At 38.0% G+C, this 144179-nt stretch overlaps 3 protein-coding genes across 18 annotated transcripts; 2 read left to right on the forward strand and 1 right to left on the reverse strand.

The window, feature by feature from the left end:
* Nucleotides 1–9920: 9920 nt before the first annotated feature.
* LOC139123297 (kin of IRRE-like protein 3) lies at nucleotides 9921–101843 on the reverse strand. Of its 13 annotated transcripts, XM_070689445.1 has the most exons (10): nucleotides 101569–101813; nucleotides 95418–95478; nucleotides 90280–90376; nucleotides 89527–89795; nucleotides 88519–88661; nucleotides 88111–88251; nucleotides 58404–58546; nucleotides 56722–57045; nucleotides 12716–13030; nucleotides 9921–11917 (listed from the first exon to the last, which is right to left on the reverse strand). In XM_070689445.1, exons 7-10 carry the CDS (start codon nucleotides 58426–58428, stop codon nucleotides 11847–11849), a joined length of 735 nt encoding a protein of 244 aa, XP_070545546.1. In that variant the 5' UTR covers nucleotides 58429–58546; nucleotides 88111–88251; nucleotides 88519–88661; nucleotides 89527–89795; nucleotides 90280–90376; nucleotides 95418–95478; nucleotides 101569–101813; the 3' UTR covers nucleotides 9921–11846. The 13 variants fall into 13 exon arrangements, 11 of the variants coding, with proteins under 11 accessions (XP_070545546.1, XP_070545547.1, XP_070545542.1 ...); XM_070689446.1 differs by lacking the exon at nucleotides 95418–95478; XM_070689441.1 differs by lacking the exon at nucleotides 95418–95478 and having other exon boundaries at nucleotides 90280–90491.
* Nucleotides 101844–105636: 3793 nt separating this feature from the next.
* Nucleotides 105637–109034, forward strand: LOC139123299 (V(D)J recombination-activating protein 1-like). The gene is made up of 2 exons (XM_070689456.1): nucleotides 105637–105795; nucleotides 106147–109034. Exon 2 carries the CDS (start codon nucleotides 106221–106223, stop codon nucleotides 107439–107441), a length of 1221 nt encoding a protein of 406 aa, XP_070545557.1. The 5' UTR covers nucleotides 105637–105795; nucleotides 106147–106220; the 3' UTR covers nucleotides 107442–109034.
* A 9513-nt stretch (nucleotides 109035–118547) lies between these two features.
* Nucleotides 118548–132983, forward strand: LOC139123298 (uncharacterized). 4 transcript variants are annotated; one of them, XM_070689453.1, is made up of 15 exons: nucleotides 118549–119025; nucleotides 119279–119556; nucleotides 121168–121302; nucleotides 121520–121612; nucleotides 121920–121982; nucleotides 122148–122237; nucleotides 122504–122828; nucleotides 123069–123351; nucleotides 123634–123842; nucleotides 124284–124388; nucleotides 125739–125814; nucleotides 126613–126718; nucleotides 127238–127455; nucleotides 128278–128442; nucleotides 129534–132983. In XM_070689453.1, exons 1-9 carry the CDS (start codon nucleotides 119002–119004, stop codon nucleotides 123669–123671), a joined length of 1329 nt encoding a protein of 442 aa, XP_070545554.1. In that variant the 5' UTR covers nucleotides 118549–119001; the 3' UTR covers nucleotides 123672–123842; nucleotides 124284–124388; nucleotides 125739–125814; nucleotides 126613–126718; nucleotides 127238–127455; nucleotides 128278–128442; nucleotides 129534–132983. The 4 variants fall into 4 exon arrangements, with proteins under 4 accessions (XP_070545555.1, XP_070545554.1, XP_070545553.1 ...); XM_070689452.1 differs by lacking the exon at nucleotides 124284–124388; XM_070689454.1 differs by lacking the exons at nucleotides 121920–121982; nucleotides 124284–124388 and having other exon boundaries at nucleotides 118548–119025.
* The last annotated feature ends 11196 nt before the right edge of the window (nucleotides 132984–144179 follow it).

Here is a 144179-nt window from a genome sequence, read left to right on the forward strand (position 1 = left end):
GAAAAGGACAGTATGCGTTTCACATTTGGACCCCTGTATATAACCATCTACGAGACACAGATCCAGGTACTTAGTCAGAAGAGTTCACGAGTCCCGAATATATAAAAACCTCGATTCGACGTTTTGCTGAGATCTGTCGCTCTCTGTACTTTGTCATTGGTTGTCTAACAACAAAAATGCCCAAGGGACAACAAGAACCGAGGTAAGGAGAAATTAGAGTAACAATCGTATTGTTCCAACGGATGGTTCCATCAGAACGACGAGCTTCGCCTCGCTTGAAATCTAGCGCAATCTAGAGTTTGGATCGTCATCTTAAATCACGGACAGGGGTACGTTTATGTGACGATCAGTACGGTGATACAGTGATATCTCCTTCAATGTCCCGGTGTTGTTTGCTTTAATATCTTGCTCAGTAGAGAAACTTCACACAATTCGAGATAGTACGAATGACCCACAGTCACTATTTATTGGCCAATATTGGCATTAGGCTGCATTCACAAACACCCCTTGAGGGGGGACTTGAAAAAATTTACAACATGCCAGGGGAATCTGAAACTAATTGACATTGTAACGGGGGGGGGGGCCTGAAAATTTATTGAATTTCAAAATCCTTTTCAAATATCTTAAGGTACTTTCATTTCCTGCCATATGCATTTCCATTTTCGGCGCGCCCTTCGGGCGCAATGTTTTAGGGTATATTCAACAGTTTATTGATAACCCGAGCAACCTCTCGATTGTGCAAAACTGTCCTCTATAATGATTTTAAGTCTCAACTTAACTTTCAATAACAATCCGGGAGATAACTTATTTGATAACATTCTCGCACTGACAATAGACTGGGTCTACGTTGTCTGTGAAATGCTGCCTTGTGGCTTGTTCGCTTGGCAGGCTAGCACTGTAGGTCAGTGTCAAACGTACATGTCGCCGTATGTACACTTATATTTTTTGATGACTTTGACAGAATACAAACTATTTTAAATAGTGCATGGTGTCATCAATAGCAACATTACAATGTTTTACATCGACGACTAACAGAACGTTGAGTCAACAGAATAAAATATGCAAAATTGTAATCATCATTAAATATATCCTTATCCATAAATACCACCACTATCATTATCATCACCATCAGAATCATCATCATCACCATTTCCTTATCAAAATTTTACTGCAACATTTTTCCTATTTTTTATGGATTTTCCTGTAATTTTTGTTAATTTGGAACAAAACGGACATCGTATTTCATTGGCTACAGTTTTTTATCAAAATTTCGGCAAAAATCTGAAAAAAAATTGACTAGGGTATAGTTTGTAAAAGTGACAAAAATTGACTTTGGCGCTCAAAGGGTTAAGGCTGGGGAAATGCCATCAACTTGGAATACAGGGCTAATTGTACCTATTCTTAAATCAGGGTCGAGAACAGACCCATCCAATTATAGAGGTATCGTAATATCTAGCTGCCTGGGGAAACTCTTGACTAGTGTCCTAAATAATAGAATCGTGTTACACTTGAATATGATCAAAATATCAAAATAATAAAAAATCATCAATTTGGACGAAATGTAGGACGACTGACAATCTCTTTATACCGAAACTATCATAAATAAATACCTTAATAGTAATAGCCTTTTTAATGCATTAATTGCGTTTAAAGGCCTCCGGCCCATATGCAAGTGGAGAACCACACTTACATATATATACAGAGCATTCTTCAATTTTGAGTCGAAAATACCAAAATTACAAAAATATAACAGAAACAATTTCTTACGATAAATTCGCAAGAGTTGCGTATCTCAGTGCCATTGCTCTGTGGAAAATTTGCACAATTTTTTTTTAGAATTTCTGTATCTTATGAATCCATAAGTCTTTTGAATTTATAAAGGTTCGGGACAGCAAAACTCTTAGATGGTAAATATTCATTCCTAAAACTTGCGTAAAGCGGACATATTAGTAGAAAATGGTATTCATCTTCACGGCATCGTCTATGAATGGGGTCAATTTCCAGATGTCGCCCTTCCTCAATTGCTAAAGAATGACATGAACTTCTAAGTCTAGCAAATGACTGAATATATTTACAATGGCAGCTTCAAGAAGATATTTCTCTGGTTCTAACAAACTCTTAAAGGGTGTTATAAGTGCGTAACTTTGGTTTTATATATAAATTAATTGTTACAGTGGCAGACCAAAACTGTTTGCAAACATCTGTTACTCTAACGGTAAAATTTGACAGAAACCGCTTCTTTTTGTCGACTTCTTGAAAATACCAAGCATGACCAAACCCATACGAAAGAAGAATATTTTTGACGAATGTCGCCCAATTGTGTCTTCCAAAGTTGTCTCAATAAACACTTCAGGAAAAGTTTTATTGGTGTAAAATAAAGTTCATATTGTCTTTTATTTAAGTTATAGCTGACAATTCTATATTTATATCTGATCTAGATTTATATCTAAGTCACGTAAATATGGTATTTGGTTTTTAAACTGCAAAACAGAGTACCTGGCAGCAGAAAAACAGTCAAATGATAGTACCTTATCTATACATTATTGAGTATATTTCATAATTTCCCAATACACTTAAAAGCCCTTGCTTTTTAGTCACATTTCAGCGCAGCGTTTGTAGATACTGGCTGACTTTTCCATTTCGTTGCACAAAACAGCCAATTCATGCATAAAACGAAAGAGACCTCCCCAAACTGTTGCATGAAAAATGGTGACCAAGCCAATTATTTCTGTGCAGGTCCTTATAAAGTGAGGGTAAGTAAAACACGTTTGCACAGTGAGGGTGAGTAAAACAAGTTTGCACAAACATTCAAGGAAGCAGTAGTGCGTATGACTTAATTCAGTGACTTTTTCGAAATTTGCATAGCTGAAAGAAAAACAAAGGTCATTAAAATAATATTCATATTTCATAACTATGATATAAATACTTATTTTCTTACATGACGCATGTCTGATGGGCCTATGCAAGGCATATTTGTCATAACTTTCCGTTGATCTATTGCTAGGCTATTTGTGTTTATTATAGTCTACTTGATTGCTTGTCAGTTTATTTGTTTATTTGTTTGTGTGTTTGTTTGCTTGTTTGTTGGATTTTCATTTTGCTTTGTCTTGTACTCAGATACTTATTCTGTTTCGGCTTATTCATTTGTAGACTTTTCCAGATAGACCGAAGGCCGTATGACTTCACCTTCCTCTTCTTCTCTATTACTACCTACTTGCCGTGTTTGCCCTTTAGTGCTTACTTGTGATATACACGTTATTCGGTGGCATATCCTTATTGACATGACTGTCGCACGTGTAAATAGGCAGTTATATACTTTCCACCCATCATTACCTTAAAGAATCATAGATCCATAGATTTGTTTCAGTGTGCACTGATGATCAATGACCGATGTAGCCAACTGTTTTTCTAGGCAATATAGGTAACATGTGACCGGTTTCTTGGCATCCAGTGCATAGCACGTTTGAACTTGAATCATTCAGAAGCCAAAATGGTTAAAATTTAGTTGCCAACTCCGTGAAAGCGGTATGTCAGGATAACTATCAACATGGCCGTAACTAGTCCGCATGAAACCAGGACATGGCCCATAAGGTTGGACTTCCACAATCTGGCACTTACTAGGCTCACAGGATTGTTTACAGGATCTCAAATGGTCGCCGTCATTTAAGAACGCACGGTTTATAATAGATGAGAAAACCGGAAAAAATAAAACAAATAGATTCTCAATAAAGATACATTTAAATCAACTGCACAGAAAACATTTTCGCTTCTTTACGATTCCGAACACGAAATCTTAACACCTCCATTGAGAATCGCCAAATTTTGTCAAGAGACGATAACAATATGTAATTGGCGGTGAAAATCGCTTGAATGCTTCACCTCATGTTTACGAAGCTTGCATGCGTTTTTCATCTCCTACAATAACATGCACAATTAAGGATCAGAAATCAACTATCTAGCGGGCTGTGGGTCATGGGCTGCTATATAAGTTATGGGCAATGTTACATAACAATTCATCAAGGTCAATTGAGTGACAAAGAGAAAGTCCTTTCTGAATCTGTAATTTAAGGTTCTGGCTGACATTAAAACTTTACATAAAATTAGTGAAATAAATGCATTATGCAAAATAGATCTTACTTTGATACAAATCCTGATTGAGTTAAGAATAATCTGTGTCATCTGTCAAACTTTTGTGTCATATGGGCCCATTGTATAAGTTATACGCTTAGCCATGTCTCCATTGTTAAACACATCTCAAATTTTGTTAGAAAACTATTTATATTTAAACTTAAAGATATTTAGTGTACTAAAATGTAGTATCCTAAATTGGTCTTATTTTGATATGGCTCCACCTGGGAAGAAAAACAATTTATGTCTACTACCATCGCTTTTGTGCAGTATAGACCACACGAATTGTTGTTTGAGCAATGTCCCATAGATAAATACTTAGCACCGGTAGCGTTAGAAAAAATGTTGATGTTGAAACTTCAAATAAATTTAGTACAAAAAAATGTATATCCTAACTAGACCTTACGTTAATACAAATCAAGAATGGAGTAACAAAATTGTGTAAATTATCATACGTTTTGTATCACATGAGCCCACGTACCGGTATTAGGTGTATGCCAAGCCATGTCTCATAGCTTGCACTTGTGGTTTGCTCAACTTTAACCACAGCATGACAAGAACCAGCCTTTTACAGTCTGCTTGTAAAACCCGTTGTTGGACAAGCCCGTAAACTTTCTAAGACAAGAAGTTACATAGATGATAGAAAATATTTGTACTTATATTAAGATTACAGCGTACCTAGTGCGTCCATTTCGGCAACCCATTCTCTTCGTTCTTGGTCGTTCATCTCTTTTATACTTTAAAATTCATTGCTGATGCGTCATTGGACACCCTAAAGATATTGATCTTGTTGTCGTTCTAATGGTGCTTCTGCCACTTCTGTGATCACTATCAGAGTTCATATAGACAGACAAATTTTACGTTTCTGGCTTAAGTGTATACAGGTTGACTGCCCTGAAATAGTGAAAGATTGTTATGAATATCAATATAATAGAGCACAGAAAGGTTTTAACTGCTGGGCATTATATGTCAAAAACTTCCTTTGTAACTTTTTGTTTTGGTGAGGTTTGGTTGAACCAACATGTGACAAATAATGGTGTCTTTCTTCAACAACTTACACAGCGATGTTACGATATTGTGATACAAAAGTGGCATTGAGATATGTCAAAGTTCAAAGTTATGTACCTACTCTAAACTTAAACTTCACTTGACTTGTGAAAAGTACCTTAAATGTATCCATAATATTATATACCCAAATGCATTATCGCGTCTTAGATAATCATCACATTGCCTCCTTATTGAGAAGGGTAGAGAACTTGGCATTCTACGTGAACAGAGATTATGTCCGTTTCGTTGCAATTGTATCGAGGATGAATATCACTTTATTCTTGTATGTCCACAATATGAGAAAATTAGATCTAGATTTGTCAATTTTTCTACTTACCTGCAAGTAAATGGAAATTCCCCTTACTATTACAGTCAGAAATCCAAACACTTTAGAAAACCTAGGAAAGTATGTCTTTCATTCTTTCAAAAAGCACCAGAATCTTCTTGATGAACATAGTTAATGTTTTTGATAAAAGAAAAAATGATTTTTGTTTATGCGAGATATCATCTCAAGTGACTACATGTTCTTGTATAAACTGTGAAGATACATTGTACAAGAAGCCCAATGGCCTGTAGTACTGAATAAAAATCACCTATGTTTCTTATGTTTTTTACTACACTTCTGCGACCCCGGTTTGTTGTCGCTGATGAACTCTTTTGGATCTCATAAACATTAAGTGTATTGTTCCAATTACCATGGATTCTCTCATCAATTGTAATGCTCGGGGTCTAAGTGCTGAGAGTTACCACGGGGAATCATAATACTTTCAGTAACTGGCGCAGACACCAAGTTGTTATTTGTATTTACCATTTCTTATCTTTTTTAGGCTGCCATTCACAACACCTATGGAGGGGGCGAGAGAATTAATCGGGGATTTGAAAATAATATGGGCATATTGGGGGCATTTGAAGGGATCTGGGGGCAAAAAGCGAGGACTCGAACCAAAACTGTCTCTGATTATGAAACATGCGTTAGCATGTCTCTAAAATAAAAACATACACAAAAATAAAATGTACCAAAAAAAACACATTCTCTGTTGTGTATGTGTTGTTGTTGTGTACTACACAAACATACGCGTACTTTGTAACACCCATAGGCATTAACCTAGATCAAAAGGTACTGCTTCAGCTTCTTTGTTACATTTGTCAAAAGAAACGTTAATTTTGTTTCTATACAGCAATAGAAAGATTACAGTGAGCCACTTGTTCCGTTGCACAACATTTACGATTTATGAAACAGCCCATCAACAATTTTTGCAGTATTCTCTAGCAGTAGCAGAGACTAGAAACCAACAGTTGAGCTAAAAGTTGTAAGACCAAATGACAGCTGTTGATACTGAAAATGACTTGTGTACATACATTGGTACTGTAACACAGTGGGTCACAGTGGGTCACTTTTAATAGGCCAAAATGGAACAGTACACACACTCTGACTGGACTTTCAGCGACGACTCTATTTTATGGGTGAGAACATCAATCTACCTGATCTAAGAGGTGACCTTACTCCAGTCAAAGCTGTAACTTTCGGACAATATTTTAGTGGTTTTGTTCCGCACATCTACTGCTATTTTTTGTTCTATTCTCTGAATCGTGATGAAAAGTCTTGTTTTTAACTTATCAACACAGCCATATGTGTACAGTCAGCAAGCATAAATTGAATTCAAGTCGTGACGAGAATTCATTTGTCATCAATAACATTGATTACGTTCTTTACACATGTATGCAGAGTATTTTCCTAAACAGAATATTTGTTAATTCTAGAATGCTGTGAGGAATAGAACAAGATACTTTAGTTGATACATAGAACAAAACACATCAAAAACTGGCCAAAAAGTACTGCCAATGTCCCTTTTATACAATTATGTTAGTTTTCCTGACAGGTGAGGGAAGTCATCCTGTTTCCAAACCTTTTTATGTGATCGCTGTTTTTCTGTTTTATGAGATGTTTTCCTGACAGAAAGAGAAAATTTGTTTAAACAGCGCCCTCCTTCTCTTGAAGACAGACACACATACAGACACACTCACACACAACGTTTAAATCTGTCTATACCTAACTATTTTGCAGCATTTTACCTATGCATATCTGATACAGTGGGCAGTCCATCACGTCTCAAGTGAGCACAGAATATAGCTAAAAGAAAGGCAGATAGAAAAAAAACCTCTTCTTGTAGACAACGAAACTTATTTGATTTCTATCATAGTATTTACTGTCACACACACACACACACACACACACACACACATATTGAATATTCCTCTCTGTATACATTTTCCACCTCCCGTACGAAGAATATTTTTATAGTACACATACCGCGCATGCTGGGTAAAATTACGCAGTACAAATTTGTTTACCACAGCACTCAATCAACCCTGTGCCGATCGTCACTGCTAATGGCACACTTGTAGCGATCAGTGATATTTGTTGTGGTATGTCTAACACAACATTTAAATAAATAAAGTTTGCAGATTCTTTTGTGGTACGTCTACCACAACACTTTGATAAATAACAATAACGGGCTAAGCGTACAGTCTTGCCGTGTACCATCTTTACATTTAAAATAGTCGGTCAAACCATTTTTACACAAAACACATGATTCTAATTTAGAGTGAGTCGAACGCAAAACATGTAAAACTCTACCATGAAGGTCATAAGGTATGAGCCTCTGCTAGAAAACCTTTGTGATCATTATATCTCGTTTTTATGAGTTTCCATTTTGCCCATATGGACATGGTTACCCAGATCACTTCGTTCTTCCGATCAGAACCTCCTTAAAGCTCCCAAAGCACATACACTTCTTTATCAAAACACCTTGTCTGTTGCGGGTGTGGATGAATATAATAATCTCCCCGATGAGGGACTATGAGTCACTGACTAGTTTTAAGAAGTCTTGTAACAACTTTCTGTATTCTATTTACTTGTCTGATGCCTCTTCGTAGTTTTTTTATATTTGTACTTCTGTGTTTTTTTGTGTTTTCAAGTTGGTGCTGTAATATGATTTTCTTTTGTCTATTCGACCTCCATGAAAAGAGGTGTTTCACCTATGGAGTTATCGAGTTTAAGGAAAGATTAATAATAATAATAATAATAATAATAATAATAATAATAATAATATTAATAAATAGTCATGTTGCAAACAATCAAAGGCTTTTGAAAAATAAACAAAATAAAATACAATCTTCCTTTACGATTCGATAAATATTTACTCTTGACTGCAAAGCAAATAAATGGTCCATAGTTGAATTACCCTTTCCGAACCCAGCCTGGTTATTAAATTTAATCTCTCAACGAAATCAACAAGGCGATCATTAAGAAATTTTGTTTAAATTGTGCTGGCGGTTGTCAAAAGAGATATACCCCCTGAAATTATCATTATCATCAATTGACCTCTTTTGATGAAGTAGGTAAATAATTCACCTACACCATATTTTAAGGAAAATTACTAGAAGCTAAAATAGCATTGAAAAGGTCACTCAAATACTTTGATATCATTTGAACACTGCACTTGAACATCTCGTTAACAAAGCCATCTGGGCTTGCTCACTTGTTGTTGTTAAGTTCCTTACAGTACCTTCAATTATATTTAAGAAATGGGGGACTTTAAAACAAGCAAGCTCATTTTCTCTCCTCAAGTCACGATACCAATCATGCTTTGCCTGCTCAACCTTTATGTTTTCATTAACTTAAAATCGTCTGAGTTTACATTACAATCTAGATATTATGAAAATAATTAAATCAGTCTGATGATCTAATTATGTCACTGGAGGGCGTACTTTTCTCGCCCCTAAGGTGTTTGATTATTGACCAAAATTTTTACAAATCGTTCAGGCTTATTAAAAGCATACTGTGTTGTTGTTGTTGTCGATAACTTTGACTCTTTAATTTACAAACTCTTAGACTTTTATGATAATTTCTAGCCTTTACATATTTCTTACGTGCTATTTATTATTTGACTTGCGAAAAGCCCTCGAAAGGTCAAATTCAATCCTTTCGGGGATGATTCACACTCATAGTCGCACGTTTTATTTACATTTACCTTGAAGTTCTTGGAACATTTTTCCCACCAGCTGTATATTTAATTTCAAAAGCAGCCCAGTGAAGCACATTGTTTAAAATATCTAAAGTATTGTCAATATTACCTGACTTTATAGCAGCACTAAAATTTTGAAAGTGAAAATCTGCAAATTCGTCTTGCAATTTACCGACAGAATCATCAGATAACTAAGGAGGTGTAAGTCATCTTGGCAATATTCAGTCATTCAAGCAATGCGTCCCGCATTGTTATTCACAATCAATTTTCATTTTAAAAAGCAGAAAAGCTAAAAGAAAAAATCGTAAACTTACAATCATTATCAGATCTAGAATAAGTATAAAATTACATAATAGAAAGAAATGCATTGAAATATTCCAAACCACCAATATTGACTTTTTCTTATATACAGAAATAACACGATCGGAACTAATTTGGGATAATTGGATATTGAAGAAATGTCGTTTTAATCTACAAATTTCTTATATTACACACTTTTTTTGAGTAATTTGCAACATTGCAACATTCAGCTCTACTTCACCTAACACTCTTGAGAAATTTGAAAAATACGAAAATCCAATTAGCCCAAATTATTTCCAATCGTGTTATAGAAATGCTGAATATAATAGCAACTTTTTATAAAATTCAATGATATTCTATCTGGACTTAGCTATCACCTAGATAAGGTGCATACTGTTAAAATGCCACACTTTCAACTTTTTATAGAAGGATTCTATCCCTTTTATTGTTATTATGTTATAAACTTTATTACGGACCTAAAAGTCCAGATAAATGTTGTGAAAGGTTATTAAAGACTCTTTGAAGAATTAATTGTTCTCTTGCATATTGGTTGAAAAGAAAGACAATCAGTCAAACAAAAAGAAGCTTATTCCAAACCTTAACTATATCAGATTATATACAGTAAGTCACATATACATACAATATGACATTAAACTGGTCCAATAATCATTTTCTTTCAAGGTAATACATTACCAGGTCCATGAGACATTTGTGATTTACAAATTTAAGTAGGACCATCCTGAAATTACTACTGTTCAAAAGTCGCTGCCTTAAACCATAAGTCTGCTTACGCATTTGAGCGTCAAAGTTACTGATACTATTGGATACAAACATTGAACTCGCACTACTCCGTTTTTCATACCCCAATAAGAGTCGTGCAGCATTGTTGTGTGCAACTTTCAATTTACGCATGACCAGAATGGTTCTCCATATAGCTGGTGACAATAGAACACATTTAACATGAAACGTACACCTACAGAAATTTCTCATCAACATATTTGCTGAGATGTAAAAATATCTGGTTTGTCGCTCAATGTCATCATCATGAATGATCTCTGAAGCGATCAGATAAGACAAAACTAAGGCATTTTTTCTTAGAAAGAACATCTAATTTAACACCGTTGAGCTACACAGAAGAAATTTTACACATCCTACTGGGATTTGGAAAAATACTATATGCAGTTAGTCTTCTTGCTATTGAAAATGATATTATGTATACCCACATAGCAAGTGCAAACATCTATCAATTTCTGTATACCTTTTGCAGAAGGACTGACTAAGCAAATATCATCTGCACACATTAACTGATTAACAAAAGTACCACCGATATTGCAGCCTGCATTCGAATTTGTTAAGAGTACACTCAAGTCGTCCACATAAATATTAGAAAGCTTAGGTGACAGTATACCACCTTGCTTGATACCAATTATTACAGTAACAGCAAAACTATTCGATGGGTGAGCACCCCAACAAATAACAATGAATCGAGCTCAATACCAACAAGCAAAGAATCGAAATGTGTGAATAGGAGTATCACGTTGAATTAACTGCATAAAAACGGTATAATACTTACTGTATTAGCATGAATTATTGCCTGTATTTTAGCTGAATAGTGCATATACAGGTGAATACAGTTAAAAATCCATTGCTTGTATTCAGAAAGCCTGTATTCATGTGGATTCATGTGAATTCACGTGTATTATTCTATAATACAGGCAACTCATTAATGTGAATTTATCTGTATTATTGCGTTTTCATGCAGTGATATATATAACTTTTTGAAAAATGTCCAATAATTAACTCTTTCTAAGCCTTAGAGGCATCCATAAAGGTAATAAATACATTGCTGCCATAACTTCTATAATATTGGAAGATTTCCTTCAATATAAAAACACAGATCAGTGCAGTGACCTGATTTAAAACTAAACTGGTGATCTGTCATCCGTAGATATGATTCAATTAGTTAACGATATAAATGTATTTTCCTGTGACATACCAGTGTCTGATATGAGGATTTCAAAAAAATTCGAGTTCCAAATGTTGATGCTATACTCCACATGATTACTTTGGAAGAGTCCCAATCAAAGTCCTTTTGGCACAACGTTTCAAGACAAGCAGGGCAGCCTCCCCATCTGCGCTTCTGTAGTTCGGATGAAAATTATGGGGAGAGTTTTATATGTGTCACGGTGTCGTCCTGTGGTGTTGGTTTTTTAACAAATTAAATGAGTAAACTCTGTGCTATTGGTAGTTGTCTCATACGCCCCATATTAGGTTGTCAGAATACATCTTGCAAGGACAAATCTTAAAATGAGGTTATTCTATTCGTTTACCTTCCATGCGCAATTACGTACGTCCGATAAAGACAGCAGTAGTGCAGACCACTATAGCTGAAAAGCTCACGATTTCCCGTTTGCCTGTGAGAATAAAAGACAAGGCGGGAAGACTTGCTGAATTCGTATACACATATCAGCAAATTCAGAAGACAAACATTGCGCAAGCAAACACTAAATAGATTAGCTATAGATATTAACTCACCTCGGTGTCAATTGAAACACCTATATTCAGCCACAATTTTAGGGAGTTTCATCTCCTCCAGGTTAGATATGGTATGAAAAGCTCGAAATATATATTAATTGATCGACCAATACATATGGAGTTAATTTTTACATATACATCACACTACTCCCTTATCGCCTTGGCAGATTGCAAGACAACACGAGAAGACAATCACCAATGAAACTCTAAAAAGCTTTTTGAAGCCATTTTTATCAGTTATGTTTCAGGCTAACACTTCTGTGGATTTTTTCATTATATCATTTATAGGAAAATGAATCACACCATTTATGAGCAACTTTATTTACAAGTTTGAAATACAACATATATAAGAGGAAACGAGTCATTCATAAATATGGTCGCATGCATGCAACGTGCAAAAACTAGAGGACATAGTGTATTTTTATCTTGACAGTAAGAACATATTGCGATTCATTATAAAATAACAGTTATATGTTGTTGCGATTTTTAATGTTAGGGAATAAAAATGACGTGCGAAATGTCAAATAAACCTGTCCTGCATCCTGTTACAGATATATTTCAATTCTGATGTTAATGCAGTAAAAGATATTTCGACAAAATATTTTGACAAGATATTTCGATGTCAAAAAATGTCAAACAGATGCAGCCTATTGGTCATTACAATGAATAGGTCTCACCTCCAGCAGTGTAGTCCCAAACCATAATAGTCGATGAAAATCGACTTTCAGTGAAGTTATCTTGCTTCGTGTGACAAGAAATATTAGCGATTTTGTCATCATTCTTGTACGTATACCTTATGGTGTGCGAACTTCTGAACGTGGTGTCATTATTTTTAACAAGTGTTTTCAGTTCAGTGTACGGGGAAAACGGATGATCGTTCTCGAACCATTGAAATGTAGCTGCAGGTTTCGCTCTTAATACTGCACAGGTTATGATGTAAATGTTTCCTTCGACGTTAGGAGTCTTCAAGATTTCTGGCTTGTCAGAAAACACTGTAATGGAGAGCAGACAGCAACAAAGGGTTCAATTTTTGACTCGTTGATCAATTAAATCACATTATTAATGTACACTCGATAACATTTTAGCCCATCAGTTTTTTTAGAAAACGCCTTACAACTTTCTCGAGCGATTTTGGTAGTGTCATTGCAAAGTCATCAGTTCTTGTCAGCTGCAATAGCTCAGTAAAATACCATTTAGCCGCCCAGCTGTGGCAATTCCTTGCTCAAAATACCATTTCATGCACTGAATGCACTGAATGCACTGATTTATCGAGCGCAAAGCTGCAGATTTGCCTTTGATACGCGTCCTTGAATAGCTTTTAATTATAATATTTCTACCCGATCTCAACACAAGAAAAAAAGTCGCCACTAGATTGCAACTGAAAATTTCCAAGCATGAACATTGCACGCGAACAATGCAAAAATGATATTACAGAAATGCAAACACGTCAAGATAGGCCGTCCTTACACTGAGTTTAAGTTAGCACTAGCTTTCGTTATATATGTGTACGTTCGTCATGTTTCAACTTAGAGGTAAGATTAGAGATTGACCAACACCACAGACTACAATCTTCAGAACAATGGCATAGATTATTGTCTTTCAGATATTCAGCTTGCGCCATCAGTAAGGCTGCAAATGATGGAGCAATGATACAAAATTAAATTCTCTGCTCAGCTTTTACTGTGAAAATATTGAAACCATTACTATTTGTTAAAATCCAAAATTGACCGGAACATCAAATTATGTGGTTTCTCAACGAGCATAATTAACTTTGAATAAATTTCAAATTTTCAAAGCTTCAAATAAAATCTTTCCTAAAGACCGTTTGTAATACCGGTCGTAACGGTCATTGTAGAGCCTTTTACACAAGCTAAATAGTTGGACTTTCAACGTGATTTAGAGAACTTGGCATACAAAGCAAAAACGGCGAAATAATCGTCAAAAGTTACATTACTGGCATGGCCAAAATGGGTAAGAGCGTCAAAACTGAACATAGCAGTTACTACGGGGCAGACGGGCGTTGTCTATATAAAGAATATAAAAACTAATATTTGGCGTTTGTTAGGTCTCTCGATCAATCTTGTGGTAGCAATAAACATTTGAAGGCATATGCAATCTCACGGGGTTATCTATGTACTTCACTACTATTTTTGCTATCTCAGCTTTCTCACCAGAAGTGTTAAAGGCGCTACCATTTGATAAGCTCGAGAATTTCAGTTGCCGCTTCATCGGCTCAAGCCAGACATCCTAACCTGCGTCCGAGAAGCCTCCATGCCCAATTAGGAGCATTTGTTGTTCAGGTAATGATTTCCTGATTCTAAAAAGAGTTGATGGCTAAAGCCAATGTTATGTAGAAATAATGACCGACCATGCGGTTCTGGCTTCCTCTCCGTGGACCGACGCGTCGCTCCATATACGTAGAGATATAAACGCGCGATGTCGGCTAGATAGAAGCCTTAGAATATCTCTGATTATTGTCAAACACGGTCAGTCTATTCACTAGGTGTGACCATAGACAGTAGAGAAGCGTTTCTCTACTGTCTATGATGTGACTATTAAAAGTTTGGGATAATATGTTAACACGCGTTTTTTTAGTTTACTCTCTATCGATACCAAGACACTCGAAGTTTGGTATTTCTTTTTGTCTCTAATTTTCATCAAATAAATCTAAAAATCAAAAGAATCTTATCAGTAAAATGTTGTAGTATATTTTGCACATACATTTCTGTGCCTAATGCTTCCATAAATGACAGGACAATTTCATGGACATTTCATACACAATCTGTTGTGTTACAGTACTATTTATGAAAATTAAATACAGTTTTACACAATCTGTTGTGTACTATTTATGGAAATTAAATACACTTGTAAACTCCGCTAAAGCTTCAGCTGGTTGAGAAATATAACATGAACTTTTTGATTACAATGATAATACCGGTAGTAATTATATCATACCAGTATATTTATGGCGCAAATACTGCGATCTGATTGGTCGAGACGCGAAAAGAACAGTGGTACCGGTATATTGGCGATATACCACTGCTGGCATACGCGAAAGGTCACAGCTTGAGCAAAAATCTGTTTTTGACGTTCCTCGCCAGAATTCCAATATAATGTTATGATAAAATAGCAATAAATCACATCCAGCAACGGTATACCACTCGATTTTGACCAGTTCACTTCATATACGCACTCGCTATCGCTCGTGCATATATGTCGTGAACTGGTCAAAATCTCGTGGTATACCGTTGCTGGGTGTGCTTTATTGCTTAAATATATCCTTAGTACATTTTGCTCCTAGTCACAAATGAATAACTTCAATCAGCTTAGATACTTAGAGATATATGTAGATGCGGGCGCTAATTGTTTGTGCAAAAATAAAATCGACATTTAGGGAAACATTTGCCAGCTTGGCTTGTTTGAAACCAGGGAAGGGAATATTTTTGAAGGCTACATCATCAATCACAAGCATTCGTGGTTGACTTTTAAAAGCGTTTTGTTCAAAATACAATGTAAATATGTTAATCAATGGTAATCATGGTAGATAGGGTCAAGGGTTTTAGCCAGTCAAGCCATATACATATCTTCCGGTAGTCAAGAAACAACAAAACAAAGACTATATTTGTACGAAATATATCAAGGGTTTAAAAGATTTTGTGTCGTATTTTACTGTCACATCAGTGTTGTAATGGATTGACGATCAGATCTTCATTAATTTCGGGAATGAAAAATCGTGAAAATAAAACGTTGTAAATATTTTATTCATCACATGGAATACGTGAACATAGGGAGGAATAGCACAACCTTTATTTCACAGTGATGTCAAAGCAAAATCTCGAAGAACAAACATTTCATCAAATTTTCACCTACAAATACAGCAGTTTGACTGTTTTATTCGCTTTGGTTACTTGAACATCAAAATGTACGGAGTTGTGTGTTGATGATTGCAATGACAATTTATCTGTGTGTAACTTATTCAACAAGCCTAAGGTTTCCAAACTTATATGCCGCACATATTGGAAATGATGCGCACAATTGTCAAAGAATTATTCACAGAAAGATGAAGTGACAAGGAATCAGTAGATTTGCTCATTAAACCGCCCATTTTTGGTGCACGTTGACCGAATGTCTTTAAATTGAAAGATCGCTAAAGGAATAATTTTATCTAAATAAAAGATCACGTGAGCAGAAATTGGATTTAGAAGAATCTAACGCACCATGAAATCTGATAGCGGTTGGCAATTCGATGAAGGGCTGGCTTCTTCCAAATAAGGTGGTAACATGTAAGTGTACTGCGCACTGCAATGTACAAACTTATCACAGTGCGATTGTAAATTTTCTATTAATTTTACGTGAGACGGTCTTAGAAGTCGGATCAGTGTTCATAAATACATACCATCATAGCTTGTTTTCACCTCTCATCTTCTGATAGAACGAGAACTACGGATCCGGTGAAATAAATGTACTTCGTAGCTTAAACCGTAAATGTTGGCAACGAACCCTGACTTTTCTACAGAGGAAGAACTTTTAAGCGCTTCAGAATTTATTTTACGTTTCAAAGAATTAAAGATGAATTGTACATATAACCGAGCGGCAGAGGAAATCCTGCCTTGTACTGACAGAACATTTAGACCTACTTTTTACTATTCTTACCGTAGTTACTATGAGTGAGTTGTCACTGTCATGTCCAGAGTGTTGATTTTTTGCTGCATACTCATGCCAGTTTCAGATCGTACCAAGACAAGAAAACTACGCTAGTCTGAATTTCGAGAACAGAAGGCCGCTATTACAGATTATTTGCAACATAAATGGTAGTTTTTTACAAGTGTTGTTTTCGATCGCATCAGCTCATATGGCAATAAATTCCAAGCAAATCCGGGCAAGATACAAAATGAGTGCAAGTATCGCCAATGGAATAAGCTGTTCATACAGTGAAGGGGTTTTATTCGGTTAACCGATCTTTATTTAAACAAACCACAGACAAATAGAAAGACAGACTAGCAACGGGTATTATTCAAGGTGTGAAGCGCTTACGTAAGCCCTCCATGTTCGCCTTGCCTCTGGAAGCTCTCGCCTCTCTTTTTCGAAGAGTGCCGACCATGCATCCTTCAGTAATTTCCGGATTTTCGCCAATTTTTAAGCGAAAGTATGTTCGGCAAAGTTTGTGTTGTTGTTGTCGTGTGGTGCTGAGCGGAATTGGCATGCTGTCGAAAACGGGAAAGTTTTGAGCTTCAGAAAAGTGAGTTATACTATTTTAAAAATTCCTCTCACATTTTTATGAATATATAATGAGTGTGTTTGAACCAAATTTGAAAGTCTTTTATAGATACTGTCTGGTTTTACTCAATGATTTACGGTCAGTCATATCGTCTTTTAAAAGTTGGTCATGGAAGGACATGTTTATGAAACTGCTGGCATATTATGTTTCGATTGGTGTGAAGCAGTGTTTCTGCCCTGAGAGCTCACAATGTAAGTATGGTTGCTACGCGACTGGCAGCACGATGCCATCTCGTCATACTTTTTGTATAATCTCGTGCAATTACCAACCACGAAGAAAGTGTCAAAAAAAACTAACACCTGTGAAGCTCATTTTGATGTGAAAAGGCCATAGTCTACCGAGACGAACACGGAACAAAGGGCATGCCGCATTGCCAGTCTGTCTTTCTATTTGTCGGTGAACAAACAAACAAGACAAAGGATAGTCTATCAGTGGAACTTGAAGATCCCGACAGACATACACTGATTTATTAAAAAACTTACATGGCTGACTATGACAGAAAACAATTGCGATACCTCCGTACAAGTCGGGGCAGCCAGATTTCAAGTTGCCTTGTGTGAGTTCTTTGTCAGTGTGAGAGCCAAAGTAGTATTCTCGTGTTCCCTTTTCGCTTATGTGTTTTAATTTGCTGTATTTCTTTCTCTGAAGATGTTTCATTCTATTGCTCTATAATTTATCGAAGCAAACAGACCAAACTGAATAATGGACGCCATTCAGACGTGGCATTGTGTATATGAACTGCTCTGGATTGCATCTGCTATCGTAACTGCAATAATTTTAGCCTTGATTGGCCGTAAAAGTTGGGCTTTGGTTTCTGTCGTGCGGCTCGCGCCTTGCCCCAACCAAGGCTACAATTTATCCCAATACCTGGTCACGTAAAAGCTTCAGTGCGGATCTCCACTAAACACTCAAGGCACACACGGGGCCGCATTATCAGAGAATCTCGCCTTACCGTGTGCAAATTCATCCATAACCCTGCTCCCGGATAATGTAAAACCCCAATCGATGGTCAAGTGTACTCCTTGCAGCTGAAAAAATAACAGTTTAATGACGCGGGCACGTAGTCAATTCAAACTAGACCGCTATCGTTGAAGTCTGTACCCAGCCGACTAGTACCATTACATTTAAGGGGTGGCCGACAGGTGTATGGGGCTGAATGAGCATGCTTACGGGTAGCCCTACGAGTATGGCGAGAGTGTGGCTTTGGCTACGCCGACTCCGGAGCCAAAGCCGGACACTTTCGCCATACTCGTAGGCCTGGCTTATTGGATTGATCAGAAGGAAGGATAAAGGGGTGGGTAATTTTCATGAAAATATAACTTTTGCCTAAGTTCAACTACGTATTTAGTTAATTCAATAAATTCTCTGATCTGTCTTTTCAACTTTCTCAAATAAGTTTAACTGCGTACTTGTTCAATAAATCCTAAAAGTGAATGGGTTGCTTAGAGCAGTTAGAACTTTGTGTTCATGCACATTGTACAGAGGCATGTGCCTTTAAACTACATATAACTAGTTCAACTTTCAATACTAAGTTCAACCGTCTACCTCCATGGTGCAACTACATCAACAAGATGCCGCTGTAGTTGAATGTAGGAAGAGTGGTGCCAAAACGAATTGTTCCAGGCAGAATCTGTTCGACTAAAAGGTTGTTGTACAATGTGTGAACTGGGGTGCCAAAACGGCATTCTTGCCCATGACGGCGCAACTTTGCACACTTTTTAAAAATCGGATATTTACCATCTAGTATCGAAGTTTGACATATCGACGATTTCGTGATTACTAGAATAAATTGCTGTGTGTCAATGTGTGAATTGGGGTGCCAAAACGGCATTCTTGTCCATGACGGCGAGACTTTGCACACTTTTTAAAAATCGGATATTTACCATGTAGTATCGAAGTTTGACATATCGACGATTTCGTGATTACTAGAATAAATTGCTTTGTGTCATGGAACGCTGGGTCTGTGAAATCGCAGATCGATACTGGACAATCCTTGCCTCGGCAAACTTGGTCTGTAAAATCGCCTATACTTACCCAATATATATCGGCGATTTCAGGACTCTAATATCGATACTGGACGATATTACAATGACTGGTTATGTGCCACAGAACGCCGGGTCTGTGAAATCGCCGATATGCATTTATAATTACTTCGCACAGCTTTTTCAAATACTTTGCTATTTAATTTGTATATTACATAGGTATTTTACTGCTTTTATTCGGTCATATTTTTTATCTAAACTCATTACACAACCACTGATTACATTCCAGGTTAACACATTTTTCTCACAGGACATACATGTAGTCTCACTTCGAACTATGATAATGAACTATACAGTGTGCATGATGAACTCAGGATGGAAATAGAGTCAATAACATATAAACGACTTCCTCCATCCTTTTGCTCATGACTGCTTAAATAATGCAGTGTTGAGAATTTCGGCATTTTCTTGTCTGTCAACATTTGACGTAGTAGGCCGGGTTGTATGAGGAATCCTTTGTATCATTTTACGTCTGTGCGTTTTTGTGGATATATCTTTCTCTTTAACAAATTCAGCATGTTTTACATACACGCTTTGATTTTTAGCAAAGCAATTCATGAATAAATCCGACAAAATTTGAAGCACCGCAACGAAGACTTGTCCCTTTATTATTATTATTATTATTATTACTATTATTATTACAAGTTTAGGGGCTATAAGTATTATATAGAAATCTAATAACAGTTCATTGAAGCTGTGGGAATTCTGAAAAAGAGGTGTTCGAATGCATGCCCATCGTGGCAGTCGTGGGCGCGCACAAAACAAGGCACAGCAACTGCGGAGAGTGTATGCCATTGTATTTGCTACAAATATACCTTCATGCATGTGCACTCGTTTGCCAGTGTAGTCTGCCAATATGAGCATGCGCAATTGAGTTTACCTGCACGTGAATGTGTAGTCTGTATGCTAGGTCTCGTGCTATAATCTTGTTGCTGAGTTTTGCATGTTGACAGAAACTGGAATTACTGCAGAGAATACTTTTCAGGACATCACAAGTTAGTCCTTAAGGTAACAAGTAGGACGTTTAGGAAATCCTTTCAGAAAGTTCACGCCGCCTGTGGCCATTTTGTGGAGTATAAGCTCATATGTACCTGGAGCGACGGTATACAGTATTTCTACTGTACATATTGCTAGATAATATGCGATGGAATTTTGCGTTTCACGTCGTTCAATCATTCAGATGGAAATGCCGGCCTTCTCCAAACTTTGAAAAAAATCAGGGTAACAGACTTTGGAATGCTAACTCTTGTATAACAATGACGTAATTTAATGAGAAGACATTTGTATTCGAGCTCGGCAAAATTTTTTGATTTGAGAGACTCTCATCATTATTATTATACTTTATTGTCCTAAAAAGGATAATCACCTTACAGCTCAGAGGATAAAAATAACGACCTGACACACATAAAAAACAAAAACAAAACAAAACACAGACTAAGTCAGCAAACACACGAAAAAAAAATACACTTCAGAGATTGAGTCTCTTAATGGCTGTTGGGACAAAGCTCTTTCTGTACCTTAATTTGTTACACTTCAAGCAGCGAAATCTCCTTCCTGAAGGCAATAATTCAAAAGAGGAATACAAAGGATGGTTTACGTCAGCAGTGATTGATCGTGCTTTGTGCAGTATTGCACTATCCGTGAGCACTGAAACGGACGGAGTGGGTCTACCAATTATCTTAGCAGCAGTTTGCGAGATTTTTAACAACTTATTGCGATTTACGGTAGAGAGCAACGAAAAGTAGCAGATATTGCAATAAGTCAGAAGTGGTTCAATAATACTCCGATATAGTAAGAGTAACAGATGTGAATCCACATCAAAGGAACGCAGCCTCCTAAGCACATGCAACCTCTGCTGACATTTCTTTTGAAGGGCTGTTGTATGATGACTAAATGAAAGTTTACTGTCGAGAATCACGCCAAGGTACTTGAAAAAGGTCACTTGTTCAACAGGTTCTCCATCAATACAAATCGGGTCATTTTGGTCAGGAACCTGACGAAAGTCGATTGTAAGCTCTTTCGTCTTTGATACATTTAGCTCTAGGAAATTCGATCTACACCAATCAGAAAAATATTCAACCGAATTTATGTAATCAATTTTCGAGTTTAAGTCACTAAGGAGAGCAAGTACAGCTGCATCATCTGAAAAATTTGAAAAATGGGCTAGTTGGAGAGCTACTTTGGCAATCATTTGTATACAAAATAAACAAGAACGGACTTAAAGCACATCCTTGTGGGGCACCAGTGTTTGTAGAAATCATCGTGGATTTGGACTGTCCAACCCTTACACACTGTGGTCTGTCAGTTAGGAAATTATAAACCCAATGAATGATTGAAGATGGAACATTGAACTTCATTAATTTATCTATCATAATATGTCGCTGAATAGTGTTAAAAGCAGAACTGAAATCAATAAAATCTTGGCATAGTTACCAGCTTTATCATCATGGCGGATTCACTGAAACAGTGAGTATTCAACAACTTTTTCCTATGTCCATGTAGCATTGTGCAAAAATAAGCGAGTCCACAGGCCTTTGGCGAATCAATAAATGCGTTTTTCACCAAGCTGAAAGGTTGAAAGATGCATCCGTCACTTTAGAACGAGCTAGATAGGCCTAAATGCAGTTAAACCCAGCTGGGCATAGAAATTTGCCATAGTATGATTTTGTTCTGGAGACAACCGGCCGTGCGTTGGATTTTTGCAACAAAGTTTCCATATCTGAACTGACGTACTTGAATGACAGGCATAGGAAACGATGACCAATAAAAACGCATTCTCGTTGCATTTTGATAATAATGTATCAATCACAATGACACGGAAATTATGCCTCCTCCCAACAGAAGGGCCATGGTCTATTTTTAGCCCTGCTACAGTATGTCTCAGTGCTGAAAAGGCCATATTGTTGTCATGTTGTCATGGTGACTTTTAAAGTTTGCATGCAACTGTGAGAGTGAAACGGGTTGTTTACAGGTCACAAAACTTTTGAGTCCCACTGTCGTCCATTACACCTGTTTCCTTGGGCATTAAAGATGTGCAAGTATACAGATCAAAAGACTAGAAAATTCACTTCATGGGCAGAACCTTGTAAAATAGCTCTTTCTTGTCTGGTAAACGAAAAAAGATACCCTTGATCTAAAATATGCATGGGCTACCAGCCAGTGTCACCAGGCTACCAACTTCAGAATATGGTTGCCCAAGTGGACTACCACGGAAAAAAGTTAATTTCGAGCCCTGGGCAATATTAAACATGAAACATTTAACTTGTAATATTTCCCCTTGTCTTGGCCTGCTGGGTTTTAAAAAAATGTTTAAAGGTATACAGGGACCATGTTCAAATTTAGCCATTGCTACCATGGAAAGGGGAGATCTAGCTGATCATCAGAATCATAGAGTTTATGAGGTCACGCCAGGTCACACAAAAATAATGCACCACTACATGGCCATAATTTTACTTTAGTTAAACAATCAGAAATAATTTGTCTTCATTATTCTTCCTGGAATTAGGCAAAGAAATCAAAATAAATTATTATAAAATGAACATTATTATACGTCGTTAATTATAAATCCATAAAATAAATAAGTAACAGTGAATTTTGTTTCAAATAAAACAAAAAAAGTGTGCGCTACTGTTACTGCTTGTGATAAATACAAGTCATCGTTGATGACACAGTCCCCACTTGTTAATGGGTACTTTGATTACATGTCCTCAGAGAGGATAGAGTCCTCTTCATTAATTAGGTCTGTGATAAAAATACTTTGATACAGATGGCGCTCAATGGCCAAGAATGAGTTCCATGGTGATGAAAACATAATACCAATGTAGGCCACCATCCTAAAGTTCATAAAATGAGTCAACTAGGAATTAATCAACAGGATGTTGCAAAACATTTTTGCATACAATTCTAACACTTAACAGATTATCACTGGTACCATATTTCATAAAGTTTGATGCAGTATTTACAACACTATGAGATCAACATCTGTATCAAGTTTCATCACATTTGATGTATTAATTTGTGGCTATATCACCCTAATTAGGAAAGTTCATTACTTATACAATTACAAATTAATAAAAATACCGTCAAGGACACTATGTGCTCACATTCGGTTTGAATTGGTCCATTCGAGAAATATTTAAACCAGGAAAAACAAGAATGACAAAAGCAAATAAGGTGTCCAACTTAGGTACTGGAGGTCATCTTTAGGAACATGCATATCAACTTCTATAGCAATGGGAGAAGCAGATCCTAAATACATAAGCAAATGTCAACAACAAAAAACAGAGAAGGCTTGATAAAAAAAAACGTGGGAGTGGGCAAAAAATGCACAAGGGATCTGGTAAAAAAGTAATGCTACATCATTGATCTTCTAAACCCTACCCCCTCCTGCATATCAAATGTTCCACCCCTTGGTATTACATAAGACGAAATGACAGGAAGTACATTTACAACCTTGGAGATTTTTAATTAATGCCATGAGTGTTATCATTCTAATGTAAACAGCACTTAAGTTAGTTACAGATAGTGAAATGCCTTCCACTGTGGGTGGTGATTACAACATCTGGAATTATCCTGGATCCAAATTTCTCATCAGTTTTTGTATGTCTTACATAGAAAAGTTGCAAAAATTGGTCCAAAATGAAAAAATCACCTCAGCTTTGTTTTCTGGATCAAATTTTCCTACAAATTGGTATCAAATATGACACAATTATGTTCACAGCCTTCAAAATTGTCTCACAACATATCCTGGGTTAGTATAGGTCATTTAAGGTCACAAACTGAGAAAAGTACTTAAAATATACAAATTTTGGGGGTTTCCCAACACTTTGAGCAGAAAATTTATCTAATAACATCTTTCGGGACTTTATACCAAATTACAAGCTATCAAACAAGGGACTTTATACAAAATTACAAAGCTATAAAACAAGTAATGTTGAGATAAAGTTTTCTTGACCAAAAATGACAATATTGTCTTAAAAATACAATTTTTTATATTTCAGGACAATTTCCACATATCTAACTATTGCCATCTCTGTACATCTGTGTACAAAATATGAAAGCTGTCTGTCCAGGAGTTTTAAAAAGGAAACACTGTCTAAGATTTTTTGACCAAAAATGACAAAATTGCACAAAAATAGTAATTTTACCAATTTTGTCATAATTTCAACAAATTAGAAGAGTAACACCCTTGCAAAGAGACAACCCAAATTTGAGAGCGATTGGGCCGGCGGTTTCAGAGAAGAAGAATTTTTACTGAAAATGAGAAAAATCACAAAAAATTTCAGCAAAAATACAAAATTAAGGATATCTTCACAATATTCATAAAACTGTATAAGGTTAACCTAAGGTACTTGTACACAAATTTTCAAAGCAATCAAAAAAGCGGTTCTTGAGTTATTAATTCTTAACCATTTTCACATTTTGTAAGCTCATTTGCATAATTTTGGCAATGCAGACTTCATTTGAACAAAATCCCATCTATAGCCCAGGATGCATCCACACACCAAATACCAAGCTGAAACGTGCAGCGGTTTGCGTGTTTTTGATGTTGACGGACATACTGTACTTACATACATACATACATACATACATACATACACACATACATACAGACGCCATCGACTTCAGCCTATACGATAAACTCACATTGGTAAAACCAAATGTGAGCTAAAAATGACACTGATAAATGTCTGTTTCAATGTTAAAGCAATGTGAGCTTAACATCAGTTAACATCTGTATAAAGTTTCATGAATTTGATGCAGTCCGTATTTCTTGACATATCAGCCTACTTACGAATCTTCAATAATTGACATGTTACTGCTACATGACGTGAAACAAATTGACGAGCATATGTATGAAATAGGTCAATGTCCTTGTACCAACTTTGAATGATACTGGTGGAAATATGTCTGATTATGGCTCTGTACATTTGAAAATTGTAACAAAATCACCGCCATGCAGCGATATTTGATCTTACTGTTTAAAAAATCAACATGTATATGTATGACGTAAGTCAATGTACATGTACCAACTTTGAATAAGATCAGTTGAGACTTGCCAGAGTTATGCCTCTCGACATGAAACAACCATAACAAAATTGCTACCACGTGGCCATATTGGACCATCTCGTGAAACCAATCGACAAACACATGTAGAATAAGTCAATGTCCTTGTACCAACTTTGATTAAATTTGCTTGATACATGTCTGAGTTATGGTTCTCGACATGAAAAAATTGGGAAAAAAATGGCCACAAGGCAGCCATATTGGATCATATCACATAACAAACTGACATGCATATCTATGACATTAGTCAATCTCCTTGTACCAACTTTGAATAAAATCGGTTGAAACATGTCTGAGTTATGGCTCTGTACATGAAAAAATCGTAATAAAATGGCTGCCTAGCGGCCATATTGGATCGTATCACATAACAAATCGACGTACATATGTATCACATAGGTCAATGTCCTTGTAACAACTTTGAATAAAATTGGTTAAAACATGTCTGAGTCATGGCTCTGTATATGAAAAAATCGTAATAAAATGGCCGCGTGGCGGCCATATTGGATCGTATCACAAAACGAATTGACGTGCATATCTATGACATTGGTCAATGTCCTTGTACCAACTTTGAGTAAAATCGGTTGAAACATGTCTGAGTTATGGCTCTGTACATGAAAAACTTGTAATAAAATGGCCGCCTGGCGGCCATATTGGATCGTATCACAAAACAAATTGACGTGCATATCTATGACATTAGTCAATCTCCTTGTACCAACTTTGAATAAAATCGGTTGAAACATGTCTGAGTTATGGCTCTGTACATGAAAAAATCGTAATAAAATGGCTGCCTAGCGGCCATATTGGATCGTATCACATAACAAATCGACGTACATATGTATCACATAGGTCAATGTCCTTGTAACAACTTTGAATAAAATTGGTTAAAACATGTCTGAGTCATGGCTCTGTATATGAAAAAATCGTAATAAAATGGCCGCGTGGCGGCCATATTGGATCGTATCACAAAACGAATTGACGTGCATATCTATGACATTGGTCAATGTCCTTGTACCAACTTTGAGTAAAATCGGTTGAAACATGTCTGAGTTATGGCTCTGTACATGAAAAAACTTGTAATAAAATGGCCGCCTGGCGGCCATATTGGATCGTATCACAAAACAAATTGACGTGCATATCTATGACATTAGTCAATCTCCTTGTACCAACTTTGAATAAAATCGGTTGAAACATGTCTGAGTTATGGCTCTGTACATGAAAAAATCGTAATAAAATGGCTGCCTGGCGGCCATATTGGATCGTATCCCAAAACAAATCGACGTGCATCTGTATGACATATGAAGTAATCCTTGTACCAAGTTTGAATGAAATCGGTTCTTGCATCTCTGAGATATCTGTGTGAACGGACGCACGCACGCACGCACGCACACACGCACGCACACACGGACATGACCAAACCTATAAGTCCCTCCGGACGGTGTCCGTGGGGACTAATAATGGTACATGGGGTGATAAGGAGGATTGGGTTTGGATACTTGTAGAATTCACCACATAAAATCAATTTGAAGGCATAAACTTAATTCGATAAATGCATAATAAGTTAGTAATATACTATATAACACTTATTTGGGATGACTGAATGAAACACAATTAAAAATGCTTGAAAAACTTTCTGGTCTATGTAAAATTAATTCTAACACACTAAAATTAACGGAGAATATAATTTTGACCAAAATGGCCCCAATATACACTATCTTTATTATTCTTTCTTGAATGAAGGCAAAGAAATTACAATTATTACTATTATTATTATTATAGAACAAACGTTAAAAGTTGTTACTTAGAAATCCATAAAATAAATAAAAAACAGTGAATTATGTTTTAACATAGACCCTTTCGAGGGTCTATGGTTTTAAATAAAAAACTGTGGTTACCGAAATGGTTACTATAGCAACATAAACAAAAAATACCGCAATTATACGGTGTCGCTCAAATTTGATCAGAATTGGTACACACCAGTATGGGTACCAAAGATCAACAATAAATGTTGTTTATCTGTTCAGTGCAGGAAAATTCTACGTTGATGTTATGACAATGATTTCTGCACAGTACAACCAGAAAAACAACAAGAAATATTTAAACAAGAAAAACAAGAATGACAAAAGTAATTAAGGTCTGAAACTTTAGGTACTGAAGGGCAACTTTAGCAACATGATATGCATAGCAGAAAGGCAGCTAGCCCCCCTTAGTTTGACCATAGACGGTCTTCCTCCCCTCTACTGACGGTCTTCCTCCCCTCTACTGTCTATGGTTTGAGCAGGTCTGTTAATATCGATGAAATTCGTTTCTTTGCTTCGATAAAGTGTGTATGTGCGATGTATGATAGTGAGCATGCGTGCGTGAGTGCTTCACGAACTCTACAACGTGTTGAGCGGTCTCAGTCAGAAAAATGTAACAACTTAGCCAGCTATTGAACCACTCTTTTTTGGGAGTGGAGATTTAGCCGAGTGGTTCTGTCTGTGGCCTCTCAGCTAGGCGACTGATGCCGTATGTTGTGGGTTCGAATCCGATTGAAAACTATCCGTATGTAACAGTTCATAAACAATGACAGGAAATGACTCAAGTCAGTGGAGTAAGATTGTTTCAAGCCTGTTTCAGAATTTCGCTTTTTCTCACCTCATTTGCACATTTTTGACACTGATGTGTTCATTTGAACAAATTCACATCTCAACCCCTACATCTACCTGTACACCAAATACTAAGACAGTAGCTTTGGCGGTATGGGAGCCTTTGTGTGTGACGGACATACATCCGCACATACCCACAAATATACAGACACTTAGACTCATCATATAAGCTCTTTTTGGTATTTATATATAAAACCAAATATGAGCTAAAAATGAACATGGAGTTCATGCTGTTATAAATACACTTAGGAGAGCATTTGCATAGTAACTGGGATTACTTTTAATGGACTTAGGAAAAACACATAAATTTTAAAACGCAAATAAGTTACTATGAAAGCACAGGGCAGTAAAAATGGATGTCATATTTTGTCTTTCTAACCCGAAATAACCCTTTGGTATAATGTTTCTGTTGATTACTGGATTTTAACACTGGATATTTGGTCTTTCTAACCCAAAATATCCCTTTGATATAACACATTCTGTTGATTCCTGGATTTTAATTGGAATCTTTGAAAAATAGTGACAATATCACTGTTCGCTCCCATATAGTTATCAAAACAAGTCAACAATTGTATGAAACATGGACATACATATACAGACAGACTGACATACACAGACTGGCACAGAGTGATGACATTGACCCCAAGTGTGCCTTGGCCCAGGGAGAGTGATAAAGATATAACAAACAGCTGAATGTAATGATAAAATAGTTAATAGGCTTATACAAGCACTGAGAGTGAATATGTTACAGCAATTTGATTAGTTTCTTTTCCTTTTCTACTTCTGTGATAATATTTAAGACAATCAATCTGCAAGGCAGTTTATGTATTGACAAATATGTTATCTTTTACAAGCACACAGTAAACTGTTCTTGATTTTTCATTTACAATATTTGACATAGACCGAAATACATAACATGCAACCAATGTTTACACTTTGGCCATACACCAGATACATGGAGAAATTTCAACATACAATCATCAACTCAGAAACCCTACAGGAAAAAGTAAACATTGTTTTCTTCCAGAACAGCTGGTACATCCACATCTGGAACAACTTACAAACTTAACCAATTACACAAGGATGATGACACAAGAGATAAAGTTAAACTGTGGTGAACTTGACTATTCCTTTCAAATCCTTACCTAACTTGACATCTTAAACTAAAATACACTGCATGGTTAATTGTGCACAAAAATACATCGGGGAGGACCATTTGATAAGGGATGGTGTCTGGAAGATCGATGAGGTACATTTATCTTTTCTATCCAATCCATTGTACATTCTTTTTTTGCCACTCTCCCACCTTTTCTTTTTGTCAAACCTTCTCTGGCTGAATTTTTTATTGGCATTTGTTTGGAATTTTTTCAAAATCTGCCAGGATTTTTTTACCGCATTTCAACACCAAATACAGTTTACCATATCAAATGCTTACTAAATCACCACATTATATACTCTTAGTTCCAGTAGGTATAAAATTACAAAAAAAATCTTAAAAATACAAAATGAAAGATATCCCAGTAAAACTGAAAGTTTCGTAAAGTTGCCCCAAAAATTCAAAATTCCGGATTTCAACTTAATTTCAATATATCTTATTAAGAAAAACCCTAAGGACCGGTTTAATAAATATCAAAGCAATAAATTTTGAGAAACAAATTTTTTGACCAAAAATGAGAAAAATTGCCCCCAAAAAATACAAAATTGCAGATTTCATCCTAATTTGAAATATATCTAATTAACATAAACCCTAGGAACCTGTACACTAGATATCAAAGCTACCAGATCAGAAGTTTTAGGAGAAAAAAGTTTTGACCAAAAAAGGCAAAAATTGCCCCAAAAATAAAAAAAAATTGCCAGTTTCAACATACTTTCAATACATTATATTGAGATTAATCTTAGATACCTGTATACCAAATACATGTTTTTGGATTAAAAATTTTTTTATCAAAAATTGGGAAAATTGCCCCAAAATTACAAATATGACAATATCAATACAATTTGTACAAGCATGGTAATATCAATACAATTTGTACAAGCATGACTGAGGTCATTCTGAGGAACATGAATATTAAGTTTCATAGCAATCAGACGAGCAATTTCAGAGAACAAGATTTTTTTACTAAAAACGGGAAAAATACCCTAAAAAAACAAACATGCAAATTTCATCCCAATTTTTGCACACATAATTTAGAATACCTAAAGAAATCTGCATAGCAAGTTTCAATCAAATCTGACCAATGCTTACTGAGTATATGCCATTTGCAGGATTTTTCCTTGTTCTCCCTCATTTGCATATTTTTGGCACTGACAAGTTCATTTGAACAAATTCACATCTCCACCCCTAGGTGCACATGTACACCAAATACTAAGACAGTAGGTGCTACAGTTTAGGAGTTTTTGATGTGGACGGACTAACAGACATAAATACATACATACATACACACAGACGCCATTTTGCCACCTTATACGAATACCTCCCATTTGCATACATAGATATGCATATATGAGAGCGTAAAAACTGGTAATTTTTACTCCTAAATGGTTGCCATGGAAACATCTCATTTTAAAAGGCGTGTGATTTTTTTTGGTGTACTAACCAGAAAAACCGTTATTATCAATTTTTACATCAATCAATAGTTCTTTAAAAGGAATTAGGGAAAAAGTAACATTTTCAATCCCAGAATAGTTACCCTGGCAACTCAAAACATTAAAATAAGTCTGGTATTTGTGTTTTCTGACCCGAACTCCCACCTTTAGATAATTTTCATATCAATCAAAGTAACTTTTCATTGGATATTAGAAAAACTGAAATTTTCAAACCCTAAAAAGGTTACCATGGAAACATGGGGCAGTGAAATCGATATCATATTTGGTCTTTTCGACCCAAAATACCCTTATGGTGAAATTTTCACTGAAACTGAACCTATTTTTATTCGCGTTATTATTTCTATATAATACTTATATAATTATTGTTATCTAAGCTTCCCATTATTACACAAAGTGGAAGATCACTAATGAAGATCAAAAACAGAAGTGGACCCAAAATGGACTCCTGAGATACACCGCACATAATCAATAAAATGAGCGCGTACACCTAAAAAAGCCAACATTGACATCTTCCTGTAAGGTATGATCGAAACCACTTCAGTGACAAACCAGAAAATCTGTACACAGCAAGTTTGCTTAGCAAAATGTTATGATCAGCAAGGACAAAATCTTTACGTAAATCTAAAAACGATACCCCACTGTACAATCCTTCATCCATATTTTGACTTCATCCATACTTGACTAAAGTAGTGTGACAAGAGTGATGTTGTCTGAAACTTGATTGTGAGTTGACAAAAAGATTGACTGAATGCATAAAATTGTACAGACTAATAAAAGCATGTTTTTCTAGTATTTTAGAGAGAACTGGTACAAGGGAGATAGGCCTATAGTTGTTGACATCACTTTTAGAGCCTCCCTTATGAATCGGAACTACTTCAGCACATTTGTAACAGTCGGGAAATGTACCACTATAAGCTTCAAGATTAAAATGAGTCGCTAATATAATGTCAGACATTTCACCACTTTACAGCTCTGGCAAAGCCTTAGACTGGCTCTAACTTCAATACCAGACGACAGAGTTTGTTAATTAGGCGGGTAAATATCCAATATATATCGACGATTTTACAGCCTTGCAGATCTGGCCAAACCACAGTCCCTCCAGCCACTGTGGTCAAACCATGCAATCTAAATTCTATATCGTATAGTCTAGTAGCTGTAAATATCGATCCTCTTGTTGTCCGAGTATCTGTCATATAGCAACGTGATATTACGGGACGACAGACTTTGTATGGAGTGAATATCTCTTTCACTTCTTCAGAAATAAATATGGCAAGTTCTTCAATTGTCACTGGTCTCTTGACTTTCAGCGATAGTGGTATTCTTGCAGTAATTGAAAAAGAAAAATACCGTCAATGACGCTGTACCTTCTCTAATGTGTGGCCAGGTCAGGTAATTGGTTGTTGGCATGAAGTTGTTACTAAATAGTTGATGATGTAGGGGCATGAGGTGGGATATGGACCCAAAGAACCCAAAAGATGATTAAATACATCAATCAAATAAATTCTAAGCTACAGTATAAACTGCCTAAAGATAGTTCAATGCGGAAAAAAGTTAAATAATTCAGAAATAAGAATTAACAGTCCAAAATAGTAATGACGCACTTCCCTACTGTCCTGAGTGCATGTGATATACACAACCTGGCATCTGTAAATTAAATGTATACCAAGTGATCATTTTAAGTCACTTTTAACTGTTTTTAATGCATTTTCCAAAGAGTCCTGTGGAAATGATGAAAAACGCTTATCTGGTCTTGTGTTTGTAAAACCTCATGGCTGATAATTGTCATAGTATTGAAAAAAATTGAAAGTGAAGAAATTACTGTTTGTAATAGGCATATTTTCCTTGAAATACATGACCATGTAAAGAATATATGCTAAAAATGTTTAAGAGCAAATTTCTTTTCAAATAAATAATTTAATCTGTGACCAAAGGATTTTTATTCTTTGAGTTTACAAATTCACACATTGCAATTTATTCAATCATCTTGTGCAGTGCAAAATTTATAAAATGACTGAAAAACAAAAAAAATTGGCAGAATTACTGTCTTTGTGATGTAAAATTATGGGTTGACATTACGATAATTGTTAATCTCTTCGAAGTACTACTATACTTTAATTAAAAAAAGAAAAGTTCATGCAGAAACGGTAACATATATTGTCAGCAATGTAGAGTTAATTTTGACTTTACATCAAAATATGCCTTTGCCGGATACCAAATATATAGGGCGAAATATTAAAATCAGCCATGTTCAGCAAAATCCACACAACAGCATTGATCCTTTTCTAATTTGATTGATTTGCTTATGTTATCCTTGTATGACAGTCAGTACAATATGGAACTTGAACACAACACAGTGAATAAGTATGCTGTAAATGAAATGGTGTGGCTGCATCCACATGCAGCAATAGAAGTGCCTTTGTCTCTCACCCCTCATTTCCAACCTGTCCCATCCTGAAAAAATAGTTTGGTCTTATATTTATAATGTTAATAATTTCTGTATTTGTTAAAATGTGCGCATCTCAAAAACTTTTGATCATAAACATTTTCATTGTTTTTTATAGCTGACCAGTCAGTTAACCTGTTTATGTTGAATATTTGCGCATTTTTCCTCAGTATTTGACATTTTCAGAATACCTTCAATCTGTCATTTTCTAAATGTTTAAATGCTCCTTTGTGTGGTCAAGCTTTCCACAAGCATCAAATGTGGTACTTCATACAGGAAGGTCTGCCTCTAGAGGGCGGGCATCATGAACAGTGTTTGTTAGTTATTTCCTCCACATAAACTTCTGATTGTACTGTAAACAATGAACATGGCCGACGTCCGATTTTCCTGTCTAAAACTTTCACTCATTTTCGTTCATATGACTCTGAAACTCCAGGAAACGATTGGGAAGAAAGAGTTATCTTGAAATATTGAGGTACTCGCCGATATTTTGCAAAATTAAATGAGAAAAAATGCAAGGAAAATGCCGACAGGCTTACACAATGACCGTTTTCAGACTCAGAGGCATATGATCATCTGCAGTTTATGCAACAGGCCCATATCATGTGAGGCCATGAGGGGATATCCACGCAACTCAGTACCAAACACTGGCGCACACAGAGTGAGCAAACACAAAGTGAGTAACCCTAACATCAGCTCAGTAGTCTGTAATAGATCGTAGTCAACTAAGAAACCTTGGAGAAAGGCTTAACACTGTGGCTATGCCGCTAAGTCCCTTTTGATTTTTGTCACAGCTCAAAATCGTTCTCCTACACCTCAACCTGAGCCATAAACACCCCCACCAGTTTATGATATGACCCATCACAATAGCATGACGTCAACGGATCTTGACAGACGGAAGTCTTGACAGACGGAAGAAGTTGACACCAGCATACTGGTTTTCAACTCTAATACCTTCTCTGTCTATAAATAGACACGAGAAGGTAATAAACGGTCCTATGACCATTTTTCAATCCTCAGAAAAGATAACGTTAAAATAACAGCAACTGCTGCCACTAGCGCCCTACTATACTGCTAGTGCCATCGTTTTCATTAGCGCCCATTCAGCCCAATACACCTGTCGGCCACTCCTAAAATGTAATGGTACGAATCGACTGCATATAGAGTTCAAAGATGGCGGTCTAGGTTGAATTGACTCCGTGCCCGAGTCATTTAACTGTTATTTTTCATCTGCAAGGCGAATAGTTGTCCATCAATAGGGGTTACAAGGATTCTAACTTTATCCGGGAGCATTATGGTGAAAGTTGCAAACGTTAAAGGGATAGTAGCTGTAACTTTTGACCATTTTTTCCGCCCGACCACATGATAAAAACCAAGTTAGATTAGATAACAACAATGTCACCAATTTGTGGATTGAGTTTGATGATCAGTCTGTAGGCCGCAAAACACGTCATGACAAGAAACATCTACTGCACAGTGGTATCAAAGCTCAGTGGACTCCAATACAAAAAATATCAAGACAGTTCAAAGTAGGTCGTTATAAAAATACTGAAGTCTTACGAAAACAATTTCCTATTCGTCCAGCTAGCGCGAAAACAATACACCGTTCACAAGGTGACACACTCCAACAGGTTGTTGTAGATCTGCCAAACAAAAAACAGTATCATCTACATTATGTTGCACTGAGGCGTGTAACTCATCTAGAAGGTCTTCATATTCTGAATCTGCATCCAAAAAATATAACAGTCAGCAGTGATGTTCAAACAGAAATGAATCGTTTACGCACTGAAGCAATGTTACAACCAAATTTACAGTTTCCCTACAAATACGATGAGACCTATTTTGTAGTTGCACATCAAAATGTGACATCATTACATGCCCATTATGAAGATGTTGCATGTGATTACAGTATAACAGCTGCAGATGTGATAATTTGTACAGAGTCAAAACTGTCCCCAAATGATAGTTCCAGTTATGACTTACCAGGCTATGTAACTTACAGACATGATGGGTCATCATCAGGAAATCAGAGATCAGCACATGGCACTGTTATTTACTCCAGACATGGCTATTTTGAAACACCACAAAGCATTGATTATGGTGGCATTGAATTCACACTATCAAAGTATCAAACACCTATTGGTATCTTGCAAATTATTGGTACATATTGTAATCCAAATACTGTAATTTGAACTTTTGAAAAGGCGATTTTTAACCTGCATCTTAAACTTCATCCCAATGACCCCATTGTCATAATCGGTGATTTTAATGTAGATATGCAAGACAATTCTGTCAGAAAACAGAAACTTTTACAGTTAATGACAGAAACATATGATTACAAACAGCTGATACACTCTCCAACAACTGATTATAATTCATGCCTTGATCACATCTACACCAATATTGATCCTATGAAGGTCATGTACTTGAATCTTATTTCAGTGATCATAAGCCAATATTTGCAGCCTTCAATTCACACACATAAATGTGACATTTGAATGGAAAAAAAAATAATTTTCAATACAAATAACACTCATTTCCAATAAGCAGAAATGCATGTTCATTTATCATTAGTAGTCTATCGGTCATAAATTTAGTCATCCCCTTTCTCACCACTGTTAAGTGATGTTTTGCGCCAAAGACTGAGAATAATAAATGTTTACACAAATTGTCATGTGTGATACAGTTCTCCACTTCTCAGTACACTTTGTTCTCAGTTTTGAAAATGGTCAGTAAGCCTGTAGATTTCTGATTCACATTAAATACCTGCTCTATAATTTGTGTATGACAGTATTGACATTTCTTTGTCACTACTTACAGTCTGTACAGAGAGACTACTACTCTCTATGCTATTTATCAATGAAAATCCTCTTTTTAAATTGCATTCTATGTCAGATTATTCCCACAAACTTGAGCACAATGAGGCTCGCTGTCTACGATGATGATTTCAAGTGAATCAATAATGCATGCAAACAAATTCAAAATTTTTTGTAAATCCAGTTTTTCTATAGAAATCTAAGCCTTACATTCTAAATTAGTGTGCACATTTGATGATCGCCTGTCTGATGAACATATCCTGTTCCATAATTAAATAATTACCAAACTAACAGCTAGACGCACTTAAGTACGCTTAACTCACAAAAATAATTAATGTGCAATGATCAAACACTATCCATGAAATATCTACACATCTCCCTAATACATACTGATGACCCACGGTGTCCACTCAAGTCTCACTTTGATTATAAATATAAATTAATGCACCAATTTCAAACCGTAATTATTTTTTCGTGTCGAATTGAGAGAGTTTTTAGTAGTTCTGTAGACAAAACGATCGGAAACAGCAGAGTATCTTGGCAATGGCACGACGTCTACGCTATCGTTTAGCTGCAATAAATGTACAGTTGCAACCAGAGCCCTAGGTAAGCTAAATTCGGAACGTAATAACGCCAGTTGCAGCAGCGTCGTGGATTGACTGTACCTTTGTCATTTCTGTTGAAGTACACCTGTTATTGCTACAAGCATTGTGGGCTTCATGAAACTATGTTTCTCTGTACATGTATACTGGTCTTGCCGTTATATTCAGTGTAGTATAATCTGTTGTTTGCATGTCAACACATTGGCCTGTGTATAACCTCCTGTGCACTCTAATCGTGACCGTAATTTACACAGACATAAACATTCGATCCCGTCCGTGAATGTCATAGGTGGACGGGATTAACTTGATCCCGGGCATCAAGTCCCTGATATGGCCTTTAATGGATATGCAAAATTCACAAATTTTGACTGCTGCTGAAGCCATATCCTTTCACGATACCGCAATGTGAGTGTAATTCGTCCCATACAAACATAACATGGTCTCGTACCTCCGAGACTCCATTCTGAAAACATGTCAAAAATCTTACTGGCGAAAGATATATTTTCACACCTTACTGAAAGAAAATTTCTTAAAATGCAAGCTCCTGTTTGAGAAGTAACTTATGGTACTGTCCGCAAACTACCTCCATGTGTCCATGTACGTATGTGCGCAGTCCACAAACAACTACTATTAAGCTTACATGTAACTTGTTGCAAATTCACGTCATTTTTCGAGCTGCATTTTATAGGGCACGGATATTAATATCTACAGTCTACACTGCTAAAGCGTCCTGCTTCGCAAGTGCGACTACTCGATGTTGTGACACTCAGAGGAAGTGTTTGCACAGACTAAGGGTGCAGTTTGGGCGGCGCAATATACCGGCGCAAAATGGGGGCGCAGTTTGAAATGCGCCGGTGCAGATTGCCGGCGCACTTTTTTCTCGCCTTAAAAGGATAGTAGCTGTAGCTTTTGAGAATATTTTCACTATTTTTGTTGCATACCGCGAACTATTCACATGAATAAGCATAGTGAATCATGAAGAATCATCTACTAATTGACCTCAGTACGTAACGTGTATCAATTCCTCGTGATAAAGAATATTGACAAAGTGAATTTCTTAATGGACAGAAATTCAACGATGTTGACATACGGAATGCAACGTAATCGACTTTGTAGGCATGTGCAAGAGAAGTACCGCACAGTTCAACTCTGGTTCAACATGGCGTCCACACTACAGCGCGCAGCGCAAGCAACCAGTACAGTGGGTCGACCGAGCGATGTATCTGTCATTCACATTGACAGCTGGAAATATTACTGACAGTTTGGCAATATCCGATCCTTATCATATCTAAACAAGGATGCATATTTACATATCCACCACTGTGTGGCTATGCGATGTAAAATGTTTATGTTAGCCGTCACAGTCATGACCCTTGAACATTACGAAAATCACTGAAAATTTACAGACATGAGAGACCAAATTGAGTTGCAGGTAACCTGGTAAAATTTGGTCACTTATGTAGATAAATTCTTTGCATGACTTATAGTTTGCAGTTGTCTTTTTTTCATTTGCGAAATAATCTTATTTCGACCATGCATGTACACTTGTGTTGTATGTTGTCATATTCAGTGGTGATGCTCGCGACGGAAGTAAATTTTTATAAGAATCCCCCCATAAAAATAAATAAACAATAAACATGCATTTAAAAATAGACTGAAATAGGCAATACTGACAATTGAAATGTCTAAAGTACGAAAGCGCCTTTCAGAGTGATTAGCCAAAATGCACACTCTTTCAGGAACATAAGCAGATAAAACAGCCCGTACACATCGCGGACGTCGACGGCTGTTGGCTACACTGAACAATCATTGATGGTGTGACCCGGGCCCCTCGTCTGAGCTCGTGAACTGTCACTGCTCACTGTACTTGTTGTGGTCGCTGTCGAAGAAACAACGTGGCATGTTAAAATTTATTGGTTTGATATTTAGGAAACGTAACCAGAGTTAGCAAATGTTGCTCAAAAATACTGCTGAAATCACTGATGTGTTCAAAACGTCACGTCAAAACAAAGGCCCAGCCGCGAGCGCGTCTTACCGCAAGATATTCCCAGCTGTCGCTCAACTTGTCAAGTGAAAACATAAACCCGCCAAACTCAAAAGATCGTGGCGCATAATAGCGAAGTTTACCGCCAAAGCAATTCCAATTTTGACCTCAAAATTTCAAGATCAACCCATTTCTCAGACGTTGTTCAGACATTGTGGTCCTGTTGACTGGCGTGGCCGGCGGCCATTCTGTCGTTCATCTTTGGAAAATTGTAAAATTGTGCAACGATGAACAGCTAGGATTTACCCGAACAGAATATCGGGAGAAATAACCAGGGATCACTTTGGGGCGCGATAACGCAATATTTACGCTAAAAAATCAGAAAAATCGCATTCAGAAAAATCAATTGGTCAAAAAAGTCGCGCCGATAATTCAAATGGCGCGTACGTGATACCTTTACGCGATCTAAATTCATCGGTAACATTTGGCAGGTTTTCAGTACAGAACCACTCATTGTACCACCGTAGAGAGCGCTATAATTACCCTAGAAAAAAGCTGTTGCAGAGTTACCCGTTTCAACAGCGTTTGTGATTGGTTGCCAACAGGAAGTTTTGCGTTCATTGACAAATCATTAGAGTCGATACAGCAAGTGTTCATTGCTGATGTACAGTGTGTTGTCGTCGCTCAAAATGGTGCTTTCGAAGGAATATTCGTGTCCAGTACGAGTGGTAGTGCGAAGAAAAAACAAAAATGCACTATTCTGGACTACTGTACTTCCGTTACTCCTGCACTAGAAAGTATGGATTCGATCGCCTCCGATTACAACTACACTCAGTGTGACAGTTTTCGGACAGGGTAGTGAATTTCGCCAAAAGCCGTTTCATAAATGACGAGCCACAGTCTTTTGTGGAGGGACCGTGGACGAGCACAACGAATTCTTATTACCATACCCTTCGAAACTTTATTGTGTTTATCCTCAAACTGTTAACACCGACAGAAGTGGCATTTAGGGGGTCAAAGTTGCCAAACTTTTGCCCCAATGTTGAGTGCGTGTAATCGGACTGCTATCGTAGTAATCTGACGTCGTATTTTGAATGTGATAAGGGGCTAAATATTGATATTTTGAAACTTCCAACCCCGATTTTCAATTTTGATGTGTTTAGAAAACTATATGGAAATATTTTGTGATAATTATAGTTACGTTTAATCCATGGACGACGCAACTATATTTCAACGTGTATAGCGCTTCTAGATATCAGACACGGGCTGTCCCTGTGTGTTGCGTTCTACACCTCGTATTGTACGGTGTGGCTAACTTCACCAAGTTTGTAGCGCCCGAAATAGCTTTTACCAAAAAAAAAAATCCAAAACGGGACGGCAGCGTCACCTGACTTAATATGCTGTAGCATGACTTGTAAAACGCTATCAAGACGGAGCGAAGTGAGTATAACGAACAGCATGTCATTAAATGTCTGAAAACTGAGGTCGTCTGAACACTGTCTCACTGAGTGTATTGTTATGCAAATTAACCAATATGCAGAAAATCAGGGAAAGTTAGGTCCGGTTCCCAAAGACTTTGAAATTCTCCCACTGTCGTTTTTCATGTGCGATTTTATCTCATGCTGTTCTTGAGCCAGGGTAATCCCTGAATAACAAGAAGCATGGCTCAAAAACGTTGACTAGGACTTTGTGAAATATGCAAGAACTGGAAGTCAAAGAACCGGATTTTGTTTGGCTGTTGTTCAGAAAAAAATCACATATTCATCACAATAAGCGATATTCTCATCGGTGAATTTTTCGTAGGCTACTGGCGTTAGTTTTTTAAAAGTCCATTCCCAAACTCAGTGACCATCGGCTTATCACACCTCGTGCGACGGCACTGGTTGAGACATCTTCTGCACTATCGCCATATTCGTCATCACCAGATAATTCGTCTTTTTTCTTTGAGAGATATCTAATGCTTCACACGATACGAAGCATTGCCATACATTTCGTAATCCATGATCGCTGAAACGTAGCTGTGGGTCCATAGCTGTGGTGTTTTCGGACAGGATTTCTGACTTTTACATGCTGGTTTTGATTTCATGTTATGAACCCCGCTGTGGTGGCGGGGTTAAAAACGTAAAGTCAAAACCAGCACGTAAAAGTCAGATATCCCGTCCTAAAACACCACAGCTGTGGACCCACAGCTAGCTGAAACGGAACTTTTCGCCACCTCTCTGAGTGACGAGAAAATCGCCAGTAACTTTATCCCCACCACGCAGTAAGAAATCCATGCATGACAATCAAATCCTGTAACTCGGGCAAGATTGTACAGTGTTCACCCCACTCAACGCGTTCACATAATCCTACTCACACGTTTCACATGAAAACAAAACACAAATCATCGCATTCCAAGAGTTCACCCAACTCACACGTTCACAAATAACGCACTGGAACCAAGTCTAGTAAACCATTAAGTAAATCCAGAGAATCAGATGTGCTTGCAGCAGGGTCTTTGTTTTTACGTTTTTAATGCATTAGTGATTTCAGCAGTAATTCCTGCGGATCATGTAGGTCAACGTCAAACGTACCTACACAACTGGTGTCCGTGGGCCTGAGTGTAAGCCGTTCCCAATCCCGCTAACTTGAAGTATAGCATCACATCGTCACCTTTACATTGAACTAGTTGACTTGTTCGCCGATAAATGACAAACCAAACTGACCGAATTATGAATGCACTAGTTTTAAACTTTGGTGATGGATAGTTGGTGGAAAAATGCTTGATGTGTCAGGCTTTTTGACGCGGTGACAGTCATTTCGGGCTCTGACGCTGGATCGGGCGATGCACCGACTGCCGATGCCAGGACGGCTAATGCACCGGGCCTAAATTACCTCTTTTTTACTCTGACCTAATGCATCACCACTTGAAATGTCTCATACTCAAGCAACAGAAAAAAAAGAGTTTGAAGAAATAGCATTCCAGATTCAAATGAACAGTGGACGTACATCACAATCAAAAGAGATACACATGTGCGTAAGTTGGATATACTGGTAAATATGCATTAATTACAAGGCTCTCCGTCTCCATTGTTACAGTGATCACATTTAAAATCCCGCTCTTGTGTGGCTAGTAATATCATCACTCCTTGTGCTCCATACCACGTGATCGCCTAGCATTTTGTAAACACAAGCGCCGCGAACTTCGTTTTTATTACCGTTCGTTCTTCACAACCGGGTGTTAGTTTCGACTTATTTCTTTGTCAATCGACGATTAGGAAGGGATAGATATAGTATATCAATGAATCGGATTATTCCTGATGCACCATTTATGAGGCCATCTTCAACTGATAAATTTATGCAGAGGTCACATTCTCTGTCCAATAGTAATATGCAATGTATTTTGAGCTGCTTTTGGAACACTCTATAGGATTTTAGTTTTAACAGCTTAATCAACATCACCAATAACTGTGTCTACTGCTTCAGTGGTTGTCTTAAACCCTGTCAATTTGTTAAAGGCTAGGATGTTATGTGAATCAACACTGGCATTGCTGTAGAAAATGTGGACTATGTCAGTAACATGTTCTGTAGTTTCATCTTCATAGTTCAATTGCACAATACGAGTCTCAAGGTATTTAATGTCATTGTCTGAATGGTTTCCTTCTCGAAGTCGGTTTAGTAACTGAGCAAAGTTTGCATCATCTTTTTGTCTCATTATTTCTGTTAATTCAAACATTGTAAAACATTCTTGCCAAAGATTTGTTGCTAAAGGCCCGTAGTTCACATTTAGATCTTGAAAATCCAACCATCAAACACAGGTTTGAGTTGAAACAAATCACCGGTACTAATGATACTGACACCACCAAACAACTTCTTGTTACCCATTATTTGCTGCAGCCGTAGATTCACATAATTGAACATGCCATTACCAACCATTGAGATTTCATCAATAAATATTACTTTCAGGTTTCGATACTTTGCTTGCAATGTATTGAGCTTATCTGTTGAGAGTGCTCTGTAGTGAAAACCTTGACTAGCAGGTATTTGAAGTGCACTGTGAATAGTAGTACCACCAAGATTGTATGCAGCTTTTCCAGTTGGTGCCATTAGAATCATTGTGATAAGGTCAAGGTTTTCACCTGGTAGACTTCCAAGGTATCGTAAGAGTGCTTGGTATATTGCTTTGACTACCATAGATTTGCCAACTCCTGCTCCACCTGTCAGAAACAGACATAACTGAGCATCTTTAGTTTTTACCCAGTTGAGAATATGATAAAATATTTCTTTCTGTTTCTCATTTAGTTTCCTTACAAGATTATGGAAATCCTGCTTGTTCATTCTGGGTTGCTGTAAATCCTCAATGCATGGGTTATTGACAGCAATACCTAGGTCTTGACCAATATCATGATTTGAATGTTCAGGTTTGTCTGGATTGAAAGATGCATAGCCATTATTTTCAATGGAGCCCTGGTTAGCATCTTGTTCATCATTGTGTATTGCATTAGGTGCTACTGTACTCACAGCATTATTTTGTTCAGCGTTTTCATTCTGCAGATTCTCTATTGCTTGCTGGAGAACTGAAGCATTATGTTGGTATTGACATCTCTTTGCATCTATGTCTGCCTTCAACTGCATATATTTCTCTTGATATGAATCACAATTCTCAATGAGTTCACTTTCAGATTTCCAAGGATGAAACAGCATCAATAGTTCTCTGTAATGATTCTCAGGTTCTTTTGCTTTGTGGAAGTTAACATATCTAATTACTTTACATTTTTGACGTTTTTTGTAGATCAGTCCACCAACTTTGTATGAAACATGTGACTCAGATGATGGTTCTACAAGTTCATCAACAACATTGTTATCATAGTGGTTTGTTTGATTATGTTTTGTGTCATCTTTGTGGAAGTCAAACCAAGCTGCAAAATCTGCCAGGCACCATGCCAAGAGAGGTTTTGGGCGACGTTGGTACTTTTTAATGAGACTGTCAGTTTCTATGTCAGTTGATTCTGGAGGCATTCCTTGAATTTCACATAGTGGTTTCAAATTGTGCGACTGTCTGGAGGTGATGTATTAATAAACACAAAATCACGTGTAGCACGGCGCAGTGACATTTGAAGTACCAAATGTACAGCTTCTTGAGCACTCACTTCTACATGGTTAAGAAACTTATTTCCAATATGTCTAACTCTGTCTTTGATATCTTAATTACCTTCTCTTGCTTCCTTGGTGGCACGCTCTCGTAGGTTACTCATACCTCGCTGAGCCTTACTTATGTATGACACAATGTACATCGCACATGCATATGGGTCTAGAATAAACTGAATATCCATATTTGCTCTCCAAGCTTGTAGTACGGTAATGTTAAATTGTAACTATTGATTCTGATATCATTTAAGTGTTCTCTTGAGAAAAACCTTGTCAGTTGCAAGTGATGAGCGAATAGCATCAATGTATGTTTGCTCATCAAGTTTGAGTTTGGACAGAAATTTCTCAAATGTGATATCATCACCCGTACACATATTATCCAATTCCGCCTTTATTTTGACATAGTGCTCTTTCAGTTGATTTTGTGTTTCCTCTGGACAATCAGATTCAAGAGGAGTCAGTATCATTGTTTTTGGCATTGGTGGCAATGGGAAGCCAAATCTACAGACACACTGTCCCTTCTTTTTGCAGGTTTTGGCATGTCTATGTAGTTGCAGGTTGATCAGATTTTGCAGTGCCTCATCATCAGAATTCATTACATTTTGAAAAGAGATGTATCTCTCAATGAAGTCAGTGATTGTATCATTATCATCTTTATCATACTGTGGAGCATCTTTGATCCATACCAGCATATGAATATGTGGTGATCCTCTCTGTTGAAACTCAACTCGATAAAAGCCATCTGCTATTTCACCAATAGGATGAAAAGAACTCTCTAAGAAATCATGAAGAAATCGTTGTACAGAATAGTCAAAATGTCTTGCACAAGTCACAGGATCAGACTGAATCAATTCACATTTGTCTTTCCAAGTCATTTGACTAATCTCTTCATCAGTGTATAATTTGTGATGCACAGTTTGTCCAAGTATTCGTAGTAAATGATGCCATCGAGTTTCTGCAGCAGAAAATGAGAGGAAAAATGTGGGTAGTCCTAGTTGACGAATCATTGCAAATAAATCTCTTTTTGCTTTTTCCCAATATGGTGGTGATCCTCGGACAGTTCTCAAAATTTTGTAACCTTCATCAAGATGCAACACATTTTGTACTTGCTCATGAGATTGGAAAGAAGCAGCTTTCAATTGTTTGCCTTCAAATTTACATTTACGTAGAGATAATGTAGCTTAATTTGTCTTGTATTTGCTTTACTTATAATTTCTTAAGTTTGAAGAAAATGTTCGGCACTGATTTAGCAACTCTCCTGTCTGAATGTCTTCGTTCCCATTTACATAGTGTACTGTAATGTACAGGTACTTTTGTCTTTGGTCTAGGTTGGCCAGCAAATATTGTAGGAAATGACAACTCTTCAGAATATTTATCTGAAACAAACCCATCGGTTTATTGCGTTCTCCTGGAGCATAGCAGTATGCACCATCATTGTCAATATCAGTTGTTTCAGGTGTAAGTAATGTATCAAGATTTGCTGTAGCACGGTCATCTATGTTTGTCACATCTGTCCACTCATCATCAGATTCTGTATTAGATGTTACAACTTACATTTGTTTGCTCTGGCAAATTAGGACAGTCTTTTGTGTTACTTGTTTTATTTGTGTAATTTTCAGTATTTGTTGTTACATGTGATAGATTCTGGTGGTTCTGATCCCTATTACTTGTAATTTGTGCTTTGTTTATGTTCAGTTCACTGTCAGCATTATCTGTCGTATATGTAATAATCTTATCAGTTGTGGCAGTATCTGTTACTAAATGATCCGAGTCATTTTGATTTATACCAGTATGACTATCTGATCTGTTAGATTCATCTGTGCATTGTGTATCATCAGTTGCAATTTGTTTATCAGAGTTGTCTTGAGGTAAAAATTCTTTCCATTCTTGCTGTTTATCTTCAACTACACCAAAATGATTAGTGTGGGGTGAGATAGTGACATTTTCAGACTTGTACAGACAAGAATTTTGTATTAGCCACTGTGCAGCATTAACAACTTTCTGTGTTCTAATATTTTGCACTTGATATGCATGTTTGTAACTTTGTTTTCTTTTTAGCTTCAGTGGTATTGTTTGTGATGCATCTAATGGGCGTGGCAATGTGTTAACAGTTCTAGATATACCACATGGTACGTTTACAACATTCCCTGGTAATGAAGTCTGTTGTTCTCGAGGTAGCTCTCTCAACTGCATAAATGGAATACGTAATGCAACTAGTCTTTCTTCTAATGGATGAAGTGCAAGCTCTTTTGGTAAAGTTGGAAAAGACATGTTGTTATGCACTGCACATGGAGGAATGTTGCCCCTTTTCAAATATGAATAACATGTTGAGCAAAGCAATTGCAAATCATTATCATCATGTGTTATCCTGAGTCTAGTTATTAGTGGCAAAGTGTCTTTGATATTGTTGTAATTAATCAAAGTTTTTCTGTACCAGAGCTGACTACAACATGCACACTTATAGTGAGGTCCATCAGAAATACTATTGTGGAAATATTTTAGAAGTTCTTGCACATTCAGTTGTGTACAGTGTCTTTGGTTTGTCTGTTTGCCTGTTGTCATGTAAACGTTCTTTTGCTCTGTAATTTTCATTGGTCCGTCTTTGCATCATAGCAATGGTGTTTCTTACCCTTTCCTCTTCACGATATGCAATGTTCAGTCTGGATTTTCTCATTGTGGTAGCATTTGCTGCTTTCTCTTTTAGTCTATGAAATACATTTAATCGCTTCTTTGACTTTGAAATTTTATTTTTCAGTCTTTCTTTTCATTTGAAGTGGGCATCAATTCGTCTATTTTTCTTGAATAAAGCGTTTCTGATTTTCTCTGTACAAATGTATGCCTCATCCAAACGTCTGTTTTTCTTTCGAATAACGTCTTTCTGTTGTTCTTTTGCTTTATATCCTTTATCTAAACGCACTGCTTTCTTTCGAATTACATCTTTCTGTTGTTCTGTTGCTTTGTATTGTTTATCTAAACGCACTGCTTTCTTTCGAATTACATCTTTCTGTTGTTCTGTTGCTTTATATTGTTCATCCAAACGCACTGCTTTCTTTCGAATTACATCTTTCTGTTGTTCGGTTGCTTTATATTGTTCATCCAAACGCACTGCTTTCTTTCAAATTACATCTTTCTGTTGTTCTTTTGCTTTGTATTGTTTATCCAAACGCATTGTTATCTTGTAAATGGCCTGATTCTGTTGTTCTGTTGTTTTATAATTTTTATCTAAGCGCAGAGTTTTCTTACGAATTACATCTCTCTGTTGTTCTGTTGCTTTGTATTGTTTATCTGTACGCACTGCTTTCTTTCGGATAACATCTTTCTGTTGTTCTTTTGCTTTATATTGTTTATCCAAACGGATTGTTTTCTTGTAAATGGCCTGATTTTGTTGTTCTTTTGCTTTATATTGTTTATCTCTGCAAATTGTTTTCTTTCGAATTAAGTCTTTCTGTTGTTCTGTTGTTTTTTGTTGTGTATGGCAACGTTTAAGCTTTTTTCGTATTTGATCTTTTTCTTTCTCTGTCATTTTATAATCTTTATCTGAACGAACACATTGCTTTCAAATTTTGTCTTTCACTTGTTCATTAGCTTTGTAAGTTTCATCTATCCGCTTGGCTCTTTTTCGAAATAAATCTGCCTGTTGCTCTTGTGCTTTGTTTTCTTCATCACATCGTTTTCTTTTCTTTTTAATTAAATCAGTTTCTTTCTCATTTTGTTTGAAATTTGGATCAGCTCTCTTTTTTTGAATCTATTCTCTCTTGCACTGCTGTCTACATGTAGGAACTGTGATGGAACTTGAAATGGGTTTCAGAAAATCGTAATGTCCACTGTCTGGCATGGCATTTCTAAAAACAAGATGGATAATTAATGGTCCATTGATATTGCCAACAGTGTGTATGGGGTTATTTGCAGGGTCAAGATGTACTTGGATACATACATTATACACAATAGCAGCTGCAGTCAACTCAATATGACCTGCATATGTAGCGAAACCTGGTTCATGTCTGCTCATATAGTGTGCATATTCCTCTTTCGTTTGGATATGCCACCTTGCATATTCAACTTTGATTACATCGTTATAATCATCCCAATGTGTAGTTAAATAATCAATAACACCAAGTCTGATTTGTATGTGGTAATCTTCGGTATTGTAGATCCCATAACTTATAGCACGATATAGACAATTGCCATCACTTCTGATTGAGACAATCTCATATTGGCTTTTTGGGAAGACCTTCGGCTCTCCATGTGTAATTTCTTTGCAAGGTTTGATGCTTTTGGACTTTTCTTTTTGTTTTCATATTTGTCAGTGTATTTCTAAAATGTCAAGTTCAATTAAATATATAATACACGTAAATATTAAATGTTTATTGTCAATGCCTTCACTATCAATGATAGTTCAAAATACGTGCATAGGTGAACTATGAAAAGCTCAGTATTTCTAGAAAGTATTCAGAAGGTACTGTAATTGGATATTTCAGAAGAGTACTTTCAGAATGTGCTTTGGAATACAATTCAGAATAACATTCAGACACTCACCATGTGAGATAATATTCTGTATATTCCAGAAGGGTACTTTCAGAATGTGCTTTGGAATACAAGTCAGAATAATATTCAGACATTCACTATGTGAGATAATATTCTGTATATTCTAGAACTAACAAGCTCTGCTTGTTGTATGTATTGTCAATGTCACTGTTGGATGTTGTTGTCAAATGTCTGTGTACTAAGTGTGTGTATTCTGATTTATTTTGGCTCTTATTTTAATTAGCAGTTGCAGTAAAGACACAGTGAATACCAGTACTGCAAAAGAAAGAAAAATATGTCAGAGATAGGTTGTCTAGCTATGATTCACTAAAATGATTTAAATTTCATATTAAATATTTTGATTTTACATTCAATGCACATTATGCATTTCCTCTGCGAACAACATTCTCTCAATAGCCACTGTAAAACTGAAATCAGATGGGATTCTTGATCAGTGTCGTTATTCTAATTCAGCACAGATTTGTGCAATTCTGACATATAAATCCAATAGGAAACTAATACACCATTATCAGTTGATGTTTCAATTGCAGCTGGACTGCACAAAATTTACAATCTTTGTACAAAGTACCAACTATGTTATCATCACCACAAATATATGCATCTGAAATATCATCAGAATAATTTGCAAATTGTTCAGAAATTTTAGAACGCTGCTAAACAAATATGGACTAAAGAAATAAAAAAATACACACTAAAGATGGGCTAAATTATTGAAATGAAATAACATACCAGTAATAAATATGCATATGTTGAAACAAACTGTGGGCTACACTTCATTTTTCAACATTTTAAACTGAAATGTTTAGCCATAATTTGAACGCCACACTATGACACAGAGGGGTAATTTTAAAATTCGTTTTACAACCGAATGAAATTCATCGACCGTCATATCTTGAACACAGAAATGCCTTGCTATATTGTGAATATTTCCGGTGGCAATAGCCCACTGTCCGTGCACCGCCGTACAATGGTCGGAAAGAAAAATGCGCCAGTTACATTTTGCAACACATGGGTTATAAACATTTGATAATTGTTGTTTATTTAGAAGTGTTAAATGTCTTTACATATTCTTTGCCCCACTTCCGCACGCTCATATTTCTCTTGATATTGCGTTTACTGAGAAAATTTACCTCATGGCCCCTATCGACATGCCGAAGGGCATGAAAACGCTTCCGCCAATCATAGCAACGATTACGTCTTACGATATCTTGTACTATGTAATGTCGAATGTATTGGAAAGCGTGCGGAAGAACGCTCAATCTGATTGGGCATAACAAATGACGCCATTCGGGAAATTGTGTTTAACGGGAAAACAGCGTGGTCTACAAGTTCTATCGGGACATTTTGGCAAGTTTCACGATATCAGTGAAAATACAAGATATAGTAATTTACAAAAGTGAAACCAGGAGGGTCATTTGTTTTCAGACTCGTTATGCTAAAATGAAAATATATCCCTACCGGTAGTTTGAACCATGTAAACACCACATTTCGCTTACTTCGCTATGTCCGTGACGGCACAACCTTACAGGGGCCCCCGACTCGTACTCCACAAAAGTTACGATGCCCCAAAACAACCAAAAATTCTCGCAAATCGGGGTTGAACTTTCAGTTTCCACTATAAGAATCATTTCAATCGAAGTGTGGTAGAAATCAGGGGAACGGTTGTTTTTAATGCACGCCCAAGCCCAATTGTAAAACAATGGCGTCTTCATCACGCCACTGACATTTTTCAAATGAACTCCGTGAATATTGAAAACACGATTACAGTCGATCCCTCGTAAATTTAGATACTCTTTTTAAACTAGACCATAATTAGGGCCCATACTGTATACTCGATGTGTGGTGAGATGTTGCCACACGTTTTAACACGACTTATCAGTGACGTGCTTTGGATAACCTTCGAGGCTGTTTCTTTTCGCACACAGCTTCTCACCTCTCATTCACTCACAGATATTATCGGTACACGCCAAGTTAACACATGCTCTAAATACGGATAAAAATAGACCTCTTACCGAATGTCGTACTGGCTCCACTGGTGTGACTGTAGATAGACGTGGCAGGAACTGAATCTCGTAGCGACACACAGAAAGTATGGCTGCTCGATGCATGAGAGCGAGGTTGAAAGGCCTTACTGGTTCTGACCACTAGATGGCGCCCAAACACAACTTTACGAACCCCTTACTGCTAACGTACACTCCTATGAGAAAACCCACTGAACACATTTTTTATTTTATTAAAAAAAAATAATCACAGATAAAACAGTATTCATGGTGTAGCATTATTTTAAAAATAATTGTTTCTTAACTATGATGTTTCTACAAGCTGATAAAAGTATGGCCATCACAATTGCTTAAGAAGTTCTTGAGTATACTGGTAGTCTTATTACAAAAATTCATTAAATATGCAAATTAGAATTAATTAACCAAACTTACTAAACTTTTACCATAGTCATGCTATAGGGTAATTAAGTATGTGTACAGTCACATCAAATTTGGTTTAATATTTCTTGAGATATAGCCCTATGGCAAAAAATTCATTAAATATGCAAATGAGCAATTAATTAATAAGCCACACCCACCAAAATCTAATCAGATCTAAGTCTCATCATGATAATACCAAATACCAAATTGCATGACATTGGACCTAAGGGTTCTTAAGTTATGAGTGAAACAAAATCTGTCTACGGACGGATGGACATACAGACAGACAGACGGACGGACGGACAGACAGACGGACACACACACAGACATTGTGGCGACAAGGGACACCTTTGGTGCTTAGCACCACGGTGTCCAAAAATAATAAAATGTGACATCACCGATCATAAGAAACGTGGTGTTGAAGAACATACCAGTATATTTTTTGAACATTTCTGTAAGTATACATGTTATCTAACTTAAGCAAACTTGTGAGTCAAACATCCGAAGAGTTACTTCAACACTTTTGGTTTTGTTCTACTCATGTTATAAAATAAGTCAAATTTCAGGAAAGTATCTGCACATTTTCGATATCTGTGCAGCGCAAATGTGTAAACCGACCCTGCATTTACCCATCCTAAAGACCATGATCAGTTCGCGACTGCATAAACCCCTCCCCTCCCTCCCCCCTCCCTCTCTCTCTCTCTCTCTCTCTCTCTCTCTCTCTCTCTCTCTCTCTCTCTCTCTCTCTCTCTCTCTGCTTGGCGTTCAGGTCCTCAAAAATCTTCTAAAACGGCACGACGATAATAACTAAAACGAATGAACAATTAAAAGCCCGTATTTAAATGACGCGATATCAGTTGTCGTTTCAATTTTTTTCCTTTCTGTTAGAAACTACACAATGATGTTTTGGAAATCAAACGGGAATGCCATATTCTCGGTGCTCTGATGATCCGCCCATGGATGTAAAAAAATAGATGATCCGCCTCAGTAAATATCTGAAGTTTCTACAGGAAATCTCTCGTCCGTTCAAGGATCTTTTTTCGTCTTCCATTTTAGTTTCAAGTTGTTTATAGGGTAAGGAAGCTAGAAATCCATCAAAACATCCCTCCAGGGTCTATGATCAAAAGTATGAGCGCATTTTGTCATCAACTGTCAGCAGGTCGTTTTCCAAACCGTTACTGGGACTCGGAAACCCGCCATAGTATCACAGGACGCTAGACCTAGATTGGTAATTGTGTGCTATCGTTTGGACTCTGAATAGCCTAATCACGGTCGTGACTCCCGTTATTGACATAACTTTATAAATACTCTGCGGGATTTAGTGTTCATGGTGTCCCCTTTCACTTTGACCAGCACTGTGAATTGAACGTCCCAGCCCGATAAGTCTCTCGCTGATTTTTAAAACCTGGTAAATAAGGTTCTATGCAGTCAGATATAATATTCTATTCTCCATTATGTAAAGATGAATGTCTCATTCATATTTTTATTTAGACGAAAATATCAACTTCTTGGTGTTTGGAAATAAGTGTGTTTCAATAATTTCCATCAGGGACTAAAATGATGAATTCACTCAGCGGTTCGCTCATGATACACAGCACTGTACTTCCATGAAGATCGTATCGCTGTTTTAGCAATGACTTTGATCGTAAGTTTTCATTCGACCAAAGTGATGAAATAAATGCTGACAAGCACTATGTACAGATCGAGTTCACTTCACATTCTCACTATCGCTGGCACTTTCAGAGTGAGCACGTACACTTCAAGCCCTCACATTCGCTCTACTAACTTAAGCCTCGCACTTGCCAATTTTCCGGTACCCTTACATACCTTACGTCAGGAAGTCAGTCGTAAGAACGGTCGCATTTGCTGTTTGCACGTTAAATGAGAGTCTCAGACCCGGTCTCAAATTCACTCGCAAATGTACATCACAAAGCGAAATGGGAGTCTCAAGTTCAGTCGCAAACGTGATGATCCAGTGTTTTCTCCAGGATTTTGAAAAAAGGGGGGAATGTCACCCATAACATAAAAAAATAGGGGGGATTTGATTGAGAATAGGGGGGCGCATAAATTATGCAAATTAATTCAGTAATTTAAATATATGTATGCATTCATAGTGTAAGTGTTTATTAATATTTTTTTCATCTCTACTGTAGGTTTTGCTGTAATCACTAAGCTCTTCACACTGTTGCAGACCAATCTACACAGCTTTCATCTTTCAAATTTCAATAAAGTTATTTATTTGAATACTGGAGTTTATTGACTTTGCAGTTTAATGCAATATTAATTACAATAATTTTACATTAACTACAATTTCAGCAAGCTTTAAACAGTCCACAGTTCACCTTATGAATACAGTGTTTGTACATTAAGTGCAAGGTCATTTTGTGTTGCTGCCTGATGCTGAGAAAATTCTCCTGGCCTTTGTACTTTTCCACAGCTTCAGGGCTTTCTCACCAACAAAGTCAGGTAGTGCTGGGCCCTCAATGAGAATTGTCATTAGTCTGTTAATGGAACTTTCTTCTAGCCTGTTTCTCAATGATGTCTTGATTTTATTTTGGGCTGAAAAGCCCCTTTCACAGATTGCAGTGGTTACTGGCAAAACAACAGAAATCTTTGCTAGTGCTATCAAGTTTGGCACTGTATCTTTGTGATTTGAATTGATAAATTTCCACAAAGTGGTAAAATTATCTCTGGGATAGGCCTGCTGTAAGACTACTGGCTTTATAACAGACCATTCATGCCGTGTGTTATCTGGGTTGATGACAGGCGCACAAATTTGACCTTCTTTGTTCATTTTCTCAAAGCCATAGTGTGAGATTAAAATCTCTAATTTATCATTGCCGTAATGCGGTAACTGATCGCTAGCAACAAATGACAAATCTCTCATACCAAGAATATCAAATGCAGATATTACCCCCGTACCATCAGCAGGAAAACGGGTTTGGATATTATCGATCAAATTACTTAGAAATGCCCTTTTCACATCATCAACAAGCATTTTCTGTTTCGATTTATTCATAATTCTGTGTCCCATCAACGTCCCATTGTCACTGTCTATCTCCGAAAGTTTGTCTGTGTAGAAACCCGATACTGCGCCGTCCTTGATCTGTGTCAGTTGATCGAGGACAACGCTGACCGTCGGCTTGATCGCTGCAATATCTATGTCGTCCTTCTGAAAAATAAGGTTGAGTCGCGTCACGATGGGGATCACATCCATGAGGAAATACATCACCGCCACGAATTTATACTGCGTCAACTTGCCGTGTAAGCCTGCCGCCTTTGGGTCTTTCGATGAACGCTGCCCGTCAAAGTAGGTCACCAATGCGTTCCATGACCTGTATACGGTTTGTAACGCATCGTAGAACGCAAACCACCTGACGTCATGGATTTCCTTCATCTTGAGACGCGGACTTTCAAGCATGTCTTCAACTTCTTTCAGGTGTGAAGATCGCAGCGACGACTGCTTGAAATGTAGAATAAACTTGTCAAAATAGTCTTGTATTCCTTCAAGTACTCGACACTCGCGGCAGCTTGGTCGTACACAACGCGAGACGATGTGCGACGCAATGAATATTAATGAGGAACGGGTTGATATCTCTCAATTTTGCGCTTACGCCATTCTTCACACCGGTCATGACAGAGGCCCCGTCACTTCCGAAACCAACCATTTTCGACCTTTCTAACTGGTTTTCATTCACGATACTGATAAGTTTTTCCGTCAAAGATGCTGCGTCTTTTTCGATGATATACAAATTTCCCAGGAAGTGCGACTCAACATCGAAACTTCCGGTCACACTTCTCACGTAAACGACTAGACGGCCCGATGTCGAAATATCCGTGCTTTCATCACACAAAATACTATAAAAGTCACAGTCTTTTATTCTATCGACAACATCGGCTTTGATCGTATCAGCGATGGCTTGCTGTAATTCTTCTGCCGTCGTATGCGATCGATAGGTAGCGTTTTTGCCTACCTCCAGATTGTTCACGGGTTCGCACCGCGCAGCTTTCAACAGCTCCAAAAGCAACGCGTATTTATCGGTTGCGACTGCTTCCTTTGCCAGCCAATATACAGCCTTCATAGCAACCAGAATTGCATCCTCTTTTTGAGTAACTGCATTTGAGACGGCAACCTTTAGATTTGACCGCAAAGATATTTCTCTCATTGCATCTTTGTGTTTACCGTTATTGACATGGCGTTTTAAAGTTGATGTTCGGTAGTTACTGCAACCCTTCCGTAGTGAACGAATTATCTTTTCCGGCTTCACGGCATACCTTACACCGCATTCCACGCCCATCTTCAGGTTTCTCTAGCCAGGGATAACCTTTCAGCCAGGAGTCTTGCCAAAAAGATTCCCTTTTTCTTTTTTTAGAAGGAAGTCGTTCAGTATCGTCGTCTGAATCCGATGTAACTTCACCAGGATTTTCTCTTCCTTGCTTTCATTTCAGCACCCGTCTCTCCGGCCGTCTCAGCTGTTTCTTCAACGTCTCTCTGCACATCTTTAGACTTCGTCTCGTCACTATCAGTTTTTTTGTTTTCTTCCGCTTCACAATTTTCAGACGTTTTGTCATCAGACTGGGTTTGTAAAAGGCAGTAATAAGGCGATTTCGTTTCATGACTTGTATCTCGATCGTCAAATGCACGTGGCGGTGGCTGGTAGGGGAATTCGAATGAAAGTTCAGCATCAAAGTGATTCGTCCCAGGCCGATGCTAATTATAATTTTGAAACATAGTAACACTTATATTTCAGGCGGATGTCATTGAACAATAAACAAAGTTTTTTTTTTTCTGACAGGCGGCCAAGACCAACACACAAGGGAAATGACGGACTGTGATACGCTACAACAGATGTGGCAGTTGTTTATTTTTGGACACAGGCGCGGCAAGCAGATACCAGAGCTGAGCGATTATTTTTTTTCCCACAGGGACGATGTAGCGATATTAGGCACCAGCAGACGCATTACAGACGCATTGGCGTGACGAGTCAGTGACGTATTGCAAAATCAAAAGGCCAACTAACTGTCTGGTATGGCAGGGGCCACAGACGCGCGCCAGGTCGCGCGTCCAGATAAATTTTTGGGGTGACTACTCTTTGAAAATGCGCGATTCGCGCGTTCGCGCGCCCTGGAGAAAACACTGGTGATCGCACTTTGACTCTTCTATGAACTGAGAGTCTCAGAATCAGTCGCATTCCTTATCATTTGGGGTCGTCATGAGTTGGAAGTACAAGTAGCAGTTATTGGACGATTCAAAGGTCGCAGAATTAGAGCAAGAATTACGGTCCACGAAGTTCCGATCAAACAAGGGAATGAGTATGGAGTGTCCGGTTTACGGTTGCACTGCCTATTCAGACACTGAGACAGCTAGGACACTCTCGCCATACCAGTATACTGAGTATAGACTTACCCTACGAAACGTATAATGGCAGAGATATTTGGCCATCGAAATAGTTTGAGAGTAAAATTTAGCGTCTTTTTTAACTGTGAAAGCATTTACTGACAAGGTTTGGGTAGAAACTACGAACAGATTCAAAGGTCTATTTACGATGCAAATTACACTTGACTGGCCGAGTTACCTTCCCTCTCAGGTGATGTTATTACATACTTCACATACGTATCGGAAAAAATTACTCCCATCCTCCCCATTTTAGTGACACATTTTACCATATTCCTAACGAAAAACATGAATATTTCTTTGAAATCGCCTGACTAAACCAAAATAGACTATTAATACCGTGCTTGACATTGAAACTTCGCAATGGCGCAGAGTACGGGCGCAGTTTGGGCGGCGCAATATACCGGCGCAAAATTGGGGCGCAGTTTGAAATGCGCCGGCGCAGTTTGCAGGCGCACTTTGGTGATTTCAGACCGCTTACATAGCTCGACCAGGTATTGGGAGAAATTGTGGCCTTGGCACAAGCCGCAGGACAGAAGCCCAAGCCGCACGGCCAACCAAGGCTACAATCATTGCAGCAATTGTTATCATAGCTGAAAACATTGCCGCGTCAACAGATTGGAACACATTTGGAAAAGTAACTGACTTCAGCTTTGACGGCCCTGGAAAATAGAGTCATGAAGTCGTTGAAACATTTATAAACAACTACTCACCTATCACTGATAGATTGGCATCCTTCGTCTGAGGACTTGCTACAATGTTCGCGCATTGCCACACACTTTCCGAATCAGTTAATCTTACATTTTTTATTAGCAAGTTGTACTCTCCAATACTATGGTTACCAGTGACAGCAAAACGGGTTGAGGTAGACTCGGTACCATGAGACAAAATTTTGGGTAGTCCAGTTGGATGTCTTTGGTACATGTACCAGCGTGGGAGCGGTAATCCAGGATAAAGGTTCAGTCGACATCTCAGAGTGGCATTTTCCCCTTCGATTGCCACTATTGACTGAGGTCCATGGACCCAAGAGTTTATACCTTGAAGAATAAAAATAGAGGGAGTAAAGACCTTGGAACTCGTCAGGAGAACATGTTCCGAACAAGCGTAAAAATTTCCCAGTTTGATGTCTTTTTCACGATTTAGATTATTCCACTCAATTCATACTTATAAATCCACACGCTATGAGATAATATTTGTCTTTCAATGTAGCATGAAACAGACAATAACATTGTATGTCACTTCACTCTGAGAAATGTAAACTCTGCAGAAATGTCGACAGAATTTACAAGTCATATTATAGCAGTAGAACCACTACACTGCAAATGTTTCTGGTTTGCCAGCCAGCTAAATTCAAGCCAAAAATAAACCCGCTTGTTTGTCAGTGAGCGGATTGTTTCGAGTTGTGAATTTTGGCTTATTTTTGGCTTTCTGGCATGCCAAGTCTGGTTTCTGTGCATGCCAGTTCGGTTTTTGATATGGCATATACTAAACCATGGTTTACAGGCAATCCACTATTATATGAACTAGGCTTGCTAGCAAGCCATGTTTAAGATATTGTGGCTTGCCCATATACCAGATAATGCTGAACAGAGGCTTATTTATAAACAAAAAACACACTTCTCTGGCTCAATGGCAAGCCAATTCTGGTTCCATCTGGTTTGAAGATACGCCACTGTGCGATGTGGCTTGCCGACAAACCAATTTCTGACTAATTCTGGTTTACAGGCAAGCCATTTTAATGATTCCTCTTTACCAACAAGCCGTTACAAGCTGGCTTGCAGGCATGCTACTCTAGGGCTTTTGTATGGCTTGCTGACAAACCCGTTCAATATGAACCATAATGGAGAATAATTATTTCTGACCATTCTTAAAATTTATATTGGATTTCATCAAATTTTGCAGATACAGGGGAAGATTTTTATCCAATGGAATGGCCTATTGGGTCCTCTATGTGATGGAGCTACACAAAGCAGGACTGTAAAACATCTGAAACACAAAAAACAGCAAACTACATTAAAAAAAAACCCAATCATTTAAATGAATTTCAGACTAACATTTATTGCAATTTACAAGAAATGAAACAGTAATTGTTGCAACATAATTAAATCTAATACTTACAAGGGAATATTCACTAAAATTGACATTCTTATGAATGCTTCTTGTAAAATCATATTAATAACATAATTTGATGTTATGAAGTTTACCTCATGCATGTGATGCAAAATTGCTAGCTGTTTCACTGGGGAATCCCCTGCACACTAAAGACCACTCATAATTGTCAGCCCATTTACTTCACATCCCAGCTTTGTCAAGCCAGAAGTACTCTACAAATTGACATGTTCGTTTCACACATCTGATGTAATCAAAGTTTGAAACCCTAGATAACTAAGCAAACCTAGCACAACATTGTCTCTTTCCATGCTGCAGAATATAACACCTTCAAGAAACAACACAAACTGCTTGCTCCTTCATAGACGAGCACACCTAAATAGGGCTGCTGCGTTGCATCTCGTCCACAGAATGCGAGTTTCCAGCATCCTGGAATATAAAAGATGTAAACATTCAAAATTTGAGGTACAAGATTAGCTCCCGGTAAAACACTCAGTGCCCAGCTACTAGTACAATGAGGGCAAGGCCTAGAAACTTGTATGTTTAGGGATTTTGTACAAGTATATTGGAATGTTAATTGGTAGCATTCTAAATTACAGTCATGTTCTTAAACACATATTTGACTGTAGGAACACAATTATCAAGTCTTTCTTGGTGCACCAATAATCTGACATGACTGCTCAGGGCAAGTCAATTAGCATGACAAAGATAGCTCTTACAAGTTATTGTCAATGTCATAGGCCTTGCTGCAAGAGTGCACTGGCAAAAATGTGTACAACTATGGTTTGAATGTCATGATAATTAATTTCAATTCAAGAATATCAAAAACATAGGGCCAAAGTCCCTGAAGCTACTATAGACATGGATACAAAATTAAGTATTTCCTGACTACATGAAATTATCTCACTAAGGTCATCCTAGGGACTTGTAAACCAAATATTAAAGCTGTCTGACCAGCGGTTTTGAAAAAACATGCCACTCAACAGTTGACAGAGCTCTGCTGTGTTATGTAGAGAATAACCTTTTGTGACACATGTATTGATAAAGAAGGTGGATATCTTTGATAGCTCATTTCAGGATGGCCTGACCAAAAATGGAAAAAATTCTGTAAAAATACAGATTTGCATATTTCATCAGACTATATTAGTCAATAATAGCAAATAAACGAGAGTTAATTACATTCTAATTAAAGTAAACAAGACTTGCTTAAATCAAGATTTACGTCATAATAAAACAGCATATCTGTCAGGTTATAAAGAATCTTGAGCTGGTTATCTTTTAATATCAGTATTTTCATCCTATTAACCAAGCACATTTTAACTTTCAAATTAACATTGTAAGTAAGTTCTGTTGAATAAGTTGAGACTGTACGTACTCAGAGAAAGAACACTGAAGAGACAAATGTTTGAAACTTAAGAAGTTCAAGGTTATCAAAGCATTAAAAGGAATCATGTTACACTTTCATTGCACTGTTTACACAGATTGCATAATTGCTATAAATAGCACATGAGGAATCTTACAGCCCAGCTTTACCATAAAAACCCTATCACTTTGACCACTCTTTTAATTGACCACTCTATTTTTTTCCTCAAAAAGTAATCTTATTTTATCCTTACCAAGTCAACCATAAATGGAAATTAGAACTTTCTCTATCTCTATTTATTTGACCACCCTATCATGACAAACTATTATGAGCAATTTCTTTTAGATAGCATACATGTATTTGGTGGTTCAGAACATATATAGTTGGGATTCAGGAAAGTTGCCTTTACATGTTTTAATCCTCCAAGATGGTAAGCATTTCACTATGAACTGTCAAAAAAAGTTGAACTTTCTGATAATTCTACACTAAAGTTATTTTGGCTTTGATGATTTCCTAATTAATTCAATTATTTAAAATCATATTAATTATTTTTTTCTGGGTGAATTGATAGGGTTTATACAGTACAAGAATTACATACAATGTAAGTCAAATTTTGACCAAAAATGACCAAAAAATTCCTTAAAAATACACATTTGCATATTTCATCACAATTTGAACAAATCTAAGTTGGGTTATCCCTAGGGATCTGTCTACCAAATAACAAAGCTGTCTGACCAGCGATTATGAAGAAGATTTTTTACCAAAAACGCCTTTTTTGGCATTAATTTGCCTATTTTCAACAATATCAAAAAATTAAAAAAATAGTTTCTCAAAATCATATTTTTCATCTACACAACAAATATCAAATCAGTAAGTACTGCGGTTTTCAAGATATTTGAGTGGACGGACGCCTCACAAACGGACATACATACATACATACATACATACATACATACATACATACATACAGACTGACGCCGGACGCCGGACGGATACCCATCCCAATAGCTTCTATAGACTATAGTCTTTAGTAGCTAATGAATTTATTACAAGGCAAGATATATCAGAGTCACAGTGCATTGTCTTTTTTGAGACTTGCAAAGAAGTTGGAAAGACCTTTGAGAAAGCATTTTATCACTCTGGCTATGCAACCGTCATCATTGATGATATACTTCGCATGTATATATATTTGAATAAGTAAATGAGGCTCCGTTAACTGTAACTTTGGCTACTTCTTCAGTATTTCAGTACTGTTTATCAACTACAGTTTCTTGGCCTACTTTCCACAGCATACCCAAGTATTATGTTTGTAAACACAGCCTGTATATAGGGGGTCACAGAAAAAAAGAAATACCGCAATTATACGGTGTCGCTCAAATTTGATCAGAATTGGTATATACCAGTATGGGTTACCAATGATCAACAATAAATGTTGTTTCTATCTGTTCAGTGGAGGAAAATTCTACGTTGATGTTATGACAATGATTTCTGCACAGTACAACCAGAAAAACGACAAGAAATATTTAAACCAGAAAAACAAGAATGACAAAAGTAATTAAGGTCTAACTTTAGGTACTGGAGGTCAACTTTAGCAACATGCATATCAGAAACAAGCCCCTCTTAGTTTAGTATAAACAGTCTTCCCCATCTACTGTCTATGGTTGCAGCTGGTCAGTTACTGTAATATGTAATACTAACAGTTCATAAACAATGACAGGATATGAGTCAAGATCAGTGGAGTTTGCCTGTTTCTCAATGGCATGCCTCCTGTACATTTGCAGGATTTCACTTTTTCTTACCTCATTTGGACATTTTTGACACTGATGTGTTCATTTGAACAAATTCACATCTCAACCCCTGCATCTACCTGTACACCAAATACTGAGATGGTAGCTTTGGCGGTATGGGAGCCTTTGTGTGTGACGGACATACATCCGCACATACCCACAAATATACAGACATGCAAATCAGATGCAAATGAACTGATCAGCTCATAACCTCACATTGGTACACCAAATGTGAGCTAAAAAGGCAAATCATTACTTTAATTATTTCCATGTACGTTAATAGAGATTTGAAAAAGAAACTGAATGCCATTTAAATTATGTGGATTGGTTGTTGCGTTGTCGAGATATGTGGATTTGAAATTCTCAAATTTTAGCATATTTTCTCGAGATATGTGGATTTGAAATTCTCAAATTTTAGCATATTTTCCGGCAAAAATCCACAAAAATAGCTATTTGAACAATTTTACAAGTTTAGAAGTCAATAAAATACTAATGAAAATGTTAACAAGCGACCTAGCGGCCGATATAGCTCCGCTGTGTTTATGTAGAGAATAACTATTTTTGACACATGTTGATGAAGAAGGAGGAAATCTTTGATAGCTCAATGCAGTGGCCAGAAAAAAGTGGCTAAAATAAGCTGCAAAAATACACAATTGAAGATTTCATCATACTTTGAATATATCACATCGGATCATCCCTAGGAACATGTCAACCAAAGCTATCTGATGAGTAGTGTTTGAGAATAAAATTTTCTGACCAAAAATGGCAACAATTGCCCCCCCAAAATAAAAATTGCAGATTTCATCATAATTTCAAAGATCAAATTGAGTTCATCTATAGAAACCTGTATACCAAATTTCAAAGCTGTTAGACCAGTACTTTTTGAGAAACACATATTTTGACCAAAAATGGGAAAAATTGCCACAAAATTCAAAATTGCAGATTTCATCATTATTTCAATAAATATCATGTAGTTCATCTATGGAAACCTGTATACCAAATTTCAAAGCTATCAGATGAGCAGTTGTTGAAATACACATTTTTGACCTAAATTGCAAAAATTGCCCCAAAAATACAAAATTACAGATTTCAGGAGAAATTAAATATATATTACTTAGCTCATCTGTAGGAACCTGTATACCAAATTTCAAAGCTATCAGACCAGTACTTTTTGAGAAACACGTTTTTGACCAAAAATAGCAAAAATTGCCCCAAAATTACAAAATCGCAGATTTCATCATAATTTCTACAAATATCATTAAGGTGATCTGTAGGAACCTGTATACTAAATTGCAAAGCTATCAGATGAGTACTTTTGGAAATACACATTTTTTGACCAAAAATGGCAAAAATTGCCCCAAAAATACAAATTGCAGATTTCATCATAATTTCAATACATATCATTTAGTTCATGTGTAGGAACCTCTATACCAAATTTCAAAGCTATCAGATGAGTAGTTTTGGCAATACACATTTTTTGACCAAAAATGGCAAAAATTGCCCAAAAATACAAAATTACAGATTTCATCAGAAATTCAATATATATTACTAAGTGCATCTATAGAAACCTGTATACCAAATTTCAAAACTATCAGACCAGTACTTTTTGAGAAATACATTTTTTGACCAAAAATGGCAAAAATTGCCTTAAAAATGCAAATTTGCATATTTCTTCACAATTTGAACAAATCTTAAATAGATCATCCCTAGGGACATATGTACCAAATTTCAAAGCTATCTGACCGGTAGTTTTGAAGAAGAAGATTTTTAAAGATTTTTTTACCAAAAATGACAAAAATTGCCTTAAAAATACAAATATGCAAATTTCACCACGATTTGAAGAAATCTGACTGAAGTCACCATAAGTAAACTGCATATTAAATTTCAAAGCAATCGGACAAGCGGTTTGAGAAAAGAAGATTTTTTTACCAAAAACACCAAAAAATGCCCCAAAAATACAAATATGCAAATTTCACCACGATTTGAACAAACTTAAGTGAGGTCACCCCAAGTGAACCGCATATAAAATTTCAAAGCAATTGGACTTGCGGTTTCAGAGGAGAAGGCAATTGTTGACGGACGACGACGACGACGACGACGACGACGACGGACGACGGACGACGGACGACGGACGACGACGGAAAATCAACCTATTTGATAAGCTCCGCGTCGCTGACAGCGGAGCTAAAAAGTTGTTTCAGTTTGTTATTTTGTTAAAATGACTCATGTTTTCAGGAAAAAGAGAGTGAAAGGTAGGTTGCATTGATTTGGAGTGAATAAACAGACCTCAAAATCTGACAAAAGTCCAAAAATCACCCTCTGTCGTTGATTTGCATACAACGAAATTGTCAAAGTCCAGCACAAAAACAGAAAGACTGACTTTATAATACCTAGTTGTACAGTAAATTGGCCATTTTGCACACCAATTTCATTTCTGGTATTACTTTTTGCATATTGTCACCGGAAATGTAAGTTACCATGGCGACGGTTGTCAAATAGAAGACATAACAACAGCAAACTTCACACAAGTGCTACATAAATTGATATATGTTTGGGAAGTTTTGCCATGAGAAAGCAGGTATTCCAATCACACATGGATAAGATTTAGTGATTATCTCTTGCCGTGGCAACCGTCTAAGACATACCATAGCAACAGTTGATTTTCAAACGTCCATAGCAACAGCAGACTTGCGCAATGAAAAACAACAATTTTATGAATGATATAAAGGTTTTTAGGGATGCTAATTTCAATAATATCAGCTTACCTCAATCTACTCAAGTAGAGTTAATGTTTGCAAATACCCATAAAGAAGCCTATAGCAACTATCAAACGTAACTATCAAAAGATGTGGGTTTCATGCATTGTTTGTCAAGTTGAAGAAATTTTAGAGAGAGAGAGAGAGGAGAGAGAAAGAGTAGAGTGTAAGAGACAGACAGAGGGGAGAGAGTCAGACAGAAAGACAGACAGAAATACAGAGAGAGAGAGAGAGAAAGAAAATGATTGGTATAATTTTTGTGAAAGAAAACCTAAAAGAACTTGATATATTGAAAGTTATATTTTATTAAATTTATTTAAGATAATTTTCAAGGCCAAAACAAATTCAAAAATCATTTTAATTAATAACAATTGTTACATGATAATTGAGCAACGTAAATATATTTTTTAAAATGCACACACATAAAAAGAGAATGAAATTAATTTCAGTATATTCCATAATTTATAATCTGAAAAGCAAAAAAAAATATCATCATAAAAAAACTTAATATAGATTCATAGAACATGCTTGTAAAAAATCAACAAAAATCACAACACAAGTTTGAATGAAGCCTGAAAAAATAGCATAAAACCAAGAGAACTGATAATCACTGCACACTGAAAGTTATACAAAATAAATTGATTACTAAAAATAGTAAAGCATAAAGAGATATTAAAAATTGTACACAGCAGTTTATCCAAAATAAAAACGGGGGAAATTGATAACGCAGAAAATCAGTTGCCGGTACTCGATATTCAAAATGTAGTAACAATTTACCCGTTACGGTTGAAGTCAGGGCAAAGTGTATACATACAAACTTACGCCGCGTAAACCAAGCAGTAGCAGCTGATGAAATTTCTTGACAATATCTTTAATATTAACACACTATTCGAAATTCAAAGTTTACAATGTAAAATGCTTACCCGGACGAACGCCATCAGTTATCAGGCGATGCGCGTCATCTGAAGACAGCGATGTCACACTTCCGCATAGCTTGAATACGAGGGGACATGCCATTTTGACCTCAATGCGTTGTTAGCATGACGTTAGCATGTAATTCCGTGCGCCGCATTCGACCATACTACATTTAATTTTTTATCATTTAAAAGCCCTAATTCTGAATTTTTTCATGATATAGCTGCTTTTTTACTTTCATATCGAACGATTTTCTGTAAAACGCATTTTAAAACTTCACTTGATTGTAGATTTTCATCAAATAATTGTACCAAAAAAGCAGTAATGTCATTGAAAAGGTCGAATCCTCAACTATTAATTACAGTTACTTTGAAAGTGTAAAGTGCAAAGGCGATCTCCGGAGAATGATTCGAAAATCCGCTGCGCGATCGCATGATCGCGACAGCGGCGGCGGCTAGCCATGAACTGTAGAAAACCTCTATACTTTGAGGTCACATAACTACTTATAGGAAACTTGTAGACACAAGAAAATTAGCGAATTTGGCAATCGTTTTGAGGTAAATGAATGCAGGTTTTTATTTTCAATCTAGTTGTCATATTTTTTATGAGGCGAGCAACAATATTTTCCATATTTTTGTGTGTTAGCATTGTACATGCGCGCGACAGAACAGACCATCCAGGACCTGCGACCATCCCTACTGTATATTTGATCATTTTTATAATTGACAAATGAATTCTTGTCGGGCCCTAAATGAAATTTTCAACAATAACAATGCTACATGTACATACTGTACTGAGTAGCTAAACATTGGGGATTTCATCATGCTTCAATGACTTGAATGGGAAATTGCAGTTCATATGCAGAACAAAAATGCTGATAGAAAGCCCCACGTTGTGGCTAATGGATATCAGAACAACAGAGCTATGCCATAATATATTAAGTAGCCATATGATTCATTTGAATGGGCGTGTGATTGATGGCCATATTGGCCTTTATATCTTGAAACAAATTGACAAATGCAGATTTGGCATGGCCATGTCCTTGTATAACATCCTAGCACAGATTTGAGGAGCACATCTGTGTACCACCTGTGTACTTGACAACACTGTAGCAGGGGTAATTTGTACACAGCCCTGATATAGGAATGTGTGCTGCAGGTATGTAATGTGCCTAGCACTATATGTATGTACCAGAAGTGCTGTTCACCTCTCTGTACCAGGGCCGGTGTTAAGCATTTGAGGCACAGTGATCACGGGCACTCTGTTGTTCTGAATTGATAGTCTGAATAAACTAAGCAGCTTATGTAAATACGAACTTCGATGATAAGTGTGCAAGAAATTTATAACAGAATGCCGTTCAGATTGAAATGTCGACTTAGCTACAAAACCAGATCGAGGTCGGACGTGTCTCCGTGAACGTCACAAGCGACCATATCAACCGCATTCTTTCTATGCTAAACGGCGCGGCGGAACGACGCACACATATATACGCGTCCTACAGGTACGCTCACGCGACCTGCGCTGTGTCGTTTCACATACTCATATATATACACAAGGGTGTGCAAATCACTTCTGGACAATATTTTTTACCGATGAAGTGAGTCGCATCCCGTCGCGAAAACGACGTATGAAATTTGAAATGGCATCGTAGCACACATCAAGTTATGAAAATGACAGACATGTAGTAGATATTTGAAATATGACCGAGAATAAATGCATCGCTAATCCTGACTATGTGGTTTACAAATTGCCGTTATCCGGTAGCAACTTTGGATGTTGGAACGTCGCAAAATACGCTAATACAGCAAATGCCGTTCTGTGGTTTCGTCATGCGCAGAAGAAAGGACATATATTTTATTTCTCTTCGTAGTAAAAACCTTCCAATACAATATTCCAAAGAAAAACATTTATTTTTTCTTCAGTTTTAGTGAATGACTTTCAATAGAAACCGAAAGATTATTTCAAATGTGCATTTCTTTTTACTCAGTCTGTTCTGGTGACGTACGGAGCGTGAACAAGCCTGGCAGGTCAAGGGTTACATTTTCACATTTTTTCTTTGTTTTCATTCTGTATTTTACTTTCTATCGTCAGTGAGTTACATTTTAAAAATAAAAAAATAGCGTCAATGACACTGTAGCTCCCATCCTGGACTATTTAGTGTTTGTTCTCCGGTCAGATATTTGAACATGTGTGAAAGGGATAAAGTGCATGAAGTAAAAATACTTAAATGTAATGTACTGGAGACAGTGAAATATGTTTAATGTATTTATTCAGAATATAAAATGGGAAAAATACAGAATTAGATATATCGAATACTGTGATACAACCATACTCAACAAGTCATTTACAATGACATAGTCCCCACTTGTAATAGGAGTATTAGTCTTGATGGGGCAGGAAAATGTGGTCATTAAGAAGTATCACTGGAGTGTATATGTTGAGATCTATGGGCACATAGGTCTATGTCGTTGTTCCCAATTTGAAACATATGAGGCATGTCTAGGTTATGGTTCTAAATCGGGAAAAAAGATCAGACCTCTAGCAGTATTGGCCAGCTAAGAAATACATATGCGCATTATAAATGAGGTACAAGATGTGACATCTTAAGGTCTAATATCCTATCAAAATTGATGTTTAAACTTAAACTAATTTCTGTCATGTAATTACCTACCTGTTTGTACTTATAGGACTTCTTCTCTAACTGCTCTCTAACCGCAGATAAGATCTTTAAATCTCGCCTAACACCCCCTTGGTCTATGAATAATTACCCACGATACACCAGTTTTAATCTGCAGCATATTGTGAACTCACTAGTATACTGCATGTATCAACCTTTCCTGAAGGTGAAAGCCACCCAGAAAATAGGGGTAATAACTCAAAGATTACCATGAGAAAATAATAACCAATGGAGATTACACTCACGGCAAATAAGTACACACAAAACGTGGGGAGGAAGGGCGGGAGCAAACAGGTAGGTAATTATATGACAGAAATTAGTTTAAGTTTAAACATCAATTCTGTCACCAATTACCTACCTGTTTGTACTTATAGGACAAACAACAGAATACCACAGACCTTAGGAGGCTGGGACAAATTATTTGCCTGAGACTACCTGTTGACTGACCGACAGCGGGCCAAGAGAATATAAACCTCTAATTCCGAGGCCATGTCACGTAAATAAAAGCTAATGAAGGAATTAGCTGACCGCCAAGTTCCTGCACGAATGACTTCGTCTGCAGGCACTCCAGCTGATAAAGCCCATGATGTTGACAGGGCTCTAACCTCATGAGCAGTCACACTTGAAAGTCGTAAATTAGAAGAAGAACTTTCTGAATATGCCCAGCGTACAGCCGCAACTATCCACTTCGATATGTCGGCAGCTGAGCAATCTGTCTTAGGAGACGGAGGAATAGGTAGAAATAGTCTAGTTCTACCTGCTCGAAAATGCTCAGTCCGTTTTAAGTACCAGCGGAGGGCACGGACTGGGCACAAAACTCTCTCCTGTGGATCAGGGCCTGTGAGTGTGTCAAGTGCTTTGATGATAACAGGCTGTGCTACTGAATCCAGTGCTTGGTTCTTGGCCAAGAAACCTGGTCTAGTGCGCAAAACAGCTTCCGTTTTGCTAATGGCCAGCAAGCCCTCATCCACACCAAAAGCGTGAATTTCACTTCTGCGTCTACCAGACGCTAGGGCTATAAGAAACACAGTCTTATACGTTAGAGCCTTAAGGCTAGTAGTATGCAGTGGTTCAAACGGGGGCTCCTGCAGAGCCCGCAACACCAGTGACAAACTCCACTGAGGGACCAATTTCTTCTTGCTGGTCTCTCAATCATGAAGTTTCTGATCATAGCGGAGAGAGAACTATTATGACCAAAGTCCTCACCTCCTAAGCCTTTAATGGTAGCTGAAATGGCAGTACGATAAACAGCAATCGTACGGGGAGAAAATTCTTTGTCTCTAAAGAGGAAAAGAAAAAACTCCGCTAACTGTTCTACAGAGGCTTTGATTGGAGTAATCTTCCGTTCACACACCAATCACAGAACTTCCGCCATTTGTCTTCATAGGTTGCCAGAGTACTGGCTCGCTGTGGTCTGGCGATAATGGCGGCAGTTGCCTTAGAAAAGCCTCTCTCAATGAGGGCTTGCTCGACAACTTGAACGCATGAAGGTGGAACACGCTTGGTTCCGGGTGAGTTAGAAGTGTCCCCTGGGATAGCAGATCTTCTCTTTGAGGCAGTTTCAAGGGAAATCTATTATCAGATCTAATAGCATCGGAAACAAGGCCTTTTTGGCCACAATGGGGCTATTAGAGTTATAATGTCCTCTCCTCTGCTAACTTCTTGAGTACTAGTGGAAGCAGAGGTAGAGGGGGAAACGCGTATGCTGTTATGTTCTCCCAAGACATTGATAGGGCGTCCACTCCTACTGCTCTGTGATCCGGTATCGGCGACACAAAGAGCGGGAGCTTGCGATTTCTGAATGTCGCAAATAGGTCTAACATTGGAGTTCCCCAAATTGCAAATATCTGGTTCACAATGGTCTGAGGTAGTGCCCACTCTGTCGGTTGCACGGAGCGGTTCCGCGATAGGGCATCCGCTATGTGGTTTCGTTTGCCCGGCAGATGCCGGGCTTGGAGACGAACATTGTGGTCTTTGCACCACATCAATAGATTCCACACCAGGAAACAAAGAGTGGGAGATCTCGTCCCCCCATTTTGTTTATATAGGCAACTACCGTGGAATTGTCTGTATTGACGAGGACACTCTGGTTGGCCACTGAAACTTCGAAGCGCTGAAGAGCTATGAGAACGGCTTGTAGCTCCAACCCAATTTATGTGCCTCCTGCCCTCGGCCACTGTCCACTGACCTGCTGCATACAGGTCGTCCCATCCTGTGGTCGACACATCTGTAAAAAGGAACTTGTCGGGCCTGACAGTTTTCAGCGAAACACCCCGCTGTAAATTGTCCTTGTCCTCCCACCATAATAGGTGGTAACGCAGGGCAGGTCTGACAGGGATCGGATATGTTATGGCATGCCGATTTGGCCGCCACATTGACAGGAGGTACAGCTGAATTGGGCGTAAACGAAGTCGAGCCCATGGGACGATGTCTATCATGGACACCATCGTCCCGATTATGCCTAATAATACTCTGGCAGGGACTGACGGCTGTGGGAGAATACCGCGTATTAGAGACAGGAGTCTGTCTATGCGATCTCGAGTCGGTGATACTATGCCTCTGTCTGAGTGCAGTCTCATTCCCACGAAAACCATGTCCTGCGACGGTGTCAGAGACGATTTCGCCACACTTGGTATGAAACCGAGGCGGAGAATAGTGTTCCAGGTTAACAAGAAATGCTCCAAGAGAATTTCCTTGGCCTTGTTGCGAAGCAGCCAGTCGTCTAAGTAAGGGTGTATTTTGACTGACTGTCTGTGTAGGAAAGCAACCACCGCAAGTACTACTCTGGTGAAAACGCGTGGTGCCGTTGCCAACCCGAAGGGTAGGGCCGTGTACTCGTAAACTAGTCCGTTTACTATAAAACGGAAAGTACCGGCGAAACTCTTCGTGGATTGCTATATGAAAATATGCATCCTTCAGATCGATCGAAATTAGCCAATCGTCTGGTTCGATAGCAGCTAAGATCGACCGATTTGTCTCCATCCGAAAGGAATCTACCTTTAAGAAACGATTGAGGTATGTGAGGTTTAGGATTGGCCTCCACCCTCCTGTCTTTTTTGGTACCAGAAACAGGTGGTTGTAAAACCCTGGCCCTCCAGGGATGGGTTTACACGTCTTACCACATTTTTGGACACCAATCCCTGAACTGCTTCGGTGAGTTGAGGGGTCTGTGTTGTGTTGAGGGGGCGAAACTTTACTGGAGTACAAGCCAGGGGGGGCGGATGAGTGAACTCTGGCTTGTAACCCTCCTTTACTATATTCAATACCCAATGGTCGTCTGTTATGGCATCCCACTTGGGGCCAAATTGACAGAGCCGCCCCCCCCCCCCCACTGGAATGTCCGTGATGGTAAGGACGGGAGGGGAGGGAGCCCGTCAGGACTGCTGGCTGGGGTGACCCATTCCCCCAGGGGTAGAAGAGGGAAAAGCTTTCTTAGCCTTACCCCGATTTGATTTGTTAAACGGCCGAGCACGCGATTTCTGTGACTGAGGGCGTGCTTTGGCCCCTGTGGCTCCACCTTTAAATTTGTTAGTGGGTTTCGACACGTTAGTCGTTTTTGCACCACTCACTCTCTGTTTATTCCTTTCGAATAACCAAGCATTATTTTGGCACTCCTGGGTAGCCTGCTTGGCTAGGTCTGGTAAAGTGCCAGCGAACAAATTCTTTGGGGAAAAAGGTGCTAATAGAGCCTTCCCTTTTAACTCATCAGACAATTGAACGGAGTAGCGACTCAAAAATGCATCGCGTTCAATAAGATGTAGGGCTACATGATTTCGGACAGCAAACTCAGAGAGGTGATTCACTGAATTAGCGAGCGCCCTAAGAGACTGCTTAGTTTTATCAGGGATGTGCAAAGCTTGTAATTCACGCACAGTTAACCCCAAAAGCCAGTCAATATATGATGCTGCACGGATGGTCATATTAACTGTGTCACCCAGCTGGCGAAACATTGGCATATCAATCGAAATGGTCTTAAACGACGACGACTGATTATCCACAGTAGAGGCGTCTTTATCCAAATGTGGGAGTCCCCCGGAAAAAAGAGAGGCATAATATTTATTTTTTAAACTAGACCTTGCCCATGGATACTTGCCGATTGGCAAAGGGTTAGAATCTTGCACTTCTCCTGTTACTTCTCTCCTAACTTTTTCTAGGTTTGAAGTGATAACTCGAGAAATGGGTAATGACCTGTGAGCAACCTGCTTCTCTGGGCCATTAGACAGTTCCGAAGCAGTGACTGACTCAATCTGGGCAGGTGCCTGAGGCTTAGGACAGTCACTACCAAAAGCTTCATATACCCAGGAAATGCACTGTGCAAAATTTGATTCCCTAGGTTTAGCTTGTGATTCTGCTATGCTAACCTGGTCCTCTGGCAAATCGGAATCATGTTCCGGTGCCTTAGCTATAGTCTCGCTAAGGACTGATTGCGTTGTAATATTATCCGACTGATAACCCTCCAACTCGACATCCACTGAGGGGGCATGTAGCTGGATTATCTCTGGATTGTGATCTCCCTCCCCCTTTGAAAGTGAATGGACTGGCCCTGCAGGCTCACCCTCACTTTCTACCGGGGAAACATATCTCTTATGAGGGTCCCTTGAGAGCGAATTCTCAGAATTAGCATGGGGACGAGACAAGGAAGGGCGCGGCTGTAATTCGATCGACGCGTTCTTACTGCCAGTGCCGGATGCCGCCAAGTGCTGAGTCATCGTCCGGGCGCCATCTTGTTTTTTCCCCTTCCTCATGTCGCGCGAGAGGGAAAAATCACTAGCGCTACAAGACTCTTGCCCCTGACGCAGAGTGGTACGTGCATCACACGACGCTTCCACTCGGCCAGAATTCTGGGGGCTATGCCGAGAAGGCATTCTCTCAGCAAAATGAGGCCGCGTAGCGGTACCGCCCAATCCAGCATTAATCAGCATTTGCTGTTGAACTGACAGTGACTCCGCTATGGCGTGCAACGCCCCGCTCAAGTCGTGGTCCCGTTCAAAACGCCTAGACGTTGAATATCGGCGTCTGAACCTCGGGAAATCATCATCGGAATCAGAATAGTCAGAATGATATAACTCTGATCGATGATAGTAACCGGTCTCTCTCTCTGGTGAACGGAAATCGTGTCTAAAACGCTTAGGTTCGCGTCTAGATCTCCGGTGCTCGACCTTTCGGTCAAAGGTCGGACGGTCTGGAGAGCTCAATCGAGCCCCATAATCGTCATACCGATAGGGCGATTGATCACGCTCCCTGTAAGTTCTGCAAGGGGAGCGATGACGTCTACCCTCAAAACGCTGAGGCGGAAAATCATTACGACGTAAGCCTCGGCTGGAGCGAGAGATATAATTCGGACTAGAACGTCGCTTCGGAGATCTTTCGCGGCGTAAGTCCTGCCTAACTTCATCGTTAGGTTTGCCTACACTAGGTACCGTGACCTCTGGGGTTTCCTTGGTACTACTGTCGGACATATCGATCGTTCTCCCTGAACCTGAACCACTTACCTTATCCGCCTGACCAATCGTCGAGTCTTCCCAATTCCGGGAAGCCGACTGCCGGTCGGAGGGATCAATATTTTCGTTGGTCAGAGTCATAGGAACTCCACCGTCATCTGAACCAACGATTCTGCGTTCCGAACTTGCTAGCGTAGATGGAGAATTCACCGATCGTTGGCTAGCAAACGCAGTGGGAGAAGAAATATTGTTCCAATCGAATTCAGACCAATTATGACAAATGTCACAAGTATTGGACCGATTACAAGCGCGGCAAAGATGACACTTATCGTGCCGATCGAGGTTCGACATTTCATGTCCGCAAACACCCTCACGTCGGACTTGAAAGCTCATGACGTAAATAATGACGAGAAAGCTGGCCGACGAAACGAAAAGAAAAAACGAGAATGGAGATTGGGAAAAACGATACGCCTGATAACCCAAAAGGCGGGAAAGGCACCAATCGCCGGAAAGACAAACAAGAACAAAGTCTTCAAAGAAGAACAAAGGCGATGTAAAGAACACAAAAAACGGCACAACAATAGTGAAGATACACTTAGCTGTCTAGTGAGTTCCCGAAAAAAACACCGAAAAGCGATCTAGAGTGGATAAAATCCAAGCGGTAGCGAGAGCTTCTTCAATACACGTCCAAGTGTAATGAGCGCAGAGAAAAAACTGGTGTATCGTGGGTAATTATTCATAGACCAAGGGGGTGTTAGGCGAGATTTAAAGATCTTATCTGCGGTTAGAGAGCAGTTAGAGAAGAAGTCCTATAAGTACAAACAGGTAGGTAATTGGTGACAGAATTGGAGGGTATAGAACTTGTGGTTACTGAGATATGCATATATATGTATAATCAAGGTCAAAGGTCATCGAGGTCACATGACATTTTGAAAAAAAAAATTATATTGCTAATTAATCCCTATATGCCAAAAAATCAGATCTCTAGCTCTATTCGCTTGCCCAGAATTAGATGTGTACATAATTAATGAGGTAAAGCGTGTGTTGTCATAAGGTCTCCCATCCTACTAAATACAAAGGACATAGCACTTGTGGTTACTTATTTATTGACATAATCATATATTTAGGTAAAAGGTCATCGAGGTCACATGACATTTGGTCAAAAAATTTCTCTCCTATAGTTATCCCTATATACCAAAAATCAGACATCCAGCTCTATTGGCTTGCTCAGAATGAGATATGTGCATAATTATTGAGGTACAGTATGTGGTGTCATAAGTTGTCCAATCATACCAAATATGAAGGGTGTAGCACTTGTGGTTACTGAGTTATGGAAAAATATGTATATTTGAGGTCAAAGGTCACCGAAGTCACGTGACATTTTGTCAAAAAAATTGTATTGCTAAGTTATCCCCATATACCAAAAATCAGACCTCTAGCTCTATTGGCTTGCTCAAAATGAGATATGCGCATAATTAATGAGGTACAATATGTGGCGTCATAAGGTGTCCCATCATACCATACATGAAGGCTGTAGCACTTGTGGTTACTGAGTTATGGACAAATATGTATATTTGAGGTCAAAGGTCATCAAGGTCACATGACATTTTGTCAAAAAATATCCGAGATATCTGCGTGAACGGATGGACTCACGGGATGGACGAACAGACGGTCATGACCCAATCTATGAGCCCACTGGACTTCATCCGTGGGGACTAAAAATTGTGTCACTGCATCCTTTTTGAAATATGAATACGATGAGAAACTAAATTTTTATTTTTCGTGGCCTTATACATGGGAGTCTATGGAGATCTGCCTTATACATGGGAGTCTATGGACGTGTAAACTAAAAATATGCAAATTTCCGCACGATTTGCCCAAATTTGGGAAAGGTCACTCCTGTGCACTTCCATACCAAGTTTCAAATCAATCGGACTTGTGATTTCAGAGAAGATTTTTTGACCAAAAATGGGAGAAAATTACAAAAAAATTCATGAAAAATAGCAAGTCCAAGATACTGACCCAAGATGTGCACAATCATTTCATGTCAGCCCAAAGTACTTACATGCTGATTTTTCATGTAATCTGCTCAGCGGTTATTGAGTTTTTTCAATTTTGACTGTTTTTACATTTTTTCACTTAATTTGCATATTTTTGGCAATGACAACTTCATTTGAACAAAATCTCATTTACAGCCCATCATCCATGTACACACCAAATATCAAGATGAAATGTACAGCGGTTTTGGAGTTTTTGATGTTGACGGACAGACATACATACATAAAGACATTTCCCTAGCCTATAAGAATACCTTCCATTGCCATATATACATATGGCTATGGGAGCTAAAAATGGCAAAAATTGCCCCAAAATTACAAAATTGCAGATTTCATCATAATTTCAATAATTATCATTTAGTTCATCTGTAGAAACCTGTACACCAAATTTCAAAGCTATCGGATGAGAAGTTTTGGAAATACACAATACAGCCCATCATCCATGTAGCTGTCGTCGCGTGCACGTTCCATTCCAGCCACCATGCGCTCATGTACACGGCAGTCATAGCAACGTACCATCGTCATTCTACGCGCTTTATGATCGCGGTAAATACGCGCTGGTAAGAACTCTGCCGTGCATGCCGCTGTGTAGTCTGGCAGAGACCCTGCGATTCGCGTTCTTCCCTGTTGGAACACGCACGCGCCCTTCAGAGACGCGACGCAAGAACGTCCAGACCCTTGGATTCGCGTCGAATATTCATATCCTTGCAAGAACCGACAGTCGCTGTGTCTGGCAGCGCGTGCTCATAGCTGCACAGCGTAGCCTTCGAATGCAGGCCCACCGTGGGCGCGCACAAAACAAGGCACAGCGACTGTGGAGAGTCCAGCCGCTGTGCTGAGTGACCAGTGCGGACGCAGATATGCGATTTTTCCGTTGTTGCTAAGCATGCTTATGCCAAATTCCATCGTTGCCAAGGGGTCCTGGCGTGCGCTTCAGAGCAACATCAGACTGACTGGGTGACGGTTCAGGTAGGTGGAGCTCTCCAAATTTTCGTTTAATTTCGCCAAGTAAGTTTGAGATCGAATATTTTAAGTAATCTTATTTTAAGAATACTGGTCTCCGATCAAAATTGACCGTTCATGCAGTAATCCTCCTCTAAATAATGTAAATATGCCAAAAGGAAATTGACATTGCTGACGATAGCGGATAGCATCGTTAGGAGAAAGTTGTCGGTATTATGTCCTGCTTTCCGATGTTAACATTTTCGTCTCACGGCCCTATCTTGAACAATTTTGGTAATTTCCGTAACATTTATGTATAGGAATAGATTTTGTGAATATGGCTTCTGGAGGAGGTCATTTGACAGTACCGTGGCGTATGAAATGCAGACACCTGAAAACTGGAAGTACATTAACTTTCCAGGCGATATAATTGATGATAACTTCGTTCACAATATTCATATTTAGTATCACGGTCGTTTAATCCATTTATGTGTTAGGGAAGCATTAAGTTGATAATCTTCTGTCGCCTGCTTAATGTATTATCATGCAGAATAGCTATAAGGGAGCCGTCATTATTTATGGCCGGGGGGGGTCGAAGGAATCTGAGGGGGGGGGTCACTCAAAATCGAAAGCTACAAGGGGGGGTGCTCAAAAGTGGAGAACAAGAAAGGGGGGGGGCCTACTCAATTTTGTTGACATGTATTGAAGCATTTAGTTGAGTTACGAATTAATACAACAATAATAGTAAAGATATGTATATTCATACCCGGTATTTGTGTACACACACACACACACACATACACACACACACACAATATATATACATATATACATATATATATACATATATATATATATATATATATATATATATATATATATATATATATATATATATATATATATATATATCATAATACAGGTGGTTTCAAGTAAAAACTAAAATCTCATTACACTATGTGTTTCACGTTATTGTGATCTTCAGACGAGAATGATCAGCTATTCGACGTGGCAAGCCTTATGTTAGAGGCTAGTACTGAGTACATTTTTCAGTATTTCCTGATTAAAGATTGATATACTTGCCTGATCATTAATGAGAAATGTCTGCTTTCTATATTCTACATTGTATAGGTTACCGATAGGGGAAAATGTGTAAAGCAAGCTTATTCTGATGCTATAAAGTTTAAAACCAGTTGAATGCCTTGACAACAAACCCATCTTTTATTGCAGGAAAATAATAATAAATAATAAATGTGAATAAATGTATGTCTGTCGCTATTTTTTCGGTTTCAAAAAATATAGTTGAAATCAGTGAACTGAAATATAAGTTTTGGAATACTGTCTCAGATTTATTTTCCTTTGAGTTTTTTATACGAAAAAAATACTCCCCAAGTGCCACCAAATAACACCATTTTAACCTCTATTTTTCAAAAGCTCCAATGGCAGGAGAAGGGACACCCCCTCCTGACCTCCCCCCGCGACCGCTTATGCGGTCTCTTTTGGTGCTTTCGCACCACATCTTTCCCCTCTTGAAAAAAAATCCTACAGAATAACTGCATGTCACCAGAGCACTGGATACAGACCTGTACATCAGCCCCTGCCACAGCAATTGGAACCTCCTTCCGACAAAGACCTATACCACAGGGTTTAATCAGGGTCTGTACAGGGCCTGTCGCAGCAGCAATCCATTTTACTGTACAGATATTTAACTTTCCCAATTTTTGGGGGGGGAGGGGGGGGTCACTCAAATTTTCTGTAGCAGAGAGGGGGGTTACTCAAACACGTCATGGTTGGCAGGGGGGGTTACTCGAAATTTTGGAGTTTCGAAAGCAATTCCTCCGACCCCCAAGGCCGTAAATAATGGTGGCTCCCTAACCGTCGCGGTATTTCAAAACAAATACCATGCAAGTTACCCTCGAGCCACAGTCACTTGCTGTTCGATGTACGGCGATGGCCACTTTGGTATGCATTAGAAACATAGGAAGTCGGGAAATGGAATAGCCGCTATACGCACGTACAGCCGAGTTCGGAGACGGATTTTCCTGTCAAAAAGCTATAGTTTACTCAATAACCAGCATCGATGGCTTCCAATACGTCTCTGAATCCATACCTATTACAGTTTATCGTCAATAATGATCTTCTTGCATTTTTCGGTACGATTTCCGATTCTTCTCTTGATTTTTCTCTGAGTGTCTACAATGTGACGTAGTATTAAACATGAAAAAAACAAAGTCCCCTTTCTATGACCCGCGTCTTTAGCCATAGCAGTGACTATTTTTTAGCTTCACCTGTACACATTAGAGAAATGATAGTCTACAGGGCGATGCTGTATACTAATTAGGCTGAAGTTCATATCAAGTATAGGGAGTCTATTGGGAGTTCACATCGGATGTGCATTTAGTTTGTGAGATGAGATCCTATCAGAAACAAATAAGAGAATTTCAGTCGGACGATTCCACAGAACAGCTGATATGGAAGAATGTTTTGTGAAAATCTTGTTTTATATAACAATATCTTCTACTGATATCTGTTAATATATTATGCATGTTTATCCATTGAAGTGATAATTTTCAAAGAGTGTCATTCTTTATACAATTTACGCACTAAATTGTCCTAACAATTGACTGAGGACTTGATAAATAATTATCATTGACAAATATATTAATAAGTGGTGTGAACTTATTCTTTCAGATCAACACTACATGGACTGACGGCCAGTGAACGTTATGCGTGACAAGACTGAAACATTTAAATTTCTTTTTGACATATCATTACAATAATGATTTATTGCCATTAAAGACATTAATCATTATTACGATCGAGATTTGCTGCAATTTTATGTTTTGGTTGAAAATGAACTCAAAGTTCCATTATAAGATGGTGACAGTTATATTGAAAATGTAGAAAGCGAAAAGCTGCTTGGTGTGGAAGATTCAGAGTCATTTATCATAAACATTACATGTTGATAGTATTGTGAAAAAATAAACATTAATCTGTATCTTCTTGCCAGAATTTAAGCATTTTGACCAGTTTCAGCAAGGCGTCAGTTTTATAACAGTTTCATTTTACCATATTTTGATTATGGTCTCGGAATTTGGGGTTGTTGTAGTCAAAAGGATATGGATCACTTGAACTGTCTTGTAAAGCGGGCAATGCGACTGATTTTGAATTGTGACATCGGTGTTTACACTTCTACAATTGTATCTGCTATCCCATCGCTAAGATAAGAAGTTGTACAAGTGTTAGAGATTTTAAGCAGGCTTGTTACAAATTTTATCGACAAAGTGTTTTCGACACTTTTACATGAAACCTGTCTGTGTTGTAATGTTGTTGTTATCCTGTACTTTGTCTTCTGTATTACGTTTTCTTTGTGTTTGACCCTTGTGAAAAGAGGCGTATACCTATCATGGCTATATAGTTAAAATAAAGTTTATAGGGCCTATTGTTGTTGTATTGTTATAAGATACTTATTGCATCAAATTGTAAAAGATTTATAAAAAATACGTATTTTAGTTTAGGTAAATCGCATAACCTCATCATTAATTAAACCTGTACTTTTAGAACAATAATTGTTAAAATAACTGAACTCAGGTATAGCCTTGAAGCTGTGATACTTGTAATTTTTTTCCCTTTCTGGCTCAATATGCAAGTGTGCATTTCAGAAAAATCAGTGACAATCAGTAATAGTTCATTTATGTTTTTTTAGTAAATTTATATTGGCCACTTTAGAGATACAAGGCTTCAGTAAATCGCCTCATTTTTTATGCTTAATTTTCTGCACTTTTATAGGGGAGATACTTTCTCCGGCGCAAAAGTTCAGGATGAGAAACGGTAAACGGTAGCCGACTGGTTTTGTGTGAGGCCTAGCAGCTAGGCGATATTGCTGTGAGTGTGTGGGGGTTCGAATCCCGTTTGGGTTATAGTAAAAATTATATTTGAGAAACGCTACAATGAGTATCGTCGCTAGAGGGCAACCTTCACGCATGCGCTTTAGCTGTTATTTTAGGGATTTGCAAGGACTACCTGTACCTGCTAGTGCTATTTTAAGTTAACATTTCCGTCTCACGGCCTTATCGCCAAAACTGAGGGCATAGCGTTTAAGTTGGATGTCTGTGTAAAAGGACAGTGACAAAATCGAACTTAAAGAAGAAACATGTAATGAGCATGACCGGAAAATTCAGGAGTGAATGAATTGTATTTTCTGTCAAAACGCATGAGACAACATTTTGACTTCGCGATTTTTCAGCGATATAAACTAATAAGACACTAAATAATGTACGATTTTGGTAAATCTAACTATTTATCTTTCAATTCGCCTAGTTATAATTAACATAAGTTGAATTCTCGATGAACTACAGGCGATATTTCTTTACAATGTGTAGCGCTAGATTTAGTGATTTTTTTTTGAAATTTTCTCGTTCCATACCACCCACGAAGGAAAATCGATTTTGCGCGTCTCGGGTATCTGCGTCCGCACTGGACCGGGTACGCGATTGAGAGAAAGAATAAACGATTGAGTGAACCAGCAGAATGCTACTGTTTCTTTTGTATCAATAATACCTCGTTTTTGTAAAGGCTTTTATTTTTTTTTAAATCACGATGTATTGTAAGTTCTCCAGCGGCAAACAGAAACTAAAATATGAAATCATGTTTACTTGCTTATACACCATCATTTAAGAACAACAGAATGCCCGTGCAGTGATGAACACATCCCCAACCCTGTTGAAAATTGTAGCCCCTTTTCACACTGGTCACATAAAAGCCTACCTCCCTGTACCGGCCTTATTGTAAACACACAGTGCAATTGTGCCTATGCAGACATTCATGTACCAGTTATGTTGAAATATCCCCCATAACAGAACTCTACACGTTGCTTCTACAGGGTTGATTTGGAAGCAAATGTTCAAGCTCATTTTTTAAAACCCATGTTGCATGTACTATTTGCAAAAATATTGTACTGGACTGTTGACACACTAGGTGCATGGATGTGAAATGCAGCTGTGCTAGTTATTTTTCCGTCTATGCTATACTGGGGATACTATTTTAATAGCTGGTAGTCTCTCTGGGTTTCCTCTGGGTCGGCAGAAACCATTCTCAAAAATGAGAATGTTGTGCAAAAATATTCTCATCTTTAAAAAAATATTCTCACTCGAGATGCGGTGGTCTATTCCCTGTATTTTTGTTCCTAAATATCCAGTGTTAGTGTTTTACTGTCTTTTGTGAACAATGATCATAGAAATGAATACACACAATTATTTGAACTTGTTAAGTTTGAACAATGTCTTTATTTCGTATCTCAACCTGAAAATCTGACACACCCCTGGTATAGTACCAACCATACCACTCACAGGCTCACCATAAAAATATCATAACAATCAGTGCTGAACACTCAACTGTATCAGACAGTGACAGTCAGAGTTAGAGTCAGACGGTGTTGAGAAACTGAAATAACCAGACCTGAGTTTATTTTCCTGTGAACACAGCAGAGCCCATTGGTATGCAATTTGTCAATGTAACAGTAATGGTAAGAAGACTGAAATTTGAGAAAATGCCTGATGTAAAAGGGACAAAGTCGGTCATTATTGAGTTTTGTTTGATGCAAGATACTACTTATATTATTTGACATGTTGAAAGATACTGAATGAATGGGTGACCATGCTTATATTCAACCCCGGTTTTAGACATGATTCATGAAACCATGGCGAAAATGAATTATTAAGGTAAAGGGCGACGAATTCGGACGCGCACACGCCTTAGAACATTTCTGCGCAGATTTAACTCCAGCCTGCCGCAAATGGGTTATTTTGTAGCGCATGTATTTAACATCACCTGGCATTGTTAAAATTGCGCTTTTACCTAATTTTTTGACCCAGTCTCTTAGAAATACATGTGACGTTTAACCTTGTCATATTTTGACCTCCTAGGAAGCTTGTTTATATTCAATATTAGCGCAAAATTACATTTCTCTCCCATTTATATGGCGCAAATTACCCATTCCCTGGAGATATTGTAAAAAGTAGCGTGGTGACACCCTTTTATTAAAAGTGTAAACTAAATAGTATTATGTCAGGATTTTATTCACCAAGTTTGGTCAAAATGACACCATCAAAGCGACAGGAAGAAAGTTCGAAAATTATGTAGTGATATAATTTCGATATTGTCCTTTTGTAATCGATACTTATGTTAAAATTTCTTTACAAACATCATGAAAACTATACATTCGATAGATATGGATCTTAATTCTTGGTATTTATTAAATTAACTCATTTGCTAAGCGTTTTATAATTGCTTTTTAGTTTAATGAATTATATCATTTTTATTTATTTCTAACGACCCCATTTTAACGTCCGTTTCCATGGAAACGAGCGTGGTAACCCCCATTTTTTATTTCATTTTTGCACTTGCACAACTTCCAAGAATATTTGTGCAAAGTTTCAAGAAAATGACACCACAACCTAATTTTGACGTAATTCGTAGTACTTCACCTTAAAGGGAAACCTAAGTCCAGCGACATTGACCGTTTATCCCTTCCAAAATCACCCTTGAATAAAATGCAGCTCAAATTTGCAACATAATTGCACGCGCCGACGACTACGGAGCGACGAAAAGAGAAGTTGAAGTAGACGACATTTATGGAAATGAGCTCGGAATCCCATGGGCGCGAAAGGGCTCATGGGAGAAGCGTGCGTGACGTCATTGGTGATACACGAACGTGTGTGACCGCTTACCAAAGCATCGGAGTCTATGACTGCAGGAGTGCAGTTCTGCAAGTTACGACTCTTTAATTCTCATCAGTAGCATAAAAAATTATTAACTGTTGTTCAGTTGAGTGCAAAAATCACTCAAGGAAGAACAAACGGAGTCAGCTTTTATCGTCGTCCCACAGAGCAGCTTTTTCGAAGACAGTGGCTAAAGAAAGTCGGGCGAGTTTTTAAATCTCAAAAGATACAAAGTTATGTTCTACTTCTTTCAGAATGATTTTGTAAGGGATTTCGGGACTCTGATACCGATACAAGACGGTACTACACAATGCGGTTCGTATCTTGACATGCTGAGTCAGCCTACTATCGCCGGTTTTAACCAGATAAATGTTAATATTGGCGATTTCGGGACTCTAAAATCAGAAGACGAAATTACACAAAGCGTCTCTCATCTCGACAGCCCGGATCTGCGAAATCGCTCTTATATACACGATAAATATAGGCAATTTCGTGACTATATCTGGTAATCTGGTATTACAAGATACTGGAATGACTTCTTGCCTATTCTCGACCGAGTAGTGACGTCAGTAGGTGAAACGCATACGAGCGAGGTGAATGAGAGATCAGACGATACAGAAGAGAGAATGATACAGAAATTGTGTGGAAAAAAGCAGAACTAAAAGTTATGTCATTTATGTATATTGAAACTTCGAATATTTCTTTGGTGGTTGAAAAATTCAAACTTCCAACGGCGCTGACGCAAAAATGACGTAAGAATCCGCAAGTACCCGGATGGCCCGCGGTCGAGAATGATGTGTCTCGATCGGCACGCCGGGTCTGAGAAATCGCCGATATTATATTTACCCAATAAATATCAATTGCACCGGGACTCCTAGGCTAATATCGATATCGATACTAGACGATACTAGATTTACGTGCACTGTGTGGTGTCGGCACGCCGGGTCTGCGAAATCACGGATATTTATCCGATAAATATCGGCGACTTTGGACATTAACTCTGATACTAGACGCTACTTTGTCAAAATGTGGGTAAATATCCGATGTATATCGGAGATTTCACCACGTGCCTAACAGTTCTGACCACCCGACCACCTCTGTCCGACTCTTAGTTCATAGCATCCGTGGCCGATAGTCAAGAATTACTGTATGTTTTACATTATTGGAATTATTCATGCACGAAATACATTTTTACATGTAAAGGATTTTTTCATTAAATTTCCACACGAACTTTCATACACTACAATCGGAACTTCGTCGAGAGGGCCGATCAGATATCACCGTGAGTTGGGGATGCCTTGCACGAATAACATTCTTTACATGTAATACATTTTTACTTGGCGATCGAGACTGAACAGAGGACATATCGACATCGTCGAGAGTTTTGGCTGGTCTTGTATGAATGCATTCTTTACAACAATATAGACGATACTATTTTTTAAATAGCGGGCAAATATCCATTATATCGGAGATTTCATCACTTTGTAGATCTGAGTTAGCCGACTTCCTAAGTTCGACACCAACTTCGAAAAAAAAAGACGACGCTATACATTTGTCAAATTGCGAATAAATATATTTCCGATATATATTGAAGATTTCGCAACCTTAAGATCTGGCCTAAGCTCGACTTACGTATCATTCACGAACCAAAAATTAATTTTAAGCGACTGATAAAGAAAACTCTGTTTTAGAAACGTAACGCTGAAGGATCGCAGAGTCACTCAGTGTCAGGTCTCCAATCCAGTTCGGGGTCTGTACAAGCAACGTGACTCCCTCCGCGGAATTATGAACGATGTGTGGAAATGCTTTCCCATTATTACATATCTTGGTTCAAATTAGTATGGTTTGATTACAGTGTGGGAAAAGTAATACTCGATGTCAGAAATATCGCTGTCCGAACTCTCCAGAGTCGTCTTACGAACGCGCTAAACTGTTCACGGTACTCCTCCAGCTGCAAGCTACAATCGTCTGTATTGCCGATGACGTAACGCACGCTTCTCCCATGAGCCCTTTCGCGCCCATGGGATTCCAAGCTCATTTCCATAAATGTCGTCTACTTCAACTTCTCTTTTCGTCGCGCCGTAGTCGTCAGCGCGTGCAATTATGTTGCAAATTTGAGCTGCATTTTATTCAAGGGTGATTTTGGAAGGGATAAACGGTCAATGTTGCTGGACTTAGGTTTCCCTTTAATTCACTTTCGCCATGGTTTCATTTAATGTCTAAAACCAGGGTCGAATATATGCATGGTCACCCATTTATTTTAGTGTTCATAAAAAGTATGTTCATCAACTTGAAGGCCACAAAGACTATTACAACCTTGCATTAATAACAGCCAATGAAGGTCAGAAAAACAAGAATTTGCATGATTTTTCTTTGCTAGGAAATAAACATTCTTCATGGCAGCTTGTACGGTTTCTTCCTCCCTGTGGTAATTTAGATTAGTGACAGTTTGTTGAAACTGTGGTGCAGATGTCCTGGCATCCCTGACAGATATGTGCTGTTTGGTATTGGCATGCTTCCTACAATCATCCTTTACCATGAACTTGCAGCCAGGATTGGTAAAGGCGTCAATACGTCCTGCCTCCTTACACCATGAACAAACCATAACATGATTCAAAGAATCATACTTCAACCAGAGGTATGTCAGCTGAAAAATATAAATGAAAACATTAGCATGAGAACTTATGAATTGTGAAAATTATTATGATTATATCAAATAAAGTTGTTAGTTTTTAATTATGCTACATACAGAAATTAACGTTAATTTAATGTAAATTATTATTAAATACTGAAAGGAATTCTTCACATCATTAAAAGATCAAAATAAATTGTCATAAATGAAATCACTTACATTTTAAATTTCATCATCTCTTCATATCCCAGAGACAGCAACACCATAGTGCAACCACACACATTGCTCTTTGCTCAGGAAACTATGAGTTGGAAACCGAAAAAAAAAAATCAACAAAACAAAACATATCACTACAAACAGAACGTTCTACGGGAAGAAGCGCTAGCATGCATAGCTAATCAATGAACAGAAATTAACAGACCACGACTCAAAATTGGAACTTATAAACAAACCAACAACAAAATTTGGTCATTATACCAGGTACTTGTCCTACACTTGCTGGCACACAGAAGCCCTATGATGCGACACGATGGAAATTCGGAAAATATCTTGTTACGCCACAAAGATATTGTGTACCATCAAGAGTTGAGCGCCTGATTTTTTTACACGAGGGCGGCTGTGATGTCAGGCCACACGCGGGAACTCCATAATCAGACTACAGAACTTATTCTGCCAAGTTTCAAACCAGATGTTAAACAACAAACTTCAATCCAAATGCCTTATATTTGCTACGAAATACAGCACTCGCTTTTCTCAAGCCCTCCAGCAAAATCGATTGCCACTTACCTCCCATTCGGGACGGTACTTCAGTTTTTGACGCTGGCTCACACTAGCGGTGGCAGTCATGTCTTTGGCTGTGGATAACATGGACGGCTCAGCAGAGAGACTTGGGGAAGCGGCAGCGCCTTCTTGAGCCAAACCGTTATTTCTGAATCAGCAACACAGATGTTATCATGATCTTCTGTTTCACGGACTTTTGGGGCTCCCAAGATACCGCAAGTTGCAAAAAATTTGCGAATATCGTTTACATCGCCAGCACCCGTCACCCTTTGTTTGGCAGCCACTTTGTCTGTGTGATGCACGTGCTATATGCAAATATTTAGTGACCTACCATGTTGACCCAAGAATGACGTCGCTTCAACAAAACGTAGCTGCTATCATCGCCGCCATTACATGCCTCGGCGATAATGTTTCTAGGTCAGTTTCCCGCAAAACACAGGGCAAGATTGCAGTGTGAGGCGTAAAAATGGACGTTCATAGTAGTTTATGGAATATTTCACAGTTTTCACAAAAATGTAAGGTCAAATATCTTCGCAAAATGTACGATTGCTCAACTGAACATTTTCGTAAACATCTGAATTTGTTCTGAAAATCACGGTCCCTCCACAAAATGTGGAGGGACCGTTTGAAAATGCAAAAAAAAAAACGCGCGGCAGCGGAAACACAGTCTGTGTAGCTTCTCAGGGCTGGTACAGTTGTGTGTACATCCCTGAACCAGCCCTCAGAAGGTAACAGTGTTGTAAGTTTTCCATTGTACGGTTACACGAAGTCCTTGTACTGAATCTGACAGAAATCAAATCTGGCATGTTGAAAGCTCAATCAGCTGTAAGTTTTGGCAATTTCCAAGTAGTTTTTGTTTTGTGCAAAAAAACCTGCAGTTTCTTGTTCTACTTAAGGCATGATGAGTGTCAAACATACATTATCAACCCAGTTCATTGTGTATGTTTAGCATTGTTATTGTTGAAAATCAAATTTCAGTCTGGAATAGGATTCATTTGTCAACAAAAACAATGGTTGTTAAATATGTACACAGTACATTGTCAAACAGAATATTGGTATTTAAGAGGCTGTTATATAGCTATCGAAACTGCAGTAGGTACACACAAAAATGAAGATTGAAAATTGCTAAAACTTACAGCTAATGTGCCTTTACTACGGTACTTTGCACTGAATTACAGTAACAAATTTTTCAACAAGCAATACTTATGTCACAACCATAACCATTTGTCTAACTGCAGTTTTTCCACAAAATACACTCTTGAGAACCCAAAAAGTTTGATGCCTGTTTTACAATCAGGAAAATGGTAAATTATATTAATTCTACTCTTGATACATCAGACTAAGATTCAATATCATAAACCAGGTGCATGAAAGTGGCTTCCCTCATATCATTGATTATTATACACCTGCGTCTGTAACCTATGGAGTTTCATTGTACAGTAAGTTTCAGTATCACAGGATGTGGAGTCAAATAACTTTGTGGCAGAGTACAATAACTTTCGGTGTTATTGGACGCTATTTGACATTTGCCCTCAAAAAACCTTCACGTCAGCGCAAGGAAAAAGGAGAGACGATTTTAAATTTTTAACAAAAAGTATACTTCTAAACATTCAGTACTTCACAACTTTACTAGTGGTGAATCAAAACCCTGTGACTTAGAGTGAAATTACGCTGCTGACCTACAATTTCTATCACGTACACTGTGCTGTACGGGTTTGAAATTTCGTTCTGTGCACTTAGCTGACACACTGAACGTGTTCTCAGTTTGTTTGCAATCGCCTAGTGTAGTACGCGACAGGCATCCCAAAAACGCTTTAATTTCGATTTTTTTGCTGTAAAAGTGGACTAAAAAAGGTGTATAGTAATAAGTTAATTCACAAAATACTAGGATTTATGTTCGCTGCACACAATGATATTTGATCACCTTTTTATATCCACTTTCTGAGTTCCACCATAACTGAGGGCAAAGTCTTCATTCTGTTTCCGCATTGTACTCAGAGAATCCATTGCTAATTTATGGAGCTGAAGGCATTTTCTGTACCAAGTATATCATGTCCTGGACAATCTGTTGAAAAAGAAACAAGTAAGTATCTAGAACCAGTAAGTGGAAATCAATGGTCAACATTTGTACATGAAGTTATTTGCTGAAAATGAATCACTTTAGTATGTACCTGTCTTGAATAACAAGATTAGTAATACTACAATAATTTACAGAAAGAGTTGTTCTCACCTTGACCATAATACTGCCTTCATCATCGCCTGGACTGTCATACTGCCCTCACCGTAGCCTAATGCTACATTGTTAATAATTTACAGAGACTGTTGTGCTTACCTTGACCATAATACTGCCCTCATCGTAGCCTAATGCTACATTGTTGGAGCCTCTGAGATATGCAATTGCCCACACTCTCTCCAATCCATAGTTCAGTGTGGTCTCCAAACGGTAAGTGTTTGCATGCCAGATTCTGACAGTACCTAAGATGAACAATGTTATTTTAAAAATGTTAATGACAGATCTCATGTATCCTTGGTTCTAGTTAACTTAAAATTTGAACCGGACAAAAAGATTGGCAAGGAAATTTCCTTTCTGAGTAGTTATTTGCTAAGTTTCTGTCTGTGAGACACTTGTGCAGTGCAAAGTGTTTTTATCAAAGGTACAATATAATTTGGGTACAGCTTTTTCGATACCTACATTTTCATAATTCTTCCTGGTCTACTGCTTTTGTTGACCTTTTTTGAAGTGGTCTTGTTTTCGTGAAAATAGATCATTTAATTGGGGGGGGGGGAGTTGTGTTGGGTTAACTTTTAAGGTACACTATTTTTCCAGTACTAAAAAGAGAACGGTTAAAAGTTACCTTGAGGAAAATTTGAGTAAAAGTTTAAAATTTTCTGCACCTAGGTGTGTATTACCTTAAACATGGTATTATGTATTCATTTTTTGAACAAGAAATATTACTACGACATGTGCTTTAAATACCGGTACTTTCATCGATTAAGCTTACATAAAATTGAAGATGGCTCACAAGATTTGTGTAAGCAATTATGTTGAAGGACCCAAAGTTCAAATCAAGCTGTGGAAACATAAATTTGCCTTGAATAACAGAATCAACCATTACATCATTTTGGACAAATGATTTGTGAGGTACGTTTGTCTGTATTAAATCATCTAAGTTGCCAGTTTGAGGTTATTACCAACATAAACAAGAAATATCATCCATGAAACAGTCTATGTTTGTTATTGAAAGAATGGCATGAGGGTACCTGCATCTAAGCCGTGGCAAGTCAGTTTGCCTGAAGATCACACAGAAAGGTAGCTAAAACAAATGTGCAGTTTACTCACTTTTTCTAGTCCTTTCTTGTAAAGTGGGCATCTCTTTAATGCGGCAATAGCTCTTGTTGCAGCTATTAGTTGGTGTCTCTGTCACAAAGTATCAACAGTGTGTGGTTTTGTCTGTTATACCTGTCTTGTCTCTTGTCATTCTGATTGATGGTTATGGCAGTCAGGTCTATGTATGTTATGTTATATTTATTTATTAAAGTGTCATGTGTGGTCTTAAACAGCTTGGTTGCCACACCCAGCCACACCCAGCCCCAAGGGCTTACAAGACACTGAAACAGTAAATAAAGTACATAGATATGAATAGCTCGAAATGTAATTTAAGTATAAGAAGCTTCTTGTCTCATTGAAAATGCATGATAGACATAGGATGCCAATTGGGATGGCATGTTGCTCATTAGAAATTTGAGTTTCTGTTGTACATCAAATGACAGAGCACAAGTTTCTGGCTTTAGAGAACAATTGTTTCCTAATAACATTGTAAAGTGTGCAATCAAAAATAAAATGGAGCTCATCTTCTACTACAGTATGTGGCATGTTGATGGGTATGACAAATTAAAGCCATTTGATATTTATTAATGCAGCCATTGACGGTTGGAGTAGGCGCATCATTTGGGCTGAAGTAGGATCTACCAATAGTGATCCAAGGATTGTTGCTAAATATTATGTTGATTCAGTTCGTCAATTGGGTGGTGTACCACGTGTTGTTAGGGTAGACCCAGGCACTGAGAATTGTAACATTGCAGATATACAAACCCTTTTACGGGAACATCATGAAGACAGCCTAGCACATGTCCCTGTAATGTATGGTTCATCTACCCATAATCAGAGGATTGAACGCTGGTGGGGTTTTCTGAAAACAGAGTTCTGTTGTTTCTATATAGATTTATTTAAAGATATGAGAGATAGTGGTATCCTTGATGTTGGAGACCCTGTAAATATTGAATGCTTGCGATTTTGTTTTACACCTGTAATAAGGAAAGATTTGTACAGAGTTGCAGCACATTGGAATGCTCATACAGTAAGGTGAATGAAATACAGCTTAGCTCCAACTGGTAAACCTAATTTCTTGTACTTTAATCCTGAGATGTTTGAAACCACAAACCAAATGAGACCTTTGGATGTTGAGATTTTACAGGCATGTGAGAATCTTCAGACTGATGTAAGTCAGGACTGCAGTGATGATTTTGCTGAAATTGCATTACAATTCATGCTTGACAACAACTGGTATTCACCAAAAACTGTGGATCAAGCCATTGATCTGTACAGTAAAATACTTTGTGAGGTTTGCAACCTTGGTTAATAAACAAAACTTGTTAATGACAGTAACCTTAATTAGAATGTCTAGATATAAATAACGTGTGTTAAATGTTAAGAGGAAAAGGACAGGGCAAAGCTGTGCAAGTGTTTCATTTTACTTGTGTTTTCACTTAGGGAATCTAACTGGTTTTGGCCAAATTTCACTTTAAGACAAGTTTTGTTATCTCATGCTAATGCCTGTTACAGGGAAAGACAGCATTGTGAATATGATGATGACTAGCCATTAAATCTCTCTTTTCAACTAATATCGGCATGTACTCTGTGACATTGTTTCTTTGTCAGCAAATTATCACGACTTGGTACAGTCACAAGGAAAGCTGTACGTATGAGTGTCTTTAAACGGACACATTATCAAATACATCTCTAGTTATGTACCAGCTACCATTGACTGAAAAGTAGAGGGAAATATTTTGAAGGTGTTGTCTCTTACAAGCCTCGTACCGGTATGTTGTATAGCCAATGTTACAGTGCGTTTCACCAAGGTACCGCAACTCAGCGTATGAGACGGACACAACCCACGTACAAAACACACTATTAGCTTGGGTATCAAGGACACATTTCAAAGCCAATGACTCGTCAATTAAGTACAGTAAACCAGCATGGGGAAGCCACTGTCTAGACTGAGAGATAAACCGTTGACTAGACTTGATCTACAATGTAACTGTTTCTTTTACAATTTCAGCCAAGAGTGAAGGTATTCTCAACAGAAACTAACTAAAAAGCCACACATTGTAGATCAAGTGTATCTCTCAATCTAGACAGAGCAGCTGCCCCATGCTGGTTTACTGTAATTAATCAATGAGTCGGTGACATTCCAATGTGTCATGATACCTAAGCTTGTCGTTTGTATAGTACGTGAAATGTGTCCGTCTCATACGCTGAGTTGCGGTACCTATGTGAAACACACTGTAATTTGGGCAAATGTAAATATTTTGATTTGTCAATTGGAAATAAATCATCCTTTATTTATTATTTTAGTTTGTAGCTATTTCTCCCAATGTGAGTCTGCAGTAACTTCCCATGTATTTGCCACACTAATTTCCCAACTCTGATTCACTTGCAAATGATCACAGTTAGCCCAAAGATTATCCAAATGACAGTAACTTATCATACAGATACACAGACTTGGGAAATCACTGTACAGTAACAGGTCCCTGGCAATTCATGAGAAGTTGGGAAACCCTTGGTACCTAATAAATTGCAACTATATACAACAAGTCATTGACAATGACATAGTCCCCACTTGTAATAGGAGTATTAGTCTTGAGGGGGCAGGGAAATGAGGTCATTAAGAAGTATCACTAAAGTGTATATGTTCAGATCTATGGACACATAGGTCTATGTCATTGTTCCAAATTTGAAACAAGAGGCATGTCTAAGTTATGGTTCTAAAACGGGAAAAAAGATCAAACCTCTAACTGTATTGGCCAGCCAAGAAATACATATGTGCATAATAAATGAGGTACAAGATGTGACATCTTAAGGTCTATTATCCTATCAAAATTGAAGCGTAAAGAACTTGTGATTACTGAGTTATGCATATATATGCATATTCAAGGTCTAAGGTCATCAAGGTCACGTGACATTTTGAAAAAAAACATTGTATTGCTAATTAATCCATATATGCCAAAATTCAGACCTCTAGCTCTATTGGCTTGCCCACAATTATATATGGGCATAATTAACGAGGTAAAGCATGTGTTGTCATAAGGTCTCCCATCCTACTAAATATAAAGGACATAGCACTTGTGGTTACTTATTTATTGACATAATCGTGTATTTTAGGTAAAAGGTTATCGAGGTCACATGACATTTTGTCAAAAAATTTCTATCCTATAGTCTATCCCTATATACTAAAATCATACATTTACCTCTATTGGCTTGTTCAAAATTAGATATGCACATAATGAATCAGGTACAATATGTGGCGTCATAAGGTGTCCCATCATACCAAATATGAAGGGTGTAGCACTTGTGGTTCCTGAGTTATGGACAAATATGTATATTTGGGGTCAAAGGTCACCGAGGTCACGTGACATTTTGTCAAAAAAATTGTATTGCTAAGTTATCCCTACATACCAAAAATCAGACCTCTAGCTCTATTGGCTCGCTCAAAATTAGATATGCACATAATTAATGAGGAACAATATGTGGCGTCATAAGGTGTCCCATCATACCATATATGAAGGGTGTAGCACTTGTGGTTACTGAGTTATGGACAAATATGTATATTTGAGGTCAAAGGTCACCAAGGTCACGTGACATTTTGTCAAAAAAATTTTAAGTTATGCCTATAACCAAAAATCAGACCTCTAGCTCTATTCGCTCACTCAAAATTAGATATGTGCATAATTAATGAGGTACAATATGTGGCGTCATAAGTTGTCCCATCATACCAAATATGAAGGGTGTAGCATTTGTGGTAACTGAGTTTTGGACAAATATGTATATTTGAGGTCAAAGGTCATTGAGGTCACATTACATTTTTTCAAAATAATTGTATTGCTAAGTTATCCCTATATACCAAAAATCAGACCTCTAGCTCTTTTGGCTCGCTCAAAATTACATATGCGCATAATTAACGAGGTACAATATGTGGCGTCATAAGGTGTCCCATCATACCAAATATGAAGAGTGTAGCACTTGTGGTTACTGAGTTATGCATAAATATGTATATTTGAGGTCAAAGGTCATTGAGATCACTTGACATTTTGTCAAAAAAATTGTATTGCTAAGTTATCCCTACATACCAAAAATCAGACCTCTGGCTCTATTGGCTCGCTCAAATTAGATATGCACATAATTAATGAGGTACAATATGTGGTGTCATAAGGTGTCCCATCATACCAAATATGAAGGGTGTAGCATTAGTGATTACTGAGTTATGGACAAATATGTATATTTGAGGTTAAAGGTCACCAAGGTCACGTGACATTTTGTCAAAAAAATTGTATTGCTAAGTTATCCATATATACCAAAAATCAGACCTCTAGCTCTATTGGCTCGCTCAAAATTAGATATGCACATAATTAATGAGGTACAATATGTGGCGTCATAGGGTGTCCCATCATACCATATATGAAAGGTTTACCACTTGTGGTTACTGAGTTATGGACAAATATGTATATTCGAGGTCAAAGGTCACCAAGGTCACATGACATTTTGTCAAAGTGTCTGAGATATCTGCGTGAACGGATGGACTCACGGACTGACATGACCCAATCTATGAGCCCCCTGGACTTTATCTGTGGGGACTAAAAACTGTGTCACTGCATCCTTTTTGCAATATGAATACGATGAGAAACTAAATTTTTATTTATCTTGGCCTTATACATGGGAGCCTATGTACTGCCTTATACATGGGAGTCTATGGACTGCCTTACACATGAGAGTCTATGGAGGTGAAAACTAGTGTGAAAATCTCAGTAATACTTTATGGGTCGCCTGTGCTTATACATGGGAATCTATGGACTGCCTTATACATGGGGGTCTATGGAGGTGAAAACTAGTGTGAAAATCTCAGTAATACTTTATCGGTCGCCTGTGCTTATACATGGGAGTCTATGGACTGCCTTATACATGGGGGTCTATGGAGGTGAAAACTAAAAAGTCCTCTAACATGGCCAAATTTGATCGCATTGTGAAACAAATCGACGTGCATCTGTATGAGGTAGGGTACTATCCTTGAACCAAGTTTGAACAAAATCGCTCCAGGCGTCTATGAGATATCTGCGTGAACGGACGGACGCACAGACGCACGCACGCACGCACACACGGACGCACGGACGGACATGACCAAACCTATAAGTCCCCCCGGACGGTGTCAGTGGGGACTAATTAAAGACCAACCAATGCCAAATATTGTTAATTAATGATGTTGACTTCAGAATTTTTCATTATCACTAAAGTAATTCTGACAGAAAAGCTGCAATTATAAAGACCCAGTTTCTTGCAGACTGAATAATTAGGATTCCTCCCTTACGAAACCTGCAGATCTGCAAAGAGCTGATTAAGAGCTTAGGCAGATCTGCACAAACAGACTCACTGCAGCTTTCTGGACAGAGCTGCAGTAAGCTGATTTTGTGAATATATAATTAGTTATTGCAACTCTGAGACAGACCACTGCAGACCACCCACAGCTCTGGGACAAACCTCTTGCAGACAACCCACAGCTCTGGGACAGACCTTGCAGACATCTTGCAGCTCTGAGACAGACCTCTCACAGACAACCTGCAGCTTGGGGGAAGGGGGTAGACATCAAAGGTCAAGGAAGCTAACAGGCCGAGCTCATGACAATGAGGTCACAAGTAGTTAGCTAGATGGGATTAAACATGGCTCTACGGCAAATCAGTGTACCGTACACCCACTGCAGCCAACAACAATTTGTTGGCTTTGTGTGGTGGCATATGTATAATGCCCTACAAAGAGGCTCCAAAAATGGTGCATGGGGAAATGCAATTTTATTGGGCCATTTTCTTTACTGATAAAGCTGATGCAATGGATTTCAAATTTGTACTTTTAGGATTCAGCATACAAAAAATAATCCAGTGCATTCAGCCTTTGATAAAATGTACCTGAACTTTTTTATCCAGTGATTTGATCAAAGTCCATATTCTCTCTGGTACTGTTGGACCTCTACAGAGGAGAAAGAAGCAATACAAGTGTGGTAAAATCAGCAGACAACACCTTCATACACAAATAAAACAAGTTGAGAGCTATATAAATTTTAAACAAAGTTTGTATTAATAAAATAACATATATTTTTAAAACATAGGGCCAAACTCCCTGAAGCTACTATAGACATGGATACAAAATTAAGTATTTCCTGACTATATGAAATTATCTCACTTAGGTCATCCTAGGGACTTGTAAACCAAATATTAAAGCTGTCTGATCAGCAGTTTTGAAAGAACAAGCAACTCAACAGTTGACAGAGCTCTGCTGTGTTATGTAGAGAAGAACCTTTTGTGACACATGTACTGATGAAGAAGGTGGATATCTTTGATTAACATTGTAAGTGAGTTCTGTTGAATATAGTTGAGACTGTACATACTCAGAGAAAGCACACTGAAGAGACAAATGTTTGAAACTTAAGAAGTTCAAGGTCATCAAAAGCATTATAAGGAATCGTAACTTTCATTGCACTGTTTACACAGATTGCATAATTGCTATAAATAGCACATGAGGAATCTTACAGCCCAGCTTTACCATAAAAACCCTATCACTTTGACCACTCTTTTAATTGACCACTCTATTTTTTTCCTCAAAAAGTAATTTTATTTTATACTTACCAAGTCAACCATAAATGGAAATTAGAACTTTCTCTATCTTTATCTCTATTGACTATTTTGTGCAATATCTTTTAGATAACATACAGGGCACAATAAATGACAGTTCAGAATATGTCAAAGTTGGGATTCAGGAAAGTTGCCTTTACATGTTTTAATCCTCCAAGATGGTAAGCATTTCACTATGAACTGTCAAAAAAAGTTGAACTTTCTGATAATTCTACACTAAAATTATTTTGGCTTTGATGATTTCCTAATTAATTCAATTATTTAAAATCATATTAATTATTTTTTTCTGGGTGAATTGACAGGGTTTACACAGTACAAGAATTACATACAATGTAAGTCAAATTTTGACCAAAAAAGACAAAAAAATTCCTTAAAAATACACATTTGCATATTTCATCACAATTTGAACAAATCTAAGTTGGGTTATCCCTAGGGACCTGTACACCAAATAACAAAGCTATCTGACCAGCGGTTATGAAGAAGTAGATTTTTTACCAAAAACACCTTTTTTGGCATTAATTTGCCTATTTTCAACAATATCAAAAAATTAAAAAAAATGGTTTCTCAAAATCATATTTTTCATCTACACAACAAATATCAAATCAGTAAGTACAGCAGTTCTCAAGATATTTGAGTGGACGAACGCCTCACAAACGGACATACATACATACATACATACATACATACATACAGACTGACGACGGACGCCGGACGGATACCCATCCCAATAGCTTCTATAGACTATAGTCTATAGTAGCTAAAAAAGTGTTTACATAAAATGTATCTTTCTGAGATAACTGAGCCGAGTTGACTTATGAAAAATATTGCATTAAAGGCCAATTACTTCTAGTAAAATACTGATATGTACTTTAAAAGTAGCTGTAACAACTGGTTTCTGCCCTATTTCTGTTCTTTGTATTAACTACATTTTCTTGTTCTATTGCCAAAAGCAAGTTGAAATGTCTACTATTATCATGTTAACAGTCTATTACCTTTATAGTCAAAATTGTACTACATGTAGTTGACCGATGCATTGTATGAAGTCTGGATCTATATGTAAATATACAGATCATGCTGATAGGCTGACAAGTGGATATTTCAACAAAATTCAGGGAGCTGAGCAAGAAAGTGCAGTTGATAAACTGAACAACAATAGTAGCAAAGTCATGAAAGGACAATATTACTGTCATTTTAAATATTGCAATACAGAAATATGTTACTACTATTAACTTTTACAGTACAAAATTGTTAAATGCAAGTACTACATTATGATTAAAGAATAAAATAATTTTAAAAATATATTTTTCAACTTAGAAGTCGTTCTTTAATGTACCTAAAAGCAATGAATATTTAATGAGGCTCTACTGTGGACAATATGAATGGCAAAATTGAAAGAACAAGTTGGCATAATAAATAGGAAAACGGTACAGTTGGGTAAAATGTTGAAAATGTCATAAATAATGCAATGTATCTCTTGATTTTGTTGACATGAATGAATGACAGTAGTTGAAATTCCTCCGATGAAAAATTTAAATATTGCAAAAAATGTAATGTGGTTTGTAACTTAGACTTTATGACAGAAAGATGTGGTAATCCATTAGAGTGTACTCAATATTACCATTTCTTCTTTCTTAACATGACCATGTCCTCAAAAATATTAAAATTGAAGTACCAAATTTCGACAGGGGTGTAATTATGGTGTGATCAGAACATCCAATGGCTTTGCAATAGACACAATCTGTGGACCTTTTTTATCGAACATACCTGGTTATCTTATAATGAAAATTTATCCGATTACTCTTTGTACTAAGCAACTTTGTAACTTTGCAGTCTATATAACATGTTACACTAATTATCCTAACAGTAACCATCTTTACTATTATTATCTTAAAGGGGAAGGTTACCCAGAGATTGTATGTTCTGCAATAAAAATCTATGAAAAAATGGTGCGACACCTGTCTTTGTTATCAACTTTCACTTACCAATGGCGCGATGTCACCCATTTGAAAACTATAGGTATAGGTAGAAGTGACGTAAGAGCCTAGGACTGCACTGGCACTTATAGGGGTTCCCCGTAGTCTTCAGCCGAGGAAGCCCCACAAGTGTCAGTGCAGTCGTAGGCTCTTACGTCACTTCCACCTATAACTAAAGGTTTTCAAATGGATGCCATCGTGCTATCAGTAAGTGAAAATTAATAACAAAAACAGATTTCACACCAGTTTGTTATAGATTTCTTATTGCTGAATACATAATCACTGGGTAACCTTCCCCTTTAAACGATATCAAAGTAGGTGCATGCAAATCAGTTGCATCGTAACTATAAATCTCACAAAGGTGAGAACTGAATTTCTATGCCTTTCTCTAAATGAATCCTATCATGTATGAAAAGCAATAGTTATGAGCAAAAATCTAAAGTTTAGTTAATAATTATCGGTATACTTAATCATCGTCTCTGAATTAAAATTTCTATTGAAAAATTACATGAGGTGCTATACTGCAGGAAAATTTTTGACAAAAATTATTATGGTGAAGTAAGGAAGCATCTATCTCAATATTCATGCAGATGTACATGCAAAAAGATTTCTTTTTTTTTTGAATTGCTGAATAATATAAAATTGGCCATAGCAATTATTGTTCTAAAGCTTTGTTTTTGAATGACTTGGTTTCTGAACAATCTGATAATGGAATACACAAAAAATTGTAAAATCTGTCCTTTGAAAGACCCACGGTAAGATCAACAGATCACAATATTTAAAATGTGTATCAAATAGAAACTGATCAGTTAAAAAATATTATGTTAAATTCACATATATATAAAGAAATTTAACCATGAAAAACTTATTCAAAAACTTTGAAATTTTTGTTACATGTACTTTGTTGACAAATAAAATTCACTTTATATATTTGAAAATGCCTTTCCTTAAAGTGAAGTGTACATGGAAAACATGAGAACTTTGATTTATGTTTTATCATTAGATGTTGAGTTTCAGCCAAAATAAACATCATGGTAAACAATGTTCAATTGCTACATGTAAAAATCAGGATTAAGGCTGAGTCTGTGGTATGTGTCCTTCATGATAAGAGCGATAATGAACAATAATACATGCAAAAGAAATGAATCACAGTACAAACCAAGCCACCACCGGCACTACTTGGAGAGAGTAGTTGTGTAGTTGTACCAAGTCCGAAAACATTTCTTCCATCATTAAGACATCGAATGGTCGGCAACTGAGCCGAGAATAAAACTGTATCATGTCCGATTTATACTATGTTATTCCTATGCACTGCATGCAGTAGAGTTGCTATCATAAGTACTAATCCATAACGATCGAAATGAACATAGATCACTTCTTGTCGCCATATGTTCTCAACTTCTCAAAGAACAGTGGTTGGTTTGAAATAGTCCCCTACGATGTGGAAAGTGTCGAGGTAGCAAACTCTCAGTTCAAACCTCACTGAAAGGCACGGCCATTACACTGTAAACAAGTCATCGTTGATGACACAGTCCCCACTTGTTAATGGGTAGTACTTTGATTACAGGTCCCCCGAGAGGATAGAGTCCTCTTCATTAGGTCTGTGATAAAAATACTTTTGAATATATTCGCTTGATACATGTCTGAGCTGTAGTTCAGGACATGAAAAAATCGTAATAAAATGGCCACATGGCGGCCTTATTGGATCGTATCACAGAACAAATCTATGTGCATATGTATGACAGACATCCAGCTCTATGGGTTTGCTCAGAATTAGATATACGCATAATTAATGAGGTACAGTATGAAGCATCATAAGGTCTCCCATCATACCATATATGAAGGGTGTACCACTTGTGGTTACTGAGTTATGGACAAACATGTATATTTGAGGTCAAAGGTCATCGAGGTCATGTGACATTTTGTCAAAATAATTGTATTGCTAAGTTATCCCTATATACCAAAAATCAGACCTCTAGCTCTATTGGCTTGCTCAAAATTAGATATGTGCATAATTAATGAGGTACAATATGTGGCATCATAAAGTGTCCCATCATACCATACATGAAGGTAGTAGCACTTGTGGTTACTGAGTTATGGACAAATATGTACATTTGAGGTCAAAGGTCATCGAGGTCATGTGACATTTTGTCAAAATAATTGTATTGCTAAGTTATCCCTATATACCAAAAATCAGACCTCTAGCTCGATTGGCTTGCTCAAAATTAGATATGCGCATAATTAATGAGGTACAATATGTGGCATCATAAAGTGTCCCATCATACCATACACGAAGGTAGTAGCACTTGTGGTTACTGAGTTATGGACAAACATGTATATTTGAGGTCAAAGGTCACCGAGGTCACGTGACATTTTGTCAAAAAAATTGTATTGCTAAGTTATCCCTATATACCAAAAATCAGACCTCCAGCTCTATTGGCTTGCTCAAAATTAGATATGTGCATAATTAATGAGGTACAATATGTGGCGTCATAAGCTGTGCCATCATACCATATATGAAGGGTGTAGCACTTGTGGTTACTGAGTTGTGGACGAATATGTATATTTGAGGTCAAAGGTCACTGAGGTCACGTGACATTTTTGAAAAAAATTGTATTGCTAAGTTATCCCTATATACCAAAAATCAGACCTCTTGCTCTATTGGCTCGCTCAAAATTAGATATGTGCATAATTAATGAGGTACAATATGTGGCGTCATTAGCTGGTCCCATCATACCATATATGAAGGGTGTAGCACTTATGGTTACTGAGTTATGGACAAATATATATATTTGAGGTCAAAGGTCACCAAGGTCACGTGACATTTTGTCAAAATATCTGAGATATCTGCATGAACGGATGGACTCACAGATGGACTCACGGACGGACATGACCCAATCTATAAGCCCCCTGGACTTCATCTGTGGGGACTAAAAACTGTGTCACTGCATCCTTTTTGCAATATGAATACGATGAGAAACTAAATTTTTATTTTTCTTGGCCTTATACATGGGAGTCTATGGACTGCCTTATACATGGGAGTCTATGGACTGCCTTATACATGGGAGTCTATGGAGACTGCCTTATACATGGGAGTCTATGGACTGCCTTATACATGGGAGTCTATGGACTGCCTTATACATGGGAGTCTATGGAGAATGCCTTATACATGGGAGTCTATGGAGGTGAAAACTAAAAAGTCCTCTAACACGGCCAAAATTGATCGCATTGTGAAACAAATCGACGTGCATCTGTATGGGGTAGGGAACTATCCTTGTGCAAAGTTTGAAAGAAATTGACCTGGGCATGTCTGAGATATCTGCGTGAACGGACGGACGGACGGACGGACGGACGCACACACGCACACACGGACGGACATGACCAAACCTATAAGTCCCCCCGGACGGTGTCCGTGGGGACTAATAACGGACATCCACTATCGAAGTTTAACTTACATAAACTCTAAGTGTCTAACACAGGCAACGTCCTTCAAACATTACAGTTGTTCTCCTAAACCTCGTCTGTGTTCCCTTCATCGTCCACTGAGAGAGATAATCGACGATTTCTCCCAAAAACCGTGGCTTAATGGAGTGAATGATACCTGCAGACTCACACATTCAACTGTTCAACACTGGAATTCAAAATGGCAGCCTTGACAAAATTGGCCAATCAAAAGTCTTGTTTTACAACATGTGATGTTGTAAGGTCAAAGTTCGAATACATGATGATCTGTTTGACCTGTGACCTCCTGGCTGCTGCATGCATGCCATAGCCTTTCAAACATTAGTTTTGCGAGAATGGGAAGTATATTACTTTTACGCCAACTTTTATACACTATAATCAGTCAGTGTACCTCTATGGCCTTCCGACATGTATGATTATGCAAGTAACGATCGTGAGTAGTCAGATTTTAAGCCAATTACCCTTCTAAATGTGTTTGCATGTATATTCAACGTAGGACTCACTTTCTGATCGCCACATGACTGAGGGCAATGGCCTTACTTAGTGCACAGTGCTACACGGCAACACAGAAAAACCTTGAACAGGGCCCATGGGCTACATTGCAGCTATTCGGTGGTATGACTTGTAAACCAAACAAAAAAAATTGTAGTTTCTTTTCCAGAAATTCGTCATGGCTTTTTTGAAACTTATCATTTCAAAACAATGTCCAGAGAAATAACCTTCATGCATTGATGTTTTTCAGTACATTTATTTCATAAGGTAATGTTGCATGGTTTGATAAATTTGCGCATTCCACACACTATTTGACCTATAAATTTTTTTTTTCAAAAAATAGTATTTCTCAAATCATTAATCCTTTGACTTTTCTTTTTCTTAAGGATTATGTGGTATTTACAGTACATACATAACTTACCATGTAGATTTTTGTTTATGTATTGAGTGATTATGATATTTGGTATCCTGTTGTTTTCATCATTGGACGACTGTGTTAAATTCTGCCTGAAAATATTCTTTATGACTTGTTTATCAAATTCGTCACAAAGATAATGCTTATATTGTAAGTTTTGATTTAACTGTGGTCATCAACAATGTTTGTTGGCCAACATACAATTTGACATGGCATCCTTCTTTGAGCTGCAAGCAGTCTTCAGAATGATCCCTTTATACAAATGTAAACGAAGTACATTAGGGAGGGCAGATCGTCCATGTAGCCGACACGAACACGAAGTGTCTGTTACCGGCTACCAAAAACTATGAAAAATAGTAAAGAATGAGCTACAAAATCACTATCAGTTTTAAGTTGCAGGTAGAATAAGTCTGTGCCTTTGTAAAAAATACTATAAAAATAGTAGAAAGTGAAGAACCAGCTGAAAGTTAGTTGAGGAGACCTTAACCGTATATCATTTGCATCTCATTGTCGGCTACATGGACTGTGTGCCTTAGGGAGAGCTGAATTTGGTCTGCACAGAGCTGACAGTTGTCTGCATTGACTTAGTAGACAGCTCAAATTATCACAGTTTTGTCTGCTGCCAACAAACTACAGCTCAAGACAACCAAAACAGATCTGCAGTTGAGCTGCACAGAGCTGTGGCAGACTGAAATCAGAGCTGGGGCAGATCAATACAGATCTGAAGGTTTGGTAAGGGCTATGGGAAGTAGATTGCACTGTTGCTTTCACTTTAAATTGTGGACCTTTAGGCTTTGCTCACACAGAAAATATTGACAACCAAACTGCTAGTAAAGCTAACTAAGCACTTAGATGAAGAAAACGTTTTGGTGATGGTTCTTATCTACAGGAAAGTAATGAGAGTAGCCCTGATGGCCATTAGACAGCCCACTGGTCGCTTGGTGGTGCTGTTTTGTCTGAATAAACACGAGTAGTTTCTGCCAGACCAAGGTTTATGTGTTCACTCCACTCGCACTGTAAATTGCATGCATAGATTTTTTACTGAATTCATTTATTTTTATACCATGACAGGAATAAGCCAACAGACTTGGAGCAAGTCAAGATGGCCGTATGCATTGCAATGAAAACCCTCTCACCAGTGAGGGCACACTTGTCCTAACCAGTGTTGGCATACATGTTCAATTGGCATGTGATGTAAATTCTTTCATGTCAAATGCACAATGCATAAAATATGACAAAAGCTTTACACTGTACACAGAAAAAGCTTTACACTGTACACAGCAGTCAGCAGAACCATGCTATGGCATGAGACTGTTCGTCACCCAACTAATCGAAGTTGAAAAATGCCATAAAAAATGACTGAAAAACCTAATCCACCTACAAGAAACTTGATAAATAACAATGGTACACTATCTAATAGACTAACAATAAATCTACTTAGCTGTATATTCTGAGTACCTGACGAAAACGGTAGACGATCAGACATCCCTGTGCTGTATGTCATGCTGCCACCATGCCACACACTGATAAGTCGCACGAAACTGAACGATGCCGTTCTTCAAGGCAAAACTTGATGACGTTTTGCAGTTAATTTTGCGACAGTCCGATTTACCGTAAAACGAAGTTTGGTAACGCACGTACCAAGAAAAAGTGACACACATTATTTCACCATTCTCTCAAATGTTCGCCTAACTAGTGAAAAATAAACAGCTGCACGTTAGTTTTCTTTGTGTTCTAAACCGTAAACTGTGATTGGGGTGGCGTATTTCGAGGTCTATATAGGCTACAATAGGAGAAGGCTGAAAATGCATTTCATACCCTGGTATATCTAAAACCTTCTCACTCGCGTACATGAGACAATTCGAACGAACGCGCACGCGTCCATAGTTACACCTGAAGACGACACGTACACTTCAGATCTTCGTCGAACGAACGCGCGCGCGTCCATAGTTACACCTAAAGATGAAACATACACTTCAGATGGTCGTGAGGGGTAAATGCCATCTCTTCCTTTTCATCGTTCCAGGACGCCAGGTTCCAGGTTGAACCAATGAGTGGTAGAAGATTGACATCATATGGTAGAAGCGTTCTGCAAGCCGTGTTTAGCTGCGCTTGGCCTCAAAACACGGCCTATTTCTTCAAGACGGTGCAAGTAACACGTTCATCAGCATGATTTTTGAGGAGATTGTTAAATTTGCAATCCAACTAGGTATATGGGAGTGTAGTTTTGAACGTTTTGTGTGAGCGCACGGCCAGTTGACAAATCGGGTGGTGCATTTTTTGAGTGATTCTGTTGCACACCTTGTGAGTATTTAGGGACAACATCAAAAGTTCAATATAATAAATCTAACTTATTTTTGCTTAAGTTTGGCCTCAGACCCCCCATCCCCCATCCCCCCTCTAACTTAACTGACCTAAAATTGAAAAACATTGTGGGCTCATACCCTGTACTAATTCTTTCAAACGACGTACCAATGTACCATTGAATTAAAAAAAAAATTGATAACCATTATAAAGTAACAAGAATACCGGTGACTAGATCAGTGTTAGCGTACAAAAAGCAGCCTTGAAATCGTTAACTTTGCCAAAAAGACGTTAAATCGTTTTTGACATCACAGAAATTAATTTGGCCAACCCCCCCCCCCCCCCATCACTATAAGAAACGTCCATGAATATCAATCAGCGCCATCTTGCTACTTATAAATGTTAATGAGTAGATGATGTCATTTTGCCGCAGCACCCTCTGGAGAACGGGCTTCTGTTCAGGCAAGCTGCCACGTTGACAAACGTTAGCTTTGCGTGGAGTCAAGATTGTGAGCATGCGCAGATGTTGTTTCTTTGCCTCGATGAGATTTCCAAGCGTTCCTCCTGCGAAAACCGCTTCAAAATCGCCCAATTTGACGGTAAGCCGTGATTTTTTTCGATCAACGTTTTTTGGGAAGAAATTTTTGAATTTCTGAAGCTAAATTTGGGGTATTTGATCGAGCTGTGGTCGAGTGTACTGAATTTTTAGGTGGAAAGCAACACTTTTCCATGATGGGGTACGTCTAAACTATCGTTCTGGTCTAGTTTGGTGTCCGAACTCGGTCGGTTTATTTACTAACTCGTTCAATATGCATAACATACTTTCCAATTTCTTACATTTCCGGTACTGTAGAATCCGAGAAAAAGCATGGAGATACACGACCATGCCAGTAAGCTTGAACTACTCTGTCGTGTGTGTGGCAAGCACGCTGGAACAACAAAGGCTGGCGTATATGCAGTCGAGTTGTTGAAGTTATATAACATCGATGCAAGCACTGATAACAATGAGGTATGTATTTTTTTTCATTTATGTTGTGAAAAATAATTTGTAGATATTTGAGATGACAATAGTTGAAAGTGCTGAACGATGGATTTATCTTATCGATCATGGTACCAAATATTTAGCATTGCATTGATTAAACAACGACAGTAACATGTTTCCAAATACTAAACATTGATTAAACAACAATAACAATATTAATATTAATATTAATAATAGAATAATTCTGATGAGTTGATATTTACATTTATCTTGTGATTGACTTTGAATTCATTAGATTGTTTTCCTAATCTGCATATCTGCCCTATCTGGTGGAATGTTGCACAGTTGAATACATCCTATTTCCTTGTGTATTTGCAGATTCATCCCACAAGACTCTGCAAAGCGTGTACTTCACGTTTACAAAGATGTAGAAATCTACTAACTTCAAACCCATGCCTGTGGAGGTATTAACATTTCGACCACACTCGAATGAAAATTGCTCTGTCTGTATGGCTTGCCAGTCCATTCAACCAACCTCACCAGACATAAAAGTGGGACGGCCTCCAAAACGAAAACGTGGTGGTTTCTCAGGAGGACAAGGGACAGGACAGAGACAGACTGTACAACAGACACTTCAAAGGGAACAGGACAGGAGTGTTGAAGAGCTGCCTTCAACTAGTTCTGATGTAACCATACAGAGAGGTAGTGGAGGTTCTGAGCCAACTGTTGAAAGTGTCAGGAGAAAACTGTTAATGATTGAAAGTGTGGAGGAGAGCAATGATGATGATGTTAGAGTGAGCACAGAAATCTCAAGTATTCCTATAGAAAGATTTGTAGAGAGAGACATTGCAGAACATTTTGTTTGTTGTATTTGCCAGGGGGTCCCTACTTCTCCGTCCATGTCATCATGTGATCACATATTTTGTACAGGTTGTATAGACCAGTGGTTGAAAAATTCTAGTGCCTGCCCTAGCTGTAGAGAAGTCGTTGAAAGCACTGATCTTGATAAGTTGACGGGAAATACTCTGAATGTATATGACAGCCTTAGGCTTCAATGTGTTTTCCATGATCTTGGTTGCTCCACCACTTGTTCTCTATCAGACCATAAAGAGCATGAGAAAAATTGTGCATTTAAAGGAAAGGGCAAGAGATCAACTTATGGAAAGAAAAGGGTGAAACAGCCTTTGAGGACAGCTGATAAACAGTATTGTAAGCAGAAAAGGCTAAAACCATGTTATGACTTTTTGAATGAATTTTGTGCAGCAAATGTTGAATCAAAGGAAGATGTTTTATTCTTTTTATTGCGGTCACATCTGTTTGATTCCAGTGACAGAGAACGTGCCAAGTTAATTGATGATATTTGGTCCAACATGCAAAGTACAATGAATGTTCATGAATGTCTCACATACAGGGTAGATAATCTCCAAACAAAAAATCAGTATAAAGCTCAGTATGATAAGTTGAAAGACAAGACTATAGGTGTACTGCTGCCACCTAGTCAGTTAGATGAGTGTGAAAAGAGATACATGCCTGGTACTACCAGGTATGCCATAGTTGGGGAAGACCATCATGAGCATATTTATACAACCCAGTTAAATTCCAAAGAACAGGTGAAGCACAAACTGCTACATCTGTTGAACCTTTACAGATTGGCAATGAATTCTCACTTTTAGTAGAGAAGTCCTGGACCAAACCTGACAGGTGTAAGATTTTTTTACCCTGATGCAGTAGCTAAAACATTGGAAGAAATTGAATCGGAAATCAAAAGTAATCTTGCAGAACTTGGTGTCAGCAGCACAGATATTGTCTTGCGAACTTTTGCCAAGGATGGCTCAGATGGGATGGGAGATGTGGCCATTTATAGGGGCAAAGGGGAAAGAGCACTGCCAGGTAATGCGTTTCGAGCTGCATTTGCAATCATAAAATGTGAAGCAGAAATTAATGATAAATTAGTAACTGTATATGAGCATAAAAATCCTAACTCTGTAAGATGTAATAGACCATTGATAGAGGCAATAGCTGAAGAAAATTGTAAATCATCACTCATTCATTGTTTATTACCGACTGAAGCTGAAAGAGAAAAATGAAAAACAAAGTCATGAAAATTGATTGCGGAGATTATTGGCGAAACCATTTTCTTGTATTCATGACATCTATGGTAGACGAAAAGTTAGACAGAAGTGCAGGGGGGTTACAAGGTGCAGGATCTAATTACCCCTGTACTTTGTGTGATTGTAAGCGTGAAGATGCCATTGCCAAGTTAGGGTCATTTTCAATAAACAGAAATCGCAGAGAAATTGCCATAATAGCAGAAACTGTCAGGTTAAACGTCCCAATGCATTCATTGACAAATAATGTATTAAATGATATGGCACGAGGCGTTAAGGCTGACCCAGTGCTTCTTTCTGAGCCCACAGAAAGGGGTCTAGATGCTACTCATGCAAATATAAATTTGGCTTCTTTCTTTAAGAAAGTATTGGTTAGGGAAGTTGCCCAGGTTACACTATGGGAAAAAACATCCGAGGTAAAATCCTTGCTTGACATGGCAGAAAGAAAATTAGATGACCATCTGAAGGCTACCATTGGTATTAATCCCAGTCTCATGTTACCTGGAAATTATGCCAGAGCATTTTTTGATGAAAAAAATGAATCTGCCTTACTTTCTTTAATACCAGATTCTTCTAGACAAAGAGTTTTATTCTGCTGTTTTGTCAAAGTTTCGATATGTATGAAAAGTGTATAATGCCAAATCACCAAAAATAGATTGCAAAGATGAAATTGGTAGTGTGAAATTGGCAGGTGTAGAAATGGGGAAACTGCTCATTGAGCATTTTGAATATGCAAAATGGCCAAACTACCTGCATAAAGTTATAGAGCACACTGTCACACAAGAACTCATTTAGCGAGAAGATGGCCCGGGCACTATCGGTGGTGTCTCTGGTGAAGGAAATGAAGCTGGCAACAAATTGTTTCGCCAGTTTCGCAAACACCATTCACGGAAAGGTACAGTAATTGATGGGCTACGAGATACTCTGTGGCTGCATTGGCTGTATAGTAGTCCTAAATTACAACGAAATGCTGAAGTGGCACACAGAAAAAATAAATGTTCTAACTGTGGCGGTTTAGGGCATAACTACTTAACATGTTCCAGTCATTCTTGAAAACATTGTAAGTAAAGACACCTCAGTCAGCTCTGTCAACAAAATATATTATAAACTTTTAAGTAACGATACAAAGTTAAACGCCATATGTACATGTAAATAGTGTCTCAGTTTTTACTTTTGCAAATAAAATGACTTTAGATTCTAGTTCTTCCTGGTACGCTTTCTGCTTGTACTTTTCTTTCCTGCATCTTTGCAATCACTGCACACATATTTGCCCCGGGGTATCACTTGTAGCTGTACACAGAATTGATGCAACCACCTCTTGCACCGCCCCTCACATTGAATCCAGGCAATTGGGCTAATTTCTGGACTGTTGATTATTGTGCACTTTTCATTCAAGTCACATGGTGCTGGACACATACCTTTGGTTGTGAATACAAATATGTTTTTTTTGTTCCCCCATACTCAATATACATGTGCTGTCTAAGCAGTGAAGGGTGGGCCCTGCACTTGCAAAATTACTTGGTGCCTTGTAAAAGTCAATTGTTTTTTTTTCAGGGGATCCAGAACAAACATGGAAGAGGATGGTTGTGGAATGGGGCCAGGTTCTTGCATCAATTCTGTCTCTTGGCTGTAGCCCCCATATACCATTATTTTGTCCTCAAATGCAATTGCCCCATGCAAATTAGACAAGTAGTGAGGAATGGTCTCTGGTAAATGTACAGATCTCAGAGTACAATTGTGTCTGGAATCTACACTGAACAGTGTAGCTACATTAACTGAGTGTCTCTTGTAAGGGCGCCCTTCCCTGAAACTACCCCACCTACATAACAAATTGCAGCTGCAGTCGGTATATAAGTGGCTCAATGGAAACCACGTGGCTCTAAAGCTGGGGCATCCACTGTTTCCCAAGTGAGGCTATCTGTATGTAAAAGATAAAAACTTCCATCGATGTTGTCCTGAGTAAAGCTTGGTATTCTAGAGAATCTATGTGGCATTTCAACCCCCCCGAATAAAATTGCAGAGTTCTCTCCTGGTATTTTTGTCAAAGTACAGCCACAGCGTTGGATGGTATTTTCCCATTTTGATGGAGTTCTCCAGGAATATGGACACTGTGGTCGTAATGGTCTTTATATATACAGTAGGTTGCTGAATTTCCCCTTATGTTGATTGTCACTGTCTCGTTTGTACAGAACAGTGATGTCAGATTGTAGCCACCCCATACCGGTACTTGTGTCTTCACCTGATGAGAGATCCACCATTTCTCCGCCATGAGGGGGTGACATGGTTGCACCTTTTCCAGTCAGCCTTTGTACACTGGTCAAGTCAGCATCATTGTCATCGACCAAAAATTCCAGCCTGTACAGCTCTTTTGACAATGGCCAAACACTTTCTTCCGTCCATCGACCACCTCCTATAGTGTATATTGACACCATACCATCTCCTGAAAATATTACAGAAATTATTCAAAACTTGTCTGATTGATTGATTTTCAGCTAAAATGTAAGGGAAGTTAATACTACATATAAACAGCAAAACATGAATGTAGCGATGAGAAAAAACAGACCATGTACTAGATAGTACTTTTATAATCTTGGACTAAATTGGAAGAAGTTAAACATCACATTTAAAGTACAACTTCAAATCTCACATTTCAAGTACAAGTTGCATGCCATGTCCAGTGTTTTGAAAATGCAGAAAATAGAAATAACATCTGTCAGAAAAATAATAATGATAATTTATTCAGTATTTTAGGCCACCGGCCTTTCATACAATAGGTTGAAAAATAGATATACAGACAAGAATGGTGGGGCTTCATGTGAAAGAACTACTATTGAAATTGTACAGAGATAAACGTGAAGAAAGTCAAGTTTTCTCTAAAAGGCTACCCCTTAGTTTGAAACTATAATAAATAAACTTTGCCAGGTTTAATATGGTATGAGTATTTTCCGAGCTTAAAAGGCTAGAGTATTTCGTCAGTGATGGTTGATCATAAAAGAATGGTGAGAGGAATCTTTTCCTTAATTCCTTGTAAACTGGACAAATTAAACAGAAATGAAATTCTGTTTCAACTTGTTGCAAATCACACAACTGACATAATCTGTTTTCTCTTGGCAAACCTTCAAAACGTCCACTCTCTATTAGTAGGTTATGATTCGAAATTCTAAATTTACACAGATATAATCTAAATATCTCGATATTTATACATCTCAATACTTTTCATATGACAAATTATTTTTAAATAAACGATATGAATCCATCTTTGTGGATTTGGCTAATTCACTATGCCATAACTGTTGCCCAATATCAAGACATCTTTGTTTAAAAGTGGAAATAAAAAGATATTCATTGCCCACAGCATGCGTCTCCCATGCAATGCCAAAACCATAACTAAATAAAAGGTCCTTGACCTTTTTAGCCCAACAATGGTAGCCTTTGTCAGCCATTTCACGTTGGTAATCATAACATTGTTTGATATATCTATCATTATGGCATTGAATTAACTTTAACCAGTATTTAACAATACGTGGCAATGGGAGACGAAGTGTTTTCAAAGGTTGTCTTCCAAGTTCGCCCAGGACAGCTATATTGCTTGCCCTTGGACTGACCTTAAGCATGTATTTACAGAATTCTGTCAGGATTTTTTTCAACGTCTTTGCCTTCATAAAAACCCCCATATTTCACAACCGTACATGGCTATGGGTAAAATTTTACAATCAAATATGCGTAAAGCAATATCTATATCTATGTTCTTAAATTGACTAAGACATCTTTTGACACTATACATAGCCTTTCTTCCTTGTTTAGCCAGGATTTCTTGTGTCTTTGTCCAGATTCCTGAACAAGACAAATTAAATACGGTACTGACTGAATTTGTGCCCCATTCAATTTCCAACTTTTGGAAGATTTTAGCCTTCCCCATTTCCTAAAAACCACAATTTTCGTCTAGACACATTGACGTTAAGTTTCCAACTTCTACAATAAATACATAATTTGTCAAGCTGTCTTTGAAGTCCAATTACGGAGTTACTTACAATAGTTAGATCATCAGCGAAGCAAAGATACAAGAGCTTCAAAATTCCTCCATATACACCATTAAAGATGCCACTTGTAAGGGTTTCACCGAGATCATCGATAAAAAGATTAAATAATAAAGGGGACAATACAGATCCTTGCTGAACGCCATAGGTACATTGAAAAAAATCTGTGATCCCATGCGGTGTTCGTACACAGGATTTCACTGTTTTGTACATAGATTTTAACACTATTAGCATTTTACTTTTCATTTTACGTTTCAGTAACTTATAAAACAAGGAATTGCGGTCTACCCTATCGAATGCTTTCTCGAAGTCTATGAATGCACAATAGAAACGTGATTTATGTTTTGAAAGATACTTCCATATTGTAGTGTCTAAAATATAAATATTGTCAATGGTGCTGCGATTCTTCCTAAATCCAGCCTGAGCTTCAGACATTGGAGAATAAAGTTCAACAAAATCATTAAAACGTTGAAACATTACATTGCAAAATACCTTACCAATAACAGGAAGAAGTGTGATTCCTCGATAATTACATACAGAGTCGTAAGTCCCTTTCTTAAAAAGAGGGACAATCATACCTTTAACCCACTCTTCTGGGAAAATACCAGAATTAAGGATACCATTGAAAAATTTCATCAAAATAAGTCTAAAATCTTGGCTAGAATACTTAAAAAATTCAGCAGGAATACCATCATCCCCTGTAGCTTTACCTAATTTCAGCTTGATAATGGCAGAATCAATTTCTTCTAGGGTGATTTCACTATCCAAAACACTAATATCAATATCTGTGGTTTCATCATCCATATTTACAGAATTATGTAATGAAAATGCATCATTTACAAAATCATCGACTTCCGTATAAAAGTCTTGGAAGTCGTCATGTAAATTGCCAGGAGTATTAAAAAGAGCAGAAAAGTAATCTATCCATTCTTTGGCAGTAATTGTATCGGGGGGACCCGGGGTATAGGGTCTTAACATAGACCAGAAACGCTTAGAATTGGGGTCCATGGCAGCTTCAGCGAAACGTCTTTGTTTCAATATATCGTAGTTCTTCTTCTTTTGTTTTAACAAGTTGTGATAATTATGTTGTGTGGTTTTATAAACATTAAATGAAAAAGGAGTGGGGCTGGATTATGGATTTTAAGTGCATTCTTAACCTTGAGTTTAAATTCACGGCATTCATCATCCCACCAATTATTCCCTTTACCACCTCGTCTACCGTATCACCTGTTTTCATACATGAAAGTGAATTCCAAATTGTATCTCTCAGACAGATAGCAGCATTTTCTATCTCCCCAACTGAAATAAGCCTATTGATTCCGGTCACATTGGGGTTTGAAGAAGCGTTGTTCCAAAAATTATTAACAACATTGAGCAACTTATTATCCCATTTACAAATAAATCTTACCGTATTATTAACATTACTGCCATCAGACTTAACTGGGTTTGTTCTGACATGTTCAGACAAATCTAATTTAAATATCAATGGTTGGTGGTCAGATTCAACTCTTACATCAATATACATATCTGTTAAAAGGTGAAGATCATGACAATATAACAAAAGGTAATCGATCACACTGCCGCCACTTTTGTGAGAAATGTGTACTCGCCACTTCCGTGATTCTTAAAAAATCTCCCATTAACAATTTTAAAATTGTGCTGTTACAAAAATCAGCAAGAGTTTGCCATAATCATTTACCGTTGAATCTCTCGACTCACGAACTGGCAAAGGTTGATTTACATCACAAACATCAATTGGCAAAAATCTCGAATCAAATTCTATGGTATCAGATACGCAGCCAGTGCGGGCATTGAAATCCCCGCATATAATTACAGGAGATCCTTCGTGAATGGTTGAATATGTTGCTAGTTCATTTTCTAACGCTTGAAACATTTCTGGATTTGCATATTGTGACGAGCCTTCTGGTGAAAAGTACACAACACACATTAACAACGAATTAATTTGAAAGTTATCCTTTAGAAACAGCTTAACCCACAGAAAATTCTCAGACACACTTGGCAGCTGTTGAAAACTATTACAAATGGTGTTCTTTACAAAAACAGAAATACCCCCTGAAAATCTCCCCATCTGCATGATCTTTTTCTAGCAAGGTTGATAGAAATGTAGTTAGGAATGACAAATTGATCTGAAGTGCGGGCCCACGTTTCCGTCAAACAAATCACATCAAAGTCCGACTTTGTTAAATATGACATGAAATCAGAGTCTAAAAATTAAGATTTTAAACCATTAATGTTCCAGCAGATAAACTTGGTGTCTCTTTGAATCACTAATGTGTCTTTCACATCACGTTGGGAGTGTAGGCGGGCATTACGCGTGTCTGCATCATGTTGAGTAGTATGGCTTCGGCCGGACCCCTAGGAATCGCGACGATTTCTGTGAAAAGCGCGGATGTCATTCAACGACTCGTCGAATGTATATAGAGTTCCATCAATCTTTAACTTGTCATAATTCAAAAAGGCGCGTTTTCCATCTTCTCTGGCTTTCTGTAGAAACGGTCCAAGCTTTCTTCTAGCCTCGCTTACCTTCGGTGCAAAATCTTCGGAAACCCTAAAGTTTGTGTTCCTCAGACTCCCTCGTGCTTGCTGCCAGACTTGTTCCCGTTGCTTATAGCGTAATTATAGGCTGTGGATGAGTTTTCACGTTAGATAGACGATGAACCCGATCAAATTCGAAGCTATTTCCATCTAGGTCTAATTTCTCTGATATAAATGCTTTCACTTTGTTTTCGGATTCGTCCCAAGTTTCATTAGAAGACTGTTCAATGTTGTGAAATAAAAGATTGTCCCGTTTCATCCTACCTTTTATATCGTCGAAATCTAGTGACATTGAATTTAAACTGTCCTTTAAATATTTGTTCTCTTCCGCCAGTCGAGCAGTTTCCTTGTAGTTTTCTTTTAACTCATTCCGCAAACGAGTTACTTCATCCTTCAACTCGTCGACTCTTTCATGAACGTCGTGAACGGAAGAATCAATTTGTCTTTTCAGGTCGACTTTGAGTTCACGAATTTCGCGTATAACATCAGCTAAACTGGCGTCATTAGTTACTTCTTGTTCACTCGCTGCAGGATTCGAATTCGATCTAAGTTCTCTCTGGGTAGTACATTCTGAAAGTTTTATCTGCTTTGTCGTTTTTGGAGGACCTGGGTTCAGTTCAATATCGCCACCCATGGTCAACAGGAGCGGTACGAATGCGGTGTTACCTTGCAGACCTCCAGATACAACGGCACTGGTAACCAGACGCTGGTCAAAAACAACGAAATGTTCGTATTCCATGTGATTATTGGTATCTTCATAGGAAGAAAAGTTCGCAAGCTTATCTATTTCTCTTCTGGGTATCAAAAATCCAGCCAACAACGTCAGTTCAATAATGAATAGTGTTGCTGTAGTTCTACATAGAAAGTCAAGTACAGGTGGCCACCGTGCATACCTTGTCCGTTGAGACACGTCACCACTATGACATTCGACGCACTTCCAAGAAATTGGCTGCGAAAACACACCAATGCGTCCTCTCCAAAGTTGTAAACTAATACCCATCGTGTCAGTTCGGTAGTACGCTTGGTTTTAGCTCAAACTTGCTAGAAAACTTGACGTTCTGACGAGTTACTTTGTTCAAAGTATAGGAGCAATCAGAATACGCTGCTGTCACGTCCACTCCAATATGGCGCCTCAGAAAAATAAAAGCTCTGGAATTCAGAAAAGCCTTCATTACATTGAACGCATGAAAATGTATGCATGTAATTTATGAAAACACTATAACGTAAGTCTTTGTTTGTTTGTTCAAGTTCGATAACAGATCCTTTGTTCAGGGAATGCATAGAAAATGAACAGAAGTTGTTAAATGTCTTTCAGTCTACTTAATAGTAGTCTTTCTTTTGTCTAAACAACTAACTCACTCACCATTATCTCTGCTTGTACTCATGTGTCCTTCTGCAGGATAATATTGCACTTCAAAAAATACCGCAATTATACGGTGTTGCTCAAATTGATCAGAATTGGTACATACCAAAGATCAACAATAAGTGTTATTTCTATCTGTTCAGTGCAGGAAAATTATGCATTGATTTTATGACAATTTCTGCACAGTACAACCAGAAAAACAACAAGAAATACAACCAGAAAAACAACAAGAAATATTTAAACCAGAAAATTAAGAATGACAAAAGTAAATAAGGTCTGAAACTTTAGGTACTGAAGGTCAACTTTAGCAACATGCATAGCAGTGAATCTTTCTACCATGGATGTACAAAAATGGACATCCACATGGTTTCAGCACAGTCCCTCTATCCACCGGTCTGGAAACATGGCTGGTTTCTTTGTGACACTCCGTGATATGAACAAACACACGATTCACACCTTAAACAAAGGACACTGACAATGTTCAACTGGCCGCTATATCGATGTCCTATGATATCCTATGACAGCCGCAATGTGATCGTTCAAAAACATGATGTTTGTGGGTTGTTATTTTCAGAATATCACAAAACATTACAACTTGTTCACTTTAGAAACACTAAACAATTTATTTTTCATTAAATGGGTAAAGTTGCCCCTCTAGATAAAGCTTGAAAGGGACCACACATTATGGTTGCATTATGATCACGATCGAAAAACAAAATGGCCACGCACTGTTCGCAAGTGTCATGGACTATTGCCCGAAATCAAGAAGACAGGCAAAATCAGCTGAATATTAACATCGACAGCTGAGTAGTTCATTACCAAACTTGTTATTGTGTTGACATGATAGCATTTTGTAAAAGGTATTTACTATGCCTGAGCGCGAGCCTACGTATCGAGAGTTTGCCATATTGACGCTACATGGGAAAATATGCGAATAAAATCTACGTGCATTTCTGCAGTTGTCGTTCCTATTCTGCTCAGTTAACAGACATAATGTCACAGAATATTACACAGAAAACTATTTAGATCATATTTGGAGGCACTGACTACTAGCATTGCAAGAATAATTGAACGACAAATTTTCCGGTGTGTTTCCAGCCGTGCCTGAGCGAGCGTACGTATCGAGAGTTCGCCATATTGACGCTGCATGGGAAAATATGCGAATAAAATCTACGTGCATTTCTGCAGTTGTCGTTCCAATTCTGCTCAGTTAACAGACATAATTTCACAGAATATTACACAGAAAACATATTTAGATCATATTTGGAGGCACTGACTACTAGCATTGCAAGAGAAATGGACGACAAATTTTCCGGTGTGTTTCCAGCCGTGCCTGAGCGAGCGTACGTATCGAGAGTTCGCCATATCACGCTGCGTGGGAAAATGTGCGACCACAACTAAAATCTACATGCATTTCTGCAGTTGTCTTTCCTATTCTGTTCAGTTAACAGACATGATTTCACAGAATATTACACAGAAAACATATTTAGATCATATTTGGAGACACTGACTACTAGCATTGCAAGAGAAAGGGACCACAAATTTTCCGGTGTGATTCCAGCCGTTGCTTGTGCTACGTACGTCAACACACTCGCAGCAGTCAACCCCAGAATTTATCGCACACAATCATCATTTACGATGGGATAAGGATCACGAAAAACACACACCGGTTTCAGGATATGATTTCTGTATTCGTGTCGTAGATAGACGCAGAGAACACTTAATAGAGCCAAAAACAGCGAAAATTCGAGAAAAGCGTACACACAATCGGGGACTGTGGCATGCAGGACAAACCCAAGCTACGCATTATCACGTGACTGGTCCTCGTATCGCGGTTCGGCTGTGCGGTCTAGGTGATTGACACCTTTTACAATAGGCGTTTCCAGACCGGTGGATAGAGGGACTGTGTTTCAGCAGATCTGTTAATATGTCACAGTTCATAAACAATGACAGGAAATGACAAATTAGCTGTTTCAGTTACTGCTATCACTCCCAAACATAATAGGTACCTGCATACAAATACGTTAAAGGTCAAAATCCTCTTATTCAGATGTGTGGGCCGATTCAGTTCACTGCCACCACTCCTGCACACTTGCAGTATTCCCTTTTTCTTACCTCATTTGCACATTTTTCACACTGATGTGTTAATTTGAACAAATTCACATCTCAACCCCTACATCTACCTGTACACCAAATACTGAGATGGTAGCTTTGGCGGTATGGGAGCCTTTGTGTGTGACGGACATACATCCGCACATACCCACAAATATACAGACACAGACGCCACTCATACTCAGACTCATCATATAAGCTCTTTTTGGTATATATAAAACCAAATATGAGCTAAAAATCGTTTTCGGGTCATTTTCCTTTGATCTCCGGTGCCTTCAATAACCGGGATAAAACGATACGCAGAGAGGTCAGTCATAGCTTTACACCAGAAAATCCAATGCGATCGCGATGTACAAGGTTTGAAGTTGGCGCTCGGAACTTGCTTTCTCATGCAAATGATGAATCTAAATAGGCAGGAATTCAATTTTCATGTATGGCCGCTGCAGCAAGCTTGGTACGCACGCGACGGTCTACAAAAGGAATATGCTAAAGACGTTCTATTGTTTACGTCCAGGCCACCGAACTTTAAATCTGACGTCATAGTAACTTTTGCGCAAGCGCGAAGCCGCTATCTTGGATTTTTACATTTCGCTGGTATGCAATGCAAACTTCTCATAGTGATTATGTTTCAGCGGTTTTAGACGTTAGGAGAAATTAATCGCATCTTTTCCGGGGTTGGTTAGGAGGTAAAGGTAGGCAGGGAAAGGTTTTTTCCCGATAGAGCAGAATTTCGGCCAAAAGACCGTTTTTTCGTTGTGGTCCGGATGCGGACCGCAGAGTCGCCGGTTGTCCATAGACTGGTACTGTTGGGCTGTGGTGCAGGCCGGGAACACACAGACCTGTAGTACGCAGGGCCAGGCTACACAGTGACGTTGCCACATTTGCTGGATTGAACATTTTGACAGTCAATCAAAATATACAAAAATCCACTCACTTTCAACGCATCCTCGATCCAACAGGATGAGAACGAGAAAGAGCCGCAAAGAAATAATTGAAGAGTAGATCATCGCAGTTACATCCCCCGTATCCGACAGTTATCCGATCTTGTCTTGCGCATATGGCCGACGGGATCTCGAAAATGGTGAGAAGTGCGTGAGATTTGCACTCGGGACGCTCGCGCTCGTACGAGCGCGAGCGTCCCGAGAATCGATAGTATCGGCAACTTTTGAGAATATTTTCACTATTTTTGTCGCACGTCGCGAACTATTCACATGAATAAGCATAGTGAATCATGAAGAATCACCTACTAAGTGACCCCAGTACGTAACGTGTATCAATATTCCTCGTGATAAAGAATGTTGACGAAGTGAATTTCTTCACCTGTTCACGGACAGAAATTCAACGTAATCGACTTTGTACGCATGCGCAAGAAAAGTACCTGGGCCCTGGATCCATGGAGGGCACAGTTCAACTCTGTTAAAATGGCGTCCACACCACAGCGCAAGCGACCAGTGGGTCGACCGAAAAAAAGCGAGTCAGCAGCAAAGCGGAGTAGGATGAGGAGGAATGTTGGAAAAATTAACATTTATGAAGAAATAGAACGTTGGAAGCAGGTCAAAGAAGACGCAGAGTTGTCATCCCACGCCGAAGTAGCACGTTTATTACTTGATCGGTAAGTTAGTTTGAACATCCAATGTTTGAATCATATGAGCCTGCGGGCTGCAAGTGCAATGCATGTGTGTCGTGCTTCGTACGCGTATCGTGTTCAACTTTCAGTATAACGTCAGCCGGACATCGGGAACGTGATTTTGGCGAGATATCTCTTTTCAGAAATTAGAAGAACTACCAAGTATCAGTGCCAACTTCATTACGCTGTACACGGCATGCAGCATGTGTAAACATTGCTGCGGTTCCGTAGCCCTACCACTCCCTTTGCTGGTTGTGTTGGGGGCCCCACTCCCCCAACACAACCAGCAAAGGGAGTGGTAGGGCTACGGAACCGCAGCAAGTGTAAACATTGTGTGATCCGCGTTCAGTTGCAACTTTCTGTGTTGTTTGTAGTTGTACTTACACAGACCCACACTGCAGTTAAGATTTCGAACGCTGAACGTTGACGCAACCAGACCTGCAGCAATTTTATCACCAACTGAGGATGGCCATTTGAATTGCATTTAATGTTTCGTCTGGCAAGTTTGTAAACAATTGTTTACAGTCTCGTTCGTTTGCTTTTCCACTCCTGACACCATTATCATGAAGGAAGTACCTCCGTGTGCCTCCTGTACATTGATACCTACCGGCACGGTGTTATTTTTATGTTGAACAAAATATTTCAGGATAAGGGTCGAGTTTATACCTCCTGTTCGATGTAGGAAACGACATTTAAAATGACACCTTTTTTGGAAACAACTTTGAGAAAAAAGTTACTAAGTAATGTTGGAAACAGCCTTAGTACCAGTAGAGAAAAGAGATAATTCATTATCTGTCTTTAATCCTTGGATAAACAGTGATTCTTTGAGTTTGTACATAAGGTGGGTTTACACGTGTATTTTTTTAAACCTGAGGGAATCTGATTAGTCGCTCTGTAAATATTCCTTATCAGCGATAATATCATACACAAAACGCAAACAATCCAAATATGAACAATGTGTGGAGTTGCTTTCCCTTTACTACCAGTTGCTTTCCCTTTACTACCTAAAACTCATTGTAAAATGGCATCGACGGTTGTTGTTGGACACGGACTTGAACTGAGCTCGCAACTGTTTGATTTTGTTGTGGCATTGTTCCGCTGTCCTCTCGAGTCCCTCCTCCCTGGCCTTGGCAGCGACGACTTCATACACTTGCTGATCCCTCGACATGCCGTCCATCATATGGATGACATTTTCGTCTCTCTAGATTGACATTAGTAGCCTGATCTCTTCCAATTGTTGCCGCGATCGCGAGAGCTTACTTGAACACCGTCCATTGTGGTAATGACCGCAAGCCCGAAGACAGGATATAGTTCGGCGTTTAGTACGGTGTTCTGGTCACACATGTAAATAGGCCATTGTTTAGTACGGAGCACCGAACCTGGACCAGCCCCCCGACACCGAATTAATTTAGTTCTTTGTTAGTTCGGTGTTGTCTGTTCACACGTCCAATTGACACAGGTTTAAATTTATTCCGGTGTCAACTCCGGACTTAACTCACACGTGTAAACCCCCCTGTAGTCTATTTTATGTTTAACAAGTTGAAGTAAACATTAAAAAAATTTCTGAATTGTTTACTCTATATTGTACCAACTTAGATATTTCACAACCAAACCAAAGACTGTTCCAGTGACTTCAACACCAGGTCCAAGCTCACAGAGTAAGCTTGTTGAAGTAGACAAACTCACTACCAGTCCTGGGGTTTCAGAAATATCACAGGAATCTGATCGAAGGTAAGACCATAGACATTGTGAAATATTAGTATATGATCATGTTGCAAAATACACTTTATGCATTCAGTTATCAATAGTTACAGTGTATAAGAAAATCAATGGTCATGGGATTTTTATTGCTGTCTCTATACTTTTCATCATTTCTTAAAAAATGTAATTCATTTAATTACACTTTTTAAAAGTATATTTTATCTTATTTTGTTGTTTATATAACCAGAAATGGAAGTACAACTCTAACTGCAATGTCAGGTGTTGAAGAGATTGCTTCTGATCAATGCACTAATGTAAATGTTGATACTGACAGTCAAAGGTATAGTAACCAATTCATCATTAAACATAAGTTATTGTGATTTTGTGAAAGAAAGGAATTGTGATGATTATTGATAATTTGGCTGTAGATAGTAATCTAAAGGAACACAAATCTACAAAGTGTCCTTGAATAGAAATATGTCTGGAATACCACTGTCTATCCATTTAATTTCAATAGTTGACAAAGTTGATACAGAAAGAACAAGGGAAAGATAAGCATGGATAACACATTAAACTGCATATACATTGTACATATCAATATTATCTTTGAATCATAATAATAATATCACAAATAAATACCTCAACAGGAGAAGAGAAAAGGGAGAGGGAATCAAGAAAAAGATGTTGACTTCATTCATAGATCCATTTGAGTAAGTTTTCACTGGAATTTGCCAAATTTTTTTTAGAAATCAAAGGTTGTAATGAAGTACTACTTTTGAATTTCACTATTTTGTCATATTATGTAATTGTGCAAATATATGTCTCAATTGCACCTCATGTTTGACTCTTTGTTGTATTGCTTTACCCTTTTAAAGAGTAACTATAGATGTTACAATAGAAGAGGATGAAGACTTTGAGTATGAAAGCGATGAAGAGTATGAACCCAGTTTTACCTTTACACTCAGGTAACCTTGAAATTGTTTTGAACAGTATAACAGATGTCATTACAGTAGAGTTCACACCTATTGTGATGACACGGGAAACCATGCATGATCTCATACTTCCACTGTTACAGTTAGGATATGTTTTTAAAGTGCATTATGTGTCAAAGATTGTTTGGTGAGAACAACATTTGTTGAGAACAATATGAGTTAACTGATATAAGTGTTAAAAATGGCAGTCTAGGAAGATGTTATGATGATTATTAAAAGAACATTATCCACATTTGCAGACCAAAACAAATGAAATTAGCAGAAGATGAGGACAGTTATTCTGATGACAATACAGAATCTGCACAGGAAGAAGAAGATGATGATGATGATGATGTTGATCAAGTAACAGAAACTTCACAGGGTGAAAATGTTGAAAACATTTCAAGAATCACAACAGAGGAAGATGTCAGTGGGCTTCTGAATGACCATGTATGTCTGACATACATGCAACAACTTCTAGTGTTGGCCAATGCAAAGATTAATAGCATCTGTCATGTGAGCAACTGTAAAGGAGCTGTCCAGGTTTCTAAAGAAGTGATATGTTCAGCTCTGTATTTGAAATGGGTATGTTCTGATACAAGTTTTCTCAGTTTCATCAAGGAGGACAATTTTTAAATTTTTGACTCATTTTGATATACATGTGAGGTCAGTTACTTCACAAATGCATAAACTGCATACCAGTACTGTATTTGAAAAAAATTGGAAAGGTAAACATGTAGCTTGTATAGGTTGTTGACTGCAGCTAAGTTTTATAAGTGTGGCACATATTTAAAAATATTTTCTTTAATTTCTTTTGTATATCAGGCTTGTCCTGCCAACCACACCAATTTTAAATGGTGTTCTCAGCCGTTACTGAACAGGCGTCTTCATAGTGGAGACCTGATAACTTCAGCAGCTATACTGTTGTCAGGAAACAACTATGGAAAAATTCATTTGTTTGCTAAAATGCTGAACTTGAAGATAGTGTCCAAAGCAACATTTCACAAAATACAAAAACACTACCTTGTACCAAGTATTGATGAGTACTGGTTGAAACATCAACAGAACATGATTGACAAACATAAAGACAAGAATCTTGTAGTACTTGGTGAGTGATCTCTCTCAACACACACACACAGATGAGACAGAGAAAAAGAGACAAAGAGGGACAGGCAAATAGAGATGGAGACAGAAGAGGGGCAGAGATAGTTTGACTCTATAAATGGAGTTCCTTTGACAAATAGCCCTATTGTCATATAAACATACTTTTCAATGTTTGCATAATGTGTTCTTTCAATTTGCATGTATGAACTACAAACAGTCTTTGGAGAATTAAAATATCGACAAGTTTTTTTCATACAGTATGCTCAATTTACCTTAATTCTGACAGGAGATGGAAGAATGGATTCACCTGGTTTCTGTGCGTAGTACTGCTCATATACCATGATGGAAAATGAATCTAAAGATATTTTGTCATTGGTGACAATGGACAAGCGCCAGACAGATAGGAAATCCACAAACTTGGAAAAGGCATGTTTCGAGGTCAGCCTCTCACAGAAGTAGTGACAGATTGCCATCTGCAGATTGGTGCACTTATGAGTAAGTGGTCAAGATTTTCAACATACATGATAAAGGTAGAATAAAAATTCATGACAGTCTGTTATCATTTATGTCTAGTCCATTGGAAAAGATACTAGTATTTCATATTTAAACCTGGATTGTGGGTATGAAGGGAACGCGGCTAGCATAAGCATGATGTTTATCTTATTTGAATGAAAAAGTTGAACAGTATGAAAGGGTGCTCTGGAACAAATTCATGTAAAACAGTAAAAAAGGAATATTTTTGTCACATTTTCATGCTTCATGGACCCATGAATATCCATTAAATGCTATTTAAACAAACTATGTGACATTGTATTGGTAGTATATAGGCAAAACTGATTGGACATTCACCAGTTGAGATTGGCATACTTTGTGACTTCATTTCATGGGATTCAATACAGTTTTCAATTATCAGTACATATTTTACTTCATCCTCAGCCCTTTTCCTGCCAGACAGTATTTAGACTATTACTTCCCCATCAGCCAAGTCAGTAAAAAGCGGTATTGAGGCCAAACAAGACAGATTTTCACCCACTTGGCTTGGTATGTTATAGCATCTTTAGTCCAAAAAAATCAAGTTTAGGCCAGGAAGAAAAAATAAGTTGTTCATCGGAATCGCCGCTTCTACTTTGGCATATTTGGAATTTTTTTTTTTTTTTGATCCCGGCAAATTCTTACTTCCGCATTACAAATATTTTTAGTACTGCCGCTGGTGGCGCCCTACACTGTGTCGGGTTTTCGCGGGCACGGGATTTTGAATGAGACTTCATACGTGTTCGGACTTAGTTGACCGCCAACACGTTGTTGTGACGTCTGAATTTGGCGAATCACGACGCATAGTGGGTCGATTTGGCCAGAAATTTGCTCGTTTTGTAAAGGTTAGTACATGTCACATCATGAGTATTAATTTGATTGCCAACATTCGACGTGATGGCCAACAGTTAGTTCCAGAGACGCTATTCAGTGTTTGTCCTGACATTACGTTCGGCGATTTGTTCAACAAGATCGTGACAGCAGATATAGATGGACGGTGCATCTGATTGAATGAAAATTGCATCGAAAGTATAAAAAGTTACGGCAATGACAAAACACATGGTTGCGTCGATGTTAAAGTACGATCTGAATGATGACTATATAACTTCACTCCGATCACACTACAGTGTTGTTAGACCATTGTGTAAAATGTGTATAGTAGGTAAAACACTTGAAATCTACACAGAGGTTTTTGACAAAAATTCTTCTTGGTTATGAAAGTATGACCCTAATGTAGACAAAAGAGGCCAAACATGGGGCCAAAGTAAAATGAAAAAACTCAGATGCTAGGTCCTACCAGGACAATATTAAAGGACAATACTGAATTGTTGAATTTCAGTGATTTGCTGTACATTCAGTTTTATTCTGAGAGAATTTGAAATGCTCAGAATATGTTGTGCAAACACTAACTGTGAATGTAATGGCCTATATTATTGTTGGGAAATATAGTATTGAATTCAGTTACCAGTATCAGTGTTTCTTGTCTGAGATATTTCTGGTAAAAAGGGAAACAATTATCTTGCCTTGTCTGCATGTGTGCAAAAATGCCAGAGAACCGCGTTTACCTTCGGCCTAAAAAAAATATAAAAAAAAATTTTCGCTCGCCGCTCCTGGGACTTGGTCCAAAAAATCCGATGAACAAGATTTTTTTTTTCTCTGGCCTTACCGTATTTATGTTTTCAACAGCCTTCAAATGTACAGTATTATGTTAAAATACACTATATGGAATATGTTGTGTTTCATTAGTTTTAACCATCTTGACCTGATGGTGGAATATGGACTTGACAGGAAAAGGGTTAATGGGTGTCCAAGGTATTATTTGGAAAACAAAATAATTTTCTCATTTCCCTTCCCATACAGAGAGGACTTACCCAGACATCAAACACTCCTATGATATCTGGCATGTAGCCAAGAATCTAGGAAAGAAAATATGAAGGTAAGTCTCTCCAAATAACATAAATGAGCCAGCTGCAACACAAGTGTAGTTAACTAAATTTAAATCTTAAATTGACATCAGTTGTATGACTGTACAGTAATACACAACATACATTGTAACTACACTAACAAGAACTACACAGCAAGAAAACTACAGGCAGAGTTGAGTACATGTCTGTAGCAGGGTCTGATCACTACCTGTAACAGTCCCTGAGAAATAATCTCTGTTACAGTAACTGTAAAATTGGTCAGATATCAGGGGTGTATGGACAGATCTGAATCAAACCTGATATTACAGGAATGTATACGGTGATGGAATTTCTGGCAGTGTCCAGTGCTGTGACCACATGACTGAAACACTGCTGTATGAACAGTGGTGTGTCAGTGTTGAATTCACAGGGCCTGATGGAGGGTCTGAAATTTTGTCAGATTTCAGGGGTTTGTGTATTCAGGAAAATGGGCAAATTTTGATGAGAGAACTGAATACAGGCATAAATGTGAGCACATTGAAAAAAAATCAGACCCTGTTACATACAGTTAGGAAGTCACATCACTGTGTGTACAGTCCTGGGACAGGCAGAAATTTCAGGCCCTGTCACATCACTGTGTCTACAGCACTGTAAATTTCTATACAGCCATGTGATCACAGCACTGGCCACAGACCTGTACACAACTCCTGTCACAGCAATAAGACGTCTTTGCTGACACAAACCTGTACCACAGGGTTGTATCTGGGTCTAGCTCTACAGGGTCAAAACTTTGCTGTATAACCGTATCTATATTCTCTCATTTTGTTCAGGCTGGTCAAGACAAACAATGTAAAGCATTACTGCAATGGAGCCAGCACATTGTTACTCACTTCTGATATTGTTTGTAAAAAGGCGACAAGCTACGATGAATTCTGGGTAAGAATTTTTTTTTTTGGATTGTACAGTTTCACATGACTAATCATGCTGTGATTTATGAACTCTCTTTTGAGTTTTACCAATCCAAACATCACAGATTGGAATTTGAATAAGAAAAATTTGCTAGCTGTGGTTAGTACCAATTAGGATAAAAATATCAGTTCATCTGTTTTTGATCATAACCTGTTTTTAGCTAGCTTACTGCCCATGGATAGCACAAAAGTACTACATGGTTACATTGCATGGAAGTGGGTTTTTATTTTAGTTTTAACATCACTATGATGGCATTATATGTTATGTCATTTTTTTCAAATCTGCCAAGTATGTGAAGGTATGACATGAATTTGTCAATCTGTCTTCTACATATTTATCTGTTGATGATGGTAACGTACCGTTATGACTGGTATCACCGAAGTCCTGCTGTCAGTTTTCACAGAAATAACATTGATGAAAATTTACACCCTCCTGTAGTGTGAGACCTACATTTATAAGTAATTTTACATGTTCTCTTCACTGTAGGGAATTTGGTGTGGTACTCTTCACCATGTTGTGAATGAACATACATGGATACTTCCCTATGGTCAGGGTGTGAACAAGTGTGATCATGGTCCATTGTGTGAAGAAACTGTGGCTGAAAGGGAATGGCTAAATAAGAATGACCCCGCTCATGTTGCTCTTCGAAAGATTGTCCTGGATAAAGCTTTCCTCAACAAGGTTCCATGCTTTTTGAATTTCAGGTAATGTAATGTGTGATGATTGGTAACAACAAATAAACTGTGCACACTGGGGGCACAAAATACATACAAAAATTAGCTAGGAATGTCATATATGTCAAAGTACTGAATGATGGTGGTGCTAACTGTAGCACATCATCTTGCAGTCTATTCAGTAAAACAATGTGTGTGACAGATAAATAAGACTGACTAACTCTTTGCATTATTTTGATTCACAGAATGCAAGATGATCTGCTACAGTTACAATCATAGCAATACTGTGAGGTACTTCTAAGGTCAAATAGCGACATTCTCAGCTAGTTTCTTATTTATGATGTGCCTGAGGTGAATGAAGTTTATTTGCCCATGCAATAACAGATAATCTAAGACATACTGTGCACATACATATACTCATGACAGGTGAGGGTGATTGTCCTTTTCTGAGGGAAATGCAAAAGATTTTATGAAAGGAGTGAAGTGACAACATGATTGGTAGAAGAAGCAACTGTTGTTGTTATAGGATGGAAAATAGGTCTGTTGTCCATGTGTTTATCTGGTTACATCTACACATATACATGCATGCATACAAATTGGCAAGTATGCATGCATGTACAGGTACATTTGTAGGTTTCTTTCTATAGATTGATCAAGAGGGTGGATATGTGTTCAGTTTGTCAGAAGATGTGGAGTCACATCAATGTTGCTGTTTCTGGCCATCAATGTACTAAAAGGAAAAAAATGTCTGTTTGATCCTCCTTGCAAGAGGAAGCTTCTGTCCAGATTGGGCCTTGAAACATGATAACCATTATCATCACACTGATATGTGTATCTTACTTTTCATTTCAGAAGTACAGAAGAGTTGGAACTTTTCGAACAGAACATACTGATGTATGCAGCAAAGAGGTTTGCCTATACACCTCCTATTTACAGAGTCAGGAATTTATTGGCGGCAATGGACCATAATATTAATCATGGAAGGGAAGTGAGAAGAAACAAAAATGGTGAAATAATGTGAGTTTTGACAAATTTATTGGATGATACAAAAAGTACATATTTTCAAATAAAATACTAAAGTAGTTGTACACAAGTAATAAATTATGACAGTAATGTAAATCCAACTGTCTCTTGAGGATAAACACAAAAAAATGATTGTAAACATGAAACAGTGTAAATAAAAACTTTAAATATTTGATGGGACAGTAGTCATATCTTCCATGAATTTTCAAAGGTTTGTGTTATCAACCAAACTTTCTAGCTTTATTCAAAAATTGAAGCTAACAAGCACAGGGTTGAGTATGTCAAACTAATCAACCTATGGACAGTCAGCCCCTTTCTCTTCTAAATACATTTTTAAAACCTTGCTCTAAGAACTAGTGGTAGATATGCTGGAATGATTCTGACTACTACTGTCAAGGATTGGTCCTTGCTATCGTTATGATCAGCAAGCCGTTGTAAATTTTCACACTTGGTCTTGTTAAGTGCATGCATTTATTCTAGCTCCACTGTAACTACAAACTGTGTTCACCTTGGGCTATATACAAGGCTCCCTAGCTGAACAAAGCCAGTATGATGGCAATTTTATCAAAATGATAGCATGTACTGTGGACACCTTGAACATTTTAGTACAATACATATATTTACTAAAACTTTACTAGCCTTGCAAATTTTGGTCCAACAGTGAGAAAGCATGTTACCATCAGACTGGGCTTGGGGATGGGGATTGAAAAAAAATCATTTTTATATGGTTATTGACTAAATAGCTTACACATGATTTTTGAACTGGAACGGAACAAAATTTCTGCAACAATCGGGCATTGTAATGATAATCAAAAGCATAAGCTGTAAAACTTTGTCAAATGTTATGACTACTGTACCTGTTACTGTCTGCAAATACAGCTACATGAAATACCTGAGTTGTTGCTTATACTGTTGTAAGTTTCATCTAAAACCATAATGCTAATACTGAAAGACTTTGAATAAAATAAATTGCACAAAACACAAATACTGATAAAATAAATAGTAATTATGTTACAGATGAAAAATATAAAACATATGGAATATATATGGAAAATATAGTAATTTATACACAATGTCTATTATAGCTCTCAGAGATGCTACAATAAGAAGAGCGGAAGGTGGACTGTGAGTCCTGTGAAGGTGGATAAAACATATCCACATATCACAGATTTGCTGAAGTCCATTCTACAGAAAAGATTAGCAGACAAAGAAGGAATGCAAAGAAAAGTTGAACTAGAGCCACACGACCCATGTAGGTTATCAGCCCACCTTGCTGAATTGCCACCACCACCAACAGCAATCCTTGTGCAGGAAAAAAAGGTCAAGAAGACAATAAATGCTTCCAGCTGCCTAAAATCTAACTCAGTGACATTTATGGGAAAACTTGGAAAAGAATGTAAAAACAGTGAACAGTGATGAACTATACACTGACATACAATTTGTGTTTCTTTCTGTGAGTGCCCTGGGTAAGGAACATGTAAACTTTTTTTGGCAAGAAATGGGTGTGGGTACATACTTGCTCTATGTCATGATACACAGTAAGTCAGGCTACCCATAATTCCCCTTGATTTGTTCACCGACACTTTTTTTGCTTAAGGTAGAACGCACCTCGGGGACAGACATTCAGACTCTCAAACTTTTACAATTCTGTTTTGATATACCACATGTGGGGGTTCATTTTAAAGCTCTTGGTGAAAGAAAACTTTTCACCAACTTAGTTTTTCGAAATTCAAAATTTTTGATTTTTCTCCACAGAGTTAACACAGGGATGGTGGCCATTTTGAATTTCTAATATCGGTAAATCTTGGGTAATTTGTTTCTCTAGTACCAAAATTTGCACGGTGACCCCCAATTTTTATTCTTGATTTTGAAAGAGAATGATTGAAAGATTCCTTGAGGAAAGTTAGAGCAAAAGTTTAAGTCTTTCACTTTCCAGGTGCATACTACCTTAAAGGGACAAGTCGGCCATTTTTGATGAATTTTGTTTGATACAAAATATTATTTATATTGTTTGACATGTTGAAAGATACTGAATAAATGGGTGACCATGCATATATTCGACCCTGGTTTTAGACACGACACATGAAATCATTGCGACAATGAATTAATGACCATTAACTCATTTTCGTGATTGTTTCATTGATCGTGTCTAGAACCGGGGTCAAATATATGCATGGTCACCCATTCATTCAGTATCTTTCAATATGTCAAACAATATAAATAGTATCTGATATCAAACAAAATTCATCAAAAATGGCCGGCTTCGGTCCTTTAAGGCTTTTTCAATTTTATCAGTTTCTTAACAATTTGTAACTTACAATTTAAGTTCAGGATTATTTGTTAAAACTATGTTCCAAAATTATTGATTTTGTTTAAAATTCAAGAGTAAATTGAATAAGAAGTTCATGTTTGGAGGTGCTAAAATTGCATACTTGTCAAGATAAAGTTATCAGCAACTAAGATGGTCTCATCAAAACCGCCTGTCAGACATGCAAATTTCCTTTGTTACAAACATTAAAAAAAAATCAATACCCTTTCTTTTGCCAACACAGATGCCACTTATTCCCTTAGTTTCCTTGAAAACATTGTGTATGGCTGTCAAAAATCTATATCAACAAAATTACAAAATTGCTATCTCCTCCGCGGAAAAGGGGTTGATCTTCTCATTATTCACAGTGAGAAATCAGAAAATTATGATCATCAGAACTATGTTGCCAGAATTTTGAAATATGGACCGAGTTGTTCTTTGTACAGAAGAAATTTGCTTCAGTTCAGTGAGTTATTTCTGTGTGTACAGATCATGGAGAATTGTGGGTAGCCTCACTTACTGTGTGATAGTTTCCTGGATATCTGATAAAAAACAATCAGGCAAGTCTCGAGGGCATAAACCCTGTGTAATTGCCAAAAGAGTCTGGGTACTTGTCTCTGATTGACCAAACACAGCAACTGGGAATGATACGTCTATTTCCAGCACCAAGAAATCCGTGTCTCCACATGGTGAACTGCCGATATGCAGCATGGCGATTTGCACGATTTATGTCATCACCATCATCTGTCGCAAACACATCTCTTCTGTATATTCTAGCTATTGCCAATACAGCTTCATTCAGTACAAGGAGCCTGAAATCCTGAAAAATTAACACATTATTAAATTCTTTTCTGTAGTCATTATTTCAAGATGACCCAGTCATGCCATAGACTAATTGTTACAAGAGAGTCCTGAGTCACCAAACCCAAACCATTGTCATAATTGGGAAGGGGTGTGTGATAATCAGAAGAGGTAAACTTGGCACTTGAATTCAACAGTAGGCAAACAAATTGATTACCGTCAAGTTTCCAGATTAGCAAAGGCAATTCCAAATGTAAAGACTGACAATGATAATCAGTACATGTAAAAATACCACTGAGTTTACATGATGCTTTGCAGGGGCCTGAGTCTAGTGAAAATTACATTACTAATGGTACTGTTTAATTATCAAACAAATATATCGAAAAGTTGCTATTGTCATATTGCATTCATGTATCAGTTGCATTCATTTTACAAGGGGAGGTTATCTGCCTGTAATGTCTCAAAGAAAAAAAAAGAGTGACTTACTGCTAGTTGAGATATACACATTTCTGGTAGCCTATCACAGCATACTCGTTCCAGTTCAGTTTGCATTTCTCTGCAATGTGTACAGATACACCATTTTGGATGTTGTGATGATTCAGGTGGATGGTATCCTGACTGTAAGACTGTGGGTTTAACTAAATTGAACACCAAAGCTGGATGGTAATCAACCATTTGCAAAAGAATGTTGTCTTTGCTTTCTGTACTCATTTCTTGAATAAGTTCCTGCAATCACAAAGGTGCAAATATGTTTAAAAGATTATCCTGTGTGGTACTCAGACAAAACTGTCATGTTACATCACAGAGTCTCGCGAGCGATATTCGTCTAGAAGTTATGAGTATGATCAATAAATGTCTTGCATTAAACTTTTTTCATTATGCAAGCTGTACCTGTGTCTAGTGTGTGCCTGTTACTTTACCCTAGCTCTGTATAGTATTTCAAAGAAAACAGTCCATATCTGTTTATTGCCCTCCCTAATCCCCTTCATTAATTTGTTCTGCCGATCACTGATGTGGGATGGAGGTGGGGGGCTTATCACCCTGACCAAATACCTAGTTAGTCCGTCTACTACCTTATGAGCTGCTAACGAGGTATTTGGTCCGGGTGATAAGTCCCCACACACCCCACCCCCACCCCACCCTGCGTCGGTGATCGGCAGAACAAATTAATGAAGGGGATTAGGGAGGGCAATTATCAGATATACACTGTTTTCTTTGAAATACTGTACACAGATAGCTAGGGTAAAGTAATAGGCACACACTAATAACAGGTAAGGTTCGTATAATGAAAACAAGCTTACCGGTAATACAAGACATTTATTGATTATATTCATAACTTCTATACAAATATTACTTGCGAGACCCTGTGTTTACAGTGTTTTATTTACTATTTCAGGATTTCTGAATAAATATATTTTTATGTACATACACGTAGCATTGTTTTCCTTTCTTCCAGCTGCTGGATGCCATCAGTTGCCTGTGGTGTACTCCCCTGAATATTACGTCTTCTGCCTCTGGTTCCACCTCTACCTCTAGCACTTCCACCCCTACCCCTACCTCTCCCTCTTCCTCCCCCTCCCCCTCTCCCTCTGCCCCGTCCTCTTCCTCTACTTCTTGATTCACTTTCATATGTCCTTTCTGAATTTAGATGAAACAGGTGATACAAACGATGTCTGAAAGTGAATTCAAATCAAATCAAAACTTGATGTCGAGCGTGAATGTTGATATTGAAGTTATTTGCTAAGTATCAAAAACATGCATGGATGGCCGTACTGCTGACTCTTTATTACACATCGCAATACATGTGTCACAATTGTAGATATAGTCAGTTGTAAATATAACTTGGCCCAAAGCAAACTTTTTTTAGTTGGTAGAATTTTGCCTGATGTATGAACAGTTTCAGGTGAAATTAAAAAAAAAACGGGTGGGGGGATTATCTCAAGTCAAATGAATTCTTTCTAATCATACATCTTTTGTTAGTTACATAAATCTGTGTTTGTACATGCATTTTGTAAAACCAAGTGTCCCTGTCAATTGAACAATGTATCTGACAGTTTGGCAATATCTGATCCTAAGGAAGCCTATTCACATGTCCACCACTGTGTGGCTCTGCGATGTAAAATATTTATGTTGGCCTTTACAGTCATGACCCTTGAACATTTCGAAAATCACTGAAAATTTACAAACGTGAGAGACCAAATTGAGTTGCGGGTAACTGGGTAAATTTTGGTCACTTATGTAAATAAATTCTTCACATAACTTATAGTTTGCAGTTGTGTTGTTATTCATTTGCGAAATAATCTTATTTCTGTAACCATGCATGTAGGCTACACTTGTGGTGTTTATTACATGCCTAGTATATCGAACGTCGCGCGCTCCATAGGATTCAATGGTAACTCGCCGATGACGTCGCGGGCCGCATAGTCATCACTGGACTGAAAGTGAACCGGAACTATTTTCAACTTGAAAACTTTTCGACGTATAAGTCTTGAAATTGCATGTTTTGCACAGAAAATCCGGTTTTTGGAAAATTTCGCATAAAAATATTGATAAACCGCGTAACAGTAGTTTAAATATATCAATGTGCCATTCGATGATGAAAATCGTTCTATTTTTAACCGTTTTTCGTCTAAAATGAAAATAAAGCATTTGACTATAATTTGCCAATAAACGTAAATATTTTTGGTATAAACTGAGTAAGAGAGGCATGTAATAAAAATATTATGGCCCAAACAAGGGACTATGTACCCTCGGGGCAGGAGACCATTTGCCCTCCTTACGTCGGGCAAATGGTCACCTACCCTCGGGCACATAGTCCCATGTTTGGGCTATAATATATAATGTTGACTTTGTTGTCATATTCAGATATTGGTGATGCTCGCGACGAAAGTAAATTTTAATAGGAATCCCCCATAAAAACAAACAAGCAAACAAAGAACATGCGTTTAAAAATAGACTGAAATAGGCAATACTAGCGATGGAAATGTTAGCCAAAATGCAAACACTCTTTCAGGGAAATAAGCAGATGCAACAGGCCGTACACATCGCGGACGGCTGTACACTGAACAATCATTGATCAATGATTGATGGTGACCCGGGCCCCGCATCTGAGCTCACGAACTGTCACTGCTCACTGTATACTGTACTTGTAGTGGTCGCTGTAGAAGAAACAATGTGGCACGTTTGAATTTATTGGTTTGGTATTTCGGAAACGTAACCAGAGTTAGCAAATGTAATGACTCAACTACAAATACCACCAAAATTTTGCTCAAAAAATAATTCCTGCGGATCATGTAGTTCAACGTCAAATGTACCTACACAACTAGTGTCAGCGGCCCATCAGTCTGAAAGGAGCCTATGAAATTTGCATAAAAGTTCGTGTTAGAGAGCCTCGTTTTCGTTACGCTGACCGCCACTGCAGTGAGGGATAAAATACGGCGAAAGGGTGGTCTTTAAATATCGACGTGCAGCAAAACGTACAATAGCTAGAACTATAATTTTTGCTTTCAGTTGTAGCATACATACTAATGATCTGTTTTCCTTGGGTAAACTCACAAAAGTTGAGAAGATTTTATTTAAATCGCTACAAAGTGGGTGGCGAGGTCGACCCGCCAAATGCGGAAGTAAACTTCACCTTTTTCGTAAAACAGCTCGATAATGACCTTAGAGGTCTTAAGCCAAGCCGAAAATTTCAGAAAATATTCATTTAACTATTATCAACATTTGGTGAAATTTTCATGACCGTGCGACCATGGACATGTATTTGCGGCAGTGTTGAATGTTGGCATGCAGTTACCATATCGCTGTATACGTAGATCTCGAGGGTCTATGAGTATACGAACACCCATCACGCTACGTGCACTCCACGCTGTTTACCGCGACCAAACCACTTGTAGTTCACACGGCGCGGGTGTTACACGATTAATTTTTCATTTTTTTCAAAGTTTACTCCTATAATCTCGGGTCACTGATGTTATATATAAATAAAGTATTTAATTAATGTCACATTATGACCATCACTTGAATACTTAAAAAAAATTTTTGCTAGTTACATGAGTTATAAAATGTGCCAGTCTAGTTCGAGCACGCACGGTAATGCTAGCAGGGATGGCCGCAACGCGCAGCTGTTTACCGGCGATCATTCTAGCCGCATCTATATTCACGTACTCGTGTGCGGGATACAGAGTAGCCGTATTTATCCACGGAGATTTTTTGCAGTCGATGTTATTTCCTAAAGTTTTTGTATGCTTGCTAGCTACTAGAATGCGAAAACGGAAGTGTCACTCATAAACGAAACAGCACTGCTAGTCAGTACGACGGGTGTCTACCACAATACTACGTGTACGGCCGCAGACAGTGATAAACGTAGCCCTTCTGTCACCGTAGTGTTTTTTTTCCATTTGCACTGTCCACGACTTTACCGAGAAGCCAGCCAGGCAGATTGTGTTGGCCAGTGAGGTAACACAAGCTTGCAGTCTTGCTTCCTCGTCACAATCATTGAAAACATAAACAGAACCGAAAAAATCTGCCAAGTTAGCCGGTGAGGACCGAGAAAGAGCTGAAAGAGTTTACGTGAACACTCACGCTGCGCTGTACGTCGCCATGTTAGATTTAACACATGAACGTCGCTGCATAGTCAACTTCAACGAGACTTATTTCAAAAACGGAGGCTTAAGCCACTGAGATTTTTTCAGATCGTATGGACCTACTCAAGATACGTCCCCTCCCTACTTCTCATGGAAATTTGACTTTGGATATGCTTTTGCGGCAGTGTTTAGTGAACGGCATTTTCGGTCGCTCGAAAACCATGAAAATAAGGCTAACGCAAAAACGAATCGATAAAACCCCATAAAAAATCATCGGCGAACACTAACTAAGAGTACAATTCAGCCGCTAACTGGAAAAAGGACGGATGCTAAACGAAGGCTGAGATATCTGCGGATAAAAGTCTGGCGAAAAATGCCATAACCGTCACTCACTGGCTAGAGGGCGCTGTTCGAATTTGAACTAAATCCCTAATTATGCATGCAAATGAAGTACCCTCCTTTCAGACTGCATAGTGTAAGCCATTCCCGATCCCGTTGCAACTTTGAAGTACTGCATCGCATCGTCACCTTTACCTTGAAATAGTTGACTTGTTCGCCGATAAATGACAAACCAAACTTACCGAATTATGCTTGCACTAGTTTTAAACTTTGGTAAATAAATAAAGTAAAGAATAGTTGGTGGAAAATGCTCGACGTTTCGGGCTTTTTTGATGCGGTGACCATGGTTTCGGGCCCTGGCGCTAGCTCGCACGATGCATCGACTGCCGATGCCGGGTCCGGCCACCGGGCCTAAATTACCTTGTTTTTTTTTACTCTGACCTAATGCATCACCACTTGAATCGTAAAAAACATTCTCATACTCAAGCAACAGAAGAAAAGACTTTGAACAAATATCTCTCCGGATTCAAACGAACAGTGGACGTACATCACACATCACAATCAAAACAGATACACATGTGCGTAAGTCGGATATAAATATGCATTACTTACGACGCTCTCCGTCTCCATTGTTACAGTGATCACGTTTAAAATCCTGCTCTCGCGTGGCTAGTGATATCATCACTCCTTGTGTTCCATACCACGTGATCGCCTAACATTTTGTAAACACTAGCGCCGCGCGTCAGGCCAGCAAACACTTTTATTACCGTTCGTTATTCACGATCGGGTGTTAGTTTCGACTTATTTCCTTGTCAATCGGCAATTAGGGTGGGATAGATATAATCCAGCTTGGTTTTTATTATGTGGCCGGGCGGAAAAAATGGTCAAAAGTTGCCGATACTATCCCTTTAAAGGGACATTATTTGTATCTTTTCATTTTTTTTTCATTTTTTCGATGATGGAAATCCCCAGTCAAATCAATAGGAGACCTAAATTGTGACTATGGACGGCTTCAAGGATATATGTAAAACCACCTTCTTGCTCTTTACGGCAAGCTTCAATGTTGGTAAGGGCGTCCGCGCGATTTGAACCAACCGCCATGATTGAACCCCAGCACATAACCAATATTACTACGCATATGTCAACTATCAAAGTACAGCTAGAACGCTGAGCGGCCGTCACCTACACACCATGGATGTCTATTTTTTACATCCATGTACACACTAACTTCAGCACAATGCATATCGATGAGCTTATGGCGCATAAACAAATGCACTCTCACAAACTACTGTCAAACAGTGAAATAAACAGGGCATTTGCTTGTAAGTTTGATTTTAGTATCGATGACACGGACTGTGAAACAAATAAAACCTAGCCCTGCATAGAGGTCTGTGTGTTCCTGGCGTCATACGGCCTCCTCGCCGTATAACACCGGGAACACAAAGCCCTGTACGAAGGGCTAATCGTGTACCCAGGCGAGGCGGGTGTGCTCGAAAACTAAACTCAGTACGAGTTTGGGATTAAAAATGGGTTGTTTTTGGTGGAGAAACTGCACGCCGCAACCGAGGTGCTGCCAGTGATTTGGAACAACCCTGCCACGCAGACCTAGCTTTCACCCAACAATGCACATGATGGTACGTGTCAGTCGCAAAAGCAGCTTCAATCATAGACAGTAGACCGGGACAGTAGAGGCCCCTCTGTTGTATATGCTACAATTTCGCGATCACCTCGACAATAACGTGACTGTCTACTGAAATTTATCCCTTCATTGTACTCTGTTTTGACATTTCTATGCCCACAGGCTTTGGGCAAGTCAACATATGGAGGTACAAACAAGACGAAAAAATCCGCAATTATAGGCCTTGTCCGAGTCGTCAGCTTCTTGCAGTTTGTAGGCATTTGAAATGCCCATTACAAAAATGTGCTCTGTAGAAGCAAAGAATGGTGTATCTAAGAGCAGGATTGGCCGTCAAGATCTCCATGAAAAACTGACCGTCTAAATGTAACTGAGCAAACGGCATCGGTAATAGGGAATCCCGAAACTGCTACACTGCGCTCTTGACTTTCACTTCGTATGGTTTATTTTTACACGCGGATGCTTACAGCGGCCTAGATAGCAGTTAGCAAATTGAATGTGGTCTGATCCCAGGTCAACGGTAGCCCACCATTAACCTCTGACCCAAGGTTTTTCTATACAGTGTACGCAAACGGGACGGAAGTTGTCTATTGTCAACCGTTCTTTAGACATCTTTCAATAAGTCGAACAACATTATTAACTTCTCGTTTGCAACTATATAAGGTCAAAAGATACAAATAATGTCCCTTTAAGCACATGTTGGTTGTTTGCATAAATTATCTCCATGTGATGTGAGTCGCGTTTCGACATGGGCAAAAGCGATCATAACGTCTTTAACTGCACAAATCGATGAGGTAAAGTGAACATTTCGTTTCACCGATTTCCAAAAAAGCCAGAAGACCGTAGACGAGCCTGGATTCGTGTTGTTAGCCGGAAAGACAGCAATGGTAGGGTGACCGGACAAGAGGCCCTCCTATTCCCTACAGACTCGGCTGAAGCTAGCAGCCAAAACCTAGCAGCCAAAACTATGGTGTGGAAGCTAGCAGCCAAAACCACAGGGAATTGAGTAATCGTGTTGTTGTTGTTGTTGTTGTTGTTGTTGTTTTTGTAGTTGTTGTTGATGGTGATGATGATGATGACGATAATAAAAAATATTAAAAAACAATGTCTCATTCCTTGCTGTTGTTTGTCGATGTTGTAGATAGGCCTAATTGTAAAAGAAAACTGTAATCGTGACCAAAAAACGACGTAGGTCGCCCAACGTCACTCCCGTCCTATTATATATGGTTGTATAATAGGACAGGAGTGACGTTGGGCGACCTATGCGTTTTTTTGGTCACGATTACAGTGTTCTTTTACAATTATCTACAACATCGACAAACAACAGCAAGGAATGACACATTGTTTTTTAATATTTTTTATTATCGTCATCATCATCATCACCATCAACAACAACAATAACAACAACAACAACAACAACAAGATTACTCAATTCCCTGTGCCAAAACTATGGTGAGGAAGCTAGCAGCCAAAACTTGCAAGTCACTTTCCTCCTATATTTTGAAGTCATGTGAACATCAATCAAACGTAGGCCTACAAGGTTCTTTGTACATGTATCAACACAAACACATCATTTACTAATTAATTTCTTTGCATAAATTATCTCCATTCTAATTAGCACCTGGCATCCAAGCTAGCCTATGGCTATAAAGCACAATGCATTGCCTACTGTAATGAAAGAAAGAGTGTGCACCCATTACACCTAGCATGTCTTACACTATACATCCATACTAACAAACTACACTTGTCTCATTTCTTAATTTCTTTGCATAAATTATCTCCATTTCAATTAACATATATATGCTAACCTATGGTCATACAGCAGAATATAGTGTCTGCCTGAATGAAAGAAAGTGTGCATCCATTTCAACTAGCATGTCTTACTCATATACATCCATACTAACAAACTACACTTGTCTCATTTCTTAATTAATTTCTTTGCATAAATTATCTCCATTCTAATTAGCACCTGGCATCCAAGCTAGCCTATGGCTATAAAGCACAATGCATTGCCTACTGTAATGAAAGAAAGAGTGTGCACCCATTACACCTAGCATGTCTTACACATATACATCCATACTAACAAACTACACTTATCTCCAATTGTTCAGATCAGATAAGTGATAAGTGATCTGAACAATTGGAGACCAGTGACACTTCTAAATAATGACTATAAAATTGCAACCAAGGCACTTTCAAACAGATTAAAACGTGTTTTACATTCAGTTATTCATAAAGATCAGACTGGGTACATGAAAGGACGCTACATCGGTCAAAATATTCGTCTTATTGCTGATATACTAAATTTCACGAAAAATAAAAAGATGAATGGTGCTATTTTATTCATAGATTACGAAAAAGCTTTTGACAGTGTGAACTGGGAATATATGTTCCAAGTACTGCATAAGTTTAATTTTGGTCCAGTTTTTACACAGTGGGTCAAGACATTGTATACCAACATCACCAGCTGCATAAATTATAAAGGTTGGCATTCAGAATATTTTCCATTGTTAAGAGGAGTTCGCCAAGGCTGCTCCCTATCTGCTCTTTTGTTTTTACTTGTAATTGAAACACTCGCTTGCAAAATCAGACAGCAACACTCCGTTAAAGGCATTCATTTACCAAATGATGTAACTGCCAAAATATCCCTTCTGGCAGATGATACGACGATTTTTGTTGAAGATAAACTTTCCTTAGAAGCTGTTTTAAAAGTCATGGAATGTTTTCATAAATGCAGTGGTCTGAAAATGAGTGAAAAAGAAAACTAAAGCAATGTGGATAGGGAAGAAGAGAGGTTGTAAAGAAAGGTTTGGAAATATTGAATGGACAAATGAACCGGTAAAAACTCTTGGAGTGTACTTTGGATATGATGAAGAAAGGTGTTGTGCCTTGAATTGGGATGGCAAGATAAAAAAGTTAGAAAATGTATTGAGTATTTGGTCACAAAGAAATTTGACAATTTATGGACGAGCCTTAATCATTAAGGTGTTGGCCATTTCACAAATTGTGTATCTTGCAAGTGTTATTGGTATTCCTGACAAAATTCAAAGCAATGTTCAAAATCTCATTGACAATTTCATCAAGAAAAAAAGACGTATAAGAAATCAAATTTTAGAAAAAGATTATGCCAAAGGAGGAGTAAAACATGTTATTTGGGTAACAGGTCAAAGCTATCAATGCATCATGGGTTAAAAGGCTTGTTGTTGATAGAGGTAGTACCTGGACTGTGATACCATGGTCATATTTTGAGTTGGATAGATCGAGTGATCTCCTCAAGCAAAATCAGTTCTGGAATGTATTGCCAAGAAATGTAAGATTACAAATTCCAGAATTTTATGTAAGCATCTTAAATGCATGGTACAGCGCCAGTCAAAATGTCAAAAACAAGAACGTGTTGTGTGTATGGTCTAAAAAGTATAACGTCTTCTATAAGTCATTAACAGAAACAGAAGATGAAGATTATGGAGTATGGAAAGATTTCAATTTCCTTCATATTTCTAAGTTGTCTTCGAAGGTTTTTTACTCACTCTTTGCGAAGAAGAATTGTATTCATATTGATAAATTAACAAAATGGTATACATCGCTACAAGTGGCTTATTTGAACAGCGACAAAAACACTGTTGTCATTTGGGAAAATGTTAACAAGATGACGAAAGAGTTTAAATTACGAGAGTTTCAGTGGAAGTTACTCCATAGATTTCTGCCTTGTAACAAGTATCTTTTTTACTGGAAAAAAGTAGATTCTATGTGCTGCAAGTTTTGCTCTAGTGTTGAATCTTTAGAACACAGATTTCTTGAATGTGCCTTAGCAAAAAATCTCTGGCACAATGTTTCTAGAATTTTAAGTGGTTACCTTCAACACTGTGTGAAATTATCGAATGATGAAATAATTTTTAATTATGATTTGAGTCAAAGCAGATCGAATGATGTATCTTTTGTGGTCAATCTCTTAATTTTACTTGGCAAGTGGTCAATCCACAAATATTGGGTGACAGATTCCAAAATCCCTGTAAATGTAATTTTAAAGAACGAAATGATTCTCAGATATAAAGTCGAAAAAGAGTTAAGACCAGGATCTGTACATCTGGATGAAATGCGTAAAATAATTAGTGTTATGTAATCTTTAATTTAAAAAAGTCAAACGTACTGTTGTTTGCTTTCAAATAATCTGTTAATTTCAATGGAGTATCCTTAATAAAAGATAAAAAAAAAAAAAAAAACTACACTTATCTCATTTCGTAATTTCTTTGCATAAATTATCTCCAATTAATTAACATATATATACCAACCTATGGCTATAAAGCACAATGCATGGTCTGCTGGAATGAAAGAAAGAGTGTGCATCCATTTCACCTACCCTGTCTTAAAAATATACATCCATACTAACAAATTTCACTTGTCTTATTTCTTAATTAATTTATTAGCATAAATTATCTCCATTTCAATTAACATATATATGCTAACCTATGGCCATACAGCAGAATATAGTGTCTGCCTGAATGAAAGAAAGAGTGTGCATCCATTTCACCTAGCATGTCTTCCTCATATACATCCATACTAACAAACTACACTTGTCTCATTTCTTAATTAATTTCTTTGCATAAATTATCTCCATTCTATTAGACGCCTTATGCTAGCCTATGGCTATACGACAGAATGTAGTGTCTGCTGGAATGAAAGAAAGAGTGTGCAAAGATTACACCTAGCATGTCTTACACATATGCATCCATACTAACAAACTACACTTATCTCATTTCGTAATTAATTTCTTTACATAAATTATCTCCATTTCAATTAACATATACATGCTAACCAATGGCTATGCAGCAGAGTGCATTGTCTGCTGCATGAAATAAAGAGTGTGCATCCATTTCACCTAGCATGTCTTAAAAATATACATCCATACTAACAAACTTCATTTGTCTTATTTCTTAATTAATTTATTTGCATAAATTAGCTCCATTTCAATTAACATATTTATGCTAACCTATGGCCATACAGCAGAACATAGTGTCTGCCTGGATGAAAAAAAGAGTGTGCATCCATTTCACCTAGCATGTCTTACTCATATACATCCATACTAACAAACTACACTTGTCTCATTTCTTAATGAATTTATTTGCATAAATTGTCTCCATTTCAATTAACACATATATGCTAACCTATGGCATACAGCAATATATAGTGTCTGCCTGAATGAACGAAAGAGTGTGCATCCATTTCAACTAGCATGTCTTACTCATATACATCCATACTAACAAACTTCACTTATCTCATTACTTAATTAATTTTTTGCCGACCCAAATACCCAGGCAAAACCTCGAGCTACTGTACTGCAGCTACTCAAGAGTATGCGGTAGCCATTTTGTCACTAGAAAACACAGCCAAGATCGAAATTCGCCGGCCTCTGTACCATCAATATTCCCGTACAGAGCTGCTAAACCAATCCGTCCAAGGACAACTCGAACATCATTATCAGCTGGTCAAACTACCGAGACCAACGTGGCCGTGCCAGTGGTACACCCCCTAAGTCAGTTGCCGGTCACTTACGTGAAAAACGCCTGTCACGGTTAAACGGGGATCGACACAAATGAAGGAAGCCATGTTGTTTTTGCACTGGAGGGTGGGCAACACCAACAATCATAACCGTGGGTCAAGCAAACGAAAGTAAAGGTGAAAAACACTTGCAAACTATTGGTGGCGCTGTGTCATTCTGCGGTCGCCGGGTTCAGTCGCCGGTCTCAGAGTTTGACAGGGTAGATCAATTTTGAAAAACGGATTTTTCTCATTCTAATTAGACAGATATAACTGGCGATGCTGTCCATATATATTTTTGATCAAGTAAAAACATTTGTAAAAGGTAATTAGAAAATAAACAGCTTTGAGATGGCTAAAAAGGAATGCTTGAATAATGGCAGCAAAGTTGATCATTTCTCCACCGGTGTTGTATTTGCTTAAAATCAAGTTTATGATGGATCCATTCTGAAATCATACATTTCTTGATTAGAGGGAGCAGATATGAAGGTGGCAACGCTATTCCAACAAAATTTAATCATACTTT

The sequence above is a fragment of the Ptychodera flava genome, chromosome 22 (genome assembly GCF_041260155.1).
Source record: "Ptychodera flava strain L36383 chromosome 22, AS_Pfla_20210202, whole genome shotgun sequence".
NCBI lineage: Eukaryota > Metazoa > Hemichordata > Enteropneusta > Ptychoderidae > Ptychodera > Ptychodera flava.

What these genes read in the sequence shown, in the direction of transcription:
- LOC139123299 (XM_070689456.1), top strand. Translation starts at nt 106,221, where the DNA reads ATGCCTGTGGAGGTATTAACATTTCGACCACACTCGAATGAAAATTGC.
- LOC139123298 (XM_070689453.1), top strand. Translation starts at nt 119,002, where the DNA reads ATGGCCGACGGGATCTCGAAAATG. An exon ending in CCGACGGGATCTCGAAAATG is followed by an intron (nt 119,026 to 119,278) that starts GTGAGAAGTGCG and finishes GTTCACGGACAG; the next exon opens with AAATTCAACGTAATCGACTT. An exon ending in GTTGATACTGACAGTCAAAG is followed by an intron (nt 121,613 to 121,919) that starts GTATAGTAACCA and finishes ATACCTCAACAG; the next exon opens with GAGAAGAGAAAAGGGAGAGG.
- LOC139123297 (XM_070689446.1), bottom strand. Translation starts at nt 58,428, where the DNA reads ATGGAAAGAGACAATGTTGTGCTAG. An exon ending in AAGAGACAATGTTGTGCTAG is followed by an intron (nt 57,046 to 58,403) that starts GTTTGCTTAGTT and finishes TTATTCTTCAAG; the next exon opens with GTATAAACTCTTGGGTCCAT. An exon ending in TTGGGACTACACTGCTGGAG is followed by an intron (nt 11,918 to 12,715) that starts GTGAGACCTATT and finishes TTATTCTCACAG; the next exon opens with GCAAACGGGAAATCGTGAGC.